At 36.4% G+C, this 142,943-nt stretch overlaps 4 protein-coding genes and 1 pseudogene across 4 annotated transcripts in view; all 5 read left to right on the top strand.

Annotated features, from left to right (window-relative positions):
- Positions 1-907: 907 nt before the first annotated feature.
- Positions 908-15,903, top strand: LOC140245872 (uncharacterized; the record flags this gene model as incomplete). Its single annotated transcript, XM_072325356.1, has 10 exons — positions 908-975; positions 1,521-1,829; positions 3,346-3,681; positions 5,666-5,809; positions 7,528-7,593; positions 8,874-9,035; positions 11,406-11,570; positions 12,524-12,611; positions 14,675-14,742; positions 15,522-15,903. Coding segments are annotated over 10 exons (1,747 nt in total), but the record flags the coding sequence as incomplete, so codon positions are not given.
- A 14,330-nt stretch (positions 15,904-30,233) lies between these two features.
- Positions 30,234-39,923, top strand: LOC140245871 (uncharacterized; annotated as a pseudogene).
- A 9,070-nt stretch (positions 39,924-48,993) lies between these two features.
- Positions 48,994-84,916, top strand: LOC140245873 (uncharacterized). Its single transcript, XM_072325358.1, has 10 exons — positions 48,994-49,069; positions 60,942-61,253; positions 68,919-69,260; positions 70,272-70,397; positions 71,136-71,198; positions 73,922-74,098; positions 74,490-74,657; positions 81,406-81,493; positions 82,946-83,013; positions 84,615-84,916. Exons 1-10 carry the CDS (start codon positions 48,994-48,996, stop codon positions 84,914-84,916), a joined length of 1,722 nt encoding a protein of 573 aa, XP_072181459.1.
- Positions 84,917-101,946: 17,030 nt separating this feature from the next.
- Positions 101,947-111,183, top strand: LOC140245870 (uncharacterized). Its single transcript, XM_072325355.1, has 9 exons — positions 101,947-101,956; positions 102,471-102,782; positions 103,491-103,619; positions 105,106-105,174; positions 106,446-106,622; positions 107,608-107,769; positions 108,062-108,146; positions 109,127-109,194; positions 110,951-111,183. Exons 1-9 carry the CDS (start codon positions 101,947-101,949, stop codon positions 111,181-111,183), a joined length of 1,245 nt encoding a protein of 414 aa, XP_072181456.1.
- Positions 111,184-124,763: 13,580 nt separating this feature from the next.
- The window catches only part of LOC140245867 (uncharacterized), a 23,050-nt gene continuing 4,870 nt past the window's right edge, over positions 124,764-142,943 (top strand). The window contains exons 1-6 of the mRNA XM_072325354.1: positions 124,764-124,839; positions 128,025-128,336; positions 129,202-129,510; positions 130,495-130,839; positions 132,064-132,177; positions 135,268-135,438. Coding sequence (XP_072181455.1) covers positions 124,764-124,839; positions 128,025-128,336; positions 129,202-129,510; positions 130,495-130,839; positions 132,064-132,177; positions 135,268-135,438 — 1,327 coding nt within the window. The remainder of the gene's footprint in view (positions 124,840-128,024; positions 128,337-129,201; positions 129,511-130,494; positions 130,840-132,063; positions 132,178-135,267; positions 135,439-142,943) is intronic.

Raw genomic sequence — 142,943 nt, 5'->3', positions numbered from 1 at the left:
AAGAAATGGCTGAGACTCGTAAATGAACTTTGTACTGGTATTCATGTTTTAAACGTGCGTCCTTTTTACATGCTTTTTTTTTTTTTAAATTCCCTGCTTTACCGTCCTTTAGAGAGCTGGGTTGATTACCTGCTGTGTTTTTGCTTTATTAATTTAGGCATTACCGGAAGGATATTTTAAATTACTTAACTGAACTAAGATGCCGATTAATATTAGTCTGGAAATGGCTTTCATTTGCCATCTGTATTGGTATAATCAGTTGCTACACAAGTTTTATGTACTCTATACGGGCTTGACATACCCATCATATTATGCCTTTTACCTGATTCAAATTGATTAATGTTTTTAATTTTTTTTTTTTTCATTAGATTGGAGAGAAATGTAAGGTCTTGACAGAACAGGTTATGTAGGTTATGGGTATAGCGTACTTTGATGGTGACATAATACAGGGCTCCACACCCGAAAAAAAAAAAAAAAAACCAATAAAAAACATGAAAAGTCGTGTTTTCTTAATGAGTCAAATATTTAAGTTTTATCATAGTAAGAATTGTAAGTTGGACATCTACTCATAAATAAACCTTAACAAATTCGCAACACTCACTCTCAGGCACTCATTCAGTCCTTTTCATCCATCCTTTAAACAAATTTAACTGCTAATTTCCGGCGCAAAAAGTTACGAATTTATTGACATACTTTTCAAAAAAATTTGGTGGCCCAAGGCGGGCCACCAAATTTGCCCTTTTTTGAAATTTGGTGGCCCGACTTTCTTTTTTTTGACGGCCCCGGGCCACCGTTAGTGTCGAGCCTTGCATAGTATATCAATACATAATACTTTAGTTAGAGTCAGATTTTCGGCGGTCATACCAGCTTCTCGACAGTTTCCACAGTTTTCTCCCCTCTTTTCCAGGCATATCATAGATATAACCTTCTACAGTGGTCAGTTCTTTGACCCAGCTTCATCGGTGACTATCGAGGGTTTGTGTTAATATAAGCATGATTGGTTATCGTGATTATTCGAAGTACTATGAACTACCTGAAATACAGGTGCGGTTGAGTGTATCCAAACGACTCCAAAATTTTGCTCAGTTTGTCTTGCCTTGCTGAAGAATCCGATAATTCAATATTCTGATTACGCATTCCAATTCCGACAGAAATTCCAAGAACTCTGAGAGTCAAAGTAATTTGGGGCCAGAACAAATGACAAAACTGTCGGGCTTAGCACAATATCAACACCGCATCCTGTAGTGAAAGTTGAATATCACTTTTCTTTTATAGATCATCGAAGTGAATCTCAACACTAAAATCGATTTTTCCCTCGTTTGTGTTAGTGCCTGCTTTTGTTTGTTGTTATTTTTGTGCTAGGACTGTGTAAGTGGTCCAGACGGTCTCATTCTCCTATGTAGAATATATATGATTGATATATATATATATATATATATATATATATAGACATATACCATATATACATACATGCATACATACATTAACATACAAACATACATACTCTTTACGTTATCCAGGCACTGTAGGCACCGTCCCGACCGCGATCGGATGGAAAGATGAAAACACGCGTTTGCTATGCATCTTTGAAGGAACACCGCAAGCTGTGTACTGGGCGAAGGAGAACATGACGAATCCAGGACAGACGCTGACCTTAGCTACATTCTTTGAGCGGAAATTCACGAGCAGGATAGAAAGATTCTACATGGAAGAGGACTACAGCCTCATAATTACCAACCTAGAAGTGCGAGATGAGGGTTACTACCAATGCCAAGTGGTGTTTCTAGATTTCAGTGATTTCTCGAATTCAACATTTCTTACCGTGAATGGTGCGTTCTGAGTACAATATAAAAGTGTTATTGTAATCAGATTTATTGTAAAGCGACATCATGCTAAGAAAAAGGAAAGTGACTTCAGAAACTACATTGTATTTCATGACCCTCCTTGGCCAATTTGACGCATTTTTTTTTTTTTTTTTTTTTTTTTTTTTTATCCAAGCATAGCCATGGAGTCTGATTGTGTTGATATCTGTTATTAGTACTGTCTATTTTCTTTCCTGGAAGTGCCCATAATTGAAACATGTACGTAAAAATCAAGACTGGTTTCACTGGTTGGTTATGAATAAAATGAATCAATTAGTGTAACCAGTAAACACAATCAAATTACTTCTAGACTGTCAGGGGAATATGCGACCATTTACAACGATCATTTGTGTTTGATTTTTGTTATTCAAGATGAGTGTTTTGATCTTAATAAGAGGAGGGGGGGGGGAACAAAATAGTTAACTATTTTAAAGCATTCGGCCAATGTTACAGATATCCTGTGCCTAATTTGGTATGGTATGGTATGGCATGGTACGGTTTATTAGATAAAAAAACGTTCTCGCAACCAAACGGCTGAATTGCAACATTTTGCTCACAAAAATAATACATTAAAAAGTACCTGATAACACAAAGATCTTATTCGTTTTAAAATTCTAAAACAAATACATACATTATGTTTATTCATTTATGAGGGTCAATACAATCACTATATCTTAGTGTGCATGGATTTCAGGTGTCTAATTGGGTACCAATTATGTTCACGCAAAAAAGAAATAAGTGTTTTTCTATTTCATTTAAAGTTCTAAAACGTTTTTTCTTGTCGAATCTCTTTATGTAAAGTGCCCATTCCTGTCATGGCCATTGCACACCGATGATGCAGTATAACAAAAAAAACAAAAAAAAACAAAAAAAAAAACCGAATCTGATTATTATTATTGTCTCTTGAAAGCATGAAGAGATGTCAATAGTTTTTCAGAATGTAAACATTAATACATTTGAGATGCCTACATAATATAATTTATTTCAGATTTCTTTCATTCTTTTAAACCATAACAATCTTAAACTTGTGAAGTCAACAAAATACGATGGAAACAAGATATTAATTTAACATTTTTGTTATCGTGCGCGCTACAATAAATAATTTGTTTCATTTTCACCCTGAAATGTGTTACAGTGGCCACGAACTTCATCTTGTATTTGTTTACTTTGTATTGCTAGTATATCTCAAACATGATCGTAGTTTAGACTTACTCAGCGAGCAGGTAAATCAGTATAGACAAACATTTTGTATCTTGCTATTTTAATCTGTTGAGGGCGAACAGATTTTGCTATAGCACGCCTTTCCCCTCGGACACCAGTCCTGCCCAAGTATACTCGGGACTAGTCTTTGAAGAGTTTTATTGATATCGTAATGGTAATGAGTTTCACTTTTTTTTTCTCTTAATGCTCTTATAATGTGAGATAATGTCTTCGTTAACGTAGTCGGATTCATTATTGCTATTCTTTTTATAATTACTATCAGCCATGGCTAAGGAACATATCATCGAACAATGTGTCGAAGTGGTTCATGGTTTGAGTCCTTGCACTATCCAAACGTCGAAGGAAGCCCCAACTTTTCATCTCGACTGTCGGCTCACGGGTTTCAAGCCAAACGTGTCACTCGTGTGGATCAAATCGGGTCGAGCACTGCCTCCAGTGAGGTCCAGCCAGTCCTCTTCACCAGACGGGACTTTCGAAAGATTCGAGACGATAACCGTTACAGCCAGTCACGACACTGAACAAAACTTCACCTGTACGGCATCAGGTGATCCCGTGAACGGAATCTCGTCAAAGGTTATCACTGTTTTACCTTTGAAAGGTGGGCAGTTAAGAAATATTTACTTCTATTAGTCACGTTAGTACTTAATTATGTGTTTATACTAAGAATCTTTTCTTTATTCTACATTATACGATACATTATTATACTGTTAGTACAATACTGTACTATAAAATACTATGCAACAATACTTACACGCATATAACATAATTGATATAATCATAATATAAATAATATATATATATATATATATATAGTATTTATATGAGATATATATATATATATATATATATATATATATGTAGGTTTATACGATTATGGTATACTTAATCACGTATATTGTATATGTAACAACATTATATAAAGACAAACATATCAATACATTATATGAATATGTATATTGTACGCTACATACGTGTGTGTTGGCAAGACCTGGCGATTGTTTATCAGGTTTTTGTTTTCTTTTCCTTGTTTTTTTTTTACTCTTGCACAGAGTGAGGTTAAAGACAGCTGAATAATAGTTTTCTAAAAGGCAGTGTTGTCAATTCTATTTCTGACCTTTAAAGGTAGGGAATACCTTTTACAGACCTCCCAAAATGCAGCAAAACATTAAATATGAACCTCAGGGGACTTGTTTAGGCCACTGCTGAGAAATTTGGAAGTCAGCAGTTATCTACAATTTGAATAATACACAAAACTCAACTACTCAGTAGTTCTGTGTGTCAGCCACACTTAAGCCTTTTTGTTGCAATCTTCTGTGTTTTTTATCTATAAACACAAATCTAAAATTATAAGAGCTGATGTAATAACATAAAGAGTGTGTGGCAAGAATGTATATAGAAATGATTGTAAGTTTTGATGAACTTTCTTCATAAAATATACATGATGGACACACATGCAGTGCATGGGTCTGCAAAGGTAGCCTAGTAATGTACTGGAATTTATGGTGAGCCCCGAAAAAAATTCAATTCAAAATCTAACGGTCAATAAAAATGTACTAAATGTTACCTTCCACTTTCAATACTTTATGGGAGTTTCTAAAATGATACTCTCTTCAACATACCACTGTATTTATACAACTCTTCATTTAAGGCATGCAAATGGGATTCCCTACCTTTAAGATGCACTTCTGGTAAATAATGTTATCATTCAAAATCATAAAAACCATATTTCAGACGCATGGATACTCGCTGTTCCAAAAGGGAATTTGTCTATAACGTAATCTATCTGAATGTGATATTGGTTTAACCGTTTCTTGCTTAAGTTCGTTCAAATCTACAATTTTATATCATATCACAGCAACAAGATCACACAAGCTCATTGCATATAATTAAAGGCTTACATTATAGTGCATCAACTTGCATTTGACTCCCTCGACAGGATACAGAAATTAAGACATTTGAAAATAGTAATGTGACATTTGATTGTGTGAAAATGCATATGCTTGTCTGTGTGTAAAAACAAAAGAAAAAAGAAATTCTGATTATAACTAATTACTTGTCCCCCCCCCCCAAAAAAAAAAACAACAACAACAACAACTTTGCCTTAAGGTACAACAGAGGAAAACTATAAAGAAATGCAAATGCAGCGATCTAGATTGAAATATGTCATTTCATCAGCAAAAGAAATACAAAAATACAAAATATGTATACATATATATTATATAATTTTGAAGAAGAGAAGAAAAAACCCCAGAAATTTAGCAATTTCAATTCTCAAACGGGATGATAATGGTTCTGCATGGGTATAGAAATCATATAAATATCATAATTTATATTGGCAGTTAAAATATGTATATCATAATACCTTATCGGTTTTTCCACACATTATTCTGTGTGTTGCTTTCCTTTCAATTTGTAAATGCTCAGTTCACCCGTCCGTTTATGAGATTCCTTCCTCTTTCATGTACTTTAACTTTTTACTATACACAACTGGATTGGATAGTGCTTTAATGGGGGATTCTTCATCCTAAAATTACAAGTTCATTAATATCAATCGTTTATTGTGGGCTTTGTTACGTTTACAGAAGAAAAGGACACTTCATCAGGTTTAAACAGAATGGGGCTCGGAATCGGACTGACGTTGTTCATTCTGGTCCTAGTAATAATAGTACTCTTTCTGGTAACTGGAAAGCTTTTGCAGAAGTACAGACCAGAAATCATGCCTGAAGGTAAATAATTATGTCATATTTGAGAGTATGCTATGTCAATTTGCTTGTTTCTTTTTTTTTTTTTAGTTTTCTTTTTTATACTTCATTGTGCTTTTGCCGATTTCGAGATTTCAGGTGAATTACTCTTAATTTCTTTGTAAAAATAGGTGGTATGCATTTACCTGCATAATCATTTCTATTTTTTATTTGGCAGAATCCTTTTATTAATAGTTATTTTTGTAGTTTTTCACTGAGACCAATGTGTTATTCTTCATAGTGTCTTTATCACATCCACCTTAAGAATAGCGCCGAGTAGTATAGTTGTCGTACTATATCTCGACTGTGACGTCATAAAGGCGTCATATCATTTGTATTCAAACAACTATTAAGCATCATCAATCGACATTTTGTTAAAAAAAAAGATAAGTCATGGGTTAACTTCTGCGAGATTGTGGTCCGCACGCGGGAAGCTTAAAATGGTAAACACAAGCTCTTATCAAACCATATTAATGCACGGCCTTATCTGAAGAACAGCCTGTGACTGAAACAAGTGACCGTGTGGAAATAAAATGAATGAATGAATGAGTGAATGAATGAATTTAAGTTTCAATCCCCTGTCACCTCGTAAACATAATAGAATGGCCTAGAACGGGGATCTTGTAAGACCTACAAAACGAGTCCACCGACCTCAAAACAGAGCCCCCGTTTCATCAAAAGATATAGTCGATTATAAAATTCTTTACCACACATGCTGCTATAGACTAACCATGGAATCAATGCAAATCAATTACACATGTCTTTGCATGACTTTGAACTGTACTTATGATGTCATATTCTGTGCATTTTTATGTCAAAACGTGGGAAGTGTAACTTACTGCAACATTTGACTATACATTTTGTACACTTAACGATGTTCATTATTTCAATTGTATCTTCGTGTATCTGGATTCAATTTCTCGCAATTTGATCAGAGTAAGTTTCAAATTTTGAAGTATAGATGACGGCATTGTTGTGAGAATCCTTTATTAAACTTAAAGAGTGCATAGTCGATATCTGGCCAGAAAATACTCCTCTGTACAAGTCTGGGGGAAATCAATTATTTCAGACATCAAAGTATACCTATTCTTTAACCAAAATCAAATTAAAAAAGTATCGGTAGTCTCATGTTAAGACGTCATTTTTCTTATCGTATCTATGCCCAAAGTAGCATTACACTGTAGGAGCCTATACGAGCTGACACACTTTGCAAGAGACTGTTCCTTCAATGAGCTACGGTGCGGATGATGATATAGGGACTACTGGTTGATTCTTCATAATGACTACTCCAATAGCATCATTTTGTCATAGATTTAATCCAAAGTATTTGATAACATTACTCTTGGTAAGTTACAGGGTGTTTTATTGTCACAATGTATTTCATATGTGTAAGAGGGGTGTAATGATAAAGACAAAAATCAAAAACAAAGGAAAACATACAAAAGTTTTGCGACGCATTTTATGATGGTTTCCAGAAACCATTAAACTTAAACCGGATTTCATTCAGATCTGTTAACATTGCCCATGGCTCTACTGAATACGCTCTGTATATGTAGCCTCGAATTATTGCAAGATTGCACAGTCCCCAAGCCCTCCTAAAACAGACAAAAAAAAAAAAAACAACAAACAAACCAACTAAAAGAATTTTGACTACTTCATATCGTGTTATTTCTCTTTCTCTATATTTCTGACAAACTGTATAGGATTGACATGGATTCCATGCTGGAAGAAGCCATCAGAGAAGGACATTCCACTCATAAAGCGGAGGGGTAATTTGACATCATGTACCGTCTGTCCCCCCCCCCCCCCAAAAAAAAAAACAAAAAAAACAAAAAAAAAAAAAAAAACAAAAAAAAAAAAAACCCACAAAACAACAACAACAACAAAAATAAACAAATACATAAAGTACGAGAACCTCGGGAATAATAACTTTAAAAATAATGTATCAATCCATGCATGGAACCATTACTTATTACCCACATCTTACAGCAAACACCATCCGATTTGCTTCAGCGGTTAAAGAAAAATGGGGATCTTTGTAGAGTACGTCAGGAATCACTTCCCTCCGAGTTCTGCCCATTGTGTTCACACATTGATATGCAGTTCCAAGAGCTGCATCCAATTTGCTAAGCTTGGAAGAATCACAGACCAACATGCATGACATGCTCCACATGATCCACATTTCTCTGTGAGCACTTGACCAAATTGAATGGGATATCCTGCAAAATAAAGGTAAGATGTTATATTTTGAGACCCTGAAATAACATTTGGACAGCTTAACAATATCGGCAGTTATCAATGCGGAAATCCGATTGTATTTTTTTTTTTTTTGGGGGGGGGGGACATTATATTGCACGAGGGCTTGTGTGGGCAATAGGCATACTGTATTTTTCTCTTTATCTCAAGATTAAAATATCGAAACTAATTACTCCGGTCCAGGTGCTCATAGAATGTCTACAATATAGCATCATAATTAATCAGGTTTTCTGTTTCACTGCACTTTTTGCTTATTATTTTTAAGCTATCTAGTATGCATCATTTTAGTGTTAAGACAAGTATCTCAGCTTCCACGGAGTCTGACAAAAAAAAAAAAAAACGTAACGTGAGTTTACATAATCTCGCAGAGAAGATCTCACAGCTTGTTAGATGTTTGTATACTCTTTAAAATGTACACAAGTTTGTGTTCGTGAAACTAATCTAATTAGTACCAAGCCATCAAAGTTCATGTGCATTTCTCTATTTCCAATGGATTTTATTTCAATCAAATCAAGTCAAAAGTCAAATCGAAATTCAGAGAGTAGAATATAAGCTGTCGTGAACGTGGTTGGTTTTGTTATATTATAATGTATTTATAGTTCCCGGTGAGTACATGATTGATACTATACACCGAATTACCAAACTGTTCTTCTAATTTCCTTCAATAGAACGTATCTTTTCAATAATTATTGCTTTCAGATCTGTGAGCTTTAATGTCTTGTAGACAAAGACGGACCACATAAATCCAGTAAGCTTTATTAGTCCTTAGTGTTTATTTTTCTTTTTTACATAGAACGATTTCGAGAGGAGCTTCGAGAAAAAATTCGTAGCTACAAACCGGGAAGTGCCAGGGAAATCAACCTTGGCGACCTGAAGCTAGTCAACATCAATCTATTCGGGCAGATGAGCGCAGGAAAATCGGCCTTCATTAACTCTCTCTTCTTTGCTTTTAAAGGTAAGTCTTCATCAAGTGTTGTATGGAGCTGTCGTTGATGAATTCATGCACGATCATTCCTCTTCAATTCATAAGTACATTGTATGTATCATAAGGTAAGATGTTGAGATAATTCATGATATTGTATGGAAGAATAGTCCTGAGCATGCCTATGTGTTACTTTTCCAGCGAAACATTGTTTTTCCAGCGAAAAATATTTCTACAACACATACCGTTAATCAATACACATTCCTCTTTATGCAAAGCAATTTTCTCCGAACATTTCGAACTGATTTGTTTGTTATAAGCCTGCCAAAAAAAAAAAAAAAAAGTAAAGAGAGCCAAGCACCGGCGTAGGCAAGGGGGGGGGGGGGGGAGGAGATGGAGGCGGTCGTCCCCCCCCCCCCCTCAAAAAAAGAAATTGACCGGGGATTTGTAAGGCGGAAAAGAAGGAAAAATTGCTTGTATACTGTATGCAAGTGCATGAAGCGGATCTCCCTTTCAACCTTTTATCAAGTAAGATCATAATTTCTTCAATATTTCACTCAAAGTGTGTGCCAGGTCGGTGAATTTCAATTCCAAAATTGCAAAATCTCTATCGCTAGGGAAGGGGATACCCCCTCGCAAACCCGTTCTCTCTGTACCCCTTTCCATAGCCTTAGTACACTTGTGAGGTTTACAAAAACATTTAAATAATTCTGAGTGCACAGGACTTATCATTTATATTACAAAACTCAAAAGTTCCCTCATGCAAAAGGGGTAGGCTCTATATGCCACCTTCCCAATTCTCGGTCCCCTCTATTAGACTTATAGACTTAGTACACTTTGGGGAATGACAGTTTCCGAATTTCACACAAAAAAGTGTACTTAAGATCGCTTTATTTCAATTCTAAAAAGTAAAACCTCCGTCGAGTGGGAGGGGCATCCCCCTCCCACACCCCCTCTACCTCACTACAATAGACTTTGTACATACGCAGAGATGATTGCACACGTGGAATAAGAGCTAAATTCTGTGATTGAGCTATTAACACTTCCCTGAATAAACCCTAATTATTTTCATTATTTTTGTGTGAATGGGGGGGGGGGGAGGGAGAAAAAAGCACAAAAAAGCACCAACAGTTTGCACCAGATCGCTTAATATCAGGCCTGAAAATGCAAAATCACCTTCGTGTAGAAGGAAAGATACCCCTTATCTACACTCTCGTGTGCATGCTTTTTCTGTTTGATTGCTTAGTAGCGATTATGATATTCCTTGTAAATATTAATACAAGTGGTTTATTCAAATGATACAATTTTATAGGCAACTGTATTTTTCAATAGTAATCTACTTCAAAACAAACTATTAACTTAAACAAGTGGGACTGTTTCATGCAAAAACATGCAACAAATTGCACCGTTTACAACATCAAAAGGCAAAAAGGTCTGACCGTGGGGGGACACCCCGCTCTCTCGCATACTAGCCGCCCCCTCCCCATCCAAGATCAAATCCTGGCTACGCCGATGAGGAGCCGTCAGTAATGCTTTCAACGCACCCGTCAGGGGGAATCACGCTTAAAAGTAAAAGACAAAAGGTTTTTACAGGCGAACTAAGAAATACATTTGCAGGTTCTAAGTACCCACGGATGTCGAATACTGATTATTTGACTAATGAGAAGAGAATTGTGGTTTGTATATAATTCATATATGCTCATGTATATAATCAAAAGCGCATCAGTTCGTGAGTCCCTTGAATACGTACAAACGATTTTTTTTTTTTTTGGTCCAACTTGAGCATTATCTACGTCACTTCACCAGAAATTTCATGTGAATAATATTTATCTCTGTTGTAAGAATTTAAAGGGCAATCGAGAATATGAATGATAATTATAACTGGGACCAGGAAGAGAAACACTTTAGATATGGCTTACATGCAATAATGAAATACTTATGATTTTTTTTTTTTTTTGTGTGTGTGTGTGATGATGTTTCAGTGGTTATTGTATAGTCATGACCAACGGTCATTGCATGCACTCTCCTGGCCACATGCACGTTCATTGTATTGACTTTCTTTCCCTTTGGCCCATCATGTATTACGAATTTAGATAGATTGTTTCATGAACATACAGCTTTCTAAATTGTTATTTCTCTGTCTTCTCATGTTATTGTTTCACTACTTTCATTGTTAGCTAATTTTTCACCTAGTCCTACTTATATTTCCTTCATTATTCAAAGTTTGTTTGTTTCCGTTGTGGGTATGATTGTTAGCAATTAAAGGGTGTCAAAAAGTGGCCGCAGTTACCTGTTTCTTTGTCTTTCAAAAGAAGTCTGTTATTCCGATCACTAACTCGTCTAGAATATCTTGCTGACTTATTAACCATCAATGTTTGTTGTTTGAACGTGCCTTTCCTACAGGAGGAATCTTTGACAATGTAGCAGCTGAAGGAACTGCTGAGAGCGGGGGAGGTCACACCAAACAGCGTGACCATCACCCGTTGACTGACTACATCACAGTGCAGGACAACCGGGGAATGCAGAACTTTGACTTAGATGAACTAGACCGGATTAAAGATGAAATCAGTAAGTTCTACGTCCAACGTCATATTCTTACTCAAGGGGAACACGAGGATGTAGATAGGAGGAGAAAGGGGAGCGATTAATGAAGTTATTTTTTTATCCCCTTTCCATCGTCATTTCTAGAATTAGTTTCCTTATCACGACATTAACATTGTCTTTAAACCACAGTCTATGATTCAATTGTACTTAGTAATAAGATACTAGCAATCGAAGCGTTATATTTTTAGAGTTCATGTATGTCACACTGTGGATTATTAAAAAAAAAAAAGTTTTCATGCTTTTCAACCTTTTTACCATAGGTATCAGCTGATACTTTACCATTTGCCCTGCCGGGAGAATCAATTAAGGCATGTATAGGGCTTGTACCGTCTATGCAATTTTAAGACAATCCTCACTGAGAGTAGATGCGTGCAATATATAAGATGATGACTGGCGGGGGAGGGAATATACCGAATGTTCCACCCGAAGGGTTTGAAATGCTATTGAGGGAGGTTATAAGTCCTAAGACTAAGTCGAAGGACTTATATCCTCCCGCACAAAAGTCATCATCTGTTTATTATATGGGTTAGTCAAATATGTCAACGTCAGCCACCAGCAAAACACACTCGATTACTCGCGCAGAGCCAAATTCACTGTCCGCGGGTCCTTCTTTCATTTGTTACGTGAAAATGTTTTCCCATGGGAGAACATTACGAAATGTTCTGCCCATGGGCGAACATACTGAATGTGCCTCCATCACGTGACTGTGTTTAGCCAATCACTTACCGGTATTTGACTAACCCATTTGATATTACACGATGAACATACACATGTTAGCATGTATGCACATCATTTTCATCGTTGCGCCAATTATTGCAGCACGTATAGATAAGATGTTTGAACCAAACATTTGTATTAGTGGCTTTAATAATATCAACACGTATAGTCCATACTGATTTTTGTGTTTTTTTTTTCAGATGGTTGCAGAAGCATGGACACGGAACATAAGATAGTGAAAGACAAGTCTAAAGAATGCCACGCCGCCATCTTAGTATACCACAAAACGTGAGTTAAACATCCCCTAGAAAGTAAAAGACGGAGATCCTACATGCATTTACATGTATTCGAAATGATTAGACAAAAATGGAGTATGTTAGAATTCACTCTATTTGTTATTTGGTATAAGTCTATAATACAACCTATATTATAGGCTTATGCACTATTGTTATACCAAGCATACGAATTTTGAAAGTACAATGTAAATTCGTGATGCACTCTATACCGGATCAATAAAAAAAGAATCCTAAGGCTGCTTCCTTTTGTGAAACCGAAGTCTGAACTAATCTTATCTATTAGTTGCTGCCATAGGTAGGACAGGATGACATAAATTGCTGTAAACTTTCAACTCGCGATAGGTTAAGTGTGTTTTCAGATAGTACGTACTTACGGAAATCCCCCAATATTTCAACGACATACTTACAGTTACAGTGAACAGCTGTCGAGGTTAAACATAACATTGAGCATGCGATATTCATAAGATTCAAATCGCAGAAAACGCACATTTCATTAAAAAAAAAGTCGTGATGACTTTTACATCCGTGTTATTTTGCCTCATATTCTATACAAATTATATATGCAATGTATGAGCAGAACATATTTGTAATAATTGCAAAAACGTAAATTAACAGTTGCATTTTTTTATTTCATTGATAAAGTAGCACATGCTTTAGATAATCACTCTTATTTGATCGGTCTCTTCCTGGACTTCTCCAAGGCCTTCGACACTATTAATCATAATATATTGCTTTATAAGTTGTCCCACTATGGTATACGTGGGAAGGCCATGGAGTGGTTCAGGAGTTATCAAACTGATCGTAAACAATATGTTTCAATAAACAATTATAACTCTGATATGAGAGAATTAATTGATGGCGTGCCATAAGGCAGTATATTGGGGCCGTTGTTGTTTATTGTTTATATTAATGATTTTTGTGCTTTCTCCCAAGTGTTATCATTCATACTTTTCGCCGATGACTCAAATGTTTTTTTTTTTTTTTTTTTTTTTTTTTTTTACATGAAGATCCAAATATCCTTGTGCACACAGTAAATTCGGAGTTACAAAATTTACGTGATTGGATACAAGCTAATAAGCTGTCCCTGAATATTAATAAAAACAAGTATATGTTTTTAGCAACACTTTAGATAATTTGAATATGGATATTTATTTTGATGATACTGTTTTAGAAAGTGTTTCATGTACAAAATTTCTTGGAATTACAGTAGATGATAAACTTTCTTGGAAATTTCATATAGATTATTTTTGTAAAATTATTTCACGCAATATAGGCGTCAATAATAGGTTTAAATTGTTTCTTCCCCAACACTCATTATTTATACTGTATTCGTCTTTGATATTACCTTATTTAAATTACGGATATTTAGCATGGGGAAACACGCATCAAACATTATTAGATAGGGTTTTATTGTTAAAAAAGAAGGCATTCATACGGCTTCTTTGTTTTTTTGAAAATAAGATTTTGACAATTAAAGACTTGTTCTTATTTCCTTTAGGACAATTTATGTATAGTTATAATAACATCTGTCTTCCGCTTATATTTGATTCTATGTTTCCTCGTAACCTGACATATCATAGTTACCAAACAAGACATTTATTTATACAGGTCCAAGATTCTGGAACTCCCTTAGTCCACACATAAAAAAATGCTCCTTCTTTGTATTCGTTTAAAAAAAAAAGCTTGAAATTATTCATTCTTTTTATCATACCTGCAAGAATGCAGGAGAGCTGACATTAAAGAAGGAGAGACTAGACACAATGGTATATATGGTGGAATAACCTCTGAGGAGGACTTGTGTTTGACAGATTATTTTTCTCTAATTAAACAAACACACACACAAACACACACACATACACACACACATATATATATATATACATATACTTAATGGCTATATAGAAATGGTGACTTTATTGACATGATTAAGCGAACATAGTTTGGTTGTTATAAGATTTCGATAAAAATGATTTTGATTTATTTCTCTGTCATGAAGAGTTAGTTATTCGTACATTGTGTCATAAATAAAAAAAAAAATCTTGCTTTCATTTGCAGGGAGATTGGCGAGCTTGAAGCTAACAAATTCATCCATCACTTCTTCCAAGAGGTGAAGAAAATTCATGGTACGTTTATTTTGTTCTTTCTATATTTAGGTACAATTATGTAAACATTGAAGTCAAATAATCTGTATCTTGTTGAGCTGTGGTGACGAGACACAGCTACTTCGATGAATAAAGATCGTATACTCGTGAAATTTGAATAATTAGGCGCTTCAGTCATATATATGGCGACAAATTTGGAACATACAAAGATAATGATCAGATGGATGGAGTGCCAAACTCTCAAATCATTGTGCAACTATGACTCAGAGACTTTTTCATCTCTTTTCATCCCACACTTTATCTCACATTAGTCAACGCAAACACACACACAAAATACACGTTCATATAAATGTATTATATGCATAAAGGCACACATGTATTCTATATAATTTACGATTTATTCATGCTGTATGTGTGTGTGTGTGTGTGTGTGTGTATGTGACGTTCCTATTTATTCATTCATTTTTTCATTTACAATAGTTATTAAATAAAAAAACCCTCTTTGCCAAGAAAAGTTGGCAAGTGGTTGTTGTTGTGTGTGTATGATATTAAAGTTGGTGTGTGCTTTACGAGTAGACCCTCCATCTCGACTTATCTTTTGAAGCTTCCCTTTTAATATGCATCCGTCACACTGTCCCGAAGTTGAACAAAGATGGAAAGAAATAGGTTTTGAGGCTATTGATTAAAGATCGTACTTGCTTTTACTTTGGATCACTTTGCGCGATATCAAAAATTTGCTTGCGTCAATTTCGGGACATTACGCAATCTCCACTCAAGATGTCTCTTGAATTTCCCCGCAGCGTCTTCACCACTGCTCGTCGTAACTCACAGGGATGAATACCAAAACCCCAGGAATGTAGTCCAGAGTGTCAAACACTTCGTCGGCGACGAAAAAAGAATCCTTTTGTTGGCAAATTATAGAGAGGATAGTCACGAGGAAGACGTCGAGAAGGACATCGAGCTGCTGCAGTTTCTGTGGACGACTCTGAAGACTTGCGATCAGAATGCCTACAATCTAGCTATTAAGAACGAGGAGATTATTATCGAGAAGCCCAAGCCAAAACGTTCCCCCTCTCCGCCTCGCCCCGCACGAGTAGAAGAATCTAAATCAAAAGATGACAGCTGGTGCAATGTAATGTAATCCAACATTTCATGCCTGTCTTTTATTGTCAACTCAGTCCTGATAACTTTGTCTACCATGAAAATGTAGGAAAATATGTTGTGGTCCGAAGAGAGCATCGTGTTGTTTATGGCAAGATGGCAATTCTCACTGATTGTAAGAACCCCGCTAAATGAAGAGGGAAAGGGGTTATATACAATCATGATTGGTTTGGATGCTGTTTATTATGTCAGTGGTTAATTCAGTCATATTTTGGGGACTTCAGTTGTTAGTTGTCCCAGTGCACTTTTGTAATCATTTGTTTTATATATTCTAGAAGCCCCACCCATTTAGAACGACATGTTATACCTCTTTTATAACCGATTAGGTCTGTGTGATAGTGAAGTCGGGTATGATGGATGGTCTACATCTTGCCAGTTTGGAGTAGATTTTAACAATTTTCCAGTCCAGTTACAGCAAACAGTGTTTTCGTCTGGAGGTACAGACATAAGATTAGGTACCCATGTGTGTGTGTGTGTAGGTGGGAGGGGAGGTGTGATACTTAACCGAAATAAAAGAAAATAAAGTTCCTAAATGGGCAAATGAGGGTAGAAAGGGGAGCGTAAGAATGATTTTTCGTTGAATGATATTAATGTCGAGGTTTATTACCCAATGGACATGATGGATAAAAAGACAGTGCCAAGTACAGTAGGACCTCCAATATCCGGCCACGATGGGACCGACAGCAGGCATCAGCGATAATCGATTTGACCGGATACGAGATATATGCTCAACACAGCACTTTCCAGCATATTGTGCTATTACTGATATTATTTACCAATTCACTAATATTACAATTATCTGCATGTTTCATATCTAATCAATTGATACTAAAATGAAACGAAATATGAGTAAGATATCCCTTCACGTATAATGTTTCTATGATTGATATTGACCAATAATGGGATCGACAGTTATACTGTAACCACTGCTGCGCACTCAGTGCCAGTGACAAGCGCGCCATAAAGTCTTTGACATCGTCTCACGAACTGGCTTTAAAAGATACAGTCCGCTGCAATGATTGGAAGATGTCCCGCCGTGTATTCGCACGATAATGGTTGAACTTGTGTTCGTTTTCAGTGTTACTGGCACTAATAATGCAACAAAATATAACAAGATATGTCAGCCAGTCGACGTCCTGATGACAGAGAATCCGGTTAATCAATGGCCGGATAATCGAGGTCCCACTGTCCGACAAGTCTACGACCTCGTAATCCTATCCTCGATGTACGTCGCAGACATTAAAGTAGATGATAGACGATGAGAACAATGAGTGTCACGCCGTGACATATTAGGGAGTATTCGAAAGCACGACGCGACCGGGAGTTGAGCATGCCTTTAGCAAAATTTGCTTCTGCGCATGATCAATGCTGACAAACGTCCCGTCCTGGGGAAAACGAGTACGGTATCGGCCAAAATAGCGTTCGGACCCGATGCTGGGCAGCGAGTGAACCAGCCAGCCAGCCAGCCAGCCAGTCAATCATAAAAATTATCAGCGATCTTGTCCATACGCCTCCATCCTGTACAGGAAAGCGAAACTGTTTACCCGTGGGGACAGGAGTCCGAGTACGGGGACTATCACAGCTGATGGCTTCCGCGTACTCTCGGTCTTCCCGTCGTGTAGCGGAAACTCCCTATTCGCCAGCAAGAGGAATTTCGTGTGCCATGAATTTGCAATGAACCGTTATCGGATGATTTTCCTCCCAGCCAACCAAATTCGTAGGGCCAATTACCTTACTGCGTGAGTTATTGTGGTAAGAACTGCAGGGTAAATACAAACGTTTTTCAGTTTAGCAGAGTAGAATCTCAAACAGGAGAATGAGTAGCGGCATGGGACACCTAGCCACAGCACGTTAAAAGTAATTATGGGCTGACCTCAAATTATTGCTTTATTCATCGAATGCAAGTACATTGTATATTTCTACGCTTTGGCGTTAATTTCACTTTTATGTGGCAAGTTACGTATAGTACACATGGGTTGACAATAATGTTTTAAGACAGACTGACAGAGGCTGGCGTTCCGTGCGTGGGAGACCAGAGCTGAGGCGAAGGGTCCCCTCTGGGTGTGTGGCTGTAACTATATAGTGCGTTAGAGAGTTTATAGTCTATGTATTGTGTATTTTGTTTTCTTATGTTTCGCTAATCGTGTATTTTGTACCGTTTCCGATTACCGTAAACTAAAAAAAAAAGTTAATGAAAAATATTTAAACTAAATTGGGAAATGGTTATTGCCATATTTCATTATTTTTGTTGGTGTGAATTATACAAGTCAACTCGAAATTGGAGTGAAATTAAACATCAGAGGGTGCGGTAAGCATGACATTATACATGTATGAAAATATATTTATGCCATCTTCCTTGATCTTGGAGCTTTTGATGACCAGAGCTGGTTTTTCCAAGACCAAAGCGATGCCTTTTAGATGTAGTCAAACATTCTTGAGGTCTTGACTTCTTATGGACAAAATGAAACTTAAACGTCCGCGTCCGTGCGTGTGTCTATATATATATATCTATATATATATATATATATATACATATATATATATATATATATACATATATATATATATAGATAGATATATATTTCTACTTTTATATATTTTATATACAGTGTATACTATTATAATCATTTTCATGATTTTCATGTGATAGATCCACGGCACAGGAGGTGAAAGTGATATGGGGTGGGGCAGAGGTGGATGGGCAATCAGTATAAATACGAAGCAGTTGGAACGATTACTAGATAGCTAGCAAATTGCAAGAGCAGTTGCATATGTTACGTTTGTTGTATCAGGGAGGTGAGAGGAAACTTGTCTCACCTCCCTGGTTGTATGTATATGTTGATATGATATGTACGCTAACACTTCTGGTATAATATGTATGGTTACACTTCTGAAACTTGAGAAAGAAAGTTCAATAAAAAGGTGCGTTTGTATACTTATATGATTTCTTTTAATGCGTGTTGTTTTGAATTTATCATCAAATATGAGGCTAAATGACGCTGTATAAACGAGTGGCATTTGTGATACATTGTACTGTACATGGTGTTGTAGTGCTGGTTTGTAATTTTCCCCCCACAGAGTCTTTTGTTCCTTGGGTGAGAGACCAGAGCCGCGGCGTAGGGTGCCGCTAGGTGTGTGGCTGTAACTAAAATAGTGCATTAGGGAGTCTATTGTCTATTTATTTTGTATTTGTTTTGCTTATTGTTCGCAAAACGTGTATTTTGTAGCGTTTGCGATTACCATAAACTTAAAAAAAAAATAAAGCACGTTTATGAAAAATATTTGGAAACTAAGTTAGGAAATCGTTATTGCCATATCTTTTTTTATAATGATACAAGACAACTTGAAAATGGAGTGAAAATTCACTTCACAGAGCAGGGTGTGGTAAGCATGGCATCATACATGTATATGAAAATATTATTTATACTATTTTCCTCAATCTTTGAGCTTGACCAAAGCTGGTTATTCCAAGACCAAAGCGATGCCTATTGTGGTCAAACATATTTGAGGTCTTGACTTCATATTTGACAAAATGAAATTGAAATGTCCGCGTCCGTGTGTGTGTCTGTGTGTGTGTGTATTATATATAATCATTTTCACGATTCTCATGTGATAGATCCACGGCACAGTAGAGGTGAAGGTGGGGTGAGGTGGATTAGCAGTCAGTAGGAAGCAGTTAGTAGGTAGCTAGCAAATTGCAAGAGCAGTTGCATATGTTACGCTTGTCATGCTTGTTGTATGTATATGTTTATATGAAAAAATATGTATGGTAACACTTCTAACTGTTCACTTTTGAGGTCAAGCACGCATGCACATTACAACTCATACCGAGCAACATCAAGCAAAAAAAAAAAAAAGAAAAAAAAAGTTTATTTCCCTAATTCATGCTATAGGCTCATTGATGTTCATGAGACAGAAAAAAAAGAAGAATCATGTCATTGTGATCGTTGATTTCGGATAATCATGTTGTAATTATTGCCTGAATGTTGAAAATAAAGTAGATGTGCAAACTGTTTGTCTAAATATTACACTGCATGAATCCATCGGTAAAGCCTGATTTATATGGACAGTTATATAACTGTGTTTAGGCATGAATGATGCTCTGGACTTTTACGAGACAGACATGAGTTCGGATGTCTATCCAATAACTCTTGTGAGGTATATTAATGAGAGCATGATTCTCTGTAAGACATAATCCTTAGAATAGAGTATACTCTGTGAATAGCTTTGCACTTATACCGTACGAAGTCAATAACCGTTCTAACCGGTCCTATCAGTGTCCTCGTTTTGCAAAGACAAAAAAAAAAAAAAAAAAAAAAAAAAAAAAAAAAAAAACCGGACGTTGAAAGACTGAGAAACTTAAGAAAGGAAGTTAAATAGGAAGGTGCGTGTGTATACTTTATATGATTTATTTATATTACCTTACTATAACTACTGTAACCTCATATGGGGTCGTGCACCTACCTACCTTTTAAAGAGACTAGTGGTGTTACAAGAGCAGGTTATTCGTCTTTGTACTGGCTCCTTTATCGTGCCCATACACATGATCTATTTCGACGCTTCGGCGTCTTATCTCTGTTTGATTTGGTTTTGTATAAGACTGGAATTTCTATGTATAAGTTTATTCAAAATAAACTTCCATCTATTTTTATGGATTATTTCAAACGTTGTAATGAAATTCACTCAAAAAACACACGACATCAATCTAATATTTATCCATTCTGTTTCCAAACAACTCGTGCCCAAAAACAGTTGATAAGGTTTCATGGATCTAATATTTGGAACTCCGGAATTCCGGAAAATCTTAAAAGGCTGCCTCTGCACAATTTCAAGAAAAAACTTCGATATGCTCTTGCCTTCTCGTCATTTTAGTTAGAATAGGAAATTTGAAGTAAATTTTTTTTTAAATTATGTATTTTACATCTGGTGCAATCGATAATGCTTTCTCATCCTATTAACACGTATATTTGTAGTCTAGTTCTATACCTCGTTTTGTTTTGTTTGCTTTACTTCATGTGGTTTTATTTGTTTTGTTCCCTCTCTTAGTATGTTTTATTCTCTCCTTATTCCTTTGATGTTATTGGTAATTTTTGTGAATTTTAATTTTGTGCTTGTTTTAATGTTTTATTCTCTCTGTGCTCCTTTTATGATTTAGTATTTCAATGTTTAAATTGAAATATGTGTATGATTTGTTTTCAAGGGTACATTCTTTTCTAACAAGCTTCTGGCTTTCTCAAAACTGCACCTGCTACATTTTGTAATAATTTTATATCCAAGCGATTTTTATTACTGAATTAATGTATGAACTGTGGTTATTTTTAGCTTATTTTGTTTTTTAATTCATCACTATGAGGCTAAATCACGCGGTATAAGCTCGTCGCATTTGTGATACTGTACATGGTGTTTTAATAGTGGTTGGCAATCAAAGACCAGAGCTAAGGCGTAGGGTCCCGCTGGGTGTGTGGCTGTAACTATAATAGTGCATTAGAAAATGTATAGTCTATTGTGTATTTGTTTTGCTTATGTTTCATGAATTGTGTACTTTGCACCGTTTCCGATCACCGTAAACTAAAGAAAAAGAGAACACAAAAACAACCTGCTAAGGGGTTTTGGACAGTATATCATAAGAAGAAGAAGAAGAAGATTTTGAAACTAAGTTGGGAAACCGCTATTGCCATCAATTTTGTTGAATGACACAAGTCAACTTGAAAATGGAGTAAAAATTCACTTCACAGGGTGCGGTAAGCATGGCATCATACATGTATATGAAAATATATTTATGTTATTTTCCTCAGGTTTGGAGCTTTTGATGACTAAAGCTGGTTATTCAAAGACCAAAGCGATGACTATTATAGATGTGGTTAAACTTACTTGAACTCTTCTCTTCATATTTGACGTAATGAAATTGAAACGTCTGCGTATTTGTGTGTGTATATGTAAACATAATCATTTCACGATTCTCTTGTAATTGATCCACGGCACAGCAGAGGTGATGTGGGGTGGGGGTAAGGTGGATGGGCAATCAGGGGATTGTAGTTAGCAGATAGCTAGCAAATTTGCAAGAGCAGTTGCATATGACATTTGTTGTACATGTTGTATGTAAATGTTGATATATGTGCATGTAATATGGTAACACTGTTCAGGGGCCGCGGAACGTTTTTCAGTGTGGGGGGGGGGGGTGGGGGGGGTGCGGGACCGGGGGGACGGGGGGTGGCAAGGTCAAGACCCCCCCCCCCCCCCCCCAGACGGGAAGAATCTAAGGGCGGAATCTTTGGGAATTGAAATTCATGAGTGTTGTGATTTTTTTTTTTCGATTTTTTTTTTTGAGGAACCAAAAGTGGGGGGGGGGGGGGGGCTGCAGCCCCCCCACCCCCCCCCCCCCGCTTCCGCGGCCCCTGCTGTTGACTGTCCACCTTCGATGTCAAGCACGCAACCCTTAGTTATACCGAGCAACATCAAGCAAAAATAGAAAATATCTATTTCCCTAAGTCATGCTATAATAGGCTTAGTGATTTTCATGAGACAGAAAAAAAAAAGAATCATATCACTGAAATCATTGATTTTGTATAATTATGTTGTAATTATTGCGTGATTGTTGAAAATAAAGTATGTACATATTTTTTTTTTTTCGGCTAAACATTACAATGGATTGATCCATCGTTAATAGGGGCGGATCCAGGAATTCTGCAAAGGGGGGGGGGGGCGCAACTAATTATTTCTAGTGCCACTTCAGGGTTTCATTTTATTTTTGTTGTTGTTGTTTTTAACGATAAATAAAGGGGAGGGGGGAGCGTGCGCGTCTTGCGCTCCCCTCTGGATCCGCCACTGGTTAAAGCCTGATTTGTATGTACAGTTATGTGTTTAGACATGAATGATGCTCTGGATTCTTACGAGACAGACATGAGTTCGGATGTCTATCCACAAACTTTCGCGATGTATCTTAATGAGAACATGATTCTCTGTAAAGCATAATCCTTACAAGAGAGTATACTCTGTCAATAGCGTTGCACTTGTACTGTATACGAAGTCAATATCGTTTTAACCGCCGTTATCAATGTCCTCGTTTGGCAAAGACAAATAAAAAACAAAAAGCAAAATAAAAACAAAAACCGGAAGTTTAGAAACTGAGAAACTTGAGAAAGGAAGTTACGAAGGTGAGTTTATATACAATTTATTTTAGTGAGTGTTGTTTTGAATTTATTATCTATATGGGGCTAAATGACGCGGTCTAACTAGTCGCATTTGTGATACTGTACATGGTGCTGTGATACTGTTGTTGTTGTGTGGTTTTTTTTTTCAAATATAGCAAAACGATGGAATGCAAAATACATACTTTTCGAACGATGCTTTCTTCTTGGCTTTATACAAGCTCCTTAACATAAGACATGCCTTTGCGTCCTCTGTGTAAATGCGATTTACTGTCAGATTTTGTGCCTTCATTGTCAATGACGACGTTATGTCCTCGTTAATTCTGAGCAATTTTATTAAACTATATTAAGTGTTATTTTATATTGTCACGCATTTCGGTTCTGATGTTTGATGTAACATCATGCGTATATAGCATCACATGTTTTTCTTTGCCTTCATGATGATTGTACAAATCTATGTAAAGGATGTCTCGCCAACGCTATTGCAAATTACAAGTTCAGGTAGCCCAATCTCAATTGCTTTGCATTCAGCAGAGTTCTCTCTTTGTTCATCTTTCTTTGTCCTTTTGAACTTCACAAGTCTATTTTACGCTCTCATCACTTTGACCTCGCGCTCGCTTGTTCTTTTGACCTTCACATGTCCTTTCTGTGCTTCCCTCGCTTTGACCTTGCTCTCACTTCAGTATACTTTCGCTTTGTCCCTTCTCACTTTGACTTTGCTTGGTCTTTCAGAACTCTTGCCTTGCTCTCCTAAAGTTCAGCTTTGCCCTGACTTTCATAATCTTTGTTCTTACCCTTCGTCCTTGCCTCTCACTGTCCTTCAGCCTTTTCAGCCTGCTCCCTTTGCCCTTAACCCCCACTGTCCTTCAAGCCTTTGTGCCTGCTTGTTATCTTGGCTTTCTCCTGTCCTTGTATCCTCTCCTTCCCTATGACTTTGAGCTTCTTTTCTATATTCTCAAAGATGTCCTTCTTCTTTTCTCCGCAGCACGATAACCGTCTTTCTCATGACAGGTCCTCTTTATCACTCTCGAACAAGAGGAGCTTGTTTGAAAGGGGTATATAAGGCAGACTTTATGTTTATCTTGGGGTTCACTTGCTTGGAAGAATTATTGAGAGGAGACGGAGTGAAGACTTTGTCAGCTAAAGAGCGAAACCCGTGTTTGAACAGCGAGAGAGTAACCAAGGACAGAGATCAAGAGTCAACCAGTCCAGAAACGGTCTCCAGTCTTGTTAGCTTATTGTATTATTTAGTTATTCACCGCATTGCACCTCTCATGCCTGGCGAGACTTCCTCAAAATCCATCCCTGTACATGTGTTCGAGTGATTCTTCATAATAAACTTCTTTAAACGTGATTTCTGCCTGATGACTGTAATTTTTTCTTGACCCTCGGCATCCTTCGACAATGAACTTCAACATATAGCGGGACTTTATTTTGGGACGTTCACAGAAAATGAATTATATTCTGCCACCTTCGACAATTATAAGTATAAGCATAATACAATATAATTTCGCATTCGTTGTTTTACTTGACAGATATTGTACAACTATTTTCCAACAGACAGTGACACACAACTTTTCAAGATAATCATTACTCCAAAGGGGTTGGATGCATTTACCATTCCCTCCTTTCTGCAGGAGGGAAAATTGCAAATGTCGTAGAAATACACCTCTTTTTTCTTCATATACACGAGATCCTAGAGCAAGAAATGTGATATCAAGGCGTGTCTTGAGTTTGATCGCAAAGTAATTAGAAAAAAAGGTAGAAAGAAATAAAGAGGGTTGGGGAATCTATACGACCGTCCGGCAAGGTGACTGAAGTAGAAAGCGGTCTATCAGAACAAGGTTGTACATGTATCGTGCACGTCATAATAGTTTTCTATTATTGATAAGAAAATGCATCCTCTACTAAAGTGATTGGTTGATTGAGCTTCATAGGTCGTTCACATTTTAAACTAATTTCGAATACATGTATTTGCAAGTTTGACTCTCCATGATACACTATTTCGGAAATATCGTCAGTTTTTATTACGTCGTATTTCTTTATCGTGTTTATAGGCGGCACTATTTGTGAAATGATGTCCGACCTAATCTTGTGGTAACAATCAACTCATCAAAAATGCAAGTATTCAACGGCCATACGAAGGCTCGAATACTACTAGTAGGGACAACTTTTGTAGCATCACGGCTGCTACATTTTTTTGTTTTTGGTTTTGAAATTTCTGATCACTTTCTTTGTGGTCAGTGGCCTGATACTAATAGAGCGCCAGCTGCTGATAGGCATTAATTTGTAAAGAAATTTTCCCTTAGTGAGAACTGTACACACTCAAAATACATTTGTTTATACCGGACCCAGATTTTGGAATAGCTTAGATAATGATCTAAAAGATTCTGTGAAGTTAATTACATTTAAGTATAAACTCAAAAAATATTTGCTTTCTAAATATACCAGTTAATTCTTTTCAATGAAAAAACCCGTCATGTTTCACTTTTCCTTGAGATTTTGTAGTGTGTCCACAGACCTTTTCCATCCCTCTCCTTTTCCTTCTCTATTCTTCCCTGCTCCTTTTTCCTCGTTCTTCGTTGTGCAGTATCTGTCTGAGTGCATTTCCTCAAATTATGTTATTTCTGTGTATTGTGTTACTGTTGTTGTTGTCGTCGTTATGTTTTTTTTTTTTTTTTTTGTGGCCGATTGCATATCTTCCTTTCCGTTTAATTTTCCTGGCACACCTGGCCCCATAGTGTCTGTGCCACAAGTGTGATATGTTACATAGTTTGTACGTTTGCATTCTAAAATCCTAGTAAGTATTGTTCATAGTATCAGCATCATATATCAATAAGTAAAATGTACAATAGTATATAAATTATAGAAGAATTTAAAATGAATATGTCTTATTGGTATAACAAATTGGTGCTGTTGTTGTTTTGTTCCAGTGTTCCACGTCTTACAAGCCTGGCTTTTTTTAGTGGAACATCATTCGTGTATAATTATACTTTATATTGTATTGAAAATCAGACGAGTGTAAGAGAAATGAAAAAAAATTGTATCACTTTGGATTATGTCAACTTTTTCTTTTCTTTTTTTGTGATGATGGAAATAAATAAACTATTGAATTGAATTGAATTGAATTGAAAGAAACCTTCATTTTTCCTCTGCTTTTCTTGAATTTTTTTAAATCCAAAATGCAAAACGCATTATACTCTCCCTGACTTCAAGTTCATGGTCAAGACTGGACTTCGGTTCCTGGAGTGCTATTTCACGGATGCTCCCCTCACTGGAAAGCACCGTTATCGAGTCACCTCTGCCCATAGTTTTAGCCAGAAACTCTTAATGTAAAGTATATGAAATAGTCGTATATTCGATGTCGTCAAAATTTGACTGCGCAAGAATGAAGGGTGATACTGTAGGTAGAGCACGATAATTTTATCATAAGCAGCCGTATAAAGGCAGCGGCACACCAAGCACGGACCACGACAATGGTACGCTTTTGTTTTGTTTGTTTGTTTTTTTTTTGTTTTTTTTTGTCATGCTGCGCCAAATGTCTGCTTCTGTTAAAACACCACTTCCCTGCTAATAATTTTGTTAGAAAATAGATCGTCAACTCGTGATTTTGTTGGTCTTGATTTGGGCATAAGAATAACATTTTGGTATTTGTTTGGTAATTTTTTTTTTTGTACCAAATTCAAGATTTCATTTTTTGTTAAACAGAACTAGACATGTTTTTTTTTTTTTTTTTTTTTTTTAAAACGAATCATAGCAAGAAACCGGACCGATGCAGTTTACCGTGCTTTGTGACAATTAACGGAGGCATGTATGCTACCCACCTTGCCGCCATGCGTCGAATGTTTCAGCAAGTCATGTCACGCCGCCCGCTACATAGTCGTAGTTCGGATTATTCATACTTTGCCTGAGATATTTTTCTCATAGAAAAATAACATACATGTATGGGCTCTTATACTATCATAGGAATATGTGGAAATAAAACGTCTGCCATGAAATGTTGCTAATATTAGACTTTCAATAAATCATCAAATTAATTGGCAAATGCTCTATCATAGAATATTCCAGACTGAAATCATAATATCACTCCATGTTGTTATCCCACCCTATGGCTGCAGAAAATAAAAAAAAAAACATGCCCCTATTATAACTTGTGCACCATGTACACTGTCTTTGCATATACTCCCCGGTAAACACAAGTCTTAGATTAATCTCCCTTTGGACCTTGAACTATGTCTTCATTTACTCGCAGACAAGCAGGCATTGTAGTTGGTACTGCAGCAGCTGCTGCACCTCTGCATCTTTCAAATTTAGCATACGGGCTTATATGGAACCTTCGACACGACAGTTCAGCGCAGAACAGCCAGGCGTCACGAGGAGAGTATAACGAACCGTAGTTTGGCGTGGCTCGGATCGGTGCAGGAAATCCTACCTTGGACAAAGTAGACCCTACTATCTCGAAACAACACGTTGCAATGAAAGACGAAATCGCGCCACTTCCCAGACCGTTTTATGTATTGATTTGACCGAATGATTTTATATTGTCACAATCTGCCGTCATTTTGTTTTATCATTTGTTTTTCAGTCATTGACAACTTCCACACTGTGGTGCCCTACAGTCGTAATGGATAGAAGCAACGACCTCATTTTTCTTTTTATTGTGACCGCTTGTGTGTTTTGTTGTCCTGTTGCAAAAGGTAAGCTTACACATATTTCTGTGAAACTGTATTTGCATAAAGAAATTTGATTCAAGTCCCAACCTACATATTCATTGAAGCCTATTCAATTCACATCTATTCAGTTCAATTCAATTATATTGCATCATAATTGTGCTGCACCTCTTAGCAGCATGTAAATGTGCTGTGTATTCTTCATCTTTACCAATATTTTCTGCCTAGGTCATAATCTAGGACACTTTAAAGATATTCAGAAAAAAATGTAATGGTGATAATCTAAGTTCACTAAAACGTAATGAAAGAGACCAATAAATGAATTATTTCACTTTTGAATGCAATATATGGGCTTAATATGTTGCTCTTCATGATGATCAATTTTCTTGATTTACAATCTAGAATTTGAACGAGTAGTAAAGTTGGAATGTGATTTTGGAATTAAGCTACTCATAGAGACAACACTATTGATCATTAGTAGGAGAGGAGATATGATTGTCTTTACCCAGGAATGTTGTTGAAAATGCTGACTGAGATATATGATTACCATTGTACAAGTGATGATTACAAGTGTAAGAGTCCTGTATAGTATGCGGTAAGCCTACTGCAGAGGCTTTTTTTCCCCTGCAGATTTAGCCGTAGGCACGATGCGTTGGTGAGATTTTAGATATGCAGAAATTACTCAAAATATTGCACAGAGAACCGCAATTAGTCTGACCTAAAATTGTGAAGTTGTTAGTGTACTATAACGGCATTTTAGACACATCTTTTGCCGGCTAGGTAGGCCAAGAGACAATGATGCGTGCGAATGGTACTCTCCTGCAGCTCCTTCTCCACGTCTTGAAATTTTCGTACTTTCAGTCATCATGAATTATGATAGAAATTTACATAGAAGATGACTTTGCAAACGTTTAGGGGAATTTTCCACTGCTCAATTGGCATGTGCGTGACGTGGAGTGAATACTGTGACTGCATGAGGAGAAGGGATTTATTGTTACAACAGGAAATATGTACTTTGTACCTGATATCATCATGGTGGTATATCGACCCATTGAAAGAAAGATAAGCAGATATATGTGTACTTAAACGACAAGGTCCATGTTTCAAGGAACATGATCTTTGCTCGCACATTGGTGATATACATATAATCTTGTTCAATAGTAGTATTGGACCTAATTTTGTCGCTGAGGGTACACGGTGTAAAAGACGACGCAGGTTGTAAATTGGAATAAGTGGAAAAAGATGCACAAGTGCATATAGGAAATTCATATGGGAAAGATAAAAGAGTGGATATGATGATTATACGAGAATTGATAGTAATGAGGGAAAGCTTTTTGTCGTCCTATTGGGACTTTGGGAAGCGGCTGCCAATAGAACGAAATTCGTCGATTTTATATCTATCCGGTTATATTATGACTCGCTGTACTGGTGATAACAGTAATAGTGCTAGCATTTTACAGCAGTGCCGGTGATTCATTTCATTTCATTTCATTTCATTTATTTCCAAAATTCTCATTAACATACATGTAACAAAGAACAAAGTGGAGATAAATAACATTACATTCGGTAACAGTATACGGTCATTTACAATAAAAAAAAAAAACACACACACACACAATGGAGAGAAAAAAAATGAAATTCTAAGAGAGAAAATGGAGGAGCCCGCAGAGGCCATTGGTCTTTCTACCTGTAACGGCTGGACTCCAACTTGATATCTAACAGATCTTTGCGATGTAACACAAAGATAGGTAAATATAGTTACCAGTTTGTCTAGTGTTATATAAATGAATATCTCTCGTACATTTGAACATTGAACTGCACAGTCGGGTTGATATTATTTCGGACCTATGTTTTACTTTCTTTTTTCCATCTTGATGGAAATAATTCAAGAGCCAGCAAAGATTAATACTATCACCCTCACTGCAAGATACGCAGTACTATAACTACAGGTGCCCGGAACAACTATAGGCCAGATGAATTAATGTAAGATTTCTCTATCATTGTTACAGACTTCTTAATCATAATATACTATATGAATATCCACCAGGAAGGTGAATACGCTTTCTTCAGTGTTTCATGTAAAACACTAGTTGAGGTGATCATAGTGTTAATCGTAAAAAACAGAAAAACAAACAAACAAACAGAGTTCATTGATTGTAACCCTTAGTTCAACGAGGTAGCAACAATTCACACCGTAAGATAAAATCAGATAATACATGTTTAATGGATAGCAATGGCTTTCATTTGGAAGCAGATGAATTATCAGCACGCATGCAGTGGTGCCCCCCCCCCCCCCCGAAAAAAGGCAAAATTATAGCCAAATGAAACTTTATGTGCAAAGGAAACGCTTTTTGCGAAGCGTTTCGTTCTGCCACATGGAAGGATTTGAAACACTATAGGTTCGTAGTCAATTTGCTTAATATACAGCAGCTGATTCTTGCCAAGATGCTGAAATAATGTATGAAATATTGCAAACTTAACCAACTATTTTTCTTAATGTCTTACGTTCGTCACACACCTTCGTCAAGCCTCGATGGTAGGTACCGACCCTATCGCTGAAGGATGGAAAGGGGAAGAAATCCGACTGCCGTGCATCTTCCACGAGGAGCCCTTCGCTGTGTACTGGTCGAAAGAAAACAGCTCAAAACTAGGCAAGTTGACGAACAAAGCTACTTACTTCGACGGGGAGTTCTCGAGCAAGGAGAAACGATTCGGTATCGACAAAAGTTTCAGTCTCAACATCGTAGATCTGGAGGTGGCGGATGAGGGTAACTACCATTGCCAAGTGGTTCTAGAGTCTTTCCAGGATTTCTTGAATTCCACCAGTCTCACCATAAATGGTAAGTTAACAGTTCACCAAAGCAGGGTTCACATACTCTTAAAATGAAAGAATGGAAAACAGGGGTGATGATTTTGATTTATATAACTTGTCACGATTGCTCAAAAACAGAAACAGCAGAACGATAAAATATTCTTGTCATGTGAGTGAAAGTTTCTTGATCTACCCTCAAAAGAAGACTGCAAACATACATAGATACAAGAGATGGCTGTTGGGATGTGGCTCAATCTAAGAAAATATGTTTGAGGGTTTTATTTTCGGAAAAAAAATGTTCTCAAAAGAGAGACACAAAATGCTGCTGCTGCTGTTCTTCATTGACATTTCGTAATATGTCTTTAAGCTTTCGATACACGATAGCCTGTAAAATTTGCATTGTAAAGTCAAATATTTTGTAGTAATAAGATCATATGTCATATATTATGTAATGTTTGGCAGAAGAAGAAAAATGATATAAATTGAACTGAATTGAATTGAACTGGATGCATGCTGTGAATCACTTCAGTGACTTCAATATCAATCGATGTGCTATCCAATCTATACAATTATGATTTTGGTTAATTATTCTCTTGACGTACGTATTATCTTAATTGCTGTCATCATAGTCGCTCTTTAGTCTTTAGTTTTTCTTTTGTCACCATACTTGTCACTGTTACTTCTGGCAGCCAAGGCGACTGGGCATATCATCGAGCAGTGTGTCGGACAGGTTCGCAGTTCGAATTCTTGTACCATCCAAACCTCGAGAGAAACCCCAACTTTTCATCTTGACTGCAGAGTCACGGGGTTTCGGCCAAATGTTTCACTCGTGTGGAGCAAGTCCGGTCGAGTACTGCCCCCGCTGTGGTCCGACCAATACACTTTGTCAGACGGAACTTTCGAAAGACTCGAGACAATTACTGTTACAGCCAATGACGAGACGGACCAAGATTTCAAGTGTACGGCGTCCGGTCTTTCAGTTGAGGGAACCTCAGTGAAAGTTATTACCGTTTTATCTTTTCATGGTAAGCGGTGAAGAAAAAAAAGTTTATCCTCTGGATTTCTCTGTTACATGTTATAGAAACATTCTTCATTGCGTCACGTTTCAAAATTATGAGTGCGCCAAAAAAGAAATAATTTGTGATTGTGTTTTCATCTTCTAGTTAATGTGGTAAATCAATGCCAACTAAAATGTACTCTCGGGCGGTGTGCTGACATATTGCAATTAAGCAATAAAGTGTGATCATAGGAGGGACCCATGGATAGCGACAATCCATATAAAAAGGAATTGTTCCTCAATCGGGCTGAAGCTCGCTTCTCTTTCGTCATCTAAATACGAAATGCTTTTTCGTTTGTAGTTTCATGTTGAGCTAATCTGCTGAACAAACAAAAGTATAACATCATGACTCTCGGTTAGAACTAGCTTGTGAAAAATACACTTTTTTTTTTTTTTTTAATTTCATCAAATGAACCTGCTCTTCTGGTTGCTTCTTTTTGTGTGTTATTTAATGGAACAAAGACGTCCCAGGTCCAAACAAAATCGCACTCGGAATCGGCTTGACGTTGCTCTTCGTGGTTCTCATAACAGTGCTGTTTTTCGCTACTGGAAAACTTTTACAGATTTACAAGCCAGAGCTCATTCCTGACGGTAATGTTATCTCGTCTGGTCTCAGAGTTTATCTTTTTAAAATCCATTTCATAAATGGCTTTACAATCACCAAGGGTCGCAGTTTGACATCTTGGTTTTTTTTTTCTCACTTTTGGGTGCATTATAAGTTGAAGGAAGAAATTCTTCCATCTGAATTAAGATGTTGGTTTCCATATTTACAGTAAACTCACAATGCAGAAATTATATATTTGAAGTGTTTGTTTGCAAAAACCGATAAGTCCATTTTTGAAGATTTTGAAGTACGATCTCTGTCATAAAGTACAAAACAATACCTTTTAAATGATATATTGGTCACTACATATAAAGGTATATTTTTGAAGTTATGGTCAAAAGAAGCAACATTTTTCTTATTATTCTCTTTATTTTTCTTGACCTTTAATCGCAAATATCTCCATTTGGCAAATATGGACTTATCGGTTTTTGCAAACAAACTCTTCATTTGAATGTTATGAGAACTCCTGTTTCTTGTACTATGGAATAAAGACAGTGTAAAGGATGGTCTTCGGAGGTATTTGGCTTCAGATGAATCTGGTCCCATGACCCAAGGAAATTATTTGAGTTTCATATTCAGATGGTTGAACATCATTACTAGAGTTTAGTTCGGCTTTATACTTTGTTGATTATAATTTTTAGGACCACGAAATTTCAATGTCAGGACAAAAGAAAATTAAATTAGAAAGCTTAGAATTTATTAAGTATAAAGTTTTTACTTTGCCTTAACGTGTTAAACATGTTGTAGGCTATACTATAATATTCCATAAACATTTGACAATTATTATTTGTGCACTCTTATCTAAAAGCACTTCACTTGTTTATACACTTGCAGGTTTATCGCGTATTCCAGGCTGGAAGAAACCTCTGATAGATCCAAGGAGTAAGGGATTACATTTATCAAATGATATTGAAAATTAATGTTTTGTATAATTTGTGTTGTTGGGATAGTGTTATTCAGGTAGTCTCGGCAAGGTAAATAAGCGCTACTCTGCACGTGGTGCTTTCAGGACACATGTTAACATAAAAGGTGAAACTGCTTGTAAAAAGATATAACTGATGTTAGTGGCAGGTATTTGTTTGAACACAGTATCTGCTGCTGCGAAATGTAGATCCAAATACAACATACCACCATCACTGCCAATGCAGCAAACATGATTTTGGTATGCAGTGTCGAAGGATATCTTTTTTTTTCAACTGGATTAAGAATTTTGATATGATTGTAGAGTATCAGAACAAATACCCTCGAGGGCTGTTATCCCCGGCTAAATTCTAGTTAGTGATAAGGTAGAGTAAAGATTAGGATTGGGTTTAGGTTTAGGGTTAGAGTTTGGGTTAGGGTTAGGATTAGGTCCAGGATTAGGATTAGGGTAATGGTCAGGGGAAGGTTTGGTGTAATTGCCAATGGGGTAATTGTCCTAGACCCGATTGTAGTGGTTGTTTTATTACAGTGATATAATCGTTTTTCCTTTGTCATGGTGACATGAAATGAATAAATTTGAATACAAATGTTATCACACATTTTGATCTCTTAGAATAAATATGGCTTTTCAAAATAACTTCAGCATATTCCGAGAAAATACCAGTCCCAGTTTCTCACAGTTGTTGTTGTTGTTTTTTTTTTCTCCATGTCACGACACAAAGTCGAAGAGCGAGAAAAGCTTCGAACAATGACAAGTGACTACCGACCTGGAAAAGCTGCGGGGTGTAAGCTTGACCATCTGGAGCGAGTCAATATCAATCTATTCGGGCAGATGAGCGCAGGAAAATCCGCTTTCATTAACTCCATTTTCTTTGCCTTCAAGGGTAAGTATTTGCATTCGGGCAGATGGCTGCAAGAAAATCCGCTTTCCCTTAACTCTATTTTCTTTGCCCTCGTGAATAAGGGGAAGTATTCGTAGCATTCTATGATTGAAGTTTCATGCAAACACAATTTTACTTTGTTATGAAATTCAGGCAGAACGATTTCACTTGACTTTAAAGCATAACTTTAAAAGCAAGAAGACAAGACAATTAAAAAAACTTTGATAGAATCTTTTTTTTAAGAGTGTATATTGTTCTTTGAGTGAAGTACTTGACGGCACACATAGAAATAAATTGAAGTCTAAAGTGTAATATTGTTAGGATTACAAATTAGTAGTGTCATGGGTAAAATGTCAGAGACAGAGGTAACAGGATGAAAAATCCGATTTAAAACTAATCGTTAAAATATTACAGTAAAACAGAAGGACGTCAGGGGTAAAGTTTTGATGGAAAAATATGTCATGGATATCAATATCAAAGGTAGATTGATATTCAGAAAAATAAATTCTCCAGACAAAATCATCTCAATCACAACAATTTACGTTTTAAAAAGCTAAAGTAAAGCTGGAAAATTTTGTGCAAGATAGAAATATCTGTGTTTATAAAGTTTTATAAGTAAAAATGCCACTTGTGCAAAAGTCAGGGGTAAAGGTTTTATTGTGAAACTTTCGGTGTGAACGATTACAATGTCACAAACAAAAAAGCATGGATGAATAAAGTCAAAAATAGAATATGCCGGGGTACCAAATAAGTAACAAGTGTTAGAAGTGGAAAAAAAAAATAGCAGTGAGAATGCTGTGGGCAAAATAACAAGGGTAAAACTTGCCGAATGTGCAAGGCTTCGGCTTTCATAATGTCGATGGCAAAATGCCAGAATCTCCCCCCCCCCCCAAACAAAACTAAACAAAGCCCCAAAACCGTCAGAAGTTCAAATGTAAGGGGGTAAACTGTCAGCTGTACAAATATAGTGGGCAAAGATCAGATTTAAACACACGCACTATATTAAATTGTGTTCATCTGGATCAGACGTAAAAATATTAATTCCCATGATGCAGATACATTGTTTTGAAAGAGAGAGAGAGAGAGGGGAAAAAAAAAGATGTGCGAGAGAGAGTAATGTTTATCGATATCATTTATTCATTGCAAAGGCAAATGTTTTTTGTTTTTGATGTAATACCTGATGTATCTTGTGTTATGTTTTTGTTGAAATAAAAAAAAAAGAAGAATGAAAATAAATGAACTGAATTGAAATTGAATTGAAAAGTTGAGAAATTTTCCATGACACCAAAACTTCTGAGGAATTACTGCTGGAATAAAGTATGTGTCTTTAATGTCATGTTAATTCTTGAGATAAGAGCAAGAAATGGAGAAAATGTTGTTTTAAAACTACGTGGACCCCGAAAAGTGTGTGATGTATGTTTATTTCTGACTGTGTTTTGGTAAGATTGAAAGCAAACCTAATTTCATGCATCAATCGCATTTATTCTGACTGGTTGCAAGAATCATAATATCAAAGGACTTTATTGAGAATCTTGAAAGAAATCCTCCTCATTACTCTTTTTTTACTCAACTTTTAATTTTAACACCTGAAACTGTAAGTAATTATGGAGGAAATGGCCATAGAGGTGGTATACATAGACAAAGTAAAGCGAGCTTCTATCTCCTAATTGTAATCCTAATACGGAAAAATGATACAAGTTTGTTATGGGGGGGGGGGGGGACGTCTTTAGCATATTCCACACTATGCAAGCTATAAAACATAAATGGCGAAAGTGTAACCCTACCTTTCATGTTTCATACTTGCGAATCTTGAAACTTAAAATGTCAATAACTGACCGCACATTCTCTCAAATTTTTGATTGCCTACGTCTGTGTATGTGCGTGTGTGTGTGTGTGTGTGTGTGCGGTGTAAAGAGATCCGTTATTCCTTACATACCATCAACCAACCATGCTTTCGTTTCAACATGCTCCTTTCTTGACAGGAACTTACGAAAACGTAGCAGTTGAAGGGTCTGTCGAGAGCGGAGGAGGGCAGACCAAACAGCGTACCCACCATCCGTTGACAGAATTCATCTCGGTGCAGGACAACCGAGGGATGCAGAGCTTCGACGTAGGTGAACTAAAAGGGATTAAAGAGGAAATCCGTAAGTTGAACTTCATTAATATTCTCTATAACAGAATAAGAAGAACATTATTCGGAAGATGAAAAGCAATAAAAGAGAAGAGTGGTCAAGTTGTCTGTTCAGAAAGAGATTAGAAAAAAAAAATCAGGGCTTGTTTACGGCGTACAAAACAATATCTTTTTCATGACCACGGTCGAAAGAAATTCTACTAATAGGCCTCTTTCTTTGTGAAGCATTGGCAGCGATTGCGCTCTCCATATTATGGTAATGACGATAAACCAAAAGTTTCTGAACGTTAAAACACCTATCAAACATTTTGTACCAACACTTTACTATACTTGTACAGTCGAGGAATCATAGTCGTAATTGAATTGAGAGCGTTTCCCCGCAGGTTCTTAACAATAAAAGAATTAATTTCAGGCAGTCACTGGGAAAGAGCAATTTCAATACAATGAAAGATAGAGTAGATAACAGATGTGAACACTCACGCACAATACAAACGGATCAAAAAGAGTTCATCGCATCGCAAATTGTTTTATTACGTGAAATGCTTGACAGAAATATTTTATGTTAGTGTGTCATACAAAAGCAGAACGCAGTCTATACTAACAATGTATTTTCAGGTGGTTGCAGAAGCATGGATGCGCAGCACAAAATACTGAAAGACAAGTCTCAAGAATGCCACGCAGCTGTCTTAGTATACCACAAGACGTGAGTAAAAAACCTGTATGAAATTTTAGAAAACCAATCGATACCTCATTTTTTTTTCTTCTTTGCAAGAGACTACAGGTTTATGTAATAACATGGGTAAGACAAATGCCCTCCTGAAAAACTGACTTTTGTAATATATCCTAGCATTTCTAGTTTTGGTATGCTTTTTATCTAAAAAAATCGTAGTAATTTGCACATCGTATTGAGTTTAACTGAAGCTTTTGTGAAATCATGAGTCTGACAAAAAAAAAAAATCCTTCATATTTTGCTTTAGTGAACAAAGTTACACAAGTTGCCAACGAAATTCTGTTGCCAGATTGTGCATAAAATACAAGTACAACACTCAGGTCCAGCGTTCCCTTTATTATGTCATTTAGAGAAGTTAGGGTGGACGGCTTTCGGATTTTAAAATGTTTTCAAGTTTTAAATTGACGGTAACCAAAATTTCAGATGAGTAGATTTTTTTTATTTAAAAAAAAAATTATATTTTTCACGTCCTTGATAAAGTGTCTTGCACATTAGCTAAGCACACAATTTAAGGATTAGAGAGGGAACTTCACATGCATTGCGACGTTAGCTAACTGAAGAACTTTTCAAGGCCAGTTAGCCGTACCTCTAGGCCTCTTAAAGTATCGGCATTTCACAATTTTTATGCTACGTCAGAAGAAAGATCATTGTATAATTGATTTTACATATATACTTATATATATACATACATATTATGTACATGGATACATGCATATATCAAAATATGAAAGGTCTGCGTCGTTGTGTGAAAAATGGATATCAAGAGTAAAAGCAGTCATTTAAAAACACCGCAGGAGCCCAAAAAAGTGAATTCCACTTTTTTTTTTTTTGCTCCTGTGCGTTTTTATACGAGTGTTTTTACTCTTGATTCTCATATACATGTATACATATTTCTGACTGCAGGGAGATGGGCCAGCAGGAAGCTCACAAATTTATCTACCAATTCTTTGAAGAGGTGAAGACTATTCACGGTAGGTCCGCTTCATTTTGAGGATAATTTTCCATGATACAAATGGAAACGACGAAATCAATTCATTACATTACATTATTACAACGATTTGACAAGTTGCCCTTCAGTAGCACCAAAGTGTAAAGCTTGAGTAGCATCTACGGCCATGTTAACATTATCAACAACAACAACAATGGTATAGGCATACATTACCCGGTCAAATTCGAACCCGGGACCATTTAGGACATCCTCCTAACTATATCAAAGCGTAATTTTTGATTATGTCTTGTTGACCTGTCCCGTCGAGAGACAGCTTTTTCGGTGAACGCAAAAGTGAGGACATATTATTTGCTTTTAAGACAGTTTTATGTTTTCCGATCAAAATTACCCTATTCTAAAGAGTTACTACCCTCTTCTTGTCATAATCCGTTCTTTTCATCAACCTACTGACCACAACGCATGAACTGTACTTTTTGAATTATTTATTTCCTCAAAATCATAGTATCATCGCAGGACAGACGTGTAGACATTGCCGTGGTGCTGAATATCGTCAAGGAGTCATGCAAATCTCGATAAACTAATGAGGCTTAATTCATGAAAATACCAACCATATAATGAATACCGGTGATTTCTAGTTTATAAAAGGCATTCTTGTGATGCAGGACTGACGAAATTGTACACTTTGTATGATTTCTTTGGTATTGGGTCACATATACAGCGTGTATATACATTTGAGCAGATTCTAGGCTTTAAAATGGTGTATAACTCAGTTCAAATTGACTCTTCTAAGCCATCTAAATATTTGAAAGAAAGTACACACTCTGGAATGGTGTGAACTGAGAAAAGAGGCACCGAAGTAAAGGTTTTATGCAAGCACTTTAATCATGTCAATCTTTGGAAATCGTGCTGGCTGTGCGATGAATGGGACAGATGTGAACCACAGTAGCAACAACAAGCGATTATCAGCTTAAGCTAAAATTGAGCATGCTCAGTTAACACATTTTGTCCATAATAAATGCCAACTTTCAAGGTGGTAGCTCTTGAGTTGAAACTGAAGGGTGTGTAAAGAATTTTAAAGAAATGAAAAGGGACTTCTTAAGACGTACCTAATCGCACTACTCTACAAAAATAGGACAAAACTATTGACAACACACTTTCCTGTTCGGTTTATGGCCCCAAACTTACAGATAATATACACAAAGAATAGACCTTTCAGAAAGTATGAAAAACTCAAGATTAACTTTGGTGACCTGTTTCACCCTTTTGAGGTCCTCATACAAAATCAAGCGCTGCGACTTTATGTTCGTTTTGCGATGCACGGTCACATAATTACATATGTAATATATATATATATATATATATATATATATATATATATATATATATGTATATATATATTATACATAAAGGTGTATTTAAAATATATCTAACCGGCGAGTCGTCCTTTATCATTTCCTCTCGAATCTGTCTACAGTGACTTCACCGCTACTCGTCATAACCCATGGGGACGAATACCCAGACTCCAACGCGGTGCTCCAGAGTGTACAGCACATCGTCGACAACAAAAACAGAGTTCTCTTGTTAGCAAATTACACGGAGGATAATCACAAGGAGGACATCGATAAGGACATTCAGCTGCTTCAGTTTCTTTGGACGATTTTGAGGACTTGTGATCAGAATGCCTACAATCTTGAGTTTAAGAACCAAGAAATTATTATCGAGGAACCCAAACCAGTCAAAAAGCAGCCTCCAAGAAACAAGAAACCAGATCCAGATCCAGAACCCCCAAAACCAAGAGATGAAAAATGGTGCAGCGTCATGTAATCAAATGTTTTATAGCCGCCTTGTATATCCCTGTTCATTTTCACAATTTAATTAATTATTCACTGTATAGCTTCTATCGACCCACATCAATGCCTAGAGATACCTCAAGTTATAACGGGGCATTGTGGTTGGTGGCTTCGATGTTTGGTCTCTGCTTTACAAGTGTAAAACAGACGTCAACAGGATTCCAGAACATGTTCCGTGCGCTTCATGTACATTGTTGTGTAAAGCTACAGATGCATATTCGATATGATTTAATTGTCTTAATATTTGGTCTATACAAACAAAACGTTTAAGGTATGACTGAGATGGCGATCATTTTCATGAGTGGAGCATGTATAAGAGAAATAAAAGTGCAGAGCATACATTTGTGTATGCGTGTTAATTAAAACAAATGAACACAATGACGTATTAACAAAAAGAACTATATCCTGTTGCAAGGTTGATGTACACGGACACATACACAAAGAAAACGACAAAGTTACAGTTTCACTGATAAGGAGAGACAGATCCGTGGAGAAGTATAACCTACATGATCAAGGGGGCAGATGATGTCAGATTGTAGGCATATACGTCTTCAAGTTTTCTTTTTTGTTGTGTGCTTTTGTTTTTGTTGGTTTTTTGTGCTATAAATGGCTGGGGAACGCATGCCCTGTGAATAACATTTGTTTGTTTGTTTTTTTTTTGCATACGTTTTAGTTATTTAGAGTTTATCCAGATAGAATTTTCTTCTATTTTCGTGAGTAAACCTAACACTATTTTAGAGTTGACTTGAAGTTAACTTGCATTATTTACAATTTGCAGATGAAACAAAAACCCAGCTTTAGTGATTCAAAATAGTTCTTAAGTGTGAGTTAGGCATAGAAGCTATCAATGTAAAAATTCCAATCATTATAATCAATGTTAAGAATGGTTAATATACAAAATGTGAACAATAGTTAAAATAAAGCTGTTTCTAGACTAAATCGTCTACAGTTATTGTTTAGTAAGTAAAATAGTGATATCTGCTCATATTCTAGGCTTTTATTGCAACATGTTTATATACATAATTTTGTAGTAGAATGTCTTGTGATACAACTGGTCTCCATAAATGTATCAAATGAGATAACTTGAACATTTTTAATATCACTGCTCCCAGTGGTAATAAAAAACAACAACTAACCTTTAATCCATGTCTTGTAAGCGGAAGTCAGTATAGCGCATTTGATTCTGTCTTGAAATCAAATACGACCATAGTATCTGTTAACTTTGATATATAATGTATTTCAATGTAATGGCAAATTACGAACAAAAGTACGAATTTGTGTAGAACTGTGTTATGCAAAATGTATGAGGAAGACAGTCACTGTCGATTGTGCCTTCTTGTGCTTTCAGTGTAAACATGTGGGGCCTATTGTATACAATAATGCAGTCGGTATGATTATTTCAACGGGGTCGTGTAACGCTCTCTCATCGGTCGTGGCCGAAAATACACGCAAGACACATCAGCAGGACACTCGTGTCTGTTTATGTTTATAGGGAGAGGGATTTCCAGCAAGAAACATTTGATTTCAAACCTTACACATGTTGTGCACTAACTTTTGTGCATGTCACCGGACGTTGTGAGCGAGTTTGGCATAAATTGAAGTGCACATGATGGCTGTCATTTCAGTGTTTAAAATCTAATAGTAGCCGAGAGAGGAGAAATATATATTGTACATTGCTCATGTTGTGTATGTTCCGCATATTGTGCACTTTGTACGGTTTGCAAGCAGTTCCCAAGCATAGAGTAGGGAGGAAAAATGATAATAAACATCACTTGTATATGTGTGTTCTAGAATCTTATTTTGTGTGAACTTTTTTTTTTTCCGTCTTGGATTTTGTTTTCCTTGCAAAAGACCCCCCCCCCTCCAAAAAAAACAAAACAAAACAAAAACAAATTATACTCTCATTGCAAAACAATAATCTCATTATTCAAAAACACAGACAAAACCAAATAGATAAGTATTATTCAGGAGGTCTATTCAAAAGCAAAATGATACACAGTCGAATATCTTATGGTATAGAAGACAATAGTTGATAAATTCTTAATCAAGTTACGCTAAACACACAATGATTGAATGAGTAATTGTCCTGTCAAGTTTAAAGGACAGATGGGACATCTCCAGTGCAATACCGGGGGGGGGGGGGGGGCATCAACACAGTCTGATATGTAGGGCTACCCCTTTGAACAGAATGGTGTTTGAATCATGATCCAATGATTCAATTTTCGACTCTTTTAGCAGTATTTAGCAGTTTGGAAGACGACATATAGGAAGAAAATCACCAGAAGTCGATTTAGTTTGAAACACATCCATAGCCAAACCAGTCTTTGCTATATGGACGTTTTAAGAGCAAAACTGATTGGCATTAACCGTAAAGATGCTAAAAGACGATCTATGATTAAAACTGCATATTATTCAACTGAAATACAAGTAGCGTGATAACAAACTTATTCATTAAAAAATCGACGAATAACACCCGAGTGAGAAAGACATCTTTAGCTTATTTTATTCATGAGAAAACCCACGTTCTATGGTTAATCGTGAGATGTAACTTTCTCTTACCGGATACGTGTGTTTCAATAAATTTGTTACATACCTTCATAAACGGATGTCTGTCTTAAATTTTGGTGGTGTCTTCAAGTCATCACACAGTTTATTATTTATACCGGTATTTGATTAAAGAAAAAAAAAACACATTTCATTTAGGTTGGTCTAAATCGATTTAGGGTCACTTTAACTATAGGGTTAATGATTACAGTAAAAAAAAAAAGACGATATGATAACCAAATTAGCAACAAAAAAAAATCAAGTGGACAAATATTTTATGTTAATCCGTTACCATATTATGTAAAAATATGAATATCATAATCAGCCCAGCATAAATGACTTTTGCAAAAGTGTAAAAAGTCACATCACAAATAGAATCTTTCATGAAAAGCAAGGCGATAACATCGCGATTTTAAGTCTGGACATTGTTGTAGGTCGTTCCACTTGCAAATGAAAAAAAAAAACAACGATTAATGCTTCAAAATAGTTCTAACATGTGAGATAGGGATAAAAAACAACCACTGTACAAAATTGAATCAGTGTAATTGATGTTAAGATTTGTTAAATGAAGAGCTTGCTTCCAAAAGGCACTTAATCCATCATTTTCAATGGATAGCGCCTTTCTGTTGCAAGCTCTTCAAATATACAAAATGTCAACAATACTTATGATACAAATGTTTCCGTCTAAACCGTCTACAGTTACATTTTATTGAGACTACAGTGTAGTTCTGATATACCTCTTTATATCTTAGGCTTTATTGTAAAATTTGTATATAGTAGATGTTTTGTGATGCAACTGACATACACATATGAATCATTGTGATATCTTGAAAAATTTTAAATCACTGCTCCAAAAGGTAAAAGAAACCTTTAAGTAATCCTATACGATGGCAGTTTCTGCCTTTAAGAGTAGGCCTATGTTGTACTAAAATAGAGCCAACGGCTTTGATATGGGTTGCAGAGGAAATAGTGGGGGGCGCAAGGGATTTTTGGTTCAAATTTTGCCAAAAGCACCAAAATTTGGCACACATGTAGCCCAAACCATACTATTTCGATTTTTGATGGGCGCCAAGAAGGGCGCCCTCTGTTGCGGCCATATTATCAAAATCCAATATGGCCGCCATATAGGTTAAAAGGTCACTTGCATTTGAAAACATCTAAGGGTTACAATCATTCAAAAAGTCAGGCTAAGAGGTTTTCTGGGTCAAGGAATTCGAATCTGAAGTTTTTTTTATAGTCTGAAGTCAATTTTTCCTTATAAGGTCACCTTAAGGTCATTTAGGGGTCAAGCCATTGTATTCATAACAGTTTATTGGAAAAAATGGCTTGCCCATGGTCAATATTCCAGGAATGCCGGCCTAAGTAATAGAATTGAAGTTGTCGACGGCTGAAAAAAGGCGTATTTCTTGTGAAGGGTGCCCTCCGGGGCGGCATATTTGCAAAATCCAATATGGCTGCCACCTACGTTAATAAAGGCCAGTATAACAATTAAAAACCTTTAAAGTGTTACAATAATTTGAAAAGTCAGCTTTAGAGGTTTTATGGGTCAAGGAATTCGATTCTGAAGTTGTTTTAATGGTTTGATGTCAACTTTTCCTTATAAGGTCTCCCTAAAGGTCATTTGGGATCAAACCATGATATAGGTAATTTAGAAAATGGCTTGCCCATAGTCAATATAGGAGGAATGCCAGCCCTCCTAATAGAATTGCAGTAGTTGAGGGCTGTGGGTGAGGGAGAGGTGGGCTTTCTCACGAGTAACATCAATGTATCTGCTTTCGTGTTAAGATTTCAAACTCTAGGTATACACTCATTAATTATAATAAGAACCCCTTTCTGAGAGTAATTAGGTTTAAGGGATTTTACTCAGATCCTTATTTCACAATTAAATTTGAAGACTTGGCAACCCTTCAATTTCATTTTTAATGATTACTTACGGTAATATTTTTTTTTCTGCATTATTTCAATTATGGCCCGTTATAATATGGCTACACAAGCTTTTAAGTGAGGGTCTGTCCGAAGCTATGGAATATCATAGTTCATGTTACAATCATTCCATTAATTATTTTCATATTCCAGGCGCTAAGAGGAAATGTCCTCACCGACTGGTCATATTTGCGGAATTCAATATATTTGCATTTGCTTTAATGACAGCCAAAAGAGCTAGTTAGAATTATGGGTAATGGCCTTTCAAAGAATTTTCAAGATTTGATTATTTGATTATTATTTTCATCTTCATCTGCAAGGAATGCAATAAAAACATACATATATGAGAAATAGAATCCTATTGCTACCTAACATATAAATAGTTTAGCAATGAGGGGGAGGGGATACTCTCTATATTACCGGCGTCCTTGACGTTGTCACTAAAACGAGAAGTGTTTTTATTTCTCTGTTGCAGTTCAGGGATCCTCAATCAAAATAGATAGTCATAATTCAAATTTAAATTCAATGGAATAATAATTATAAAGATCACTCCTAATCTGGATGAAAAAAGAAAAAAAATCTGTCGTGTATAAGAGAGTTTTCAGTACATCAGGTTGGCATCAATTTGCTATTTTCGAACTTGTGTAAGAAAGTTCGATTCTAAAGTCCTTATAGGAAATTTTATGTGCCTCCACAGCTAAATATGCCGTTCAGAGAACATGACGGTCCTGGTGACGCCATGTAGGGAACAAGCATATTATTTCATAGGTGCCACAGTGACACCATTAACTCTTTATGTGCCACGTTCGCACGTCCGGCTCAGTCGACGGCGTGCCAACTTCGCATATTCTGCTCAACAAACAAAGCCGCCAAAACCGATCGATAAATCCCTAATCACTGCTAATCCCGCGGCACAATGAAAGCGTTTTTCGTGCTTTTGTTCCTCTAATATACGGCTTGCATTCTATGTGGTGATTGACTATCAAGCGGTGTTCCCAACTAGATTTGCTCGTACATTCTAAGTTTCTGTCACGGTTTTATGTGCAAAAGTCACGCCTTTACAGTAATGTAGCAACTGGTCATTCGACAGAGAAATTGAAAATAGATTCGTCATACAAATTATATCGAAACAACGTTTGACATTCCTCTTTAACTTTGCCTACTATTATGCCCATCTTAACTGAAATTTGTAGAGGTTATACAAATTAGAAAAACAGAATTCTTTCTCAAAGCATGACTACCTTCGTGTCTCGGAATAACGTGGCACACAGGGCGTTTCCACCATGGCACATAAAGAGTTAACAGGGTACAAATTAGATATGTTATAGTACAACTTTCATGACACCTTCTAGGGTCTATTAAGATTCTATCCAAAGTGCTTGGACGCAAATTGGTATGATATCACAAGACTTTATAAGTTGGTATCTCGTTGTTCTGAAGACTATCGGTTGCAACTCTACTCTCCGCAACATCTCTACGACGCACGTCTCCTGGAGACGAGCCCAATCTCCAGGATTCGCAGGAGAATCGAACATTTTCGATTTTTGCAGAGACTATTTCTGTCTTCCAGCTTGTCTCCGAGACGTCTCTGCGAGGTCTCCATCACTGTGACCATGTCGTGGGGACTAAATTTGTCTGCAACATCTTCGAGATGTCCCCGCATCTTGTGGAGACCGTAATAACATAATGGCGACGAAAGGGAGAAGTCGCTGAGAAAAGACGTCTCTGATAAGTCCCTGTGACTGCAAAAGCCGTGCCAACATCCCCGTGACTTCCACGCAAATAAGTTGTCCCTTTGTTTGAAGACGTCTTGGACGTCGCCCTAGAAATCGCGTTAGTTGTGACAGCGAAAATATTTTTTTCGAGACGCTGGCATTGCGACAATATCTCCTCCAGTCAGATAGGCCCTCAATCCCCTCCCCCCCCCCACACTTTAAGTTTGCAGCAATATCAAACTACTGACCATGGATGGCTCGTCTGACACCTGCTCTACATTATTCATTTTTACCTTCATTCATTCTTTCATTCATTCATTCATTCATTTTTTTTTTCCATTTCCATGTTTTCCACCTCCCAATGCATGCCTTGAAACAGCTGTGGTGCAGAAGAATGAAATTTGGTACTGAAGCATTGCGGAGAGTGGCTGATAGTACTAGTAATTGCCATGTACCTGTGCCATCTTTCCTCCAACTCCACTCCCTGAAGTCAGGGATCACATCATGACCCATGCTGTCATGATTCCAGTAGAAACTCACTTGCAGCAGCACTCATCTTCAAAATGTTGATACAGCGCCGCTTGAGCAGATAAGGTGGTTTCTGATGATCTGCGCCCACGTTATGACGAGATTATGCCTACCCTCGTTGACGCTGGCTGCCCCATAAACCTTGTTGCCCATCAGTCCTTGCTGGACATGAGCACGATTATTAAAGTAGTTTATGTGTCAGTGAGCTCTGGTTTGCTGACCCATACTATACTTAGGCATTTTGCATGCCACATCAAAGCAAGTCTGAAGTAATGTCGCACCCTGTCAGTGCCTGATGTTGGGCTCTGGAAGAGAGGTATGCTGTACAAGAAAAAGCTGAAAAGTCCATTATCTTTTCAATACCACGACCCATCCGTAACTCCCTCAGATCAAAGGGATTAAAAAAAAAAACACACACTACCGAAAATGTGATGGTATGCTCATCCGTGCGATTATATACTGTTTTAAGAAAATGCTTTCAGAAAACATGTCATCCTTTGTAAGGATATCTTTGCGTAGATTGCATCTAAGTTGTTGGAAAGCTGAAGGGTTGTGAGATCACAATTCCTGTTGGATATTTCCGTCTCGAATCAGGTGCTCAGGATGAGTTGTCCGTCCCATTTATTCTTGGATATCTGTGCGCTGATAAATGAGGGCAGTTCTTTATTTTTCAATCTTAATTTTCAGGAAGCCGCTACGCTCTTCCAATCATAATTTGAGATTTGAGTGGTGCCATCACCATCTCTTGTCAGAGAACTGCACAGTGTTGCTGCGCAAAAATGGTAAAATTATTTACTTCAGGATCAGTATCCCATACAACATCAATAGGTGTTTAGTTTCCCTAGTCATTTGCGCTTTCAGTAAAGAAACGGTTTCGTTTGATAAAAAGAGAATTAAAAAAAAAAGATGTTAAAAATCCTTCAGCTGAATTGTCTTCACCTACTCTGATAAGATACTGCCATTAAAGGACTTTAATGATCGAATTTAGTTAACTGCCCCTAGAATACTAGTCTGACCTGGATAGAGGAGCTCGATTCCCTGGAAGCTTCGGCTATTGCTTCCTTCACTGAATACGCTCTCTTGTCAAGGGAGAGCAGGCATACACCAATTTCAGCAGGAGGAGAATCATATTGCTTGCCAGCTGGAAAGTTAATAATTGACCATGAAAGGTGACGAGGTGGCTCAGTCGGTAGCGTACGGCTTGCGGTCTAAAGACTTGTGTTCAGGCGGGGGTTCGAATCCCACTTATCTCACATTCTCAAGTCTAGCTGAGCAATGGCGTGTATTGTCATACCGTCCCCTCTAGTAGAGGCACAACACTTTGCACCTCATCACTTTGATTTAAAAAGTGGAAGTCCCTTGTGTGAAAGAATCACAAACCCAGACACATGAAAAGATCCCGAATCGGCATTCCGTTATCGGAAAACTCAAGGTGCATAAAACCGGTAAAGTGGTCCACCCAAAGTATATACAACTGACCAGCTAGTTGCATACGGGCTATCCAGCTATCTCGTCAGAAGGAAAAACGAAGACAAAATAAGATTAGGCGTGTTTATTACCCTCTTTGCCATTGCACCCTGATTCGGCCCCTTGGAATAGGATGGCGGCCGTATTTAAGCATGTATATTTGAAACAAAGAAAGAAAAAACTGACCAGAAACAATTGATAAATAGTGAAAACTTTGAGCAAAGAAAATGAGAAAAGAAAACAAAACCGATGGAAGCCTGTTTTCTGTGCTCAAAGATTTATATATATATATATATATATATATATATATATATGTATATATGTATACATATATCTTAAATACATTTTTCATTTATTTGTCATAATCATTATTTAAACGTGGGGGGGGGGGGGTGGAGCCGCAGCTCTTGGCCCCAATTGACCATTGAAGGACTACAGAAGAGATGACAAGTGGGACAAAATAGGGGTACCAGTGAATTGCAGTTGAATGCACACAGAAGTCATTTCGAAAAATGCACAAAATGCCTGATTTGACCCTTATTTGACCTTGAAAGTGACCTTGAGAGGTGATAGTGACTTTGAGAGGGGATTTAGTGACCTTGAATTGCACAAATTACATTTAGAATCAAATTCTCTGACCCCGTAATATCTTCCACGTGGGATTCATAACATTAATTAACCTTTTCAATTTGTAACTGCAGTTGACCTTTAATCCGGATGGCGGCCATATTTGATTTCACCAATATGGCGGCCCCAAGGGTTTTTAGTCTTGGCGCCCATCAAAAATCGAAAGAGTATGGTACAAGGGACCTATGAGCCAAATTTGGTGCTTTTGGGAGATTTTGAACCAAACGACCCATTTTGAGCCCTTAGGCCCCCAACTAAAACCCACTAATCACTGATCCTATCATTGCAAGGAGTTATCCCTACTAGGCGAGTGCCTTGCTGGTCCTGGGGATTCCCCGCTTATAGGTCATAATGGTGACTCGCGCGCATTCCTGTCATCTGGGGGACGCGGCGTTTGATGCCACGACAAGTACCACATATACTGCGTGTGTAAGTAAAGGCGTGGCCTGGCTTCAATCTATTGTTCATACAATTATCGGGTTCTCTTCTCATTTGTGTTCACCGTGATTGCCAACTGGTTTTGACAGCTGAGATTGTATTCTTCTTGGAAAATAATGGAAACAGACTTCAGTAATTTGGTTTGGCTCGTAACACTGACTAGTATCGTTATCTGTACTCCATTTTCTGAAGGTGAGTATATTCTGTGCTTTGTATGCGTCTGCTCTAGATGTAAGTGAAATGCAATGTAAGTTTGCTAGGGTGGGATTTCACGGAGCACACGAACGATTTGCGAAGGACGCGAATGACAAAATCCAACATTCGGAAAAGTTTTTCTCCGAATGTGTTCCGACAATGAAGCCGAAAACTATTCTTGCGCAATTTGTGCGAAGTTCCCACGACGTATGTGCGATTGTCGTGTGTATCATTGCTAAAGTACAGCATGTTACGTACACGAAGAACAAATGTAGCAAGGAGAGGTGGAAGCAATAAAAAAAAAAATCAACTCAAATCAGCTTTCTTGAGTTGATTTTTTTTCTTTCCTCTATTTCTATTTTCGTTTTCTCTCATTTCTCTATCGTGTGTTTGCCTACATTTTTCCCCCCTAGGACGTATCTCCACTAATAAAGCATTTGATCTTTTTTTTTTTTTTTTTTTTGCAGTTCCTCCAACACATAATCTCTATAGTTCAAATGAAATTTACATACTTAAGATTGATTTTAAGTATATTCTGCGATTTTTTTTTGTATATCAAATATTCTTTCTCTTTGCTAGTCTATAATTTCTTTTGTTGCTATAGTTGTTGATAATTGTTTGATGTTTAGATGTATGCTACGATTTCTATTTGCAGAAAACGTACAGGGCATACATCCCCCAAACGTGCGCTAAACGTTCGCGAGAATGTCTCAAAAGGTACGCGAACAGTTTGCGATTACGTCGTAAAATGATCGGAAAAACTTCGCAGATTTCGCGTAACATACGCGAGACATTTTCAGAAGTTTCGGAGTCTGTTTGGTGTTTCACGAACATTTTGCGAACATCGCGCGTGTCTTGCGAAGGTCTTGCGCATATGACGAAGCTTTAAAGACACTTTCGAGAACAATTCAAGAGCAAATCCCGACTAAGTGTGCGGAAAAGGTTCGCGTAAAATTTCAAACTTTTTTGAAATTCTCGCCGAAGTAAAAACGACATTCGCGAACAATTGACGACGCTTCCGAACCCTCACGTTTGTTTGGCGATCTTTTGCAGACTAAAATGCGAATGCTGGATTTTGCCATTCGCGTCATTCGCAAATCGTTCGCGTGCTCCGTGAAATCCCACCCTAACAGCAGACGAAGGAACAAGCTCAAATAGGCGACATAGTCGCACAGTTTAAAAAATGAGGGAAAGCACCAGTAGTCCATCTTTTCGATTACGATTGTTTTCATCTTGGATCTTGTGAGTGTTATTTTGTTTTGCCTACCTCATAATGTGTTCAATACATGTCCTATAAATAAAAAAAATAAAAAAAAAACGTAAAAAAAAAAACAACAACAATGGATCCATTTCTATCCAACTGAAATAATATTTGAGATTAAAGCTGTTTCAAATCAAGGGAAATAAAAGAAAATGTGCGATAATTAAACAATGTCTTTGAAAATATTTCTTGTCATTAATTAAATGAAAGCAATCGTAGAACATAATCTTTCTATAATTATGACGACTTTTGGACAAATCTGTAATGTGTAAATGTATTTAATAACACATATACATACAATAAAAAGTGATGTTTTTGAATACAGTACACTGTGGGTGTGCAATCGGGAATGTTGCCTGAACTGTCTTTGAATAAAAAAGCATACTAAGCATCAATGCGGATTTTCCTGTATTACTCGATTTTAGGCACCCTAAGCTTTTCCCCTTTCAATTTGGCAGCAAATCTTTTTCTAAGTAAATATATTGGAAGCTTTACTTTTGTGCAGAGATCGGCACTTTACAAGCGGGTAAAAAAAAAAAACGGTCATACAAAACCAAAAAAGAATAATAATTATTAAAAAAAAAAAAAAAAAAACTTTTCGTAGGCAACATACTACTTGGAAAAACCAGAAGTACCATTCTCATCTACAAAGGGTAGTCTTAAGTTTTGCAATATTTATTCCATGGACGCTTCCATGCGTGGACTTGCTTTCTTGCATTTTGGAGTGTGCAGATATTGTTCAACACAGAGACATGGAACGACTGCTATTCATGTTATGCACCGGTGGCACTATATTCTTTGTGGCCATGTGGCATACACATGTACAAATAACATTCGTCACCAGGGCTACAAACAACAGAAGCTACAAGGCAGTGGGGAATACCACGTGAACTTTTACCCCAGTATGTTAAGCGCGAGAGGGCAGGTATAGAATACAGAACGCAGAAGAGTGTAATCGTCAAAATAATAAGAAAAAAAAATGTGTGAACCCGATTGCAGAATAGCACCGATGAATTTTGATAAAAGATGTAATAATGTGAAAGGTAAACTATAATTTGTCAATGCAGAATTTAATGAGGAAAGACGTCATTGTCTCTGTGGCACAGCTGGCGTTTGGTGGTGGACCCAGTGAAAATGTTTCTTACTGCCTGCATTCAGTGTTATATGATGTGTCACCGATTACACAAAATTGCGTGAAAAAGACTGTTTGTTTGAACTCATCTGTACAATCAACCGTCAATTTTCAATTAACCTTTAAACTCTTTTTTATGTGAAAACGAAAGATGAACGCCATAGTATTATCAAACACATCGGGATCTCTTTATTTCTAAAAGGAGATCGGAACTTTAGAGACAAGATGGCAATTCTGAACGTCTGTCAATTAAAGGAATTGTCAACCCATTTTAATACTCGTGAGCGAAAAGGTAAAATATGAGTGTTAAAATGTCAATTACTGCTATTAATCGCTACACGAAACATATTCATTTTGAGAAGAACTTAATGATCTTAATGTGCGAATCGTTGACCCTTGGGAATCCCTGCCGACCTGAAGGTCGAGTGACGATTTTCATGCAAATAGTGACGGGGCTAAAGTTCTTCAACGACGCTGCGTTCAATGAGTAAATGTTGACTTTGCTTGAGAGAATCTTGCGTGCGTAAGTGCAACCATCGATATGCTGACTAAATTCTGTCGTTGCTATCAGATTTCGTAATCAAGTAGATCCACTTCAATCGACGTAGGTGCAGGGTTTGGACCATTACTTTATCATTTGAATATCCTCGAAGTTTATGATGGACAGAGGTCATAATAACCTACTGCTTTTTCTTTCAATAAGTGCGAGTCTTTTCTTTAGTCTTTGTTCAGAAGGTAAGTAGGTATTTTGTGTGATTTTGCATGAGACGTTAAACACGTGATCCCTGGTTTTATATGCAGAGTGACATTCACCGAAACATTAATTCAAGTGAATATCATACAATACCTTCAGTAAATAATATATAGTATACTGAATGTCTTTAATTCAGTTTGAGTTATTTTGATTTGTTGCTTCTCGCAATTTCGTGAAAAATTTAAAATGTCAAAGGGGTATAGGTAGTATTTTTTTTTTTCTGGAAATGAAAAAATAAAAAAAAATACTTAGAAATATACTTAAATAAACAGTTTTTGCATGCCAGAAATATAAACATACACACACACACACAAAAAACAACAAAAAGCAAACTTAAACTGGAATGTGGAAATATGATTTTATCAAAGCTGACTATAAATTGCAAACTGAATCAATAAGATATTCTTTTAAGGAAATACAGTGTTTGAAAGGCGCTTCTTTAGTTCGAATAGCAAAAATATCCAGAAAATAAGAATAATTGAAAAAAAAATCCATAGACATGGTTGCTTAGGCTAGCTCCTAAAACAAGAGAAGAAGGTGATCATTATGCAATCATGCATTTTCAAATGAAAAAAAGCAAACAAATTTCAGTTCAAATTAAGCTGTCATGTGTGTTTCAAGATTGTTTACCATTACATGGCTAACTACTGCATGAGGCACCTATTGCATGATGAAACATGTTCCTGAAACAAAAGTCTGGAGAAGTTTGGCGCTGCCGTTCACACATTCACTTTATTGAATCAAACCCTGATCACAATTTATGCTACATGCATTTACAAAAGTCCAGCAGACAATGAATGACTCCGCTTTGTGTCATACAGCATGTTGTACCGTGGGAATATCACGTGATATGTCTCAACGAGACAAACGATCGAGCGACAAACGGTCGCGCGGGGAAACAGGGAAAACCCAAGTGAACGCTAAACCAAGGATTTGTATGCTCAATAAGACTTATCATAGTCGTCGTGCTAAGGGCGAAAAAGAATACGATCGCTGTATTCCATAGTACAGATGTCGCATTTGGCATACATGTTTCTCAGGGCAATCGTGACAAGTCGTGATGTGAAAATTTCAGTGAAAAAAAAAAAATTAAAGAGGTAGATATTTAAAAGCAAAAAAAAAAAATCAAAGATTAGAATTCCAATTGTTAATTTATCTTTTAATAATTCAGATACACATTTACTTTACTTGAATATTAACATGAATATACCATATCCATATATACAATCCGACATAAAAAAAAGTTGATACAGGAATGTCGACGACAATAAGATCCGGGAGTAGGCGTCAATCTACAATGTGAAATAAACAAAGTAGGTATAGATTAGGAGGAAGGTTGGTGGGATGGTGAGAGCTTTAGCCGGGGTCATCCCACTAGACCGACACCCACGAGTCATACAGCCCCTGAGTTCGACATTGAAAACAGGTCCACAAGTCATACAGCTCACGAGTCCTACAGCCCGCGAGTTAGACACTAGGCAAATAAAGCCCATGAGACCGACACTAAAAAGTATTAAAAACCAGCCCACGAGTTCGACAGACACAACACGGCTCTTAATGTGTCGGTCTCGTGGGCCTTTTTAGCTTAGTGTCGAACTCATGGGCTGTATGACTCGTGGGTGTCGGTCTCGTGACGTGCACCCCTTTAGCCTGCCTGCCTGTCTACCATCTCCGTCCCATGCAAGAGTAGTGATACATTTTTTATTTTTTATATATATATTTTTTTTTTAAGGGGAGGGGGACTGTCAATAAGAGTTGTATATGTTGTATTAAAGGAAATGTCCTTATAGTGACAAGGGTAGTGTTTGCTGGAATATCTGATACCTATCCTTTTCACAACTAAAAAAGGGCTCGAAGAAAAAAAAAACCGTAGTAGAATGAAATCAAACACATATTGAAAAGTTCATAATCGGACAAAATGTTAAACTCCCGTTCGAGGGTTTCTGGTTCATCTTGGTATTTTCGAAAGGATAAGGAATCCAACGACATGGTAGCTACTTTGTCTAATAAAGGTCGCTTGGAAGATATTTGAGTATCTAAATATAAAAATGACCCAAGTCCATGGGTTGTCATTTCGAGTAAACTTCAAAAAAAAAAAACCCTCATATCTTTTTTATTTGCCCAATAATATTCTTTTAACTATGATGGTAAGGCTACAGTGCAAATACAAAATAATACATAATATCATTATCACAAATTACATTTACATTCATTGTGGAGTGGCCATTTTGTTTGATGGACTTTGGTAGTTGTTTGAATCATATGGACTTGGGTCGTTCTTTAAATCATACACAGGAAAAGCTTCTATATTAGTGGTATTGTTAAATCAGATTTTACCATGGCATAATGTCCCTCATCACTAAACTAATTTATTAAGTATGTCTATGTATGTACATGGAACTACAATGTGCATGTGTCAATATGTTAAAATGCGGGGAAATGCCTTCCATCTGTTTCTTATTAAAGCCATATGTGGACGGTGTAATGAACAAACCGCTAAAGGTACCCAATTAAAACTTTGCACATGCATGAATTAGTGGATAAAGCTCTCCCAATCAAAATAATTATGGTCGCACATACCCAAGGTCAAAGGATCAAAGGTCATTGTTGATTTTAGATTGTAAAATGTCACGATTATCCCCGTATCTCTGCAGTGCAGGAAAGTATCTTCATAAAGTTTTATACTCATGTATTACCAGACAATAAGTCTCTGAATCTCTTTTGGCCATGTGTAAAAGGTAAGGTAAAATAGTGCTGTCATTTCACTAGTTTCTCAATCTTCTATAATGGCTCGAATGCAACATTTCTAGTTACTTACTCCTAAATTCAGATCAAACATACGCCTATTACTAACATGCGCATTGAGGACATGAACTACTCCACATGATTCTATAATAAGTTCATGTTATTCAACTGGCAGGAACTTGTTTCTCATGAAAAATTTTGTACCTTTCCCCCACTGCTCTAAAGCCTTTTGTTCCTATTGTACTTCCACTTTGTTTCTCCCAACCTGACTCCTCATCATTGTCCCAGTAAGTTATGTTCATTGTGTGTATACAATAATAGGCCTGGACAGGAAGTAATGAGAGAGGGCGCTAAAAAATGTAAAAATTACCCATATCCTGGACTTGGGTCATTCTTACATTGAAACAAGATTTCACTCATTCATTTTAGGTACTTTTGGGGGGTAATAAGGGTTTAACCAAAAGATGAGTCCATGTATACGCTAAGCTAGGCTACAATTTCCCATGTCAAACTGAATTTGGACAAAATTGGACTTGGGTTGTTTTAATTTTATTCAGGTAATCATTATGCACACATTATAAAGTCTGACATTCTTACTTCCTAAGTTTTCTCTTTCTGTGTAATTTTCTCTTTTTTTTACCACTGGCGTCTTTACACGGAACGATTTAAAAATATAGCTGCAAAGTGTCACGTTTTTGGTAAAACATATAAAACATGTACTGTAGGTCACCATCAAATATAATCATTCCTTGAACATGTCATTTTTGATTTGATTTAACTCTTTATGTGCCATGGTGGAAACCCCCTGTGTGCCACGTTATTCTGAGACACGAAGATAGTCATGCTTAGAGAAAGAATTCTGTTTTTTCCAATCTGTATAACTTCTACAAATTTCTGTTAAGCTGGACATAATAGTGAGCAAAGTTAAAGAGGAATGCCAAACTTTGCTTCCATATACAATGTATAACAATTCTATTTTCAATTTTTCTTTTGAATTACCAAATGCTACATTACTGTAAAGGAATGACTTTTGCACATAAAATAGTGACAGAGACTTAAAGTGTACATGCAAAATCTAGTTGGGAACACCGCTTGATAGTCATTCACCACATAGAATGCAAGCCGTATGTGAGAGGAACAAAAGCGCGAGAAACGCTTTGATTGTACCGCGGGATTAGCGATTTATCGATCGGTTTTGGCGGCTTTGGTTGTTGAGCAGAATATGCGAAGTTGGCACGCCGTCGACTGAGTCAGACGTGCGAACGTGGCACATAAAGAGTTTATATGAAAAATGATTGACAATATTATTGTGCACAAAATTCACACACACGGTTTTCGTGCCGTACAAAGAGCTCATACTGAGGATTTCTTTTCTTCTTTTTTTTTTCCAGAAACAGACTTTATATCTTTGTACTCAAACGTGCAAGTTCTTCATGACAGTAGATAGAAAGAGTAGATAGAAAAGTTTCGAAACTGTAAATCTTGTATACTTTATATTTATATAATTTTGCCAGAAATGTTGCCAGAATATTGTCTTATTTCGTTGGCTTTTTGGATATGAGTTCAAAGCACTTAAGACATTAATTTCTGGTTTGTTCCTGATTATCTATGTATAGGAAATTGTAAGAATGTTAGGCAAATTACGGGGTATTTGGATAGAGACAGTTTGTTTTTTAGATGAATCATTTGCTCGTGACCCAAGAAACATGTATCTCATGTTAGGACTTTCAGCTAAAAATGCTATGCTTAATTAGAAAAGAGAAATTTTACAACATTTGACATTTCTATGCGAGGCATGTATAAAAGAAAAAAATTACATGAGTTTTACAGAGTGCCTCTTTGGGTGGGAAAAAAAGATGAATTGCCTGGGGTAACCTCTGTGCCAGATAGGTATTTGTGCTACAAAAAAAAAAAAATAAAAAAAAATAAAAACAAAAAACAAACAAACAAACAAACAAACAAACAAGGAAGTGCTTCTGTACCCCTTTAGCAAGTATACTATTCTAGAAATAAGACTGCCTAGAAATTTTACTTGAAAGAACATTGTACACAGGATTGGAGTCTGAACATTGTAATGTATCTACAGCATTTTGCACAATGAAAAGAATTAGTTCAATACATTTTAGTACCCTCAACTATTATGATGTATTTATGACATACTTCGATTCTACTCCATATTGGGGCAAATTGTGCTAAAAATTTGCTAAAACGTATCCATAAAACATGTCCTTTAAAAACGTGCAATCACAATAGTCACAAAAGACCAACCCTTGGTATTGAGACAAGCACAACTCATAGCTAAGATTACTCACAGTTTTACTGTCATCTTCATAACTTGCTCAAAACCATTCCACTGTCTTGCTGTTGGGAATACTTACAATAACACGCAATTTCACAAGTGTATCATTTCCAAAACACATGATAATTATATAATCATCCTAAACATACTTTTATATAATCTTGATATAATTTTGTCATGGTCATGACATGTTTTTTGTGTATTTCTTTTTTTTTTTTTTTGGTTAATGTGAATGAAAAGGGCATGGTATGGTTTTGATTAAGGATATGAATCTCTTATGAATATCAAAGAGCATATTTAATCTGAGAGAAATCCAATGTTTACTTTTGACGAAAAAAAAAGTATTATAGTGTTTTACATTTCTGAGTTATCCAGAAACAAAGTGGTTTTTATTTAGGTTTTCCAGGTCAATTTCATACTTTTGTCATTCGAGTTCCTATTCCGAGCATTCGATTTCACGCATTCCACGCTCGCAGCACAGAATCAGCAATTAAATTCAAAATCCGGTCATTCGAATTCACTATCCGAGCATTCAAATCCACTGTCGGAACATTCAAATTCACTATCGGAACATTCAAATTCACTATCGGAGCATTCAAATTCTCTATCGGAGCATTTAGATTTAAGAGAGGGGCACGCATTTCATCAATGAGCATTCAAATTCATGTCAAGCTGGCGACGGAATTTCGTCGGTCATTCAAATTCGTGAATGGGAACCATGTTCCGAATAACTGCATTCAATTTAAAAGAAGTCCTGAATTTAGTTAGTTTGGGTAGGTGCATGCATGTGTTTTTTATTTGGTTTTGAATATATTGGGATTTATGATGATTATTTATTTTGCAGTAGAGGTTGACCTGTTCATAGAAAATTTGAACTCGCGCTTTATTTAATAACAAAAAGGAATATACAGGCACATGTCCCTCGGGATGGACTTAAAAATAATGGAGGTCCCATGTGTGAGAGAGTCACAACTCATGCACATAAAAGATCCCACTTCATTTATTCATCGCAAACAGCAGAGCGTTTAAGGCTTACATCCAACTGGATTCCATATGGAAAACCAGCTATTGTAGCTGAATATGGGTTATCCAGCCATCTTTGATGGAAAATGAAACAAACAAACGAACACTGGTATATGCCTACAGACAAGCATAATACGGAGGGTCGGTAGACGTTGACACCTGCGAGGAAAAAAAAACAAACACAATTTCGACTATATTGAAACCGATACATGAACATTCTACACGTCTTGTTTGTTGTGTATTGCTGTCTTATTGGTTTACTTTTGCGGGACTATATGAGCTCATTGTGTATCAGTTTGTCTTTAAATTGATGAATTGTCATTATGTGGTTGGTGTCGGGGCGTTTTCAGCACGCAGTATCAACAAGAAATATGATCACGGTTAATTGTCGCTGTGTTGTTTGGATGCGCTGCTGCTTGGACATTACAATTTGAAATTTATTGAGATGAAAAAAACAAAGAATACATGAACAGAGAACAATGTAAAACTTGTAAACAATCATTATCACACTATATTGCAAGCCCTCGTTGGTTGTGTTGGCCTTTTTTCCTTTCTTAAAAAAGTCTACTCCATTTTCATCGTTTGATTGCACGAAGTAAGAACTTGATCACCTGAAAATGACATTGAATGCTCCAAACAAGCTCATTGGGACTATCACATTACTATCGCATGAATTTGCATGCACGAGTAGGAAAGTCCGTGCTCGCAGTTTGAAATTGAATGCCAAATAGTGAATTTGATTTCACGAAAAATAGAATTGAACGCCCATAAATGAAATTGATCGCTCGGATTCTGAATTTGAATGCCCGAAGATTTTCGCGTGCGTGCGCTGTGTGAATTTGAATGCACACTAATGAATTTGAATGACAGAAGTATGAAATTGACTTGTAAAACCTGTAAAAAAAGGCGGAACAACTAGGACTAGGAAGGCCCAATACGACCACCTTTTCACTTTGTTTTTTGATATCTCAGCCATTTTAATTCACTTTTTATCAAATAAACTTAAAATAGCTCTTTGAGTAATATAGGCTCTTTAATTGCGTCGACGTGGTTTCTGAATTTCGCAAAACAATCAACATCTGAATTTACCTTTTCAACCAAACATTACACCATCCCTTAAGAGTGTGAACTTTACAATAAAATATACGAAATTCATCTCTTATGACAGAAAATCCTGTGCTTCATATGATTCTTATTGTCATCATTTTTACATACTTTGCCAAGTTGCTTCGTCTCCGTGCTTTGCTTGTTCAGTACATTGCTGTCTTCTGTTTATGTATACTTTGTGATGTGTGCGTGTACATGTCGTGTCGGTGAACATAAATTGAATATACCTCTTGTGATCAACCTTTGAAGACTAATGTGAGCCCATGTTGATTCTTCACTTTCTAGTTACTTTTTTTTAATACTAATAGCCTCTGCTTTTTACATTTTCGTATATTTGCACGCTTTGATATGGATATGTAGTTTTATTTTATTTTTGGCAAATGTATTTGATTTATTGATCGTAATAATTAATTGATCATTTATTTATTGAATGTTCTCAATTAACTTCCTAAGGTGTGAGTTTTTCCTACTTTCATTTTGAGAAAGTAAAGGCAAATTGAAGCACAAATACACGCAAATATGACATAAGTTTGGTTAAAAAAAAGTGCAGAAAAAATTTTAACAATCGTTTTGAACTGTTGGACCATGCTATTGGACCATTATATAAAATTGCCTCAGAATTGCTGATTTTTCCTCTGTTAAAACCATTTGCTACGATATTTAGTGTACCTAAGGTTCTGTTGAAGGCCCGCTGCTTTACCCACTGTATGTACAAGCAGTAAGTAAAATATTTACAAAACATTGCAAAAATTATAACTGCTGTGCAGATGACATAGAATTTTATATGTCTTCATACCTTCTATGTCTTCATTGTTATCTGGCATTGCAAACCTTGAAGCATGTTTGCAAAACCTGTGGTCTGAAACTGAATTATTACATATTTTGTTGTTGTTGTTTGGGAGTTCGAAGCGCGATTATTGATTTTGTCATGTCGATATCGGTAGCACTTGAATTACTTCATCAAAAACAGCCTGTAATCAAGGTGTGAAATTTGATCACAAAACATCGTTTCGAATCCGTATAAGTTCAGGAAATTTCTGTGTATCAATTGCGTTATGAAAAGAAATATTTTGTCTAAATCTGCAGTTCAGATGTTTATTCATTTTTTTTTTCATTTCTTTCGTTCGGACTTTTAGAATTCGTTGTTTTGTACTTTTTCCTAAGAAAGATAATATAAAACGTCAACGATTACTAAATTCTGCCTACCGTTTGTTACCTTTTAATAAGAAGTTCAATTCCATTTGACCAGTTCTGCGTTCTTTACTATGGCTGTAGGTGGGAAAAAAGTTATTGTTAAAGATTCTGTTACAAGTATATCATGAAGCTCACATTGCGATATAAGGTCTAACAATGCGCTTTCACTCGTAAATGTTCATATTAATGTTCATCACAAATCATACTTTGATTGCTTTCATAATATTCACAATATTCAGTATTGCACTGGGTAAGAGTCATTGTATCTTGAGTTCTCCGCATTAAAACGTGTGTAGTCAAAATCAATTACGAATAATAAGGGTAACCGTTTTCTGTACATAATTGTGGTCTTAGCATCAGTGGTAGGCACCACCCAAATCGTTCAGGGATGGAAAGGGGAAGACATCCGACTTCCCTGCATCTTCCAGGAACAGCCTCTTGGTGTGTACTGGGTGAAAAAGAACAGCTCAGATCCTAACCAGGTAACGAATAAGGCTATATTCTACGACGGGGCTATTACGTTGAAGGAGGAACGGTTCGACATTGACAGCAATTTCAGCCTCGTCATCACCGACCTGAAGGTCACAGATGAGGGGCGCTACCACTGTCAGGTGGCGCTGCATAATCTCCAGGATTACTCGAATTCCACTACTCTGACAGTTAGTTGTAAGTATTCTTGTTTTTCCTTATCCTGACTTTGGGAAATGGGGAACATTTACTGAGAAACAGCACGAAACAAAACTTATTACTTACATTTATTATAAATTGGTGTCGTACGTGTTCAAGTAGACTAGATGTGTGACTCAAAATAAAACGGCATATCACTTAAACATGGGAAATGTTGCTTACCATTTCCTTTCTTCACTACACTAAATAATAATTCATTTTATTAACCTCTGAAACTTGTGTCTGTGTCCATTTACCCATTATTCATTCATGCTTTTAGGTAGGCACATTCAGTTTGATAACTGCTTTTCAATGACGCCCTGTTCAGATAAAGAAAGAAAAAGAAGTATTATGATACAAACCAAAGCAAAACATTAACGAGCATGAGTAACTAAACGTTCAAAGGGTAATCTCAGTGTAGGTCAAAGTTAAAATAAGGAAGACATGACTTTTTTCTCTATTTTTGTTAGAACAGTTATGAATAATCAGATAGTGAAGTGATAACTTTATTGATTAATAGTTTGCACATACAATGTTGAGTTTTCCCCGTTTTTCACTCAAACGTACGCCTCAGTGTCCAATGCTGATTTATCAAACTTACACTGTGTTATCATTCTGAAGTAATTCAGCCAGGAACAACATCATATTTCACACTTTGATAACAGAGACATTGCATTTTCAGTTTTTTTAACTTAATGGAAAATCTTAAGGAGATTTCATCATAAGCTCATTCATGGCAAATTCATATCGATTGGAACTGGTCATCATTCATAACTTTCTTACTTTTCATCCAATTTTGATCAAATATTGACTGTTACATTCATATTGGTTTAACTCTTTCCTAGCAGTGCATAGTTAAAAAATTGAACTGAATATATTCATATATGCATATGCATATATTATATACATATATACATATATACATATATGCATATATTATATATATATATATATATATATATATATATATATATATATATATATTATTCATGAGGCAAATCTCTCCTTTGAAGAAGCTACACCCCTGTAGACAATGCCAGTGTATATCTTGGCGATCAAGGACTTAAAAACCAAAGATATAAAACACCTGTTTCTTGACCCTGGCCTAATCTAAGCATCAGTCACCGCCACAGGGGGAGGGGGGCCACCCGCGAGAGGAGGAGATTGTTTTGGTTTTGGCATGGGCTATGTAGCTCCATGGTGCGTGTGTGTGTACGTGTGTGTGTGTGTGTGTGAGTGTATACATTCAGTATTAATGCTCTCCTTCTTATTCCTGTATTTTCGTTATTTATGGGTCAATTTTTTTCGTTCGAAATTGAAAATGGATGACCATAGAATTTCTCAATAGAATATAAAATTGAAAACTTTAGAAAGAATAGAGAAAATTGAGTTCACTTTGAATGGTCTGCCACAGGCAGATATCCTTATCATGCTCTTACGTAATATGACAGCTGTTGTAGTCATTAAACCCTGGCTTGGCCTCCATGTTTGCCACGCCTGAGTAGAAAGTTAGTTTGCAATGGGCAAATACATATCCTCCCACTTCTCAAACGAGGACTCGTTAGGGGGGTATAGCACCCCACCAGCTTCGTGGTCTCGTCTCAAACGGAGGTTTGACGGTATGTCTGGAAAATGCGAGTACACGTACCTTACAGTATTTAGAGAGGAAGTCAGCTGTACTGGAGTGGGGAAGCAGTAGAAATCTACCTTTGCATTCTAATCATCTTAAAATCAAATTAAAATAAATCTAAGAGATATCGGAAACTTTTTGGAATTGGAATTGAATAAGTTGAGTTCATTTTTTGATACTGCTGTATCATTCGCATATAATGACAATTTGGTGACAAAAACGAAAAAGAAATTCCAAAAAACAAATATGTATTTTGGAAACAAATACAGAGGGTTAGGATGGACCCTGAAAAATACGTACAATGCCATCATAACATCATCATTTGTACATTGATTTGAAGATACGCACCATCTTATTTAAAGAAAATAACATTTAACAAATCATACGACTTGGAATAGCATACGACACCATCGTACTATGAAAAAGTATATCAAACGGATATTACTATGAGAAATTATATCAAACTTTTTTTAAAAGTCCTTGAAATATTGCCCATTTTAAATTTATTTCATTCTATTAGTTTATTCAGTTTTATTTCAACAAGGAAGCCCCATCAGTAGGTAGGTAGGCCTACTGTTCTTCCTGGGGGGCCCTGCACATACAAACATAACAGATGACAAAACAATGACATTTACACTAACTACAGCATGCTGTTCGTGGACAGGTACTGTTCTTCCACTGAATCCCATACACACAATAACTATACACTGACAATTATATACATACTAATCAAAGGACGATAACACCATGGTGGGTCTGCGTTTCTTAGCCAAAAGTTAACCGTAAGTTTCACCAAAAACTAAAACTATTGCTTTATGTGATTGATACCCCCACCTAAAGCAGAAAAAAATAACGAGCAGCAATTATTTTGAATGCCTTTTACTGAAAAAAAAAATATTAAATTTTACCATGCCAATTTATTGTTCAACAATTAAATAAACATTTTGCTCACTGATAATCACATTAAACGTATCTCAAGTCAAGTGCTCAAAACCTGAATAAGATAAATAGATCGGTAATTTCTATGACTGTCATTAAAAAAGCTGTTACCCTGGCAACTGTTTAATATGAAAAAAAAGTTTACACAACTGAGATTTCATAACCATCACATATCCCAAAATTATAATCAAATACTCAAAAGCTGAGAGAGGTAACTGACTTTACAATATTATTGTATAATTTCTATTCAATTTTTTTTTGTTACCATGGCAACACAGTTTTCAGCAATAACGAACAATAAATTTTACACATCTAAGTCATATAGTGGTAGCATGTGACACATTTCAAGCCAAATGCTCAAAACTCATACAATGAGTTAGTTAAATCAACTATGTTTTTGTATGATTTTTCATTCAAAATATGATATCACCATGGCAATTCAATGTTCAACAATGAACTAGGAAGCCTATCACATCAACCTGTTATTTGAAAGATCTTAAAAAAAAAGAAAAGAAAAACAAGAATAGTACCTGTAACCACGACAACACATACCATCCGTCAACTAAAAAAAGGTGGGTCTGCTCTCCAAAATACCGTAGTATGTGTATATTAAACATCAAATCACGCGCTCAAAAAATAAGGGAGCTCAGAGAGGGAAAAAAATGCATTTTGCATAATCTTAAAAAAAGAACAACACAGCTTATGAAAAAAAATCCAAATACTAAAAATGCAAAATAAAAAGAAAGATATCCCTTATCCAAATCTTGTATTTGGCAAACACACGTTTCAGTAGAATGTCATGGCCTATTAAAATCAGACTGCTGGGAAGATAACATTTTGCTTTCTTTTAGCTATCAGCTGTATATTTCATTCTTTTTTTGATTTTTTATTCATTGGCAATGTTGATTTAAGTCGAAAACAATCAATGTCATATGTTCCACCATCTATATTGCTGTTACTGGAGTATCATGCAAAAGCGCTGGAATCTGATATGTTTGTAGCAAACGATAAAAAATTAAAGTTAATAATTCAAATATGATATTTCCAGCCCGTTTCAAAAGTTTTGGTGAAAGCCATTAAAAGAAGCATCTTCTTCATTTTATCTTTTTATAGGTGTATCTGAGAAGTTTAAGTAAAGATCTTGATCAATTAGAATTACTTTTACATCTTTCGTCAGTCACTTTTTCAGTTATTGGTCTCTGCGAAACTTGGTTGCACGATCCACTTCATTCGCTTGTATGTATTGAAGGTTACACTCTAGTTTCAAAGGATAGAACACGCAAGCATGGTGGTAGTGTGACCTTGTTTGTTAAAGATGATGTTAAGTTTAATGTTATGGAAAAATTTTGCCAGGTTTCTGATATGATTGAACGTGTCTTTATAGAAATTGTTATACCAAATGCGAAAAACCTTACAGTTGGCGAAATTTACAGGCCACCAAATATTAATTTTAACGATTTTGTTGGTGTATTGCAAACTATACTTGACTCTCCCTCTCTCATGAACAAGCGTTGTATATTGATGGGAGACTTTCATATTAATCTATTTCATTATAATGAAAAGCCCCAGTGTCAGGAATTTTTTGATACAATGATGTACAATTCATTTACAACTTGCATCACGAAACCAACAAGGGTTTCTGATACAACTTCGTCACTAATTGACAACATACTTACAAATTTATCTCACGTTGCCGATCAAGGAATCATTGTTTCTGATATATCGGATCACTTCCATATATTTGTGACGTTACATGATATTTTTGAAAAAGTTCAAACAAATTATAATAAAAAGGGATTTCGAGTAATGTCACAACAACGTATACAAAGTTTGAAAATGAGTCTTGATCATACCGACTGGTCTGTTGTTTATAATACGAATGATGCTGATATAGCTTTTGATATATTCAATGATATTGTTTTGCGTTTATATGATGCTCATTTCCCAGTTTCTTCGATCAAATTGAATTACAAAAAAATCCCAAGAAATCTTTGGATCACAAAATCAATTTTGAGATCTATGAATCGTAAAAATAACTTATTTCATAGATATAAGTCTAGTGGCACAGAAGAAGCAAAACGCAAATACTCGGCTTACCGAAATACTTTGACTTCTGTGCTACGTAAAGCTAAAAAAGATAATTTTTCTGCACAATTTCAAATCCATAAAAATGATATCAAGTCTACTTGGAAAGTTATAAATGATGTATGAAAAAAAAATGATGGAAAGAACCTGGGAATTTATAAAATGATACAAAATGGAACGATAATTGATGACTCCCGTGGAATTGCTGAAGCATTCACCACGTATTTTGTAAATATTGGGTCAAATTCGGCAAGAAATATTCCACTAACGGAAAAAACATTTCATTCATTTCTTGTGAATCCCAATCCTAGTTCTATATTTTTCACGCCGGTAGATGCATTGGATGTTATTGATATTGTAAATAATTTTAAAGCTAAACAAAGCTCAGGCTATGACGGTATATCAATGTTTCTTCTTAAACAAATTATTTATGAAGTAGCCGCACCTCTGACCCATGTATTTAATTTGTCTTTAATGACTGGTGTTTTTCCTAGTAAAAAGAAAGTTGCCAAGATTATCCCCGTTTTTAAGAAGGGCAGACAGGACGACCTGGGCAATTATAGACCTATATCTCTTTTATCATCATTAAGGATATCTTAATAAACACTCAATTTGGTTTTCGCAAAAAAAAAAAAAAAAAAAACATTCGACTGCTTACGCCGTTTTGTTGTTAATAGATAAAGTTGTTCAAGCTATCGAATCTAAATCTCACACTGTTGGAGTTTTTCTGGACCACTCCAAGGCGTTTGACATAATTGATAATGAAATATTATTGTACAAACTGTCTCATTACGGGATTCGTGGCAGCGCCTTGGAGTGGTTCAGAGATTACCTCACAAATTGATCACATTTTGTACACATTAATGATTCTGATTCAAGAACAGCAAATATAACATGTGGTGTTCCACAAGGCTCCCTTTTGGGACCACTTCTTTTTTTATTGTGTACATAAATGATTTGCCCAGGTCGTCCGCACTCCTTTCTTTCCTCTTGTTTGCGGACGATTCAAATCTTTTTTCCTACTGAGTTACTTGATATGCTTAACTCTGACTTGAATCATGTTAACGATTGGATTTAAAGTAACAAATTATCCCTAAATCTAAACAAAACTAATTTTATGGTGTTTAGTAATACAATCACTTGTCTACCTGGCTTAATTTCAATCAAAGGAATAAACTTACAACAGACAAATTCAGTTAAATTTCTTGGCCTTTTAATTGATTGTAAATTATCTTGGCAGGAACAAACAAATCATTTATGTAAGTTATTATTAAGAAATTTGGGTGCTTTACAGAAGTTTAAGCATGTTTTCCCCATTACGTACCTTATATTCGACTTTGTTATTATCGTATCTTCATTATAACATACTGGCCTGGGGGAATTGTTCCAAAATACGCCTGGAGTCTATCTTTGGAATACAAAAGCGAGCTATAAGAATTATCAATTGTACCAATTATGCTTTCACTCCCATGTTTGTAAAAGATAAAGTTATACATTCCTACCCTACTAGACAGGACAATTCATTTCACTTTTCCCCAGTGAGAACTGCATTTGCTCTTAAAACAATTGTACATACAGGTCCGACATTTTGGAATAGCCTTGACTCTGACATCACTGAATCGTTTTGTTTTAAACGTAAAAAAATGTTTTAAACGTAAACTAAAATCCCTTGTGCAGGCTTATATCTAATAATACAACATGCAATTTTATTCGAACTCCCTCACCTTTATCAGATTCGTTGTTCATTATATGTATTCCAGGTTTTTCTTTTCGCTCTTTTTACTGAGTCATTTATGTCAAGGCTATTCCTGAATTAATGAATCATTATGTATCATGTGCATTTTTGCGCATTCCTACAGTTACGTAACTGTGTAGCTCGGGTGACAAGGAGTCTTCATAAGCGCAGCACAGGTGGCTACTTTGTATTTCGCTACGCTCTCGTATTTCTTTCTCTTGCTCTTTTTGCTCTCTTTTGTTTTACGTCCCTTACCTTCCTTTCATAGTTTTCGTTACTACGTTGTTTAAGAAGACCAACACTTTCATCTGTACAGGGACCTTTACATTATAAGCTTTGCTTTTAGTAGGTCCCCACAGTTCATGTTTGTCAAACTGTCTTCTCTTGTATTCTTTGTAATTACGACGCTATGTTCAATCTTATGTTCAGTCGATCGTATCATGTTATTTATGTTTTGAGACGTTGAACAATAAAATCAAATCAAATCAAATCAAATCAAACACTAGGGTAATGATACTTGCAGGGCTCCTCAGAATACTCGATGTCATTCTTACTGTTATTGTCATTTAAAATATCAATGAGGAATAGTTGGGAGTTTTGATTCTGAAAATTGGTTGAATTCAGCTTACAACCATTAAAAGATGCTGATGACCATATCTAACTATTGTTTACATAGGGTAACGGTCAATGTCATGGTCAAATGATAAACAGAGTTTATCGCTGATAAACACAGTTTATTAGAAAAACTGTGCTTATCAGTTGATAAACTCAGTTTATCAAAGAAAAATATTCTGTTTATCAGTTGATAAACACTGTTTTTCACTGATAAACACTGTTTTTCACTGATAAACACTGTTTTTCACTGATAAACAGTGTTTATCAACTGATAAACACAGTTTTTCTTTGATGAACTGTGTTTATCAACTGATAAACTCAGTTTATCAGATTGATAAACTCTGTTTATCAATTGATAAACAGAGTTTATCGCTGATAAACACAGTTTATCAGAAAAACTGTGTTTATCAGTTGATAAACTTAGTTTATCAAAGAAAAACTGTGTTTATCAGTTGATAAACACTGTTTTCACTGATAAACAGAGTTTATCGACTTTTTACACAAACGGCTTGCCATAGGAGTTTATTCATTTCGCATTGAAACTCTACATAATTATGCAATATAGAATATTTTCATTTCAGACACAACATAATGATGTTGTGTCTCAATTTTGATTTGATGATTTCATTCACTTCAAAGATTTGATTCCTTATTTTCATAGCCCTGGCATCAACACACGCGATTGAGGAATGCGTTGATACAAAGAAAGCCAAACCAGGCCGGTGTACGTACAGAACTCCGCCTAAAACAACTTCACTTACCCTAACGTGTGTTGTGAGTGGATTTAAGCCTAATATTTCCATGCTTTGGACCGACAACGCGGGAAAGAGACAGTATTCTGTTCTTTCACAGCAGACAAAACTTTCTGATGACACTTTTGAGCGGTTCGAAACAATCACTGTTTCAGCAAAACATGGGACGGAGCAAACCTTTATGTGCATGGCTACTGGAGAGTCTGTGAATGGAACGTCGACCAAAGAAATCACTGTTCTGCCTATTTCAGGTCTCGTAGATTTTCGTTTCATCTCTCTCCCTCTCGTTGCCTTTCTCGCTTTTATCACAAACACACACAGACACATAACATAGATTTACATATTACTATATGTACGTATTTTTGGTCATGTATATCTTTTTTACCTCGTTAATGCAAAAGGATATATTGATATCACCGAATGAGGACATTCGAAATTTAATATTATCCACATTGTAACAATGCATTCCCCGAAATGAGACGAAAGCATAGGGACAAAAATTCATCCCAGTGCTTTTAAATGGGGAAAAACGCAATTCTCCTTTTCTTATCAGGTTTACATGTTTTTATTAGTATATTTTTCTGTCTAGCATCTACTCACACCAATTAAAAACGTATAAAATCAAGACATATTGATTTATCCAGGTTGACAAAAAAGTCTTCATATTGATAAGTACATGTATGTACCGTGCATATTTTAGAGTTTTATGTGGAAGTATTCTTGTTTTAATGATTTATGTTAAGCTCTGTAGGGTTTTTTGTTTAGATGAATTAAAAAAAGAAGAAGATGAATAAATCAAAAGCACTTTTACACAAGTATAGATGAAGGCATATCAGAGAGTAAGTAAATTGTCATAGGCTACAGTGACTATAGTCCACTTCCTGGACTACGGATTGTATGGACTTGACAATTTTATTGTCAGTTATTTCAATAGTTGATTCGATTCATTTTTTAAAAATATTTAGACAGGGATGATATATATCCTAACGACGCATTGGTATGCAAATTGGAAGAACCACAATGTAGATGTTACGAATGCAATTATTTCCCTTGATTATCGATTCGCCCAGGAGTTGGGGTAAGTTGACAGAAGGTTGCATTCATTACATGTAAAACGGTATTAAATTTTGTTAAAAAAAAACACGAAAAAACAAAACAAAACAAAACCAAAAAAAAAAAAAAAAAAACGTCATTTGTCACTGCAATCCTTTCAGGTGTGAGAGATGGTCGTATTCATTTTATTGCATCATTTCCATTTTCAGGACCTCGCAATCGTTTGGTAATCTTTGTTGGAGTAGTCGCTGGTGGGGTTGTTGCTGCTGTCATTCTCTTCCTCCTTCTTGGAAAATGTTTACAGAAGTGCTGCCCAAACTATCTACCGCGAAAAGGTGTGCGGAATGAAATGCATTTATTATAGCCATTACTATGTGTGTAAAGTAATCACTCTTGATCTACTTTTTTTCCCAGAAAGAAAAAAAGAGCTATACTGAGAGCATGTATGTGTTATTATATATTTAGGTTTGAGAAAGTCCTCCTACAAGGCGGAATATGGGCAAAGTTGTTATCACGGATGGATATGAACACGTCGAACAAGTATAGTTCACGTATCAAAGTCAAATGTTTTCCCCCACTTCTTTTGGATTCGACTTGGGCGAACTTATTTACGTCACTCATGATATACTACCCTATCACTTGATTTCCATGGGACTGTGATAAATTTAATCACGCTGGTAATGGTCTTTCTTCAGATCTACCTGAGGTAGCAATTTCACTCAATTCAACCTAAAACGGTTGAATTTAGATACAGAACAAAAACGAATACACATTAATAAGAAGACATAATAGTAAGCATAACGCTGTGAACATTTTAACGTCCTTCACTATTATTTTGTGTTATTTTCATTTATTCAGATCATGAGCTTTCGAATGACGTGTGATTTCTCCCTCTGTTAAAATAAAAGAAAAGGAAGAAGAAGCGAAACTACGAATTGGTATAAAATTTTGCCATGATACAGCTTCGATTTAAACAAATGTTCAAATAATTCAAATTACTATACTCATATCCACAGCCATAAACGTATTTTTTGGTTCTTCTCCCGCCTCTTTGTTTTGTTATTCTCGAACAGGATGTGGTTGGAACCCTTGCTGGTGGAGAAAACCGGAGTCAAGTCCTGAAGGAGAACATCTGAGTATATAAAAAATACACATATGAAACCTTGTAACTTGCATTATATTTGCTTTAAAAAAATGAAGGTCGTGCATTTTTTAGTATTTAATAATTTACCGTCCATATCGTTATTATTGTCCTCACAAAATTCGGTTATGTCTTGTCAAAGTGTAAAGTTTCCGTTCAGGAAGAGTGCACATGCATGCACGGTGTAGGGGCCGAACAAAAAAAAAAAAAAACAAAAAAAAAAAAAAAAAAAAAAAAACACCTGGGAAGATTTTGTACCCCACAGAGGATCGTGCACAAATGCAGAGAATGAGCTAGCTTGCCCACATATCGCACGAAGAACAAATGGGTGACCCACGACGTACATACACCTTAGAACGTCACGGAACCATTTATGTGACGGATCAGTTGGAGCAATGTCGATATTCGTAAAACATCACTTTGATTCCCTGTTCATATACTGTAGATGTGCTGTAGATATCCTGCAGATATGCGTTAATCCTAACTAATATGGCCGTTCTGTGCGTTTGTCATCCATAACTACATGCGTTTTGCCCGGTAGTGCAGTACAGATACAGGAGATAACGTACAAGAGAAGGGTCAGATCGCGCTATCCGAGAAAAAAAAGTAAAAAAACAAAAAACAAAAACGAAAACAAAAACTGCCGTGCTTGCACATTGCCCTGGACAAAGTTTTCTGTCCCCTCTGGTGGAAATCACCGGAAGATAAATGTCCATCCAAGGGTTAAAAAGGACATGAAATGCATGCGTTAGCAATAAATCACGGATACAAAAAAAAAAAAAAATCGACTTTGTTTCTCATTCCTTTGCCTTATCCAGGAAATTGTGATGGGGGAGGAAACAAAAACTTTATTTTTTTTCCCTCTAGATTGACGATTTGAACAAAGAATGAGGAAAATATGGCCCGTTTGTTGCACGACATCAGCCTACCCGGCAAAGTAAAACAAGGACTTAAAGGGAAGATAAACCCCAAGAACAATGTGGATTGAGTGAAACAGTCAGTCCGCAGCACCCGATAATTCGCTCGTATTTATTCAACTCGTATGCAAGCCCGCTCTAGGCTTGCATACGTAATAAGCTGCGTAAGGGGATTTTGTCCTTGGGCTTTCGGCAACAAATATACACCTTATGTTCACAAATTTGGTATCAAATTCAAGGAAAATATGTAATCTATCGTCACATGTTACTCAAATTATTGTAAATGAAAAAATCATAGCGTAATTTGAGCTTGAAAAACGATGAAAAAAGTAATTCGTGCAGTACACGTTCAAGACGTCAAAAAAATATAAAATTCACCTTGCGTCTCAATGAAAATGCTTTATTTGGTAGTCCATCTCCTAATCTTTGTATCCATGTAAATATCTTGACAATTTGTTGCTTAATCCGGTCAGGAACCAGTAGAATATACATCGATGTCAGTGCTGATCAGCTTGAAACCGTGTAATCTCAAGAGTAAGCTCTCTCATTGGACAGCGCTTGCATTCAGCGCTTGCATTACGTCATTACGCTGCTACATAACGGTTTCATGCCACTTACGGTTTCTTGGCACGCGTGTAGTTCGAGCGCTGAATGCAAGCACTGTCCAATCAGAGAGCTCTTATCGCGCCACTGTTGACTTTGTGTGGAGCGTACTTCCGGCTTAGGAGTGAATTTTACAGACATTTCAAAACGAAAAAAACTAGTATAAATCATGCTTGCGTCTCCTTGACTCCAATATATGATGAGCATCTAAGTTTCCTCTCTACGAAAAAGCCAAAATCAGAAACAACAGTTTCTTAATCCGGTCAGGAACCAAAAAAGAACTTTAGACGACAAAATCTTCCGTGAAAAGCAGGTAAAATTTACGCAAATTCAACTGATTATTTAGTCATGATAAGATCCGATGTTATACCCAAATTTAGTATCAAAATAAAGATCTAAGACTGGAGAACAATTTACCGTGACTTGTAGCCATGACAAATGTATGTACAAGTCGCTACACTGTGAAAACCATAGCCCTATCAAAGTCTCGCAAAATCTCGCACGACGAGACACCTTTCGAACGCAAAGATCGTCAACGAGAGTGCTGAATAAATCTTGCTGGATCGGCTCATTAGCATACGTGCTGCGGACTGACTGGAAAGCAGCAACATTAGTAGAACACATCAGTGAAAGTTTGAAGAAAATCGGACAATCGATGCAAAAGTTATTAATTTTTAAAGTTTTGATGTTGGAACCGCTGGATGAGGAGACTACTAGAGGTTATGACGTATGAGTGGACAACAATACCAAGAAAATATACAGAAAATTCTGCAAAAAATCCATTTTTCATGAAAATTACAAATTCCATCAACTTGATATTGATATATGTTAAGGGTAGCAATTATTCCCCCTGCTTTCTGAATGCGGTTGGTCCATTGTTTTTTCATAATTCTAGAAAAGTGAATTTTTGTTGCATTTCCTTTATATTTTCTTTGTATTGTTGTCCACTCATACGTCATATCCTCTAGTAGTCTCCTCATCCAGCGGTTCCAACACCAAAACTTTAAAAATTCATAACTTTTGCATCGATTGTCCGATTTTCCTCAAACTTTCACTGATGTGTTCTACTAATGTTGCTGCTTTCACTCAAACCACATTGTTCTTTGGGTTTATCTTCCCTTTAAACGTCATGTGCACATGCGTCAGGGCCTCGTGCATTTCATTTGGACCTGTATGATTACTTCCATTTTTTTTTCAGTGAGCAGTCCAGCTGAGAAAAGAGAAAACCTCCGACGGAAAATAGAGCAGTATTCACCAGGATCGACGTCTAATATCCGTTCCGAGGCTCTCCCATCGAAGGTGAACATCAGTTTGTTTGGTGAAATGGCTGCTGGCAAATCTTCTTTCATCAACTCTCTCAACTTTGCTTATAAAGGTACGGAGGTGTAAATCTTTTTACATTGTCTGTTTATTTTTTACATTATAGAATACAGAATGAAGTCATATTCACAACTTTACAGATAAGTGGCAGCGCCAAACATAATTCTCGTTGATGCTCTTTTAATCAAGAGTTATCTGTCTAGCGATTTTGTATATATTCAAAGTGAAACTTTTTCGCATGGTATATGCAATTTCAGTTATACTTCATCCGTAGACAACACTTGAGACACCACTCCAAATGCACATAATGCTTAGGGTCGAGGATAGTAGTTTAATCGTTCGGAGATTAAAGAGAGAGAGAGAGAGAGAGAGAGAAAGAAAAAAAGAAAAGTTGGTTCTGTACAAATCCATAAAACTTGCAATGTTTGTGGTCTGTGTATGGACAGGAGAATATTCCATTGTGACAGAAGAAGGGCAAAAGCAACGTGGAGGAGGGATGACGAAACTTCGCTTCCATCACACATTAACTGGGAAAATTGACTTGATCGACAATAGGGGAATGAAAGACTTCTCTGTTAACGAGCACATATTTAAACGACTTCAGGAGGAGTGCAGTAAGTATTAATTAATGTAAACATTTAGCACTTGACCGAAAGAGCTGTGTTAATAGCACATATTGCGGGTAGTCCGTTCGGAAATTCGACCTATCATATTATATCATGACACGAACAGGTGTGAAATGTCTTCTGCGAAGGTCTACAGTTATGGTATACCGGACTCAATTGCAGTGATGGGGTATACAGTTGTATAGGTCATTAAGGTAGAGCCAATGATCAAGATTTCAACGTTTCTCAGAATATAGTGTTGCATGAGACGTTTAAGGACTATTTGTGACCTTGCATCACAAAACGAACAAAAACACCCGAGACACGAATTTTTAGGTAAGAACAGATTCTGAAAAAAGCAGAATCTAGGCTTTAAAATGATGTATAACTCAATCAAAATGGACGAATTTAAACGAGAGCAAGAAATCGTAAACTCTGGAGAAGCGTGAACTGAGAAAAGAGGCTCTGAATAAGTACAGGGTTATTCAAGCGTTTAATCTCTTCCAAGCCGTGATAGCTGTGCGATGAAAGGGACAAAACATAAATGTATACCATCGGAGCAATAGCAATGAAGGGATTATCAGATTAAGTTGAAATTAAACATTACCTATAGATACATTCTGTCCATGATTACTGCTAACTTTTGAAGCAGTAGCATAATCCTTTTAAAGTTTTTGGAGTTGATGGTTAGGAGTGTGTAAATGATTTCAAGTCATGAAAAGTGGTCTTGAGTTCTTACGTAAAATCAAGATGTGCAACTTTTGTTGGTTTTGTGATGCAAGGTCACGTTTGGTGCATTCATTCTACCCACCCACAAATCATGCACATAGTGTGTATGAGGGTATGATTTTTATCAATTACTGTGAGGTCGGTTGGCCCGACAGTTGGTCGATCAGTCGGTTCGATTCACAAGATGTTGCAACATCTTGTGAATTGAACTACTCCTTCGCTTTCTTGAGCAATTGACGCCAAATGTGGCACGTATGGCGGTTGTAGACGCCTCTTTCTTCAGTATCGCGTGAGTGTGAGGAAGTATGTTACCGTGGTAATAACATTTTGTTACTACAAATCATACATATGTGGATTGACCTAACTTTCTCAGTTTTTATGCCTCCGCCACACAGTGTCGCCGGAGGCATTATGTCTTCGGGTTGTCAGTCCGTCCGCTCTTTCGTGCGTCTGTATTCAGTTTTGTGGACAGCAAAACTTCAACACAGTTTGAGGTATCCTAATGAAATTTGGTATATGACTGAATGAGTGAACAAAGTTGTGCCAGTCAAGTTTTTTTTTTTTTTTTTTTTTTTTTTTGCACATGATAAAGGTAAAAGTTCATGGTCAAATTCTTGACATTGCACTTCTTCACTCATATGTATTCAATGCGTCAAGGTATTTTTTTGTTTTGGACCATGGTCAAATGTAAAGAAAAAAAAGCCAAAAGTGTGAAAATATAAAAGGTTCACTTTTTTTTTCTACATATGTCTGAAATGGCTTAAGATATCTTTATGAACTTTGGCATATGAATGTATGAGTGAACAAAGTTATGCCTCTCAAAATGTCACACTCTTGAAATTTCAAAGTTTTACCAATACGTATTTTTATCCATTTTTGTTTTTATTAGGTGATCCGAGTATCCTCTCGGATCACCGTCTGTATCTGTACTGATTCTTTGGGTGTTCTTCTTCTTCTTCTTTATTTCTCCTCAAAAGTTGTGTATCGATTAGCTCAGAAAGTGCTCTTCCTATCAATTTCAAATTTATGCCATATATGTATCATGTCCCAAAGACGACACATTTTATAAAATCATAGTGATCAGTCGACCGTGACGTCACTATGACGTCATTATATGAAAACACATTTTCATGCAAATCTCATTAATGGAATGGAATTTTTCAATGAAATTTACGTCACATATGTGACCCTGCACCTCAAAACAAACAAAACGTCGCCAGACATGAATTTTTAGTTAAGACCATATTCTGAAAGAGCAGACTTTAAGCTTTAAAATGATGTATAACTCAAATCAAATGGACTCTCCTAACCTATCTAAATATTGGAAAGAAAGCACAAACTCAGGAAAAGTGTGAACTGAGAAAAGAGGCTCTGAAGTACAGTGTCTATTCAAGCGCTTAATCTTTACCAAACCGTGCTGGCTGTGCGATGAATGGGACAAAAAACAGGAAGTAAACCACCAGAGTAACAACAATGAAGGGATTATCAGATTAAACTGAAATTAAGCATGCCTCATTAACACATTCTGTCCATAATTAATGCCAACTTTCAAAGCAGTAGCACTATCCCTTCAAAAGTCATCAAAGTTGAAAGTGAAGAGTGTGGACAAGGTTTTTCGGAAATGAAAAAGGGATTCTAAAGACACACCTAATCACACTATTCTACCAAAAATGTTCGAGATAAACTGCTAAAAAAACACACTTTCCTGCCCGTTTTATGATTCCAAATTTTAGCATAATGTAAAAGAAGAGTTGCTCTTTCAGAAAACATGAGAAAGTCAAGTTCGGCTAGGTTGACCCATTTCACTTATTTTCAGTCCTCACGCAAAATCAGTGTGTGCGACTTTATGTTCGTTTTGAGGTGCACGGTCACATATAGTTCAAGTCAAGCTGATTCTACTCGTATTCTCAAAATTCATCTATACCCTTAAAACGTGCGCGTACGCGCGCGTTGAAAAATTTGTATCCTCCAATCGAGCTTTTTTTTTTTTGTCGCACACGTTTCAGACCATTTGGAGCATTTTTTGAAAAATTGAAAAAATCGGACGGACGCATACGCGCGCGCGCATATACGCACACACAGCTCATATGCAATAGAAATTTCCCGTTTTTTTACACTTACCGGATGCCTAAAATGTCATGGAATATTTCTACCAAGTTTCAAGTCAATCTGACTCAATATGACGTCATACGGGTCCGTTAAAGTTGAAATTCCGCGCGCGCGTCAATGGTGATATACAGTGCAACAATGCCAAAAAACCGCCAATTTTAAATCCGAATTTACTCGCCAGGATGGACAATGACCCCCCAGTTTCTTGACATATTTTGAAAGCTGATGAGTTGTACATGTCATTCCATGGGTTGGCAATGCTGGAAAAATGATGAAAAGATATCAAATTTCTTAATGAAATAAAAAGAGTAAGTTTTCAAAATGACGTCATCAAATTTCAAGTTTACTCGAACGTATCTCACTTATCCTTGGCCAATTATCACCCAGATTTCAGTATGCTGTAGCTAATTTAATACTCTATAAGTTTTACTATCAAAAATTTCGCTGGATTAAGTCTTCTCCTCGTAAAAATGGATTGAAGGTAACCTTGTCAAATTTGACCCATTTGCGAGTTATCTCTATGGGAGTGCAGTTTTTCTTGAAATGAAAATTAACATGACTGTCTTTATCGAGCACTAGCTCACTTATGCTTCGATAAATTTCTCCCAGATTTTAATATGTTGTAGCTGAGACTTTGGGCTATCGTGTGTGTGCCTTTCGTTTTTTCATATGATGTCGGGATCACGTCAATAAACTTGGTTGAAATTAAAGCTTATCTTCGATGTATTGAAATATTTCTTTCTTTCTGCAACTTTCTTTGCAATAACTCAAGAAAAACATACTCTATCAACACCATATTTTGCAGATGCTTAGTTCATGTCACGTACATTATTTCATAAAATGACAACTACTTGATCAGACGCCACCTTGGGTATGTAAATTAGGGTCAAAGGTCATAAATGTTTCACCCTGTATCTTGGTAAATACCTGTCCTAGCTTTCCCATATTTTGCACACGTCAAGACCATGTTACAAGGATCATTTCACAAAATTACCACTTTTTGCTCAGATGCCATCTTATCTGTGCAAAGTGGGGTCAAAGGTCATATGTACTTCTTTCTTTATCTTCATTATGACGTGTTACCTCTATTGGAGGGAATTTTTCTAGATGTGAAAATTGACATGATTCTCTTTATCGAGCACTAGCTCACTCACCCTTCAGTGAATTTCTCCAAAATTTAAATATGTTGTAGCTGAGACTTTGCGCTATCGTTACTTTGCCTTTTATTTGTTCATACGACATCGAAATCACGTCTAAAAACTTCGCTAAAATTAAAGCTTAGCTACGATGTACTGTATTTTCATATTTCTTTTTGCAACTTTCTTTGCAATAACGCAAGAAAGACATTCCCTATTACCCCCATATTTTGCACATGTTTAGTTCATGTCACGTACATTATTTTATAAGATAACAACTACTTGATCGAACACCATCTTGGGTAGGTAAATTAGGGTCAAAGGTCATAAATGTTTCATTCTGTATCTTCGTTATAGTGTATACCGAATTTGGTACCAAAGATGGCAGACCTCTCTCTCTTTTCTAAATGAGAATCCAAACATTACACGGCCAATGTCATTAAACACAGATGAAACCTGTATGGTCATGCCTATTGCGATCAGGACTCGAATCATCGATTAAAAAAAAAAAAAATCGGATCACCTAATTTGTCAGTCTTGACAAATTCCAGGTCTAGTTTTATTCATTGGTATTTAAAAGACTGATCAACTGTACCCAATAAATATTTAACAGAATCAGTGTACAAATGAGAATGTGAACTATGATGAAAGACATGTACACTGTGCTTACAAGCACACAACATGATAACGCCTCACTGTTTGTTTGGTTTTTTATACAGCGCATACATGCATTACCAGATAAATATTATCTAGGCAAAGTTGTGGGCCGTTGGATCATGTATAGGCAAAAGGTGAAAAGTCAAGTCGAATGTGATAAAAATATATAAATTTTTTCTCATACATCGCAGAAATGACTCTAGTTATCCTCTTCAGTTTGGGGATACAGGCATATTAATTTGCTGCCTGGCAGTGATGTTTTTTGTTGGACTCCTTGATTCAAAGGTGAAAGTCAGGTTGAAATGCTGAAATCCTACTTTAATGCAAGAAAGTTACTTTTTTCCCATACTAGATGATTATTCAATGCATAAGCTTAATGAAACTGGGTATTCATGTATTACTGCAAGATGATTTAGCAGGGAAATATTTTGGCCATGTGGGTCAAAAGCTCACCAAGCATTTGATTATTTGACATGAGATTTTGAACATAAATAGTTACTGTAATTAAAAAAAAAAAAAAACTTTCAGTTTAAGCTTTTAGCTTATTCCCTCCTTTTTCAGCATTTGCCCTGAAATTTTGCACATAATGATTATACTGAACTATGGCATACTTTATCTTTCTTCAATGCCATATAATGGGTTGCCATGATTAAAAAAACAAAAACTTTTTTTTTCTCTTAGGAAGATCATACAAATTACCAGTTGATTTAGCGCATTCCCTCGATTTTTTTTTTTTTTAAATATCTAACTTGAGGTTTGGAACTTTGATGACTTTGTTTAATACCAATACAAATTGTAAATGAGCAAATCAAACCTTTGTACAAACCGTTGCATTCTAACAGCACATATAAAACAAAAAAAAAAGCATGAAACAATATTGTGGATTGCACTAACTCTCTCAGGTTTAGGTGGGGTATTAATAACATTCAGTGATAGTTTATGGTTACAACATACTTCTTTAAATAGAGAGTTGTAGGGATCAAATTAGCAGAATATATAACACTCAACATAATGCACTAAAAATGCTATATACCATTCTTGAATCTCTATAAAGACACTCTTCATGAATTAAGATTCTGTTAATTTTTACCGTTGTTCTCTGAATAATTCACGTCCAATTAACAGTCTCAATAGAGCTTCATGCTTCAGAAAAAAAGTACCGGCAAACAAACACTCAATTGCACGGGAGTTGTCGGAGTTCGAAAGGAAGTACGAAATGTGGTATAGTCTGCATAAAAAGAAAACAGGTTTGCTTGCTTGGTTGATGACAGGTAATATATATATATATATATATATATATATATATATATATATATATATATATATAGTGCGATGATGGTGATACTCGTACCGTACGCCTCTGTCATCTTAGGAAGAATTATAGTCGAGAGACAATGTAATGATGACAAAAGATGTCGCATGAAGCCGGCTGTTACGAAGCTTTCGACCTTGGAGGAAGACCAAGGTCGAAAGCTTCGTAACAGCCAGCTTCATGCGACATCTTTTGTCATCATTACATTGTCTCGACTATATATGAAGAGTTTGTTCGCAAAAACCGATAAGTCCATTTTTGAAGATTTTGAAGTACGGTCTCTGTCATAAAGTACAAAATAATACCTTTTAAATTATATTTTATTAGTCACTTCATATAAAGGTACATTTTTCAAGTTATGGTCAAAAGAAGCAAAATTTTTCCTATTATTCTCTTTATTTTTCTTGACCTTTAATCGCAAATATCTCCATTTGGCAAATGTGGACTTATCGGTTTTTGCGACCAAACTCCTTATATATATATATATATATATATATATATATATATATATTCATTTATAATGTCATAACAAGATTTGAAAGGGAATTGGATGAAAAAGCATGGCACGCAAGGTATACGTGTGTAATGCTGTCTTGTTCTATGGCACGTTATAATTTTGCTGCCGTCGTACATTCTAAAGTTGCGACTTCAAGATTAAAAGAATGAGACAAGAAGTTGGGCAGAAAAAAAAAAGTGGACTATGAAGCAGAATACGTACATTCAGGTGCATTAAAAGGATGGGAAGGTGGTTAATGACGATAATGCCAGCTACTATAATGGTTATTTTCTTCATTGATTTTGGTTGTATTCGCAGACGGGAAACGCAGCATAAATCCCTCAGAACGTGTCGAAAGAAGCAAGGATGAAGAATGTCATTGCGCTGTGTTTGTCTATCGTGACAGGTGAGAGATTACTTGCATGTGATAGGTCCCTTGGTGACAAGAGTTCGATATAAAGTATAACTCGGTACAAATCAAATCCAAAAGCATAATTTCATATTTAACACCGTCCTTCATACCTTTTCAAAAAGAAGTTGGCAAAGGCATCAAGCTGCATTCTTCACATGAGATAAGTCACGTCAATGACGCGGTGCCGTGTAAAACCGTGTAAAACAAAATATCAAGGGTAACGATGTCACTTAGAAAAAATAAATGTCATTGTAAAACTGTTACAGAAGAAAATTTGATTTGAAAAATAATGTTGGAAAGAAAAAAAAAAACATCGGGAGAAAATGTGACTATCAAAACGACAAGGGGTTAAACGTTGTTAAGATTAATGTAGTAGTGAAACTGTATAGCACAACAACAACATAAAAACAATCATAAAAGATGTAGCATGATAATATCTGAACGAAAAATCGAAAAGAGGTAAAGCATCGGAAGAGAATGATTTTTGTAACAGAAATTATAGTTCAGAGAAAAATGTGTTAAGTTGATAATATCGTCAATGACGGAAGCTTCTAAGGACTAACTATTTGCTTGATTAAGATAATTTTGTTTCAGTTGTAACGTTAATGAATTGAAACAATGATGAAAGTGGAAGGTAAAATATTTTATGCAGAAAAAAAAAGTAATGGTTATGAAAATAAAAACAATTATCTCCTTTAAAGCTTGTAGTCCACGAAGGAGAAATATATATGTGACCTGACGGACGGATTAGAAATGTTCTTTATTTTCGTTTGCTTTCTTGTCAAAACAAATCTAGGTCATGCATGATGCATGTTTATAGTTATTGGTTCAATGAATCCAAAGTTACTGTTTAGAGGCTGCAATTTCCTCAAGGAGATTAAAATGTAACTTGCACGTTCTTATTGCTCTCAGTCATTATCGACATCTTTGCCTCCGATATTTTTACCCATGACATGTTTCCAACCATCATTAAATGAAACTCAATATTTTCCCTGACGTTTTTACTAACGACAATTTCACCGTGACTTTTTTATGCGAGGTATTTCCCATAACTTTTTTTTGAACGAATTGTATCATTAATTCTTCGTTGTTTTTTTTTCGACTGAGTAATCTAACTCTTTGTCTTAATTCCCATAACAATTCTAATGTTAATATTTTTCTTCCAGCCGTTAAAAATATTCCCGAAGCGGTTCAGCTGTGGCTACATCGAGCACATTGCATTTATGAATGCTAAATAGCGGTTCAAATCAAGACTGTCAGTCATATCACATGTGCCCATTTGGTGTAAAGAAATGGAAACTTGCGTTACGTGGTAATTACATCATTGTCAGTTTGAGTTATCGAGTCTGTGCCATGTAAAGGAATGTCGATATTTAAAAAAAAAGAGTAGATGAAAATACTTGAAATGCAAACATTAGTAGATATCCACATGGTTTACTCTTTCAGTGATATCGCGAGAAATGCTGCGACCACATTCATCAGAAGATTCTCCGAGATGGTGAGGGATAATCTTTGTAAGTATAAGATCCACAATCGTGGCATGTTAATTATCGAGTTGAATGTTAGACGGTGATTGGTCAGGTGATTAGATAATGTGATACACCAAATTGCGAGGGACTAAATGGATAGTAGACGAACTGGTAGGGAGGTTGCTAGACAACTGGTTGTGGACGAAACAGGATTAGACCTTTTGGGTTGATACTAACCGGTATCAGCAAAAGTGGAAGTAGACCAAGTGACAGATCATCAAGCCTTTACGGCTTGCGGAGGATAATGTTTTCGTTTCCGTATGTTGGTCTTTGAGTCTATCTTTTTGCCTGTTTGTTTGTTGTGTACGAGACAACTCGACAACGGATGAGCGAGGGTTTGTTTCCTCATTTCTTTTTTTTTTTTTTTTTTGCCTTGAGTGTTTATACTGAGGCAAGAAAGAAACAATTCTAGGGGGTCCTAAGGTCAAAGGTCAAATGACGTAACGGCAAAAAGGGCATGGAATTAATTCCCCAAATAACTCATAAACGGATGGCCGGATTTTCACCAAACTTGCAGGGGTAGTAGCAGAGAAGTAAGAAAAGAATGATGTGATGAGGTGATGGGACTATCAGGTAAAGGTCAAAGTCAATAAAGACAGTGTAATCTCTCAAGAACTTATGTAAGGATAATCGGATTTTTAAGCAAACTTTGTGTATATAATAAAGAAAGAAAGAAAATGTTCAATTTGGGGTTCATGACATCAAAGGTGATAGGTCAAAGTGGCTCATCAAGACATAAGCTTAGTTTCCCAATAACTCAACAATCTACATGTATTATCAGCCTTTCACTAAATGTATTGCGTAGATGTCTCCATAACTCTTTATTTTTGTTGAAGATACTGCCTCCGAAATGGCGATTTTTCAATCCTGGCTGCTTGACGGAGGTTTGCTCTTTCTGTGTGCTCGAGTTGTTGTATATATCGTCACCTCTATGTTGATTTTGTTGGTTTAGCAGCATCTAATGAAAATTAAAGTATCGTAAGAAAAGAGAGACTTTGAAAACAACATATTACATGAAAGAGGAGATGCATCATTGTGACAAAGAAGGACCAGACATGAAGCAGACATGAGAAATCTTGTGGATCTGGTTTGGTCGAAACGAACGTGATAGATGATGGACACAGACCAAAGACTTTTTTTTTTTTTCAAGCAAGGCTGTTTTCACAAGTGCGGAGACCGTGCAATTTTAATCACGACTCTCATTATGGGCATTGCTGAAAAAGTGATTCGAATGACAGATTTTTTTTTTTGTGTGTGTGTGTGTGTGTATGCTAAATAGAATCACCATATTGTTTAAAATAATAAAATACAAATTCGAGTTCACATTAGAGTGTCTACTACTTTTTACGATTCCTTAGGTGATTAAACTTGCTTTTGACTGTCCCACTTTATTACATAAAATGTCACATGAAATGAAATGTACGACACAATAGAATACTGAAGGGAAAGGAATAAAACAGGCGTAATCAGGCTTATCAGAATATAAGATCTCTTGAGTCAGCAATTGTAATTTCGAACATTGGGGCTCGTCGTTTCAGCTGCATTTTTGTATATCTCTCTTTCTCCTTGTGTTTTAATTTCCCCAGACACAAGTCCCATCATTGTGATAACCCATAAGAACTCATTCACTCACCCTGAGAGTCTTCGTCAGGAGATATCTGACACGCTGGGTGAATCAACGGTATTAATGTTTGAGAATTACACCTCTAAAAATCATGAAGAAGACGTCAAGAAGGACGTGGACTATCTAGAGTTCCTCTGGGCTGCTCTGCAAATCTGTGATCGCACGATCTATCAACGCCAGATCAAAGAGCGAGAAACGCCTGTTCGAGAAACATGGAAGGAGTGGTTTCGCAGGATGGCCGGATCTAGTTCTGCTGAACATTGAGTTGTAATTGGGTGTATATCAACGTTTCCTAAAAGCATAATGTGTTATTGGTAAACCTATTAGTAACCTTAACCGCCCAAAACTGCCCGTCAGATAGCCTTTTAATAGTTTGTTTTATTATTCTTTTTTTTTTCGTATACAATTTATAATTCCGTAATTTGAAAGAGGTCAAAGGTTAAAGGCATAATTTACCATTTGCAGATGAAAGCATTAGTGCTTTAAAATAGTTCTAAAATGTGAGTTAGGGATAGAAACAACCACTGTCAAAATTTGAATCCGTATAATCGATGTTAAGTGTTGTTAAATACACGAAATGTGAACAATAGTTATAATAAAAATGTTTCCAGACTAAACCGTATACGGTTACGGTTTATTGAGAAAAACCCTGATATTTCCTTATATTTTAGGTTTTATTGCAAATATTTCATATGGTAGGATGTTTTATGATACAACAGACCTACACATATGCATCAAATGTGATATCTTGAACATTTTTGAAATCACTGCTCCCAAAGGTAAACTGGACCTTTAATAAATGTATTTTTGATTTAATTTTGTGACACACAGATCTTTCGGTAAAGCATTGAGTTGTGAATACAACTCTTTAACTATCATGAAATAAACAAGTTTCATCATTCACCAGGTGAAACCAAGAGTACATGTATGTGTTTCTTCATGAAAAGACCTCAGAAAAAAAGGTGAGATTTTGTGTTTTCTTTCTACCACTCTTTAAAAATGTTTGAAAGCAGATGTTCTCCATGGATGTATGACTGTGTGTGTGTGTGAGAGAGAGAGAGAGAGTGTGTGTGTGTGTGTGTGTGTGTGTGTGTGCGTGGAGGTAGATCTAAAAAGCGAAGCTGGAAATGTAGCGGTGCAATTTGGATTCTGAATTGTTATTGAATTTATCTTCCAGTTTTTATTTTTTCTGGCTTTTATTTGGTGATGTAAATTTTCATTACGTCACACCATTTTACACTACCTGTGCTATTTCCTTCGTGGCCTCTGTTAGGGGAAAAATGAGTCACAACTAAGATCGTAGAATTTGAATGCTGTAGAAAAAAAAAAGAGATATTAAGCGAGGTTAAATTCATAATGACTAGAATAAGTTCACTCCAAATCCATAATTGTGAAACTGCACCGTAACGACATTTACTTGTACACAAGTTTATATACATACAAATTTACAGTAGTTATAATAATGACTTTTTTAAGAGACCTCGAATTGTAACGTATACTGATAGCCATGCCTTTTTTTCTCTCTTTACGATTTGTCAAATATCTTCCCCACTGTTGACAAAATATTTTGCAGTGTGTTGAGAACGAACTATTTGTAGACGTTTTCTATGTATTTATCAGAGACCAGTTTAAAAGCCTTTATAATCTATTATGATTATGCCATGGATTCATGTATAATACCCGTATCCGGGCAATTACCCCCGTCTAATTACTGGTTAATGGTAAGGTTAGAGTAAAGATGAGGGTTGGGTTCAGGATTAGGATTAGAATTAGGGCCATGGGGAGGGTCCGGGGTAATTGCCCAGGGGGTGATAGCCCTAGACCAGCATGATAATGCCGCCTTACCAGAAAATAATTGCATTCTTTACATGTTAGTTGTATATATTTTGTTTTGCACAATGGCATGCATGGGTCAGTTAAAAGTAAAATATTGATTACACGTAACGAAATTGTAAACGTACAGAGGGTGTTTTTCATAGCAAAATTTTAAGTGTCAGTATACATGAAATACAATTATGTATGAGTGCAGAGTAAATACATGTGAATAGACCATTCCTGAATTGATTCAAGAATGATAGCTGTGTTTACTCGGTGCTTTCTTTTGTTTATTTGAAGAATATCAGATGCATAATAGAAATGATGCTAGCTGCTGAACTGATATCTATTATTTTTGTACAGGCTTCTCCTTCTCTTCTATACATCGATACTTGTACATACATGATGTATGTCCAATTTAGTTTAATGTCATTTCAATTGTGTTTTTCTCCTTTTCTAGCGGTACTGAATGCGACAGAATCTCCAATCCTATCTGGTATTACACCGTTTGTAAAAGATTCAACGGTGAAGGGAATGGAGTGTTTGCAGTGACTAAAAGAAAGAGCATTGTTTTATGATGTCTTAAAGTCAATGACTCTGCTATTATTTTTGCTCAGTCAAGCTTTTTTTCTATTTGACAAAATTCATGGCTGATTGATGTTATTCGCTGCACAATGTTTATAATCCTTTTTTTTTTTTTTTTTTTTTTTTTTTTTACAGAGCGCATGAAAAGGGCTACTTATTGATACTCGAAGTTCCCACTCGATCTTATACCTTCATTTGTAGAAGAATTTTAGGAATTCTGTGAAGATGCCAAGACAGTGCTATCAGATCCTCTTGCAAAACTAGATGTCTTGCTTTTTGGCAACGTCGTGATACGTTTTGTCATTTTATATTTAGTTTTGTACATGGTTAGAAATTGTATCATACATCATAAAGGCTGAGTTACTTTTGTCATAATCTATTATTAACTTTGATATGAATTTATTTTCGTTATTACATGAAACATACTTCGCATTTTTTTCTTTTCTTTTGTATTGTTTTAGAGATAACTTATTCTATATGATAAGTGCAGGGTACTCACCAACATGTTCTGGGTATTAACTATATAACCTTCAATTACGCAGACGTATTAAAAACTACTTTTGGAAAGGATATCGGCACAAAAACCCTTCACGGGACAGTTCTATTAAATAAAGCTTGTGATGTCTATGCCAGAGTTATTACACAACTATTTCTTGCCAGAGTAGTCTCAATCCTGCACATATCATACGCAGTATTCCTCTGATACGCAAAATGATTAGCAAGCACGCCTTTGAAGTTAGCTAGAGCTATACGCATAGCATACGAAAATGTCAACGAAATCCACAACGCCAACAAGTAACACAGCGAGGCGTAGTTGTAAAGAACGAAAAGAGATAGCTTACGTGGCTTAAGAAAACCTGTTATTACCTGGGACCGATCAATCATCTTTTGTAGAACATAGGAAGGCATTGATATGATTACTTAATCTAATTTCTGGCAAAGATTTCTCTTTCCAAGTGTTGTAAAAAACTTTGCTTTTCCATACGTTGTACATTGAATTGCAGGATTTAAGATTTCGGAATTAAAAGGCGCTAATCATAACACTGCAAAATTGAATCAAATTGTCCGTAAATTTATGAGAGGTTGGGAGAGAGAGAGAGAGATAGAGATTCATTACAGAACGAGCTAGCGCCATTCTTGTTAATATATATATATATATATATATATATATATATATATATAACTATACATATATATAATACTATATATATCTACATAATATTGGATGTTCATTCAGGTTACCTACGACCAATTTTTAACAATGCGATATACTCTCCGCAAACTAATAAAATCTTAAATACCAGCAATCGCGTTTGATTAACTTTACAAGACTAAGGGTATGCGCCATATTATGTTAAAGCCCAGATCATTTCGGCCGTGATAAGGCAAAGGAACGTAACTCAAAATTTGGGCATTTTGAGTTATGAGCATATGGCTCCTAAATAAAATGCGCTCTTTTAAATGGTGAAAGTCTCAATTCTCAAATGTTTACCATTTCAGAGATAAAAAGCGTATCTTACACACCTTTTTCACAACTTTGCCGTTTCCAGCTAGGCAAAACAACGTAACCTGAGATACGTATAGAAATGACAAACAAAGCATTTTCACTGTTACGGCAAATGAACGTATCTTTACATACACTGTTTTTTCATGGTGGTTTCTCAAGAAAAAAGAAGGAAATTGCTACGCCAAAAGAACGTATGTCATCATACAGCGCTTTGCTGTGTAAAATCAGGGCCATGTGCGCTACAGTCAGCACGGCAAAACAACGTATCAACATTGCGGCCATCACAACACACGCTGCACTGCATAACTCTATGTGTTAGACCTACGGCTACGTGCTGCAGATCCATTTCAGCCGCGGCAGTGAGTGTATTGTAGTGCCGCCGCTGCTGCCGCACCGCTTTCTTGCTTGCGACAACAGCTTAAGCACAGTTACACCGACTGGTTGACTGGCAGGCAAGCTTTGCTGCAGTGTGAACCATGAAGTCATGCCCATTGTTCTGTTTTGCAGTCATGGAATGGATATTCTCCTGAACAGCTAATGCTACCACAAAGAAAATCAGCGGTAACACCGGTAAGTTTTACGGGTTTTTTGTCAGGTCTAAGTTTGATCTAGCCCGACCAGACGCCGTGCGAAGTACGGCGATTGGGCTGTACAGACTGGACGACAGTACGCTTTGCTAGTAGGGTCCAGTACCTTCGATAATAGTTTTCACTAAGATTTAAGAACTCGATGAGTAAAAAAAAAATAAACAAAAAACACAGCAAGCATTGAAAATAAAGAGCAAACTTAGAGCTATGAGTATGACAGCCTTTCCTTTCGGTGGGCTTGCCAAAACGTGGCTCATTGGTGTGGTTGTGGTTGTGGTTCTACTAATGTAATAATGACTATGTAAATGTAGGATACTTGTAGTAGTACTACTACTAGTGGTCTAGTAGAAGTAGTGACTCTCAAAAGAAATTTACCTATGCGCAAATACATTGAGTGGACCCTAATATACTGTTATGATCATCGACTTGACGTCTTCTACCTCAAATTCAGTTTTCGTCTAAAAGTCTAAAAAAGTAACAGCTTTATAGTAAACAGTAATATTTTCGACTTCAAGCTAATGACAATAAAGCTTGATACTGATGAATTCCATTTAGTCTTCAGTGGCAACATGAACTGATGGAATACGATATGTTCTAATAATGACATTAACATCATTACTAGCAAGAAAAGTAAGGACAACAGAATTTGTTGTCAGTACTTGTGTTTAACCAAAGATGTAGCCAAACATTATTTAATAATGTTTGGGCTACATCTTTGGTTAAACACAAGTACTGAAGTAGTCTTAGATCTTGTTTGTTATTTCTTGAAAGAATTAAGAATGTGATTGTGGTGTTTTCACACATACAGGAATTTATCCACTTAAAATAAGCCTAAAAAAATAAAGTCATATTAAATGGTACTCTGTACCTGCTAACTATGGAAGCCTGATTTATCTTTTTTTCTTTTTTTTTTGTATTCTTGGTGCAATTTTAGTGAGCTGTACATATTATTTAAAACATTTATTTTTTTTTTTCATTTCGATTAAAAAAAAAAATGCATTGTAGCCATGGTAGATCCTATACATGTTATACGTTCCACCCCTCCCCATAACAATGTTAAGGGCAAAAGCTCATGGAATTCAAATATCTATTCTTAAGTTACGTGGTTTTAAATACTATGGAAAGTTCAAATATTCAGACCCAATCGTCTACTTTAGATGATATTAACATTCGTGTTGAAATACATATTTGCATGTCTCTCTTTTCAGTGTCCACACCAACCGCCAGCCTAGACCAGCACAGAAAAGGAATGCAGTGTATCAAGTACAATAAAAGGTACAAGTTGAATAATCACTTATTGATTCATACAACAAAAGTAGAAGAAGGGGGAAGAAATGAATCACACCTTTGTCATTATCACTGGCGACATAAGCCGGCATTTGGACAAATCATAAAAGAAAAAAATAAAAGACGGCAAAATCCATGATGATGACTCTCTGATAATTTGAGAATACCACATTTCACAGTTCATTCCTTAGCAATGAAAAAAAAAGTAATAAGAAATGAAAACTGACGAAATAGTCACCATTCTCTCTCAAAAATAAACACACAGCCTTGTATATCCTCAAGGGGTATTTGTATGATGTTGAATAATATATATTGTGAGTGTATTTCGATATTAAATACTCATTCTCATTTCCTTTCCTTTTTTTTTGGGGGGGGGGGAGGGGAAGGGGGTCTGTGAGAGAGGATTTGTTACACACAATCATGTCTAATGAAGAATTTAATCACATGATATAACTAAAGCAGAGTTGAAATTCACTGTCTTTTACGGAAAGAGTGCCTTATTTTGTGTTAATTATTCTCTTCCATTTCTTTTACATTTTCCTGCAGTGGTCTACCGAGCAGTTCGAAAGCAGAGAAAAGAGCAACTATACAGATTTCAGAACAGCTGTGCACGCCCGTCAGAATCTCATGAAAGATGGAGTGGATTGTGCACTAGATCAGTCAAAATATAAAAAAAAAATAATAACACTCAGATTGTTTATATAGGATCAGGTAAATCTTTCACAGTTAGATTAAGAACTCGCAAAACTCAACTGTGAAGTGTTAATGACTATTCTCACGTTATGAAGGCACAAGAAAGATTTTTTTTTTTATATTGATATGAAACTAAAGGTTCTATTTCGAAAAAAAAATATGATGAGGGCTTATTGCCCTTTGAAATGATGACTATCAACTTTAGGTAAAACTATCACTTGTTCATATCAAATATTGTTGTAAATGCTTGCCCTCAAAATCAATATCATGTCGATTGAAACATGTCAACTTATTTCAGAAAACCAGGGAAATAGTAACCTTATTTCCTGCAAAATTTTCATATCTTATTTTGAGCCTAATCCCTCCGGGAGCTCTCAGACAACGCAGATGTAAATTGCAGCACAGCAAATCGCTGTTGTGATGAGACGTTTATTGAAATGTGTTTAAAGTGAATACTGTTGCAAATTTTCCCTTCGTTTAAGCTGCCTAATAATTGTTCTTTACCCAAGTATTTACTTCTTACTACACTTGATCTTCAACAACAGTAAGGATTAAAAATGTTATGTGTGCTATTTACAATTTGTAATTTGTAGATGTTCTGATCTTCCAAGGTAAAAATTGATGCGAAGGTCTGATATGGTAATAGTATAACTAATCTCCAGAAAAAAAAAAACCAACAACAACAACAACAATTATGTTCTGTTGAAAATTTTGTTCCCAGGGTTTTGTTCAACTGTGGTACGTATGTAAGCTAATAACTTTACTCGGGAAGTAAATGACATTTTTTTCTATTTCTAATTAACCATCATGATAATGTTTAGTTACTGCTGATTTGCTTTCAATGTGATAAAAGCATAATGGCATACCAAACTCTCTCTTAAATTTTAACAAGAAAGCGTAGATATCTATGTCATATTTTTAGAACTTGCAAATAATCGAATGATTTTTGTAATGCTGTTATCTTTGAGAAACAGATGTACACACATTTTCCCTATAAACGTTTCAGAAAATGTAAATCAGTTTCTGCATCTACATTTCTGTCATGTCTTTCTCAAAGTTATTCTACTGAGAGAATGTTTGCAACTCTGACAAGTCTGAGGTGTGTGTGTGTGTGTTTTGTGTGTTTTTGTACTTGCTTGGTTGTGCGTCTGTGTGTGTGTGTGTGTGTGTGGTCAAGTTACACCTAAAAACATTAAAACCTGGATTCATGCATTGTTATTATTGTTGTTGTAAAGAATTGAGGCATATTATCATTAGAAGTTTTAACCTTACGGATACAATTCATGCTATCAACCAAACATTAACAACTTATAACGATAAACAAAGTACACAATATCATTCTTTCTGTTCAAATCCTTTCATCTCAATGGAACGTGTATAAATAAATAAATCAAAGAAAAGATAGAAATTAAAATAGGAGTCTCAATATTAACACATTAAATGCGTGTATGCCTCTTTGAAACGAAGTGTATGTACAGATGTCTATACAATTTTTTAATACCCATTTTATTTTGTTATTTTGCCAGTTCTCAACCAGTCCATTTTACAGACTTTACCCAAACTCGTACTTTAGTTGTCGATATTAATCCAAATCCATGTTTTTGTTAAAACAACATGAATGGTAAACCAAATATAATTATGTTTCCAATGAAAAATCTTACATCAAGGAATAAAAAACATACACTTAAAGATAATAAAAAAGAATGGACATCTCGATAAACTATAAACTGTATATGCAAATGAAGTAAAACAAAAATGAAAGGTAATTGATAGATAACAACTAATTACATTTTAGCACATACTCGGTAAGTTTTCAGAAAAAAAAACAAAAACATGAATGTTCTCTTGCATCGATAATTTTGCAAGCTACTGTGTTTTACTATTCTTAATATATATTTAAACACATATAACGGGACTTTTATTATCCAGTTAACAAAATTGTCAAATAAACAAATGATAGAGATTGTTGCCATTGAGTCGGGATACGTCATTCTGCCTAATTACATTGATGAAAGGGTTAAGGCGCAGATATTTGTAAGTCGAGATACGTTCTTTTGGCATACTAAAGTGGCTTCGCGGGAGAATGCTTACGCGTCGTAAGTCAGGATACGTTCTTTTGCCTAATTGATATGTTGCCGCGTGAGGATTCTCGCACAACGTAAGTAAGGATACGCTCTTTTGGCAAACTAGAATTACTCATTTGCACAGTGCTGTGATTCGCTAAAATGCTGTATCTATTCTAAACATGGCAATTACTCTAAAACGGGAAGTCCTATTTTACTGAAATTTTATCGAGATATTCTTTATTAATGCCTAAGAAACTTCACTGCTTCAAAAGTGTTTTACTCTTATGACGGAAAAATGGGAACCAATTGAATTTTTAAACTCGTTTTTCTCAGAACATGATATTCTTAGTTACGTTGTTTTGCCTTATTACGGCCGATTTGTGTTCACCCGTCTCATGTTCTGCACAGACGCACCCTGCATTACACAATGAAGCTAACCCTTATATCAGCAGCATGTAAGAGATACACAGCGAAAAAAAAAAAGAATGACATGAAATCAAATAAAGCGTGATGAATATGTCATGATCATGCCGACTGTATTGAGGGAAGGACAAATCCTAACAATACGATTTCAAAATGGTATCATAGGGCAGACATCATGCGCCAGTGACAAATGCAAACACACACACACACTTACAAAACACACACACACACACACTCACCCACGCACACACACACACACACACACACACACATGACAAAAGAGAAACTACAGGCACAGGGATTGTATTCAAGGCGAAAAAAAGACCCCTACGGAAATCCCACACGCAGACAACATCATTGTCTGATCACGTTCAAATAATGTCGGTGCTATGAATGTACGATGATCTGAGTGGGAAATGCATGATATTCTCTTCGTAATTGAATGACTATGTCTGCAGCGGAACTCTTTTGAGGAAACAGACTTTTTATAGTGCAACAATACCAAATGGTAGTCAGTGGCATTGCAAGGAGCCTTCATTGTATCTGTGCGTAATAACCATGTCAGATCATTCTACGAAATTACTATTTTAATCCTTCAACGCAGAGTTTTCCATGCCTTCAGATCACATCTATTCTATTGACTATGCCACTTGTAGCATCATGCATCCCCAAGCTCGCACGGATGTTGTCTAGTTTAGTCATAACCATGGTTGTCAGCACAGGAGGTGGTGAAGTAGCAGGAGTAGTTAACACCAATTATTTTATTTTTTATAGTAGTCATACACTAACCCTTTTCCAGGATTGATATAATTACAATCTCAAGTTTAATATCGACATAAATGACACCCATGAGTGCTCTTTTTGTGTCTATGTGCATTCTTCTACAAATGACCCGACGCAATCTGCACACAGAGTGCCAAGACTGAGCAGCTATATTTATTGGGAAGATGTATGATAATACAAAATGGGTGTATACACCTATATCGACGAAAATTACATTACTGTTAACTAATAATCAGCTTTGAAAACCACAAATCTAAATCAAAATAGTGTATAGAAAGAGCAACTCAAATGCGTGGATGTCTTTGTCAGGAAAGGACTCTGCAAATCAGAAGTATCTGACATGATCTCCATTTTTTTTTCACATTGCCCAACACAGGGAACAGACAAATCCATATTTTTATGTATTACTTCTAATGATGGAAATGGGAATTGAATTGAATTGAGCTGACATAATACACCTGTATCTTTGATATTCCAACAGATAACTAATTACGAAGGCTCAGTTGAAAGCACATGATTGAAAATGATAGAGCCAGAATCGTTCATGTACAAACTTTTTGACCCATCAGACACAAACCAAATTCACTCCGTGTAAACAAAACAAAGCAAAGCTTACACTCCGTCTATTAATAGCGTATTCTGCCCGTCCTTCAATTAAGCAGATAAATGCACTGAATTGTAATAAAAACACTCACTGAATCAATCCAAAAACTGGCAGCCGACATTATCATAAGAACGTCACGGACAAGACATAGAATTTCTTACTCCCTGACGACACAAACATCCTAACTGTTTCCTTTAAACAGGCTTGTCTAGATTCTGGTCTAATCCCTTACTATATCAATATTAATGAACAGTCTTATATAACTTGGTCCAAGTACAAACATGTTGCACGCGCATAGCACTACCGTACATCTTCCTCTAACCACATACTTAACTATTACAAAAATCTAGCTTCTTGGAGAGGCAAACTTGAGTTTAGTTGCCCATGAGGCCGTCAACCAAGCCAGCCATAGGCCTACCATATCCTGAATGTCTCCTGCTTCCTAGTTGAATGACATAATGGCTACAGCCTTCTTTGAGTTATGCAACTATAAATATCTTATAATAAAATTGGAATATCATATCTTGGTATTGTGATTTTTTTCCCTTTGTAATCTAGTTATGTTTTATCTCTTACAATGTAGTGTATATATGTTTCAACAGATAAGCAGAATATATTTTCACAAACAAACAGAATAATCTTTATCGAGCTGAAAATTTGAAATTAGTCTCTCTTGTGTAAGTTCTGAAGCAACTCATCAAGATTAGATGTGTTCAACCCATTGAAAAGCTGAGGAAAAGAAATTTTTTATTTATTACATTCACTTAAGATTGATTTCATGTCAGTGACTTTCGGCCAATTTTTAACAAATAGACATTCTGGACAATGTACGTAATTTTCACATCATACGGTACAAAGATATATAGTGCAATGTGTGGTATAGATTTGTGGAATTTATTGTGGTCTTGGGCAGTTCAACCATGTCAACCAAGGTAACCCGGACATATTACAGGGAACACAGATGATGACATAAGCGAATCACATGTTATTACGACGTAAAAATGTAATGTTCAATTAAAATACCACTTGCTTTCAACATGTTTACCTGTCTAGTGTTCATGCACACTTTCTTCTTTTGTTCTGCTGCCTTGATCATCCAATCATGTATTCTCAAATGAAGGTGCATGTTGTGTCATATTTCTTAATTTTTCATCGTGATTTGTTGCTTTTTTTCTTTTTAAGAAATATGTACCTATTCAAAATCCCAATAACTATATAAACTCTTTAACTCTGTTCCTAGTAAAGCTATTTCTGATGTTCAATTGCAAAAGTCAAAAAAATCATCTAGAAGCCTTCTTTAAATGTATGAAACGTATTATGGACAGTTAGATAGACATTTCTGTAGGCTTGTAGTTTGTAGGCCTGCATCAGAACGTGAGTGGTTTTGTCAATCAGAAAAATAGATATTGTTTGTCATGCCAGAAGTGAAATAAAGTTTGTTCTTCTGAAAACAAAATGAACTCAGCTGTACAGATGCACTTAGCGCTTTTCCCTAAGAAAACGACATTACCCGTTTCAATTATCACAATTATCACAAAACTTGAGATTGTAATTGTATCAAGTATGAAACTCCTTAGAAGAAAACACCAATTGCTGGATTCGGGAAGGTCGACGTTGTTATTCGTGAACCTTTAGGATGTTCCCTATTTATCTCGGAGTACATACAGTACATATGTTACTACCAATCCTTCTTGCTTCTTGGGATTCCCCATAACCCGCCAACATGAACGGCACCCATGTTTGTGGAGTGATCACATGACGTCTGGTGTAAAACATGAATGCATGCTACCATGCCCACACACAAGGCTGGGAGCGACCGTAAGGAAGATTGGCTCTATGGATGTTGCGTATAAGAGGTCTACAGTGCATAGTTGTTCCAGTTATATGTGAAGATATTATGTACTAAGCACTTCTACGGTATGAATGTTTTGACAGTTTCAACAATATGTGGTCACTTATGAAAGCCTGCGCTAGACTTCTTCTACTGGTAACTGCTTTTGTGATCTTCGTTGCAAAAGGTAAGTGTACATATTTTTTTTTATACATTTGCACTACGCGTTTCTACTGTTACTCTCCATTTAATACGTTCAACAAGGATGAATGTATACGAGGAGCAGTCTGGGCCTCAGTAGATTACATGCCGCTCACGTGGTAGCGGCATACATCAATACAGTACATGTGAATGATTAGTGACATGCGTGATTTGTGTACCCAGTAATTTTTTTTTTATGAACCTTTTTAGAGACCAAACAATCAAAAGTAATTCAGAATGTATACACAAATGTGACCGTGCACCACAAAACAAACACAACGTCGCACCCCTTTATTTTACGAAGGCTCAAAAAGGTGAAATGGGTCAAAGCAGAGTCAATCTTGAGTTTTTCATAATTTCTGAAAAAGCTATCATTCTTCTACATTATTGTTAAGTTTGGGATCACGACAAGCATGGGAATGTGTGTTTTCAGCAGTTTTTCTACGACTCTTTTTTTTTTGAGAATGGAATGATCAGGTATGTCTCACAGTCCCTTTTTCATTTCTTGAAATCCTCTTCACCCTCTTCACTTTCAATTCTAATAACTTTTGAAAGGATAACTCTACTTATTTGAAAGTTCATATTAATCATGGACAGGATAAGTTAATACAGCATGCTTAATTTCAGTTTAATCTGATAATCCTTTCATTGTTGCTCCTCATGTGGTTAACATCCTGTGTTTGTCCCTTTCATCGCACAGCTAGCGCGGCTTGGTGAAAGACAAAGCGTTTGAATAAACCCTGAACTTCAGAGCCTTTGTGACCCGCTACAACAAAATGATCCTAAAGTCGGGCGAGGTCGATTATTTGAAAATTGCATGACACAATTCCCTAATCTTTCTGCTTTAAATTGATATATAACACGTCTTATGAAAATAATCGGCTGCGGAGATATCAATGTTTAAAAGAGAGCATGTCAAGACGTCTGGGAGATCACTGTTTCGAGAAAAGCGCCCTAAAAGTTCTCCTTGCGATGCAATCACAATCAAGAGACACGCAAGTCAGTATTCACCTCCGGACAATAGAAGTTAAGCCCTAGCAACCTCCGAAATGCTCAGGTATAGCGCAACCCGCCCGCACGCACCAGTCGACTGGGCAGTGTGCGAGCTTCACGCTTCGGGTAGCGGCAAGCAGCAAACTGACCAATGAGATCACTCTGGTCGTTGTTAGGGGCGGAGCCTATGTGTGGCGCTCAATCCAAATGTTCGAACCAGTTTCTGCTTCGTTGAAACGCCAAAAAAACATGGCCCAGAAAAACGCTATTTTTTGGTCTTTCCTTTCATCATTTTGCTTCAAAATTTCGACAGATGATAGAAGACATGTCAGACTCAAATAATATGTCAACTTCAGAAAATCGTAAGTTTTGACCAATTTTGATGCTCTAACTTCAAACTCGATTTTCACGGCTTCGACCGTGCGCGACTTTAGGACCATTTTGTTGTAGCGGGTCACCTTTTTTCTCAGTTCACACTTTTCCAGGGTGTGTGCTTTCTTTCCAGTATCTAGGTAGATTAGGGGAGTCCATTTGAATTGAGTTATGCATCATTTTAAAGCATAGAGTCTGCTAGTTCAGAATCTGCCCTTAACTAAAAACTCATGTCTGGCGACTTTTTGTTTTTGTCATGCAGGGTCACAAATGTAAGTCATCACATATCTGTTATATCTCCATTGAATTATATGCAATGAGCCATCTCTTGCTTATAAATATTTTAGCCAGATAGAAGAGCCATTGTCCAGTATGTAATCTTATATAACAAATGGTAATACCCACAAGAAGTCATTTTGAGTAACCACAAGAAGCTCTCAGTGTTATCAGAAAAAAAAATCAGAGTGATGCTAAGAAGGGCTGAACTGATATTTAAAAAAAAAAGTGTGTGTGTTTGGAGGGGGATGCGCAACCAATCGCAGTCACAACATATGGAGGTTAAAAAAGATAGTGACTGAAACTCATGATTGGCAATCTTGCAACTATCTATTAGCCTGAAAATATAACGTGTTCATTGATACAAAGCGGGATATGCTTCAAACAAACAGATATCACAGGTTAATCTGTTAGCGTCATACGTTGTGTCAACAATCGTATGCCTATGCATACTCAGAAAAGGTGATAAGATGTCCTTTAAAGGGATGGTACAGTTTCGGTTAAAATGGGGTTTGAGGTTTCAGGCGTTTCTTTATTATTAGATGGTATGTCTGGTAGTTTGTTAGTTTGTAGGTTTTTTTTTTTTGTTTTTTTTTACGGTATGAGAACCTATATATACAAAATTGAACAAGCATGTAATTCAAATAGAAATTCAAAGTTTACTTAATGAAAATGGTGTTGAAATGGCCGAGATATTCCTTCAAAAAGCAATCCTGAAAAAGATGGAACCCACTCTTCTTAGATATCTTTGTTTTACTTTGTTTTTATATATCAGCTGTTTCAAAATGGATTTTCATTTCTGTTGGAATTGTAGACTTTCAAAATTTTCATGAAGTGGTTTAAATACTGAATATATTGCAAAAAAAAAAAAAGAAACTTTAAGATGAATTCTCACCTCAACCAATTCTATACCTTCAACATTAGAAGAGGAAAGTGAGCATTTATTTTCTGTTTAGACATTTCCGTTTTATAAAGCATGTATGTTACGTAATCGATTTCGGAACTTAAATGGTGAAAATTATTTCTTTAATGATTTAAAAGCAAACTCTTACCAGAAAACTAACAGAAACATCATGGGTTTGCATTACTTGTTACACGTGTACGTATGCATAATCATTAATATGGAATTTGTTTCATTTAATTGTCAGAACTAAGTTCTTACTGACCTGATGCATCTACTTGTAATGATGATATTGTAATGAATTAGCGACGTACTGAGTGCAGTATTCAAAAAAAAAAAAAATATCTGATAGGCTGGACCACACTTGTCTTATAGTTCTGATTTTGGCCCGAGTATATAATAAATAATAAAAAAGGACATTTATATTGCGCAGCTACTATAATGATATACTCTACTGCGCATTACAAAATGACATGCATACAAGAAATTCAAACAGAAAATACACTACTTCAAGAGATGACTTTTCAACCTTGTAACTGTTTGTCTTACAAACAAAGGGAGATTATTCCATAATTTTGGTGCAGCGTACAAAATTGCCCTGTCACCAAGAGTAACTTTTGATTTCCCCGATGGATATTTCAATAATGTTTGATCCCGTGAACTTCGAAGACGATAAAATGTTTGAAATGATTTTTTGATGTTTTTTGATGATGGGCGATCGTTACATTCTGTATCTCATAATGGATTGGAAACAAACTTTGCAGAAACAAAAAAAAAAAGTATAGGAAATAAACAAGAATGTTTCAAATCATCAGACGGAGAAATATATGTGATCAAATTTAATCAACGTTGTATGGGTAATCACAACAAAAAAGTATTTGTAATAATATGTAAGTTTCAATCAGTTCATTTTGGTTTTGAGATATGAAGTAATTTTGGGAATATAATGATTTAATAAGAAATCAAACAGACAGGTCTTCCCTACTGCGATACAGAAAATAATACGTTTATAGCAGTTCCGTATGTGTATTGAAACGTAATTGATATGATAAGTGTATTCTAGAGTCGAGTGGAAACGATACACATGTATACATGTACTATCGATTGAAAAAAAAAAGTGGGTCGAGCTGCACGGTATTCGCAAATTTGGGTATAATAGATATAAAGTGAATAGTAGGAAACGTAATAAGTCGTAGGGGAATGGAATAATATGTTGAAAAGTACGACTTAAGTACGACTTACGTACGACTTTTTAACACTGCTAATAATTTTATATTTTAACTTGTGAAGCGTTTATATCATCAATACCTGAATATCACAATAAGATTTGTATATCTTCTGATTTAGTTTGTAAGAGATTTATGTCAATTTTTTTTTTTAGGAATATGATTGAGGATAGAACTTAGAAATGTGAGCAGCATTTGTAAATCATATTGTCATTTTAGAGTTCACATATTGAATATTTCAATACTCTACACTACTTCTTTGAAACCCAAATAAATTCATTGAAATGTCTTATACCACCGTTAAAATGTTAATTGTATAGGGAGTTTTTACCAGATTAGACACGTTATATTTTGTATCCATCATTTCCATGATTATTCCTTTTGCAGTAATAATCATTCAGGGTTTTGATTGCGAAGACATTGAATAGATAAATGCATTGTGTACATGGAGTTTGGAAGCGAGGTGTTAAGTAATGCAACGAGGTCCGACGACACTAAATGAAATCTTACATACTAGTTTAGTAACATAATTTGAGTAATTACATCCATCAAGCTTATACAGATGAAAATTGTAAGTACTTGAAAAATGTTGTTAAAGTTATTTTCACGATGTGGAAAATCTGTCAGCTTCGTACATTTACAGAGACAAAGGGCAAACATCACGTGACGTAGTATAGCATTTTTTTGTTTGTTTCTATGTCTGGAGGCAATTATGATATGCCGTTCAAAAAAAAAGGCGCAGAAGCAAACATTGGGGTTAGAAAGGTCAGCACTGAGGCAGTTTGGAATCCCAAACGCACTTTGATCCAGCACGTCGTGAAGAAGAAGAAAACAAAAACGTTTAGAGCAGGCGGGAACTTTACAGCAAGAGAGCATAACAATGATTGTTCACGTATTGTTGGTTGTGAAAACGCACGTAAAACTGTATTGGAAGAAAGATGGTGACACGTAACTTTGCATGATAAAGAATGAAATATATAACTGATTACTGAATAACAAGAATTGGCTAGTACACTTGACAAGTAGGCCTATATACTTTCGTACGTCTATGGGAATGTACTTTAATAACACGTTGCAACAATCGAGTACTTGTGCAACTACATTTCAGTTCCAAGACTGGTGTAAAAGGTAGTTGAGCCCACAAATGGATATTGGTAGGTTAACATAATCATTATACACTTTACATCTGCTTTTTGTTTCTATTAACTATAAATATAGGGTATTAAGAGGCGTATGGTAATGGCAAGTTTCGCATGTAGCATTGGACTATAGTTTGCTTGCTTGTTTGTTTGTTCTTTTAGTCGTCGTAACTTAGGATATTCTGTTTGTTTCTCTGTTTTGAATTGTGTGTATGTGTCAAAACAAACCCACCGCTGAATCCAAGAGTGTAATTCAAGTGGGGTGCCAAAACCTCTTCGTATTGATAGGTAAAGCATCTATTCGAAATGATAGTGAACCGGCCCGAATTATTCCAAGAATTAAAGCAAAGAAGAATACAGTTTGTTGTTGATTTTTTTTTTTTTTTTTGGAGGGGGAGGTAAGCTGGATGTACACATACAAGTTTTTTGCATACTTGATCCTATAAGTCTGATGCTAACAGCAGCTTTATCGTGTACCAGCTAAGTGCATTAGATAACGAATTACGTTCTTCTCTTTCTTGTCGCGTAGCGTCTGTGGTTGACACTGTCCCCACGTTTCAGTTACGGGAAGGGGGAGACATCAGATTGCCATGCTACTTCGAGGAGGAGCCACTCGTTGCGATCTGGGCCAAAGAAAACAGCTCGCATCAGGAGCTAACAACGCGGAAAGCTTCATTTTTCAATGGGAACTTTATAAGTAAGGAGGACCGGTTCGACATGGACGGGAATTTTAGTCTCGTCATCACCGATTTGCAAACGGCAGATGAAGGTCGCTACCACTGCCAGATTGTACTGAGGGATTTCGAGGTTTTCTCAAATTCCACTTTTCTAACAGTTAGCAGTAAGTAGTTTTTATGACGTTTGGAGCTACGTGAATGTTTATAGGAAGAAATCCTCTTTATTTTGGAATTGTCTTAACATATGTAGTTCTCTACATCTGGGATGGACATTACGAACACAGTGTCTTACTTTGATAAGAGCACACAAGAGATACATTTTTACACCTCCCTGTTCTCGGCCTATTAAGGCATTTCATTTTGTGAGAAATATGCACCTAATTTTTCTTCCGAAATTAACACCGAAATAAGATGTCAATCCTTACCCTACCCCCCCCCCCATCTGTCTGTCTGTCTCTCTTTCTCTCTCTCTCTCTCTGATGGAAGTAGAACAAAATCACCACTTCTATAATATTTTTATGAGCCTCAAAGAGCAAAAACAAAAGTAAGTTTCTTTAAATGTTCCAATTATTTCAGTGACAAGTTGTTGTTGGTTTTTTCATTTTCAATGGAAAACTCTCGCAAATGTCGAAGCGTCATGCCATACGTGAACGATCTTCTTGACAATTCAGTTACAAATAAAAGTAGCAAGTCTTGAAAAGTATTCATAGTGTTTTCTCCGTACAATATGTAAAAAAAAAAAAATATGTTTATTGTGGTCTATTTTTTAGCTCTTCTGCACAACACAAAGCAGATGATAATTACGTGTTAAATTCTCATTTAGATGTGATTCTTGATGATTAACGCCTTTCAATTGTTTTTGTATCAAACAGCAGGGAAATATAACAGCTTAGGTCTCATTATTGGACTAGTCATCGGCGTTACTGGTGCCTTAGTCACGCTGTTCTTCCTTGTTGGAAAGATTCTTCAAAAGTATCATCCAGACTACCTACCGCGAAAAGGTATTCCCCAAACATGTGTTCCTTATTTTGTTTAGTTTGTTAGCTGATTGGCAGGCTATGACGCCTATTGCCACAGGCGTTTCTGGACTATTATATTTGCGATTAAAGGTCGAAATAAAGAGAGTAATAAGAAAATTGTTGCTTCTTTTGACCATAACTTCAAAAATGTACCTTTATATGTAGTGACCAATATATCATTTAAAAGGTATTATTTTGTACTTTATCACAGAGACCGTACTTCAAAATCTTCAAAAATGGACTTATCTGTATTTGCGAACAAACTCTTCAATTCGTCGTAGCGATTATTATGAGGCTTTTCGGGTTTTTTCTTTTTGTTTGAACAGGGTCGATCAAAAAAGAAAAGGCATTGATGAAAATGATTCAAGTTGACCACCAACATCCCTTTTCTTATAATTTCTGAAACATTCAATGGTGTAGTGATATTTAGCAGTTTCTAGTCTTTGTGACGGATTAAAATGTCAGACATATAGCAACCTATACATTTCTTAATTTTATTGTCGCTGGATTAGTATATCAGATTGATTTACATTTCATAGCAATCTGAACATTTTGTAATATACTGACCTAAACTGATTCCAAATTAACCCTTTATGAAAACATAAGAATGCTGATATTTCTTACAAGAAGTATTTCGAATCTGTATGGTATACACGAAAACACATAAGGATCTGGTCATAATGATCGTAACGAATTGTGTATAGCTTAATCATCGATCTCAATGTAGAAGAAGGGCCTACACAAACTGCCGAAAATCTCGACTGGAGTAGACTTTAAAGGGATAGTACAGTATTGGTGGAGATGAAAATTGGGCTTTTAACTTTTTACGAGATACGGAGAAAACACTTATGATATAATACAGAGCATACCATTTTAAGAGGAATTCAAAGTTTATTTGATGAAAATCGGGTTTGGAATGACTGAAACATCCAAAAACAAAGTAAAACAAAAAGATCGTAATAAAGTGTGGGTCCCACACTTTATTAGAATTGATCTTATTTGGATATCTCAGCCGTTTCAAAACCAATTTACGTCAAATAAACATTGAATTCCTCATAGAATTACATGTTCTTTCATATTTCATAAGACGTTTCTCATTATGTCACCCCAAAATGTTAGAAACCTGAAATTAGGTCTCAGCCAAAACTGTACGATCCCTTTAATTTTACCAATGATTGTGTATTTCTCGATGCGCAAAGGTGACCGGTGCTATCGTGTTGAACATGTTCGTGGTTTTCGATTACCACTGGCAGACAGCGCATGAATCAGCCAGTAATACAAATTGTGAAAAAACGAAAGTAAATTTCTGCGTCGTCAATGTATGTAGTATACCGTAGGAACTATTCAACATTTGGAAAATCATGCTTTCCATTCAATTAAGAATTCAACAAGCATCTACAAAAGGTGTGACAAATTCATTTATGCATTTAACTTGTATGGTTGTTGCTCATTATGTAATATCTCACAGGATGTGACTGGAATCCCTGCTGGAGGAGACCACCGGAAGGAGAGCCAACTGAAGAGGAAATAGAATTGAGTATGAAAATCCTTGGTGTATGCACACTTTTGTCCAGATTAATTTTGGTAGAAAAATGAGGGAGGGGTGATTAGTCAGTAGCCAATATTAAAATAGCCAATTCTTTTGTGCATCATCTGTACACAGTATTTGACTTCATTTGTCGTTCTACAATCAAGAAAGAAAAGAATAATTGGTGTCTTTCAGAGACATATAAAAGTCAAGGAACATGTTTGTGTATTTGTTTCTCCGAGGAGAGAGATGGTCTATTCTGATATGTTAAATTTTTCTTCTTTAGATAGAGCAGACGAATTAAATTTCCTTTTAGAGACGTATAGATAATTGATTTACGATATATAGTATTCCGTGGCATGACTTTGGTCGAATATAACTTTCCTGTTGTTGTTGTTGTTGTTTCATCCTTAAAGGTTTTTGAAACTTTCTATTGAAATTTGGACGACCTATAACTAATCACTTATAAAGTCAAATTGATTTTAAAGTTGTGTATACTGTCTGCCTAATATTCCAGTTGGGCTATCAATGTAAATTAAACCTTTCTTTTTTGTTTATTTTGATCAAGAGTGCAAACGGAAATGCCTCAGTTCAGAGACAACTTTGTTCTTTATTAATTGAAAAAAAAAATCATTATATACCCTCTGATGACCTCTGTAGTTGTGAACTACGGCTTGTGTCTCCTACTCTATTGTAGGCAACTCTCTATTGTTAAAAGAACGAAACAATAACTTTTTTATGTTTTTTTTTTCTTCTTCTGTAAACTGATTTCAAGGGAGTACACGTGTGGCGGCTTTCAATTTTCTATAACATTTTCATTATCATTCTATAAATTATAGCATGCTGTTGTCGGATTCAGTTGCAATGCACGTGTCTTTCTTTAACGATAAGAAATCATTTTATCATTCAATATAATCGTGTTAAGAGAATTACCAATATCTCACCTGGTGCTACTGAAATCCCATCCCTGCAATGTACAGATCGGAGTGTTACATATTTACGCGACTGAATCAATTACTAATCTGCTAGTTAAATATATCAACGGAATATAAGGTATTTTTCATCAATGATTTTCTTTGTTCGTCTACTGGAGAGCGCAACAGTGATCACAGAAAAGATGAAACAAAGCGAAATGCCATTGGAGCCAAAGTGAGTCTCATTAGTATCTCTCCAGCAATCACACACAAAAAAGATCTTCCTCGTTTTATCTATTACGGATTCATGTCATTACCGTGATTATAGCATCTGAATATTCATGGTTAATCCTTTTTTATACACAGTGATTGATTCACGGAATCGGCGAGACGAGCTTCGACAGAAAATCAAGGATTACAAACCTGGAAGGGCACGTTATGAAAAGGATTTTGAAAACCCGTCCAAGGTGAACATCAGTTTCTTCGGTGAAATTGCTGCTGGGAAGTCATGTCTCATCAACTCGCTCAACTTTGCCCTAAATGGTAACAGATTTTGTTTCTTGCTGTTCATGTTTCAGCACTTCAGAGAGTGCTAAGCTTCCACTGATATAAATTCCTTACTTTAAGAAACACTTATAGAAACATTTCTATCTGAGAACGAAGAAACACCGTACTATATTTGAAGAGTTTGTTTGCAAAAACCGATAAGTCCATTTTTGAAGATTTTGAAGTACGGTCTCTGTCAGAAAGCACAAAATATTACCTTTTAAATTATATATTGCTCACTACATATAAAGGTAAATTTTTGAAGTTATGGTCAAAAGAAGCACAAATTTTCTTATTATTCTCTTTGTTTTTCTTGACCTTTAATCGCAAATATCTCCATTTGGCAAATATGGACTAACATCGGTTTTTGCGAACAAACTCTTCATTTGGAATTCTGACACCCACGTAGTCAAAAGCCGCGTGTTTGGGTTTATATCAACTGTTTGTCATGTTTGTTTGCTTTTCGAAAGCGAACATTATGCAATTTATTCATGCATCATTTATATACCCGCAGATAGAGAGAGCCAGAACAAACATATAATGTTATGCATGTGCAATTGAATGATATGTAAATGACGCACTGAATTATGCATAATACATCGGAAGAAGTATAAGAAGTGGTGGTCGTGACAATGGCACTACATTAGATACCTTGAAAATGACATTGAATGCCTTACAATAATATGATCGCTGCACAATATATATACTTCTTGTTCATTTATCTTGATTATTTTCATACGTGATGTACATAGCAGACGCAAAGTACAACAAGATGACAGGGAGTTTGCCTCAATGAATAATATTCTATGGGCAGTCTCCTTGTAAACAAAGGTAGATACAGATTATAAATGTTCTTTATCGGTGGCAATATGCATTACTTTATTTTAAAGCCCATTTAGATAGATGGACAAAAAAGAAGAGTTCTATAATTGCATATTATAAGAAATTTAACAATGGTGCTTCTTCTTGTATTCACTAACAGGACAATATTCCATCGTGACAAAGGAAGGAGTAGGGGAAGACGGAGGAAGAATGACCCGTCGCCGCTTCCACCACATATTAGCAGAGAGAATCGACTTGATCGACACATGTGGTATACAAGATTTGTCTTCCAAGACTTTGGAACGCCTAAAGGAAGAGTGTAGTAAGTATATTGCAATAAAATGAATGCAATGAAAATTACATTCACCTACTTATATTCAATAAATATTATGTAACCAAGAATATACAGTTCATATCAATATATGATTACCACTTTAATTCAGTCTGTCTTGTCCACTCTGTTACAATGTACCAGAAACGACAAACCACTCAAACGTCACTTCCCTCATCTATATATCCCATATAATTACTAAGCGATATCAACAGTGAAACGTAGTCATCATTTCGATATGAATAGTCATTTGTATTTCCTCTTACTTCTGACTTATTTTCAGATGGGATATTCCGCGCAATTAGTAAGACAAGAGTCAAAAGAAAGGAAGAAGAATGTCATTGTGCTGTATTTGTTTATCGTCAAAGGTGAGATATTTTATTTCACGTTTTCAGACAGTGAACTTATCAGCATTTATATTATCAGTTCACATTCCATTTGTTAGAGTAGTTTGATTATAACACAATGATTTGTATTGATGAGGACGGTAGACAAGTTTTATCATTTCACGATAAATGAGAGAGTAATTCAATTCTTGCGTTGAACGTATTTTAAACAACAGTGTTATTTACTAAAATGACGTTCGAAGTGACCATGACATCATCCTTTTCTCCCTCTGGTATCTACGCAAGTCTTCATTATTTCACAAATCAGTTGCCTTGTAAAACTTTCTCACACATACCTCTCATGCAGGAGCCGGGGAACGACGGGAAGGGGGCTGCTACAGTAAAAAAGAAAAAAAAATGAAGAACATAATAAACCAGTCACAGAAATACATTTATTTCTATTTGGAAATTATTCCCTTCAAGGATAGAGAGACAGAGAGGTTTGGGGGGGGGGGGGGGAGCTATAGAACTTTCTTTGAATCTTAACCCAAACATAAGCACGAATGTTTGTTGCATCAGTTATTGAGAGCTAAGTTAAGCAGGCCTATATTTTAGGGATCTTTTAGTAATTTTGTTTTCTTTTGTTTCTGGTTTTTTTTTTTTCTGCTAATTTGCGTCTATGCTACCGTATTGCATTTCATTGCATCTACTTTAATTTCACTCTAGTGATTTTTGGTGTCCATCATTAGTACAATGGTCGTGTACAATGTCTTTTGTTTTTCAATGAATTCATGATTTGATTCGACCAGTAACCATACTGTTCCCAATGAAAAACATGATAGCCAATATTAGCTATTCATGTTAATGATATCTAATCTACGTATTTGTTTTCATTCAATGAATGATAAAATTTTTAAAATTAATTTTACTCTTGGGAAGTGTTGTTTTTCGTGTTTTTCACACGAAAAACGTAAAGAAAACTTCATGTCAAAGATGTTGGAAATATTTCTGAATACTTTCAGACCAGACGCGGAAAAAGACGGGAAGAACTTCATTAAAACATTCTGCAACATGGTAAAGCGTTATCTCGGTACGTATTCAGACTTCCTAGGTGTCATCATTCTAATTCAGCTTTAAGATATTCGTCTTTTCTTTCTTCAAGGCTCTGCAACCAACATTTTGAATACCAAAAAGACTTAAGAATAAAGAATGAATTTTGAAATAAATGCATCACCTGATGCATTTTATCCAAACATAAAACAATAAACACGATAGACTTGACTAAACATCTAATGTCTGATGAGAGATTTGAACTAAATACGAAGAAGGAAAAACAAATGTTGGGTTAAGGTAAATGATAATACGGCAATGAAACAAAATAGACACTCTGTATCTGAATTACTCGAAAATTATTAGAAACAGACGAAAATACGTGAAATTTGTATTCAACAGTGTTCAAAGAGGCAAGTACGTTGAGCAGGCGCACTGTATGGATTTTAAAAAAGAATACATCTTGACTTATACATGTCAAAACCTTGATGCACTCACACACACACACACACACACACGGAGAAAATATAATAGGCTGAATAGACATGCCTCCCCTTACAAACAAATGGTAACTTCTAGTATAACAATAAGTAGACATTGCAGTTTCTTGGAAGTCATCTATAATATTTTTTTTTTCTGTAATGTTGACAGTTATAATGACATTGAAATTAAAGAGTATATTGCATACAGCGTTACTGGTCAAAGTTACCTTTAGTTAGCTTGACTTAACTTACAACACAGGACACAGGAAATCATTTCTCGTTTTTCAGTTGGGTAGATTAAGGTACATTGCAGTTGCTAAACACATCGAAGAAATCATAATTCATTTATGTGAAACAGATAACTTACTCAAATGCCGGCTCGACCTGTTAAACACGCATTCAAGTAATCCCTCGTTCAGTAACAGAAATATTTGTCTATTTTGTCAACAGATTTTTTTTTACGACACATGCAGTTCTTTCCTCTGAATAGTTTTTTTTAGTTCTTGATTATCTTCAGTCGCTCAAACAGCACTTAAAATTGACGAAGACCAATACAAAGAGACAAATATCTAAAATATATATCTGTCTTACTTTACTTTCTTTGTCTCGTTTTAACAGTTTTGTAACTATAGTTTTAATAAGGGGACTGCAGCCAACAAGATCTGCTTTTTAGCACTCCCCTCCCCTTGTCTTAAAATTGTTATAGAATTGTGTATTCAAATGTTGTAATTACAGTGTGTTGGAAATGAAATAAACGAAACGTAACGAAAGACGAAGGAAAATGTATTTTGACCTCGAATGATTTGAAGATGATTTGAGAGATACAATTGGAACCAATCAAACACACTATTGTCAATTTTTGACACCTATCTGTAGATTCTTCCAAACCAAACTTTTTTTTTTTTTCATTTGTGATCTACAACAAAAATTTTTCTTTAGAATAGGTAGCAGCTTTCAAAACCAATCACGGCTCAAACCTTCCCTTAGAACAAACAATCAAGCAATTAATTCTGGAAACACTTGTTTTCCTCAAGCTGTATTGTCCATCAGTGCCTCCACAGAGCTGCTTGCCTTGTTGCATTTCTGTTTGTTTGTTTATTTGTTTGTTAATTTGTTTGTTTGTTTGAACAACAAGCCTCTTTCTGGCCTAACGCTATCTACTCTAAAATTATCCCTCTTCCTTGTGTTAGAAAGGTCACATGCGGGATCTCCAGTTTCTGTAAGAGATGTACAAATATTATCTAAGTGTGGCATATTGCTTGTAGTGATTTTATGGAATTTTCCCTACTTCTTCTTCTTGTTTCTTTTTTTAAGGCACAGAACCACTAGTTGTGATAACTCACAAAAAAGACTATGCTGATCCCGAGGCTGTTTGTCATGAGATATCAGGGTCAGCAGGCAAGAGAAAAATTTGGATGTTTGAAAACTACACCCCAATGAGTGATGATGAAGACATTGAAAAAGACGTGGAGTATCTAAAATTTCTCTGGTCGGCTCTGCAGACTTGTGATGAAACGATCTATCACCGCAAGAAGAAGATTCTGTAATGTCAAGAAGGTTAAGGATAAAAATCATAATGTTTGATGATGGTTTATCTCTGAGTGCGTGTAAGGGAAATTTTTCGATGATATTGCCACTATTAGCAGTAGCAGTATGTTTAAGCAACATAAGCATTTTGACATGGCATCCCATGATCAATAGTCCTCACTGGACTCCTCACACACGAAGTATTCTGCTTTAACCAGCCTATAGAAAGCACGGCAGGATGAATAAGAGATTATAAACAAGCGTGTTTTCCTTCGTATCCTTTCCTTTGTATCATTTATCCATAACGTGCTCAAGTACCAGTTAGCACAGAAATGTTTCTCTGAAACAACGACTATTCAATTTCACTCGAAGAGACTGGGAAATGAAGCAATATGAGTAGTCACAGAGAAATCTATATTTGAAAAAAAAAAAGAATAGAAACGGAAATACAGTTTTGATTGTTTTTCGTAAACGATCCCAGAGAAAGCCGCTAGAACAGTAAGCAAAACCCAAACAGACTTTGTGAAAATAAGAGCAAGAACACTAACAGGACAGAAAAAAAGGAAACTAACAGTCCCATGTAAATGACTCACATTCTCTCACATAAATTTTACTTCACTTCTCTTCGAAGAGAAGATTGTACATTTCAGATAAAATCTGTCTCCATACTCCAAAGGCACGCAAATGATATCGGCTCCTGTTGGTTTGATGTACAATGTAATAGGCAGGTCTAATTAAACGCCAAACGCATTACTAAAGGTGCAATCACACATCGCCGGTTTAGATGGCGGTTCATGGCGGTTCAGCAAATCGCCGTGCTCCGCCAAAGACCGTGTTTACACCGTACACAAACCGTGGTCATCCGTCACCCATCCACCATGAACCCCTAGAACAGCGGGGAACCGCGGGGAACCGCCAGAAAAATTAAACATGTTTAATTTTTCGTGGCGGTCTTGGCGGTTTGAAATGGACCGTGTTCACATCGCCGTTCATCGTGTTAAGAACGGTATCCTCCGTGTTTGCACCGCAAGATCCGCGATAATACCGTGTTAACACCGCCATAATTTTCCAGCGAAAAGAAACTATGAACTCAAAAGAGAATAATGGCTCCGGCGACACTTCGTGGCGGAGCAATAAAAAATGGAGATAAAAGCAAAGATGAACCCATAATGCAAGATCGGGTAAATATATTGAATGCTACAGTTTCCTTACTTCTTTAACACATATGCAGTAATAAATAAAGTTTAATGTTCAAAAAGTTGTTAGGTATGTTGAATAGTACATCAATTACATTAAAAGGTAAGTTCATAATTTTATCAAAGCTTAACAGCTTTTAAGATGGCCAGCAACGTGTTACACACAGAAGACTTATGTAAATATGTTGGGTTCTCCTTTCGTGATTGTGTATGCCATTTTTGTAAGACTGCATGTTGATACAGATATGTTGAAACTTAAGAGAGTACAGGGAAAAGCAATGTTGAAACTTGAAAAAACACCATTATTATGTTACATGAACCTGTAAGTAAAGAGGAAACTATGCACATAATACTATGATAATGCTTCTTTGATAATGTATAATGTACATATTATGTCTTTTTTATTGACTGTTGTTAAAGATATTATTATTACATTACCATCATTACCGTTCTTATATAGCGCAAAATACCTTTGGCAAGGTCTCTATGCGCTTTAGAGGGGGAACAAAAAGATAAACAGGAAAAGGTAATTTCAGAAACAGTAACATGCTGCATAAATCATCATCTACAATCGCTGTTACTATTTTAACAGTTAAGTATTTAAAAACATTTTGGACTTATTGATGGAACTTGCATGTTCTATCACTTGGGATGCTGTTCCACAGTTCTGGGGCGGCATAAACCACGTTTGCCATAGTAGTTTGTCGTAATGGATCGAGGGTATCACATACAGATTCCCCTTACGATTTAGGAACTCTCCCAGGCTCATATTTCACAAGAAGCTGTGAAAGATAAGAAGGAGCAATTTTGTGAAAACATGGATAAACATGCAACAAGATCTTAAATTCAACATGCGAAATAATTATGTGAAAACTTAATTAAGAAAGAATTAAAAAAGAGAGATGTTGAAACAAGCAAGTACTTGTACATTACTTGATGAATATACTTACAAATGAACAGGAAACTTCGGAAACTATTTTGGATTCTGCTTTGATGTGTATGTCTTTTTAATGACAGTTAATACGGATATTTTGAAAATTAAAAGAGAAGGAGAAAAGTCACGTTGAAACTTGAAGATAATCGCTTTTTGCATCACTTATGTATTAATCTGTAAAACACAGGGGACTACAAGGTTTCATAATTTCTTTAAAATTGTGTTTACCTAACAAAGCAAAACACTCCTTGTTGAAACCCATTGAGGAAAAGTTAAAGGGCTCTGATTGCATCCAACTACATGGGCTTGGTATGGACTCCTCCAACTTCCGGGACGATACGTGTTACTACCGCGTCAATCCGCGTTTGCTCCGTGTTCAAAACGTGTTGAGAACGTAGTCAAAGTGCTTTCCGCCATCATTGGGACACGGTTCACGGCGGTTTGAGAACCGCCATGAACCGCCATCTAAACCGGCAATGTGTGATCATTGTAAACGGCAATTCAATTTGTACCTAATGAATGTATTTTTTTTGTTTTGCTCGTAACCAGGAAAATGTGATAAAAAGACGATTGCTAATAAACGAACACAAGTCAATCAAGCGATGTTCCCGGGAAAGCAAGCTTGGCTATAGAGCTTACAAATGAAGAGCTTGCTTCCAAAAGGCGCTAAATCCAATTTTTATCGAACTCCATCTTTCGCATGATTCGAACAGATCTTTGACATGTGCACATAAGGCACTAAAAATTTAATCAAAATTGTTTGAGGAAATATGAAAAAATCAAGCATGAAATTCACGCTTTCAACCAAAAGGCGCTAAATCCATTTTTGCTTTCAACCAAAAGGCGCTATATCCAATTTCTCTATTCCGGTCTCTGATTGGTCAGAGCACGCCAGCTAGGGGTGCTCTGACCAATGAGAACATGCAACACGTACTATTACATGCAGCGATACTGCACTACATAGTTCAATGGCAATTCTTCACGGTCATGGATCACTACCACTGTTGTCTGTAGTGCTGTACAGAACCATGGCTATCAGTCGAAAGTACATGACAGTTTCATAATGGATGAAAGACCCAAGACTGCCGGTGATCTAAAAAGTGGTACGAAAAGTGGAAAAATGAGGCAGTGTTGAAGAAATGCAAGGCTAAGCAGTGGAAATACAGCTGTGAAAGGTGAGTTTACTTATCTGTACGACGCCCATATTAAGTCAGTCCCATATGTGCGTCTTGGTGTTGGGACCGAGATGGGCATCATACCCTACTTTGAACATGTTGAGTTGATTTATGAGCAACGTAGAATGTCAAATTTGGGTTTTATTACAAATTTTATAATTAATCATTCACTGGGATCAATAATCTGCTGGGGAAAATCGTGAAATGGGCCCCACCATGCACCGGCACCACAAACAGGGCTTGTCGTCGTGCATCAATGTAAATTATGTATTTTACGTGTTAGCTACCGGCTAAATGTTTACCAGTACAAGGCTGTAGTGTAGAGCTCTAACGTTAGAGCTCTATTAAATGTTAGTACCCACTATATAATAAGTTTTTAGTAAATTAAACCTTTTGATCTACGGGTTCTGCTCGACGATGCAATACCAATAAGCAAGGTAAATTTACTACTAGGCCTATACTACCAGATATTATAGGGTGGACTTACAGCAACAGGGCTGCGTGTGTATAAACAGGGTAAATTTACCGGTACTTTTCGGCGATGCAATACCAAACAAGGTAAATTACCAGTAGGCCTACTACTAACTTATAGGGTGGACTTCCAGCAACAGGGCTGTGTGTGTATAAACAGGGTACTTTTCGGCGATGCAATGCCAAGCAAGGTAAATTACTACTAACGTTACTAACATAGGGTGGACTTACAGCAACAGGGCTGCGTGTGTATAAACAGGCGAGCCGCTGTGAACCAATACTGACATGCAGTGGTGGGGCCTATTTAACAAGTATGCCATTAGTTTAGCTTAGGGTTGTATACCTATGGTAAGAATAATCAAAGGTCATGAGGAAGTCTTTCCAAGGATAGAATGAAGGGCAAAATCGTGAAATCGGCCCCATAGCAGTGTGCTTGCACTCGTGCATTTAGCAATTAAGCAAGGTTAGGTTAGGGTTAGGGTTTAGGGTTAGGGTTTAAGGTTAGGTTAGGGTTGTACTTATAGTTGAATTGGCTGTTGAATTAGTCGAGGGACATTAGGGAGTCTTTCCAAGAATAAAACATGAAGACCAAAGAAAAAAAAAACGGGAGAAAGGGAGGAGTATGCTGTGGAAATCGGCCCCGCCAACACCGTTTGGTGGGGCCGCATTCACAAGTATTATACTATGGAAGAAAGCCCCAACGCCGTGCTTATGTACTGATGAACGCCACACGGTGGGGCTGAATTCACGAGTATAAACAGGCGAGCCGCTGTAGTATTAGTACTGACACGCAGTGGTGGGGCCTACTTCACGAGTATGCCAAGTGAAGTGTATTGCTACATTGTATGCAGTGGAAACTGGTCCTGTTGCTGTATCAATCATGCATATTAAAGTGTCGTTTGGTGGGGCCACATTCCTCAGTATTAGCCCTGTATTGTGCAAGAAAGCACCATATTGAACACCACATGGTGGGGATGTAACAGGTAAGCTGCCGTATTATTTAGTACTGATGATAGAGAGACAGTGGTGGGGTCCATTTCACAAGTATGTCACTAATTATCTGTTGAAGGAACTGTAATCAATAAATGAAGTTACCTTGACTCATTTTCTCAGTTAAGTTTTCTGTAGATCTACAGCGTGTAACTATTCAAGTCAGTCTATACAGTACTGCTTATGCTGTGTTGCAATGGTAATGACCTGGTTACCTACTTTTCTAACTGTTCGAGTTGGTCTATGCAGCACGGGTGCATTGCCCTGGTAATGATAGAATTAGAGCCTGTCTAATATTCACTGATGGATCTTATAATCCTGATATGATTGCATTAGTGGTTTTTTTATGGTTATATTAAACATTAAAAAATTATGTTAAAAAATCTGTAAATCAAACTAGTCCCTTTCTTTTTGGTCTTTTAGTAGAGTAAGTGTTGCTCCAAATCACTATGGCTGTCTAGAAGCTATTGAGAAATGTATCAAAATTGGAAGTTTGAGGTTGTGTTTGCTACCCGTGGACAGATATTCTAAGCCAACGGTATTAATTACTTTTGATTGAATTCTCTTATTCTTCTCCCAATTCAGGTTAATGGCAAATCATCCTTGGAAGTCATACAACCTACAGCATATCTGCAAGCAGCAAGTGTCACTGAGCTGGCAAGACACCCAACGACCTGCCCAACTCCTTGTCACGCCCAATACATCTGTCCCCCCAGGAGCAAACCTCCCAAGGAGGGAGTGGGTGTCATTAAATCGGATTCGAACCCGAGTTGGGCGTTTCAACGCAGCCATGCATCGGTGGGGGCTACGCCCGTCAGCAGCCTGCCAGTGTGGTGCACCAGAACAGACTGCTCAACACATCTTGAGTGAGTGCCCTGATCTCCGCCCTCCTGACAACATGGACCTGACACACCCTACTCCTGAGACTGTAACTTGGCTACAACAACTGAGGGACGTTATTTAGCTGCCGCTGCCTCATATGCAAGAAGAAGAAGAAGCGCACATCGATGACATTTACCATGCCTTATACCAGGAGGGTGAAAGGATGCATTCATAGCAGTACATGAAAGGCCAAGATTTCGTGAATCAGAGGATTGCGAGAAATCACAGAGCTTATCGTTCATTTCTGAGCTCATGCGTACTGAACCAGACAACGGAACCATCACAGTGGTCTTAATCTCATTGAATGCTGAATCAAGCTTTCTTGAGTACGCCGGTAGGTGCAACGTACTTCGAGTGGCTGTGTGTTTTTGACATCATTAAACTTAAGCTGAGAGGAGGAGAAAACATCCCTGGAAAACAACATCAAGGTGACATTGCTTGCATTTAGGCGGTGGACAGGAATTCGGCGAGGGACTAACCAAGTGGCCAGTGCTTTGAATGACTTCCTTGATATTGAATACAGTGGACATCTCTGGCAATGAGGATGAAGCAACAGTGGCCACCAATGATGAACGGAACTCTGACTCGAGATTATGGCAAGACATTATGATTCCTAGGGCAGGCACTTTAACTAGTTGAGATATTCTGCCATGGACTTGATGGTATGCATTTCATGCGGTAAACCTCCTGTTTTGGCTGTAAATGACTCAATTTTTACTTTTTAGAAATGAACATGGTAAGAAGACAAAAAAAGACAATGTGATTCACAGTACAGATGCCTAGATGTAGGCCTTATTGCTGTTGACTTACGTATAAACAAAGAGTTTTGTCCACAGATGTGCTTTCATGTGCATCTGTTGCCTTCTTAATAAGTACTACAGTTTTAGCAAATTGACATTTTTTTTAAACAGATGTTTGGTTAGTCCAAATCAAAAAGCCTCCAGCAAAGCCTTGCGATGCTTTCTTAGTATTAATAGGTAAAGCATACAATGTGAGGGCTTATCATAGTGATTTGTTTTCATGTCTGTTGCAGTCAGATTTCTGCATGACAACCTGTATTTTATTTTCACCTGAAGTAAATACTGTCCGTCAACATGATTTCACAATCTCTGCAAGTCCTCACTTTCCTTGAGTCACTGTACCTTCTGTATAGACTTCATGATATTCAGTGCAAAGTGTTATTAGGACTCTAGGAGATCAAAGTATTTAATTTGTTGTTGTTGCTGCTGCAGTTGTATTTTGCATGTGTGGAATGTATAATGAATAGGTGTACAGTATGCTGCTATTATGAGTAAAATTAAAAGCAGCATGCTGGGAAGGATTTCACATTTTGATGTGTGTGTGTTTTGGTACATTTGTGTGTGTATGTGTATGTGGGTGTGTGTTTGGGTGGGTGTGTGTGTGTGTGGGTGTGCGTGTGTGTGGGTATGTGTGGCTACTGTGATGTAAATTCATGCAGTTCTCTAGTATTTACCTGGATTGTACATTAATGACATTCCCTAATACCAATGTTATTGAACAACTCAAAAGTATTTCTTCCAAAAGGCGCTAAATCCATGATTTCTTCCAAAAGGCGCTAAATCCGAAAAAATCTGAAATATAAAAATTCATAAAAAATAAATGGTGTGTGCAGGATTTTTTTAATGTGCATTTTTATTACCTACTGTGATGCCTCTTCCACTAGGAGCATAGAGCTAATGAATAAACAAGCTGTAATATGTGTAATTAAAAAACATCAATTTACTCGAAAGTAGCCGGAATGGATTTAGCGCCTTTTGGTTGCAAGCTCTTCAAATATCCTGGTTACATCTTATGTTAAGAATATCCTTTCAGAGGGAAAGTATTCTCGTCATTGCTTTAACCTCTTTCTCATTATTCTTCATTACTTGAGGTTGTTAACAGGTGATTTTAATTGCCTAAATTACAGTGCAAGCAGTGCTTTGCACGTAGTGGAAAAAGTATATAATGGACGAAGCCAAGCATAACGATAAATGGTGCACATATACCCTCTCTTGCGACATCTAGTGATTACCATTAAAATTGTTTAGAGCTTAGTTATGTTGTCATGTATAGGCCTATTGTAGCAATAATCATAAATATGCCACCTTTGCCGCCTTTCACTGCATGGTATAGGCAATGCTGAAATGTGACAGTATATCACAAGACAAACAAAAAGTCGCACCCCTTGATTTCACATGACGCAAAAGAGGTGAAATGGGTCAACTAGGTCAATCTTAAGTGTTTTACATTTTCAGAAAGAGCTTTGTTGCTTCTACATTATTCTTAATTTTGGGATCATACCACGAATGGGAAAGTGTGTTTTCCGCAGTTTTTCAACAGCCCTTTTGGGGGGAAGAGTAGAATGATTATATAGGTATGTATTCGTAGAGGCCCCTTTCAATTTCTTGAAATCCTTTGTACACTCTTCACTTTCAAGTTTAATAACTTTTGGAAGGATAATGCTACTGCTTGGAAAGTTAGCAGTAATTATGGACAGAATGTGTGAATAGAACATGCTCAATTTCAGCTTAATTCAATAATCCCTTCATTGTTGTTGCTCCTGTATATCGCATCCTGTGTTTTGTCCCTTTCATGGCACACCTACATAGCGCAGCTGGGTGAAAGATTAAGTGCTTGAATATACCTTGTACTTCAGAGACTCTATTTTCAGTCTACACTTTTCCAGCATGTGTGCTTTCGTTCCACTATTTAGGTAGGTTAGGAAAGTCCATGTGAATTGAGTTATACATCATTTTAAAGCTTATAGTCTGCTTTTTCAGAATTTGCCCTTAAGTAAAATATCATGTCTGGCGACTTTTTGTTGGTTTTGCGGTGCAGGGTCACAAATGTCCTGTTTCTTCAAAGTCATTCTATCCACACTTTCATGCGTATTATATTTTTGTTCTGACGTTTTGTGTTTGGACTGGCTTTAAATGGAACATTCTCTCCATAACTGAATAAAGAATTCGGGAATGAACTGAAGTAGGTTAGGTTCAAATTACCAATCATTCACATATATTGTATATAAATGCGTTGCGGTCAGGCGTTTGTATCGTTCATGCAATATTCTCATGTAGTTTCTTTTTTTTTTGTTATAGAAACATCGAGTGTGTTTAAGATATTAATGACGTATATTATTGTTTTAACTGATAGTCGGATATTAATTGTATTTTTTTTTTACCTCTCTGGTTATAGTTTTGTGGCAAAAATAGGCAAGATAGAATTGGCAGAGAAGTCGGAGTGTATATTCCAAAAATTTTTGATTATGATTAATGATAATCATGTGCTGTATGAACAACAACCGCTAAGTCACTCTTTATTGAGTTTGTGACTCCAAAATATTATCATTAGTATTTTGTTATAGACTCCCTCTCTCCCCCCCCCCCCCCTCTCTCTCTCTCTCCTACGCTCTATGTGCTAAACATGATGGATTTAGCGCCTTGGAGGCAGGCTTTTCATATATATATGTCATTTTGTTTCTAAAACAACCTTTACGTTAATCATCTTGCCCATGCCAGACACTGTTCACTGTGAACAGTGTCTGGCGATAGCTCCGCATTTGTTGTGGACCCTTGCTTCCTCTCGTTAGTCCCCTTCTCATCTGTTCCTTACATCCTTTCTTCTCCCTCTAACCTGCCCCTTTCCTTTGTCTCATTGCTTGTCATGTCTTGTAACTGTGTGTGTGTGTGTGTGTGTGTGTGTGTTACGTATGTGTCTGTGTGTTTCGGGACCTTTTTCGGACCTATTGTAGGTTCAATATATTGAGTGGCCCATATTTGTACAAAGCTGGCCTTTTACATGGCCCCTCTGTTCTATTAACGCAATTTTGAACAAAGTTCCACATTGTATGCATTTTCTGTTGTAATACATTGTAATTTTTTTCATTGAATTGTATGACAACAAACATGTGTTATTGGAAATAAAATTTCATTTGTAATGAAGTTACAAGCTGTAGATATGGCAATCATCATCATGTTTCTGAAATTGGTGTAGGAGTTTCCTTCAGCCACAGCTGGATCTGATTTCTAAAGGCTAATCTACAGTTACCATAATTAGCGCGAGAAATAAAACCTTTTGCGTACGCATAAAATATCAATAAACGATGCTATATTGTAGATTTTTTTTTACTGTAATTATATATCGTATGAGGAAGAGTACTTCTAAAGCACCTTATAATGTGCTTCTAAAAAATGAAGTGCTTTGTGTATATACTTCATAGTTTTCTTCTGCGCAGTACGCAATAAAAGCAAAAGTTGGCAACTTTTGCAATAAAAGGAGAAACAGATTTGCCTTGTAGTTATCAATTTAGTGAATATGCAAACCTATAAATGTAACATCAATGAACAAAGATATATTGTATACTATTACCTATACGAGGTAGTTTTGCGAGGCAATTACAGTTGGTATTTTGTAGGGTCGGGAGTTCAGCAGGCGACATTAGAGCATATCACGAGCATCCGGGTTTTTACATAATACAGTGGAGTCCTGTTATAACGAAATCCTCGAAACCGGCAGTTTTCTTTCGTTATATCGGAATTTTCTTATAACTGAACAAATGAACAATAGAAATACGTAGAGTGGATGACATCGCAGCCCAAATTTTTACTTCGTTATGACCAGAATATTTTTATAACCGTGTTCTTTATAATAGGAGTGCACTGTAAAACAGGGAGGTGGGAAGAGAAGGAGTGGAATGTCTCTTCCCACCTCCCTGCTTTACATGTAAACATTCCGATCGACCACGAAGAGAAAACATTCAAGGAGGTCGCTGCGTGTCGATGAGACGCCCCGCAGAGGAACGCCGATAAATCAACTCATAACAAGGTCGACCACTTCCAGCAGCACTACGCGTCAAACAATGATTAGTCCATTTGTGCTCAATAACTGCACAGTGACTATCAGTTATTACAACTCTCCAAATTGAAACACAAGCAAAAATAAAGTGTAAAAGCGTTCAGATGTTTGAAGTTCGCCTGTTACAACTACATATATATCTTTGAAGTTGGAGTTGAATGATATACATTGATGAACAATTGTTCAATTATTCGACATATTGGCGATGATCTACAGGTAGTCAAATGTGGCTTGATCTATATCATAGTGTATGGCCGTATTCACATACTTTCCTAATTTACCTAGGGGATAGGTAACAATTATGATATTGACTGGCCTTGAGGGAGATACCAGATAAATATTGCCCGCACTGAAAGAATATTGCCCTCGTCTTCGACTCGGGCAATATTCTTTCAATTTGGGCAATATTTTCTGGTATCTCCCTCGAGGACAGTCAATATTGTATAATTATATATACGGATTGACGGATGTAGGTATTATATTATCCCATGGTTTTATTCATACCTGGATGATGTTTTTGTATATGTTTCACAGTATATCAATTTTGCTATCGTTATTTCATAACAGCTCTCTGTAACAGCTGATGTCTCTGTCCTTAGCGGTAGCTGAGCCTTTTATCCAATGTTCGCTTTTCATTTGTCAACAACTCGTGTTTTTTGTTGTTTTGTGTGTGTGTGTGTGTGTGCGACTGAAAAATATATACACGAGCTGATAATTCTGATTTTATGGTATGATTTTGAGTCAAGTCTGTCTCTTCTGTGGAAACGTGTGCCAGAGAATCCGAATTTGAATCTGTAAAGTTCTTGTTATCTACTCGTTTTATTCTTATTGCAACTCTACGGAGTTATGAAAGGTAAGTGGTGTGAACCGCAAAGTCCCACCTTAGGTCTTAACACAACAATGGGTCCTATTGGACCTATAACGTTGAAAGATTTCGGCGACATCTGAATATCAAAGTGGTTTATACTTGTTGGAAAGGAAATACAGGCTTGATTCCTCTTGGACTGTGCAGGGTATTGATATGCCACGCGTTATGTCAATAAATGCAATTCGTAGTCTTACACTGGAATTCTGTTTGATTGCGCAGTGTCTAATACGTAACTTGCGCTCCTGGCCTAGACCGTATTCATAGCCTAAATTTAGCCGAAAGAAATCAGTGAGTGTCAGTGCCATGGACTACTCTTCATTCAATATATATATAAAAAAAAAATAGTATACATATTCTTCCGGGTGCTGTTCGTTACTCCGAAGGTTCGTTAATCCGAAATACACAATTCCCTATACCTATAGAGGTTCGTTAATCCGAAAATGAAATTCGTAATTACGAATCTTCGGAAAAAACGAATTGTAACCTTTCAACTATAATTATATTACCGGACAATATACAATCAAAATGCACAATAAGCTCTTGTGCAATTCTATTTCATCTCGGCATTCTGCCTCGGTGAAATAAAACCGCACTTGTGCAAGTTTTGCATTTGCCTCGCATACAATCTAGTATAGTGCATTCAAATTATGCACTATCTATATAATATGTGACCCTGCATCACAAAACAAACAAGAGCTTGCCAGATATGGACTTTCAGTCATTTGCATAGGACAGATTTTGAAAGGGCATATTTTAACCTTAGAAAATTGTGTATCATTCAATTCAAATGTTTAAACTCTGCTATATTACCTAACTATACAAATATTGGAAAGGAAGCCTACACTCTGGAAAAGTGTGTACTGAGAAATTAGGCGCTGAAGTTTAAACATTTAATCTTCAATATACCAAGCAGTGTTATGTACAATGAACGGGACCAATAACAAAACAAAACGAAAACAAACGAACGAACAAATAAAAGCAGAAATGGAAAAAAAAAAGGATTTACAAATACTAGCGACAACCATGAATTGATTATCAAATGAAGCTGAAAGTGGACATGCTCTATTAACACTTTCTATTTATGACTAATAGGTCTACCAATTTCCAAAGCACCAGTTGTATCCTTTTTAACGTTATTAGAGTTGAGAGCGAAGTGTGTAAAGGGTATCTAATAAAATTAACCTCTAAGACATACCTAATTACACTATTCTCCAAAAAGCGTTATAGAAAAACGACTGAAACACATTTTCCCGTCATTTTGTGGTCCCAGTCTATCGAATGAATAAGAAAAAAGAAAATCTTTCATAAAATTACGAAAAACTCAACATTGACTAGGTTGACCTATTTTGCCAATTTTGAATCCCCACCAGGGCTTGCGACTTCTGTTGGTCATGAGATGCATGGCCTCATTATATCTCGCTATTGTCACACCCCTGTGTGTAGAAACAATGCTTTCTTTCTGTCCGCCCTATATTTTAAGCAAGCCCTTAAGTGTCATACGATCATTATCAGCTGTCTTTATTGTACCCTCATTCTACCATTTCCATCATATAGGGCTACTGTAAATTGGTAGGGGCAAAGACATCGGTTTCAAATATGAAACATTCAGTAGCTACTGACGTTACACTGTAATACACAAACTCGAGTAATTTCAAGAGCGCAGCCACATTCTTTATCTATGTGCCCCCAGCACGTTCAAACTAATCGAATTGTTATCTGTACTAAATAAAATAACACTGAACCGATCTGAACCGAACTTTGTTGGGTCTTATTTCGTGTGCTACAGTTCTCATATCTGCCCAAAACGTTTCATGATGAGAATTGTTCAATTTTCGCCATGCAGAGAGGAAGAGGAGTAGTGCAATAGACAATTGGTCTCTAATCGTATCTCATTTCTTGCTCAACTCCGTGTGGAATGAAAATTGTCACATAGTTCAGTAGCGGACGGATTGCAGCTACTGTACCATAATGTAGTCATCTTCTTTGAATTATAGCTCTCAGAGTCTGTCCTCGGAATTCCCCGGCCCCCAGCAGCCTACACGTCAATAGTAAGTCGAGTGATCACGTGACGAGAGTAATATTCACAGAAAATAACGATCGCATCACGGCGTTTAAGCGCACGGAAAACTAGTCTGTCGATAAACTTGGCATGATCGTTTTTCGTCCCATCGAAATCTCTACGGACTACTATCATATAAGGCAATGAGAGCATCATTTCATTCCACCTGCGATGGATAGAGCCTACGCTTACCGCGTTCTGCTGCTAGTAGTTCTTGTTTCCGTGGACTATTGTCCCGTTTTAGAAGGTAAGAGGTGAATATCAGGTTTGGATTTGCATAACGACGAGACCACTTCTGACATTTGCAAGAATAGTACGCTGGAAAATAATTTTGATTATCGGCTAACAACAGTTGAATTTTATAACAAACAAATATCTACTACGAAGGCATTTGCGTAAATGAAAATTTCATTGATATCAGTTCTGCTACATAGCCAGTTCGCGAACAGTTGCTAATGTTACTGCTTCTTTACCTGTCAATAGTCATGCATTTGGATCATGGAATGTGTGTTCAGATTCATTGAGTGTAAGTATAAAAATGGATTGTTGCATTTTTATAAAATTTCATTTCCGTCGTGACTCACGTAGGCCTAAGCGGTGTAGAGATTGGGAGTGAAGATGAATAATGTGTTTCAATGTTCAACTCTGTTTTACATTGTCGTAGTCATTAATTTGTGTTCCCCTTCCACTCTAGAAAAAGTAGGGACAGTCACTCACAAGTCCGTTGGATTTGATTCAAACCAAATATCACAAGCAGCGTCCATGTCTTCATGCTTGAAAGGGTACCCCGTTTGCTTCTCACAGAAATAAAAACGAGCCTCTATCATACAAGGGTGTCGTGTTTGCTTGCCAAAACCATTGAATGTATGATATTGGTACATGCATTCGAGCTATTATAAGAGCCACATGAACTTTGGTCCCAACGCGTTATGTGAGAAATGTTCATAGAAGATAGCAGTCATAGCAAATATATACTAGTGCCATAGGTGGTGGTAGGCCTACTGGCTAGGCCCTAATACAATGCACGCATAAAAACAAAGACACAAATGGAAAGAAAATGCAGAAAAAAATGATCCTTTCAATTACTAATGAGGAATGATACTTTGCCAAGTTCTTTTTAAGAAGAAAAAAAAAAGATAGCCTTATGAAATTTTTTATGTAAACAAAACAAAAGTGAGTAGCACACTACTTGTAGTATGGGTTGTATGACGCATAGCATTCTCTGGCTATTGGACGTAGACGAGACTCTTCTGAGTGTGATTCATTTCATTTAGGACTTATTAGTATCTTAAAACGTAATGATGGGTATACACATTAGCCCACTTTTATCCCAAATGTAGGCATGTTGCTGTATAGAATTCACGAAATCTCTCTCAATCCCCGCAACCCCCTTCTACGACAAAGAAGTAACACAACCAAATTATAATCTGTTTTATATCGACTACGTACATAAATAATACATAACTCATCTCATAATTTACGCCAATACCCTCATTTCGATTCCCGCACATGTCATGACGGAAACTGAATGAATGCAACTTTTAGCATGTTTGGACCGAAATATTGTCATGAACGGTACAAGGTGTTACAGACGTAAAAGCGACACAATGTGACTCAAGCGACCTTAGTAGACTGTCTATAATTGTATCAAAGGCCACATAGCGAATATGCACGGATGCACTCAGATTGTGAAGAATTAGGCCTATGTCATTGATATGGAGGGGGGAGGGGGGTATCTATCAAGGTATCCATAGAACTTGAATAAAACTTCCTCTCGACCAAGTGAATTGATAATCTTCCTATTGTTAAAAAAAAAAGCTTGATAATCTTGAAATGTCGATCTACCAGATTAACTTGTTCTTTTTAATATGTCTTCCCGTGATGAAACATATTCTGTAATGGAATGTTCATCAAAATATTAGCCAAGCTCGTGTTAAGAAATACATTTTCTCTTTATCACTTGTATACTTGAACCAAAAATACCTAAGAACTCGAAGTGCTATACATCAGCAGAAATGTTTACACCCACTAGAATTACTTTAAAACTCACGACATGGCGTTGTTCTTCCAGAGTTCACTATCAGAGTACACTGTCTTGCGATAATATTGAAAACAAAAATCTGGTAAGTATGCATAGTTGGTATAACTTGCATCCCCTCTTTCGGAAGGAAAACTATAAAATGCGAAAACCCAACGTTTGATAACAATGGATTCTAAAATTGTAATATGATACCGATTGACATGGAATGATACTGCTGGCTTTAATATCAAAGTTTATAGTATTTCATGCTTCTTCAAGTAATCAATCCATTTGGCACTAGGCACATGACTCTGGATCACTCCTACCCCCATACACCATATAACACATCAACAGATAAAGCAGTAAAGCGAGATTATCGAGGTGTATTCATTTATTTATTTAGATATTCATTTGTTTATTCTGTCATCTAACTGCTTTCTAGGGGAGCCCTGTGTACATAATACACGATAAATCACTGGACTACAATAGACGTCACAAAAATCATGTACAAGTAGCACACATACACAAATCAATACACGCTTTAAAAGATACGAGACCATGGAGACTGACATACATACAGAAGTTGGCGTAGACGAAGGGAATTATTCAAAAGAAAAAAGAAAAAGCCCTGTGTAATTACTCTAATGACGCACAATTGATAAAACCTGAGTGTGAACACCACAAAATACCATAAAAGGGGTTAGTGGAAAAAAAAATGAAGACAATCATTAAAAACAATACAAATAGAAGAATGACTTGTCATCTTGTGTCGTTTACACCCACCCATCTGTAGGGTAAAACAGATGTCATGGAGTACTGACACAACAATCAGTTCAATCATTTATTTCAATCAGTACTCGTTTCATTTTGAATGTAGAAATAGGATAATTTTCGAGGACTTGGTTCTATATAGATTCAAGAATTCCAGCCGTTACTTTTGACATTGTTTCACCGAAGGAATTAACGTTTTCAGTGTTTTTAAACTGTTCTGACTGTAATCCATTGTCAAGGAGTCCGATCTAATCAATACACTGTTCATTTATTGGTTTGTTGCTGACTGAAATATCAAAATGTTCTGGGCATGTATAGTCAGAATTAACTGCCATCTCCACTTCTTAAAATCAAAGGTTACAAATGATATTGAACTTAACTGAAACACGCACAATATTGAGAATAAAAGTACCAAGGTAATATTGTTAGGTTAGTGTTAGAAAAGGAAAAAAAAAAACAACGAAGAGACAAAGGAGAAAAAAAAAACTCAAACGAAAAACACATACATTGCCCACAAAAACACATACATTGCCAACTCTGTTCGCCTATTAGGCAGGTTCATCAGCAAATGTTGACTTTACAAGCACTATGCATCAATAAAAAGAACGAACTCATCTTACTAATATTCTCCCATTGTCTAGCCTTAGTTCTAGGGACTGTCCCCACCTTTCGGGGATGGAAATGGGAAGACATCCGACTGCCATGTCACTCAAAGGAGGCGCCTCTTGCCGTGTTTTGGACGAAGGAGAGCATTTCAAATCAGACAGTTGAGACAAGGAAAGCTTCATTCTTCGATGGGTACTTTGCGAGCGAAGAGAAACGATTTAACATCGATGAGAATTTTAGTCTCGTCATCACCAACTTGCAAGTGGCAGATGAGGGTCGCTACTATTGCGAAGTGATGTTGGAAGATTTCGAAATTCTATTCAATTCAACTAATCTGGCGGTTACCAGTAAGTAATTTTTGTTGTTGTTGTCATGACACATTAGGAAGGACCTACTGGGGAAAGAATTTTGTGGATGAAAATTGCGAAACAATTTAATTTCATTACCCTTCTAGGGAAAGTTGCGAATGGACCCTAATGTTCATCCTCATTGACCAACAATGAAATAGCTCTCTGGTACAACTGTATTAGACATAAAATTTACGATATATCATTCAATAATCATTATGGATAACATGATACTTTATGGAAAGCAATTTATGAACTTGCTCTTAACCATACCAGCTATATTGTTCTCCTACTGCTTCGACATCACACATCATCTGCAACAACGGAATATGGTAACGCAAACTTTGAACTTAACCCACTCCACTTGTGTTTTCCAAAAGAAATTAACCGTTTCATAAATCCATTTACATACTTGCCAGGGGATAAAACAGAACCAGGGATTCAAATGTTTTTTTTTTTAAACAAATATTTAATTTTATTATTTGTGTGTGTGTGTGTGTGTGTGTGTGTGTATACCACTTTCTTCAGAGCTGTAAATAGCATTGTACTCACCCCTGCACCATAACCAACTGGTATGAGATTACAGAAAAATACCTAAATTAAGATATTTCATCAGTCTTCATTTGAGCAAACATCGAAAAGATTATTAGAAATATTCAATTGATATAAAAGCAAAAGGAATGCATTGGATAATCATTTGAGCAGGATGAACACAGTGCACATTATCCCAGTCATAAATATAAGTATATGCACGTAACATATTATCTAATTTATCTGTTACTCACAGAACCTTCTTTGTGCCATGGATCATTCTTGTAGCAGACACAAATGACACGTCATATTATAAACGTTTCCTGTCGTTTAGTCCCAGTCATAGACACGGCCCCTTCAATCCATGGATGGACAGGGGAAGACATCCAATTGCCGTGCGACTTCAAGGATGAGCCTCTTGCTGTGTACTGGGTCAAGGAGAGCATGTCAAATCCCGAGCTGTCGACGAGTAAGGCATTCTACGACGGGAATTTCGTGAGCATGGAGGAACGGTTCGACATCGACGAGAACTTCAACCTTTTCATAACAGACCTGGAAGTAGCAGATGAGGGTCTTTATATCTGCCAAGTGGTGCTTCAGACCTTCGAGAATTTCTCTAATTCCTCCCGCGTGACTGTGAGCTGTGAGTTATTGCTCGTATACTACCCACCTCATGGGCTTTCCAAATACAAAGTTACAAAAAGCCAGTTGCGTGATCACTATAACTGCAGATCATTGATTATAATTGGCATCAATAATCAACGACTGCGGACCCGGTTGTTATTTCTGACCAACAAAATGCCACAAACAAAGCATGGAAAATGTTTTCCTTTGTTTTCCTTTTTAAATTTTTTTTTTTTAGTTCTAACTTGTCTTTGTGAGGCAAATGATTCTTCTGCTCCGCTGTTGATATGGGATCATGGACTGGAAATATTAGTCACCTACCTAATCTGATACAAACACATTTTTTTGTCAGTTTATCTTTGTACTTTGCATTCAGACTTATGCTTTAGATATTGGACGACACATGAAAATGGAATTACCTACTACCAAAGAATGAGTGAAAATCGGCATTTACAAAAATGGCAAATAGGAATAAGATATCTGTTATAAGGACCTAACAGCCAAGCTCTGCAAAATAATCTATTCGTCATTCCATCGATTCTGTCAATGAGGAAAATCACAAAACCACCTATCACATGTCAAACGTGAAGGCAGTTGGAAAAGCCATTTTGAAAGGAATCAATACTGCTACTTTGGCATCTGTGGTAGTGTTATGTCACGGATGAGTCCATCTAGGGGCGATAAAATTGACTTGACCAGTGCAACTAGTTTTTCCAAGATAGTTCACTGTTGCATAAACCATTAGGACAACCTTGCGGTGAAAAGATCACGAAGTCGCGCCAGAGTGATTCGACTTCAACAAAATGTTATCATTGTTATCGTATCAACAGGCCAGTTAAAGCAAATTATTTTTTTTTTTCATGCCTTAGAAATTTTTGACAAAATGAAAATAGTCACAAATACGCATATTTGTTTGTGTGTTTTTGTGTTATGGTGGGGGGGGGGGGGCGGCAACAAAGTTTGGAATTGAATGTTTTTCAAATACAATTTCTTCTTTCCACAGCAATGGCATCTCAACATGCAATCGAGGAATGCGTCGACAAAGGGCAGCCGAATCCAAGCCGTTGTACATACCAAACTCCCTTGAATACTTCTTCGATTGACTTTACGTGTGTCGTGAGTGGATTCAAGCCTAACGTTACCATGCTCTGGACAGAGGAGTCGGGAAAGACACTGAATTCCGTGGTTTCACAACAGACACTACTCCCTGATGACACATACGAGAGGTTGGAGATAATCACTGTTTCAGCCAAACAAGAGACTGAACAAACTTTCATGTGCACGGCTACCGGGGAATCTGTAAATGGAACGTCTAGCGCTGAAATCACTGTTCTGCCTCCACCTTCAGGTTCCTGAAACGTTGATTACCTTGTGTTTCCGACTAATATCAGTGCATATAGCAACTACTTATCTAATTGCCCCCTCATTGATTCAGATAAACAAGTTAAATCTTAAGTTTATGAGATTATAGTCATCATGGTCATGATAAATAACATGGGCACACAACACCGTGTATGTTTGTCCATGATTTCTTTTTGTGGCTTTGCTCAAAATACTGAATAATTGGTGTTTCTTTGGTTCGATGAAGGGCAATGGTTATTTTCTGGCAGTTAGAAGAACATGAGTGGTAGAAAATGATGAATTTAAATAGCATGTTTTGTAACAACATCGGACTAACATTTTTATCGTCAGTGGTAACCTGTATGACAATCTATTGGTGCATGGTATGATTACATTTTGATTTTTTGAATTATTGCTATAAAACATTTTAATACACACAACGTTACAAAATAACAGCAATGTAAACAAGGAAATATTACGAACTGAAATACACGAGCATTTTAACTTATTATACTAATACTGACTCAAAGTTATCGGACGTGGGGGGGGGGGGTTGACTGCTTGAAAGCATCAGGGTTTGTAGTTTGCAGTCCTCTTAAAGAAATGACTAATTTCTAAACTATATCTATGCTAAAACTAGGTAAATTTCTGAGAAAAACAACTCAGACCATGGAAAACAAAACAGAAACTTTGATTTTTGTCAGTTACTAGGAGTTTCATCCCAATTAGGTATTTTGGCATGAATTATTCTTATATTATGTGAGGGGAAGGAAACTGTGACTTTGCGCGTTTACTGCAGCAAACATTTGATTATAATTTATGAATATAAGAACGACCCAAGTCCAATTTTTGGCCAAATTCAGTTTGACATGTGAAATTGTAGCTTATGCATGGACTCATCTTGTGTATAAATGATAAATCCTAATTACCCCCGGAAGTGCCTGAAATAAATGAGTTAAATGTTATATGAATGTAAGAATGAAGGACTTGGGTCTTTCTTACATTCATATTATAGCGCCCTCTCTCGTCATAAATAAAGAAAGATTGCCTTACGACTGTTTGGTTACCCCCCCCCCCCCGCAACATTAGTACAAATTAATTTGATTCTAGTCTATCAAATTTAAGTTTGCTTTGTTACTCGTTACACAGAATGCACAAAGGGTATCTGTATATCCAATGATTCATGTAAATGAAGTAATGGACTAATTATATGGTTCAATGGTATCTGCAGGTACCAAACTTCCAGGAAAACGTGAAAACTTGGGTCTCATCATCGGACTGGCCATTGGTGTACCATGCGCTGTTTTCATCCTATTGTTGCTTGCTCGACGATTTCTGTGGAAAGGTGTGAAGGTTTTATTTTTGTAACTAAAGCTATTACACCTAAATCAAATTGATGACAGCCGACCACTCAACACCATTGGAACCGAGCAATGTTAAGGTGCTGATACCGCTCTGTTGATAACCACTAACTTTCAATCAAGGTGTCCCTAACCATTCATGTTAATTTCGACCCCCTTGCAGCAGCGGTTGAGGTAACAGGAAAAGGTACTTCACTCTCGTTTTCTTGTCCTTCTGAGTGGACTTACAACAGTTGATCGGGTACCAGCTAATCTTTCACAGCATTCATTTGCATGCATATTCACTCCACATGCATTTCACAGAAAAAGAAAAACTGACAATAGCAAACGTGGCCGCTCAAGCCAACCCCTCCCGCACCGGTCACTCTGTTCTGGATCACTTTGTTTTACTTTGGTTTTCTTTTTCATATTTGAATAATTTACAAACCAATTTTCATCTTGTTAACTTTTATTTCCCCTCAGTCATGTCGAAGTGAAACTATACATCATGTCATTTATTTTTTCAAACATCTTGTTTGAATACAAAGTTCTGAAACAAGAACGAAGTTAATTAAACAAGGTTTCTGTTATTATTAATTTTAGTATTACAAATAACAATAAAGTTTTGTTTTAAGGGGTAAGTGTTAAAAAACGCGTCAAAATTGCTGTATTTATTTGAAACACACCAAATCATATCAATGTATCAATACACAGACGTATTTTTAGCTGGAAAAAAAAATACAGATATGGAGCTACTGGCTCTATATTTTGTAACTGTTCCGAAGTCTGCGGTCCTCGTCTTAAACAGAGTCGGGAAGGGGGGGGGGGGTTCCTATAAAACATATTACTCTTGGTTTTTCTGTGATATCAACAAAAGTAATAATAAAAGGTTGTGACAAGTAATTGCATTGCTGACTAGAAATGAGATCAGGGTTGTAGTGTATTGATTGAGCGTTAGGCATGGCTCTCAGCTATTGCGGACAAATTCATAGTGTTACATCAGCACATAAGCCTTCATAATATACTTCTCAATAGTGAGGCTCGAAGTGGAACTTGCCTTTCATTTAATTCGGAAGGTTCCTGTCCTTGAGCAAATGATGAGAAGGTGAAGAATCATTAATTTTCAAGAGTTTACTTTTTTTAACAGCAATCACTGCCACATCATCCCAACCGTAGGTCTACATTATTATCAAACGCAAAACGCAAACGCAAGTGAACACATTCAAGCCGACAGAGCTTCTCCGGTTCCGTGATTGTCTCCTTACAAGAGGTTTATCTTCGGAGAAACAGTAAACAACACACAACTTTTGAGAGTGTATGGAACATTTAATTTTGTAAGATTACATAAAACTTAAAGACATATCCTGTACGGTCCTTACATGAATAATGGCATTTATTAATTTTGTACGTAATGTAATTTCTTTCTTCATTTTTTTTTCTTTGGTCCTTCTGGTATTAATACGGGGCGCGCAAGTAGGTATTAATATTCATCAGCAGCAACAAAATTTGTTTCAATTTTGGGGTCTACACGTAAATGTGCTTAATTGTGCTCTGTAGTCAAAAGCCACTTTTCTCTCGACATCCATCCTGTATTTCTGTAAATTTTCAAAAAGTTAAACGGGATGTAAAAAGGGAATCAAGTTCAGATATAACTTAGTCTGATAAGAAAGAGTAAGACATTACGGTCTAACAGAACGGTATAATTTAAATTGGATGAAAAATAAAGAAGTTAGGACATTTTGAAGTTTCTCCGGGGGGGGGGGGCAGTTCTACATTAATATTCAAATGGCAAGGCGAGCCTGTCACCCCTCACAACTAACTGTATCGTTTGTACATGCATAACATTTTGAAATTTCCTGTTTTTCTTTCGAATATATAACTGATGACTATTCTGAAGTTATTTCACCAGGAATAACATAATGTTTCAGAATCAATATCAATGGAAAATTGTGAGATTTTGACATGGTTAGCTCACTCATTTCCATTTTCGTATCCACTGTACCAGAACAGTTTTGAGGAAATTAGCAAATATCCGATTTTCACTAAATTTCAGTCAAAACTTTTACCGTTGAACTCGTAACATTTTACTCTTTTTTTATCACACTAGCTAATATTTGGACTAGATTTTCCCTCTATCTATTTATGTGCAATGATGTAAACTTTCTGTGTGCCACACTATTCTCAGACACCAGCGTAGTCATGCTTTCTTACAGAAAGCATTATGGTATTTCAAATGTATGTAACTTTCACAGATTTTTATTTTTTTTTACTACAGACATGAATATGAAGTGATCGAGGTTGTTTATTAAAGATAGAAGCTGTCAAGCTCAGATTAGATATATATTATCAAACAAATTAATCTTTGATTATTTTTCTTTTACATGACCAGTATCTACATTATTGTAGTGTCATGGCTTTTTAAGAAAAAACAGTGACAGAAACTTCAAATTTATTAGCAGATCCACTAGGGCATAACGTTTGATGGTCAAACGCCACGTCATGTAAGCTAGATACACGTGAGAGGATTGGAATAGCGAGACATTCTTTCAATGCACTGTGATATTTAGCGATTTATCGATCGGATTGGGCGAGTCTGTGCGTATGAGAATATGCGAACTTGACTTGCCGTCGACTGAGTCTGGGTTGCGAACCTGGTACATAAAGAAGTCTCGTCTTACTTTTGACATCAGCAGAGAAGGCCGTTGGCTGTCATAACGCAGTCCTGTTATTTCATGCTCTCATGGTCGATATTGCCACTACGATTGCATTCAAGTAATTGAAGGAGAAAAGTACGTACGTTAGTCGTTAATCTAATCGTTTTTGAAAATTGAAAATATTTGCAAAAAAAAGCCGACCAGGAATGTAACAATGACTTTGTTGCTCATTTGTTTGTTTGTTTTTGTTTTTGTTTTGTTTAGCACTTGCATTCGTAATCAAATGATTTTGACTTTTCACCGATTCATAGATTGCTGAATACATCCAGATCAATAAATAACGAGAAGCTATCAAGGTATGTAAGCAATACTTTGTCATACACATATTAGACATTATTTGGATTTCACCAATCAATCTAAAACCTCGGCTTGTACTCTCAGGTTATCAACGAAACAAACTTCGACGAAAAATATGGAGTTACGCTCCTGGAATGGCGAGATACAAGGTACGTCTTCGCGGTAAAATACCATCAAAGGTGAACGTCGTCTTCTTCGGTGAAATTGCTGCTGGCAAATCGTGTCTCATCAACTCGCTCAACTATGCCCTCAACGGTAAGGGCAGGTCATTTTTTCATTGTCTTTTTCTCTTTTTTTTTTTTCTGCATTTCCAAATTAAAAGCCCTACTCTCATTTCATGGACATGACACACATCATGTTCGATGGTACGCATCCTTGCTTCATCAGCCCTTCACATTTCGCCTACTCGATCAATTGGAGATTTGTGTGCTTTCAGCATCTTCATAATTTATTTGCTAATGCGTGGGCGGTATATAAATAAAGAGCACCTCGTTTCAAAAATATTGCATGTAACAGAAAAAGAGTCTGAGCAATCTAACGTGTGATGTTGTAACTCTTGAAGCCGAACATCAGTCTGATATCATTTCAAAACAATATGTGTGGTTCCTTTGTTTGAAAGCAAGAATCATAATACTCCTCGATAATTGTTGCTGGAATTCCGGTTAACACTCGTTTAGATGAAATTAATTTTCTTCTTCTGCATACATGGCTTAATCAGCCAATAGGCCTACCCCTACTGCTTGGTAATGTCAGAGAGTGATGAAGACGAAATGTTATGACTTGATTTATCACTTTAATAAATCTCGTTACACAACGAGAAAGTACCGTTACTCATTATGTTTGTTTAAAGGATACCACTTTCACTTCCGCTTTTTCGGAAACTTAGCCCATTGCTGCAATATATTTGAAGATGGCCGAAGCAGCTGCTGTAATGCATGATCTCCCAGGGAATGCGTCACTGTGTGTATGCGTGTGTGTGTGTGGGGGGGGGGATGGTGCTGAACAGATTAGTTTCCCACAGTGTGAAACAAAAATCAATGTGAAACACAGCGTAGACACATTTTGAAGACCCTGTGAACACAGTGTGAAATAGCTCGTCACATTTTGTAATTCCAATTGTTTTAAATTTGTGGGCACATTGTGATGCATAATTTACAGTGTGAACCAGAACACTCTATGTGAACACTCTGTGAAAAAAACAACAACACACACACACATCACAACGATAAATCATCTTCACATTACTAAAGAGGAAATCAATGCAAAATAAGTTAGTTTGATAGAAACGAGTAAAATTTTACAAAGTCAACGGTAAAAATTTGACAGAAATTGGATTAGAAATAAGGAACTTATGACATTTGGAAGTTTTGTTAATTTCTGCAAAACTGTTCTTGTACAGTGTTTGTGAATAATATTATGCAAATGAGTGATCTGACCATGTCATAACCTTGTAATTTTCCATTGCTTGTGTACAAATAATTCATATCTGTCATTAAAGTCAAAAACATTATGTTATTCCTGGTTGAATAACTTCATAATAGTGATCAGTTAGAGGTTATTATCAGGATTTGTGCCTTGGACATAATTGGGTTTGAATGAAAAAAGTGGAAATTTCAAACTTTATGAACAAACTACATGGCAAATTGTGAGGGGATGGCATGCTCACTTTGTCATTTGCATAATTATTCATATTGACCGTTCAAGAGATGCTTCCTGAAAAAAAAAATGCGAAACTTCAAAATATCATAACTTCCTTATTTTTTATCTGATTTAAGTCATATTTTTACCTTTTAACTCGTAAGGTTTTACTCTTTCTATTCAGACTAGCTTATATTTGGACGGCATTTCTCCTTTAAAGGACAAGTACACCTTCATAGACATGTGGGTTGAGTGAATGCAGCAATATTAGTAGAACACAACGATGAGAGTTTGAGGAAAATCGGACAATGCGTTCGAAAGTTATGAATTTTTGAAGTTTCTGCTAAGTCACGGCTGGATGAGAAGACTACTATAGCTTGTGATGTCATATGAGTACAACCATATAAAGAAAGTATGAAGAAAATTCAAGATATTCTCACTTTTCTCACATAATAAAAGAACACTTGACTTCTGTCTTTCAGAAGTCAGGGGGAATAATTATTACCCCTAACATAAGTCAGTAACAAGTCGAAGAAATGTGCACTTTGTTCAAAAAGTCGAGTTTTGTGAAATTCTCTTTTTATTTTCCTTATATCGCTGTACGCATGTGACATCATACACTGTAGTAGTCTTCTCCTCCAGCAGTGATTGCACAGATACTTTAAAAATTCATAACTTTTGAACGGATTGTCAGATTTTCCCCAAACTTTCACTAATGTGTTCTACTAATATTGTTGCCCTCACTCAATCCACATGTATATGAAGGTGAACTTGTCCTTTAAAAAATTCGAGTACTTTCACATACTTGACAATAGTAACACTGTGAGCACACTTTGAGAGACTGTACGTGTTCCTTCTACTCTGCATGATTATCTACCCCGTACCATAATTATGGCATTTTTGTATGGGGAAGAATTTGCTAGATATCCTTTTTCGCTTTGAAAAACCTGCCATAGGAAATACGAATGATGTCGGATATTTGCCTCATACCAAAAAAGTATATTAAAAAAAAAATATATTGAAAACAACAGATGTGTTTTATAGTTTATATTTATGTAATAAAGTTCCCACCGAACAGTTACCACATGTTCTCTCTCTTTATGGTCAGAAAAAGAAAAATGATAATTTGATTCATTGGTATCCTGCTTGCCAAAGTGACGCATTTAACCTTCCACGTACTCAGACATAACACACACACAAAAAAAAAAATACAGGGCCCAGATATAGGAATGATCTCTCCCCAAAATAACAAACTACTCGTCTTTATTATTTCTTTAAACGCAAAAGAAAGCGAGGTTTTTTTTTTTTTATTGAATGGATTGTTTGTACACACTGAACAGATTCGCAACGTCTTATGTAATATATTGTTGGGCATTAATGTCCTGTTAACTACTCTTGGTCAAAATGCTGCAGATCCCAGTCTCGGCCTTGGCGTCACGCTGTCTGAATTAATCATTCTTTCTCTCATTCCTCCTCCTTCTCTTCTCTTCTCCCCTTCCCTACATCTCTCTCTCTCTCTCTGTCTCTCCCTCTCTTTCTACCCAGAGCTTGGCGGCGGGAACCTCAAGGCTCAATAATTGTACATGTCACTTTTTTTTTTGGTTCTCATGCTTGTTATAGTTCTAATGCAACAACAGTCTTGTGCGTACCAAATTGACTAATATACAAATCATGTCTTATTCGCAAAACAAATAAAAATTCTGTCACATTATTATGGTTCACGTTTTATCTCTTTTTCTTTATCATATAGGCATTCCCCATTTCCTTTATCTGATATTATTAGATTATCTGATCTAAAATTGTTACCTCTCTCTCCGTTTCTCATACACAAATCTAATTATTCGAGCTTACAGCCAAACAAGACAATTACTTCTAGCGGCCCCTCTTTCTGGAATGATTTAGATTATGTTCGGTTGCAATCAAGCTCTCTAAGTTTTCTTAAGTAGAAATTTCTAACATCCTATGTACAAGTACGTCTTATTATTTTGGCGTGATCACTTAAAATACATCTGCATACTCACAATGATTCGTCGCCCGGGTGACTTCATTTGTTTGATCATTTTGTTACTTTACTTAGCATTGATACCTTTGTTTGATCATGGACATCATACAATGCCTTGTACTTTCCGTAAACTTTATTATGTTCTTGACAGGTTGTATTTTTGCATGTTTCGTCTTTTTTGACGTTGACGTATTGTACTAAAATCCTATATCATATCTTTGGAACCTACATCCAACAAGCTTTGCTTTTTAGTAGGTTCCTCACATTACCCTTCACGTATATGTCCGTAAACATTTGTGCAATTTTGTGTCTAATTTACTGTTGTGTTAAACACATAATGTATTTTTTTTCCTGAAATCAAATAGAATTAAAAAAAAAACTTGTATAAAATGTGGAATATGTGGAACATGAAAAAAAAAAATGCAAGCTTGCTTTGAAAAAAAAATGTAGATCCCGTCGTACTTCACATTGTACATCCCGATTCGATTTCGACCAGTAGTTATCATAACTTATACTGTGTGTTAGCTATGTATATCATCTTTATTGTTTTTTATTGACAAGTTACAGGAATCTGCGCTATCATTCTTGATGTAGTATTTATATATGAGAAGTATTAATAAGTTAATAAATTGAGTTGGTAGGGGGAAGGGAGGATGGCCAGGGGGCGGGAGGGGAGGGTGTGCATAGCCTTTCTGCTAGACATTATTAATAACATGATTGTGATAGGCTGCAGGAATAGAGGATGGGGATAGGAAGACAAGGGAAACGACAGGGAGAGAGAGAGGCAGATAGAAAGGAAGATTGTTATTTCACTCACCGAACTTAACAAAGTCTCTTGTCCTTTTATTTAACGGACAGGAAAATATTCCATCATAACAGACGGAGGGTACACAGAACGCTACGGAGGGAAGACCCATCACATACTAACTGACGCAATCGATTTGGTCGACACTTGTGGCATAACGGACTTCTCTTCCGAGACTTTGGAAGGCCTTAAGGATGAGTTTAGTGAGTAAACTTACAACAGGAAATTGGATATCATTCATCATAAAGGCACTCACTTGCAGTATAGAAAACGCATGTCCTTAAACTACAGTGTACATAGTTATAATCGCAACCTTTCAAGCAGTCATTGTCTTTAAATTAGTTTCTTTTCTGTCTTTTTTTTTTGGCAATCACAGCCTTTCGAAAAGGTAAATTATTGGTCACTCAAATCCATTGTTATTTTCTCTTTTAACTTCTTTCTATATAGATGTGTTTGATATGTTTTATGTGTTGTATCCATTGCATCCTGTGTAAGGTATTGTTCTGTGCGGTCGTTTCAATTATTTCCATGTATAGATTGTTCCATTATATATACCTTCTGAATTCCTCTCATAATATTCCCTTGCCTGCCACAGTCAGACTAGTCTGTACGACTCTCCATCTTCCTCTTCTTCTTCTTTTTTTATCTACATTATATAGGCGGTGCTTCCCATGAGCAACTCGCAATATCTAACAGTTCATATTTTACATTTGAGATCGCCCATTTCAACACCCACAAATAAAAAAAAAAATACAAATTGAGATTTCGTGTAATGTACCCAAATAGTCAGGTGGATTGACCGACACACATTTCTAAAGTTTGTCTTACCTTTAAGAGTTATCTCTTTTCTACCTGAGGTCAAAATGTGGTGACTTGCAACAGTACTAAATCGAGATTTTATCAGTTTTATTGGATCATATTTTGTTCGGATAAGTACTGTTTTCACTGTGATTTTCATTGATACTTGTGCACATCACGCCTGAGTATAACCTTATAATCCTCTTTTCTTCTTTTTCTATGAAACTGTACCACCTATAGTCTCTCTTATTCCAACCACATTTTTAACAAGTTATCTTTCAAAGTCCATGCTTACTCCTCTAAACTTTGATTATAGGAAAGTGACAGTTCAATTTGCCTACTGGATAAGGGTTTTGAGCACGCCGGTCACATTGATTTCAGCTAAGGCTACAGTTAACAACCCCAAAAATCAGACTGCTCGGCGACCGGTCGGCGAGTTTTTAGCCAAAACTGGTCGGACAACGACCGGTCAGACCGACCAGGCGCCACTGATTTTTAGGGCATCGGTCGGTCGCCGCTGAAATTTTAACGCGGAGTTAAAATTTCAGCGGCGACCGACCAGTTTTTTATTCGCTGCCCAAAATACGCTCGGTGTCCGAACGGGAACCGCCCAGGCACTGACCTAATCGAGCGGTCGCTGCCGAGTGATTTAGGGAACAACAATAACAGAGACAAAAATGACAACGGCACAGAAGAAAACCAAGAGAATAGATCGAGCGGTCGCCTTCGAGCGATTTAGGGACTAAACATGTTAAAAGAAATATAACAGAAGCACTGAAGGTAACCAGAGACAGACTTGATGGAGAAGATAATCTAGCGCAATGTGGAAGAAGCAGGGGGGGGGGGGGGGAGAGGCAAGGAAACCCCATCAACATATCAGCATCTCAATATCTCGGCAACCAACATGAGGGACATGAAAGTCAGAGGCAACCACTTTAGGACAAAAGACGCGGATGAAAGCTAAAAGTTAGTGTCGATATGTTGACGTAGTAAAATATGGTTTGGTTACCTTATCAGTCATTAAAGGCCTATTGAGTGAAGAAGAAATGAATGAGAAGAGATGGGGAAAATTAATATATGAAATTGAATAGGAATATTGAAAAATACCGTAAAATATATAAAGCAAACGAAATAATTGAGTATATGAATATAAGAACGACCCAAGTCCATGGAAGACCATTTCGAGTAAACTAAAAAAACTTCATATCTTTTTTGTTTGTCCAATGATATTCTATTTAACTGTGATGGGAAGGCAACATTGTATATACAAATTAGAACATATACTATTATGAAAATTAACATTAACATTAATTGTGGAGACGCCATTTTGTGTGATGGACTTGGGTCGTTCTTTGATTCATATGGACTTGGGTCGTTCTTTGATTCATATACATGATATTCTACTATAGAGATGAGAGAAGGACGAGAGAGGGCGCTATAATATGAATGTAAGAATGACCCAAGTCCTTCATTCTTACATTCATATAAGATTTAACTCATTTATTTCAGGCACTTCCGGGGGTAATTAGGACTTATCATTTACACACAAGATGAGTCCATGCCTAAGCTACAATTTCCCTTGTCAAACTGAATTTGGCCAAAAATTGGACTTGGGTCGTTCTTATATTCATATACTCAATTTGGAAAATTCTAATCTATTCTAATCTTTGTTCCATTTCGGATGTTCCTCCCTTTTGTTTTATTTCCTAATTTCTAGTTATCTGTGGTATCACATAGCTGAGGTTTGTTAGTTGATAATTCAACTTTTAGATCTTTTGCCTCGAGTTTTATCTTAATTAATTAATCAACACATCACAAATCACATTTACATTAATAAACACAGGTAGCTCGTGAGAAATTTTTGGCAGAGACCGGCGGGTGACCGCCGGTACGCCTACGAGTCACCGGTAAATGACCTATTGATCACCCGTCGGTCGCCGAGCGATTTCGTAAAAATCAGCCGGTGGCCGGTGGGAGATCGTCCAGTTGCCGATGGGGCATCGCTCGGTTACTGCTCGGACTCTGCGCGTCGCAGATCCCCATATTTCGCCAAAATTTTACTGAAAATCGATGGGTGACCGACGGGAAATTGACAGGGCACTGTTCGGTCATCGCTAATGTTTTACAGCCTGCTCTACATGTCCAAAAACTGCTGAGCGGTGCCAAAATTTCAGCAGCGACCGAGCAGGCTACAAATCGGTCGGTCACCGCTCTGAGTTGTGACCGTAGCCTAAGCAAGGGGAAAATATATATAGATATATATTATATTTATTACAAAACGAATATTCGCCTTCGATAAAACTTATTAGGAATTATCGGCAATGAGTTAAAGTACACTGTACATGTTCTGCTTTTGAAAAGAAAGTGAACAAAATTACCCTGTACTTAAACAGTGTTTAAAGAGCGAAGGAAATGGTATCCAAATAATGCACAGGGGAGAGGGTGTCAGAGCAGATGCAGTTCACTCGAGGGTATTTACATTTTGCAAACAACTTTAGTGTGCATACTATATCTGAG

Source organism: Diadema setosum, unplaced genomic scaffold (assembly GCF_964275005.1).
Source record: "Diadema setosum unplaced genomic scaffold, eeDiaSeto1 scaffold_48, whole genome shotgun sequence".
In the NCBI taxonomy this organism is placed as follows: Eukaryota; Metazoa; Echinodermata; class Echinoidea; order Diadematoida; family Diadematidae; genus Diadema; species Diadema setosum.
Note: the sequence above shows the minus strand (reverse complement) of the source record. Positions and strands in the feature narration are given on the sequence as shown.

Bases quoted from the DNA above. Each gene is read 5' to 3' on its own strand.
- LOC140245873 (XM_072325358.1), top strand. From the start codon at position 48,994: ATGGAAACAGACTTCAGTAATTTGGTTTGGCTCGTAACACTGACTAGT. The intron at 74,099-74,489 runs GTACGGAGGTGT...GTGTATGGACAG, and splicing joins TCTCAACTTTGCTTATAAAG to GAGAATATTCCATTGTGACA. The intron at 83,014-84,614 runs GTAAGTATAAGA...TAATTTCCCCAG, and splicing joins GATGGTGAGGGATAATCTTT to ACACAAGTCCCATCATTGTG.
- LOC140245870 (XM_072325355.1), top strand. The intron at 105,175-106,445 runs GTATGAAAATCC...TTTTATACACAG, and splicing joins TGAAGAGGAAATAGAATTGA to TGATTGATTCACGGAATCGG. The intron at 108,147-109,126 runs GTGAGATATTTT...GAATACTTTCAG, and splicing joins GTATTTGTTTATCGTCAAAG to ACCAGACGCGGAAAAAGACG.